We start from the raw sequence: 132,156 nt of genomic DNA on the forward strand, positions 1-132,156 counted from the left end.
GTTTGCTGTTCAAATCAGCTGCAGGCCAAATGCTGGGCATGGGGAGCTGCTTCTCCTGTGCTCGTACAAGGGGAGGCAACACATGGGGATTTGGATTTGGTGTGGGAAGGAATGGAGCAAGTGAGCAGTTTTGTACTGAGAGGGCCGAACAGAAGCTGCACTGCTGGTGCCACAAGGATGCTTTGCGAGACTGAGATTTCCAAGGGACAGCTTTTGTGGTGTCTGAAATAAGGGAATCATCTCCTCTCTGAATACCAAACAGGCTGTTGGAGCAGAAGGGAAGCAGCTATCAGAGCACTCCAGGAAGGTTGTAGAACATGTACGGGATGTGGCTGCAACATCAGCAAAAGACAAGACAGAGAATTGTGGATCAACCACTGTGACCAGTTGGACTCTCGAGCAGGTAAAGTACACCACCTGTGCAGAGTCTCAGGCTCCTCTGGAACACAGCACGTTTGCCCAGGCAGTGCTTTGCTGTCCCCTGCTTGTTTCCTTGCCTCTCCCTGTCCCTGCTGTGGGCACACCCTTTGGTTTGTTCTGTCTCTTGCAGCAGCCCATGGCTTTCTCAAAGGTGCCTTCACTGCGCTGTCTCCCTCCCTGGCCCCGTGTCCCTGGACACACACTGGCCTCTCTTGCGCAGCCCCCAGCAAGATCTTTTTGCCCCCAGTGTTGTCTGGTGCAATTGAGGTTCTCAGAGCAGAGATCTTGCCTTGATGTCCAGAGATTCTTTTGCTCCATGTTTGCTAACGGATTTCTGTGACCCTTTCTCCCATCCAATGTGCAGGTGGAACCTGAAGGAAGAAGAATCAGAACTTTTAGGAGAGTGTTCCCCCCAGAGTCCTTTACGTTCAGTGTCTCCAAGTCTGACCGGCAAAATAGGTCAACTTCTGAAAGAAGCTCCAGCAGCTCAGGGGAGCAGTAGCCCTTCTGCTGATGCACAGCCTGTGGAGCAAGGGGTCAGTGGCCCAAATGTGTCCTTTGGAAATCAGAGTTGGGTTCCTCACGGCTGTTGGAACTCACTCTGCTAGACCTGTGGGGGCTGAGGGATGTACTGGGAAGGGTTTGGCAGCCTTGGACTGGATTTGTTGATCATCTGAGCTCTGTTCAGGGCCAGTCTGGGAGCCTGTTCCTTTCCCCTTCCCCAAGGGCAGAGTGTTGGTGAGGGCTGCAGTTGGAGGCTGTGTCTGCCCTGACAGCCGGTACCGTGGGGCTGTGGATGCTGCTGCCAGCGTGGGCTTGTCTGAGCCGGGCCTTGTGCCTCTTTCAGGTGTCCCTGCTGCAGTCACAGCTGGCCCGAGACCGACAGCACCACCTGGAGAGCTGTGCAGGGAGCAGGCATGAGACACTCCCCTTGAGTCACAAGGAGCAGAAGGGATCTCCTTGCTCCCTAAACTTCTCAGAGAGGAGCCAGGGAGCAGCTGGATGTAGTATATTAGCTTTAGATTTTGTCAATAGTTTATGTTTAAAGGATAGTATAGGTGTAGGTGAACTTTTATACAACTGTTTTCCTTAGGATGTAGGATATATTTATAGACAAATAAAGAGTTTGTTTTGATCATGATTAGACTAAAAGATCTTTATTAGAATTACTTATTACCCAGTACAGGGAACTATAACTTCCAGTATAGTGTATAACATTTGATGCAAGTTTGAAGCAATTCTATTCAAGCCAGCAAAACCAATTCTTAATTAGAGATTGATCACCCAAACCAATGATCATGGGCAAAGATTTCTCTCAGCCTCAAGGAGTGACACTGAGGGACATTGTCACTCCAGGGAGGAATCTGCAGAAGGGAGACATGTGACATAATCCACTTTGGTGAGGGCAGGGGAATCCTGCCATGTGGAGCATGGCAGGATTTTTCATTTGTCCTTAGGAAACTGCAACCTGTTTTATTCTGAGAGTCACAGAATCTCAGTCTGGGTGAGGTTGGAGGCACTTCTGGAGGTCACCTTGCACAGCCCCTGCCCCATCAGGACCACCCAGAGCCAGCTGCCCAGGATGTGTCCAGGTGGCTTTTGAGTCTCTCCCAGGGTGGAGGTTGCACCACCTCCCTGGGCACCTGCACCAGTGCTCGGCCACCCTCCCAGTGCAGAAGTGTCTCCTGAGCTCACAGGGCCCCTCCTGTGTGTCACTTTGTGCCCGTGGCCCCTGGGGCTGTCCCTGGCCCCATCCCCTCTGCAGCCCCACCCTGGGTATTTATCCCCAGGGATGAGATACCCTGAGCGTGCTGTGCTCCAGGCTGGGCAGTCCCAGCTCTCTCAGCCTCTCCTCATGGCAGAGATGCTCCAGCCCCTCCATCATGGCCCATCATGGCCCTGTGCTGGGCTCTGTCCAGTCTGTCCCTGTCCCCTGTACTGGGCAGGGGAAGGATCCCCTCCCTCCACTGGCTGTGTCCCAGCTCCCAGTGCAGCCCAGGACACTGTTCTGCATTGCTGCAGGAGCACCTTGCTGGCCCATGGGCATCCTGTGTCCAGCAGGACCCTGCCATACTTTAGTTTTCTAACTGGGTGGCTCCCAGCAGATACTGATGCCTGTGGTTTTTGCTTCTCAAGGACAGGACTCAGCACTTGTTATTAAACTGTCACCCCTGTTGAACTTTTGTCCCTCTGGATGGCAGAGCCATCCAGCATCCTGCATCAGCCGCTGCTCCCGGTTTTGTGGGAGGGCACACTCTGCTCCATCACCCAGTTTACTAACAAAGGTGTCCAAAAGGACTGTACTCAGCATTGTCCTCAGGGGTACACCACTAGGCTTCGTGCCAGTGATCATCAGGGATCCAAACGGATCCTCTCTCTCTGGATCACTCTCCTCAGGTGCTGTTGCATTAACAGAAACAACACTATCTGATGGCGATGCAGGTGGAGCAGCCTCAAGGACACACTGCTTCCTTAAATTCTTGCAAAGCTGAGTATACCACACACCAAGTAATAGTATCATCAGGGTGGATATTGTGATGAGTAATTTGGTGGGTTTGTGAATATTAACCAAACTTCTGCCAGTGAGTGAGGTCATAGGAACCATCTGATGGGTACCAGGGACAAAACTGTCTGATGCATATAAGTGGCTGTATAAGTCTTTGGGATTGGAGTTTATATCCTTGTTCCCAAGTGATACGCAACATGCAGTTTTTATGCAGCTTTTGGTATTTCATTGCACTTTGCCCCACTGTAAGAAATGCTTCTTGACTGCTTGCACAGGCTAGCCTGCTCTATAGCCAGCGATAAAAGGAGCTCCTTGATCAGCAGAACACACACACTGATGGTTCAGCTGGAGTACACCACAGGACTGGATCACATCAGTAGTAATGAAGCCCCTGTTAATTGGCAACCATTTGTGGCATATGAATATGAGACACACAAACTAGAAGCAAGTGAATCTGGTTTATTACAAAGTTAAGACAGTATTTATGCATTTCAACGTGAGAAACTGTGTTCAGCAGTTTGCTCAAAAGCAGCTGAAGTCCTGTAATAAATCTGTCATTTTGACAATTTGTTATGCTTTTCTCAAGGTTTACAGGCTTGACAAACAGGACACCTCTCCTGTTTTCAGATCACATGTAATCAGCTTTGTTCTCCATTTTTCAGCACTGAAATGAGAATCTCACAAAGGTGAGAAATCAAGAGATGCCACCTGATATTGGCTACGTGCTTTTGCTACGATGGGAATTCCTCAACAGATAAAACCAGATAACAGCTCCGCATATACATCTCATAAAACACAAGAATTTTTCTACACTTGGGATATCAAACACATTACAGGTATTGCCCATTTTCCAACAGGGCAAGCTGTAGTGGAAAGGGCATATTATATATTGAAAAACATGCTACAAAAACAAGAGGGGAAATCAGATAGGCATGCTCCCTCAGGAGCAGCTTGACAATGCAATCTATATTTTAAATTTTTTTAATCTTTCCACTAGAGATGACCATCCAAGATGCCTAGGTCAGACCACTGATGGAGAAGTTTACCCAGAAATTACATACAAAGATGTACACAGTGGTCAGTGGAAACGTCCAGTTCCACTGTTAGCTCAGGGAAGAGGTTATGCATGTGCCTCTTGGCCCACAGAACCATATTGGCTTCCAGCGAGATATATCAAACCCAGCCAAGGACCTTTAATATTCTTTTATATTTCAGCTTATTAAGGCATCTCCTTATTTCTCTCCTCATCTGAAGCTGAATTCCTTTCCTCACTGGCTTTGATAGTTTATGGTGTCTCTTTACATGCTGATCACTCTCTCTCTCTTCCCCTCTCTCTGGACAAAGGGTTAATCTGCAAATCTGTCTTGGTTCTAGAAGACAGGTGTCTGCTAGGGAGAGCAGGAGCCTCCCTTGGGATGAAAGAATGTAGACCCCCTCCCTCCGAATTAGTATTATTTTGAAATCAAAGGGCTTTTAGGCAGAGATCTGGGGATAGGAATAACAGTTCTTTACTGGTATAACCAGGCAAACAAACAACAATAACTACAGCAATAACAAGAACACAGAACCAGGGACCCCGGGACAGCTTTCTCGGCTGAGATGGGATGGAGGAGAGGCTTTGTTTTCACAAACCCCTCGGGCAGTCAGTCCCGGTGCTCCTGCAGGGCTCTGAGGAACACTCAGCTGGAACAGCAGGGATGAGCTGAGATCCTGGGCCGGTGGATGAGGTGGATCAGCAGGGATGAGCAGAGATCCTGGGCTAGTGGATGAGGTGGATCAGCAGGGATGAGCTGAGATCCTGGGCTGGTGGATGAGGTGGATCAGCAGCTCCTCAGCGGTGCCTGGCACTGCCACATCGCAGCAGGACAGGGGGTGCGAGGCCACCAATAAAGAGGGAAGAAGGAGAAGAAGCAGCAGCTGCGTCTGGGTGATGGCGAAATTCCCTTCTCTCTACTGCAACAGCTCCGTGCCCCCAAAAAAAGAATGTCTTTCCCCGAAGCCAAAGAAAGCCAGCCAAAAACTGTCCCCACCCTCCTTTCCTGCCCCCTTCCCCCCCCTGAGCCCGGCCACTCTCTGTCCTTTGTTGAGCACCCACTAAGACCCAGCCTTAGGTTGTCCCCACAACTAATGGGTAAAAATCCTACGGGCAAGCCAGAACAACAAAAAAAAAGGACACCTAACCCCCAACAAAATCTCATCTGGCTTGTGAAAGGGTTAAACTCTTGCCCAGGCCTTGGGGATGGTGCTGTGATCTCTGCTGGGGCAGCGGCTGGAGCTGTTTGCTATGGAAGATTTTCGGTAGATGCTCTGGAGGAGCATGGCCACTGTCTCAGCACGCTGCAGCTCAAGAGCTTTCCCTCCCCTTCCTGGGCAGTCTCTGCTGAAAGGCAGCAGCGGCAGAAACTGCAGCCGAGCCAGGAACCAGCCTGGCCCCGCAGCCCCACTGAACAAGGCTCAGCGAGCCCTGCGAGGCCTTCAGCCCATCTGGGAAGGGGCTCCTGTCACTTCACACTCTCCATCCCCCCACCAGGAACCGCAGAACTCCAGCCAGCCCCGCTCCCCCTGCGGCCTGGAGCAGCGGAGGCTGAACCGGAGCCCTGTTACCTCTTCAAAAGCCAGAAACCAAAGAGAAAGAGAAATTCCCAGGCTTAAGTTTTAAAGGGTGGTGTTCACAGGTTGATCTCACTTCTCAATGGTGAAAACTACTGTCAGTTGTCAGAAATGGCTAGTTATTGGCCAGGAGAAAAACTCCCATCTGCCTCCAGCAGCCTAAACTTCCTTAGATGTTTCACTTTTTTTCTTAAATGTCAATCTATCACACATGGAGAGGGGAGACTGTGAGGAGAAAGGAGCGGCGGAGACAAGTGTTACGAGCTGACAGCAATCCACATTCCCCATCTCGTGCCCTGCTCAGGGGTAGAAGGTAAAAGAGTTGGGAGTGAAGCTGAACCTGGGAAGAAGGGAGGGTAGAGAGAGGTTTACAGAGGTTTTCAGTTTTGTTCTTATTTCTTATTTTCCTACTCTGTTTAATTGGTTATAAAATAAATTAATTTCCCCAAGGTGAGTCTCTTTTGACTGTGGCAGTAATTGGTGAGTGACGTCCCTGACGCATGGGATTTTTATCACATTTTCTCCCCTTTTGATCAAAGGGGAAGTGATGGAGAGGGCTCAGCAGGCACCTGGCTAGCCAAAACTGACCCCCCACAGTTCTCCAAACTCCTTCATCACCACCTCCACCTTCCACACCCACTGCCCATGACCTCTCCATGTCCCTGACTCCACTGCCAGTGAAGGGTCTACCAGCACTGCAGCATTTATTTTGCACTTTAATTTACTGCACAGTCAAGACATGCACAAGTTACCCTGTGATGTCCAGTGGTCTGGGCCCTCATCTGATGCCAAAACTCCCCTAGCAGAATTGGACAGTCTGGGATTGCCTGCGGCAGGTCTGTGGCAAGTCCATGGTGAGTCCACAACAGGTCTATGGTCCATGGTCTCTGATTGGCACCTGGTGGTCCCTTGGCCCAGGTGCTGTGCCCTTTGGTAAGGACTTCCTCACTTTCTGCCCACATGGTTCTTCAGTGTCACCAGCACTTTTTGTGCCTGCTTCAGGACCTCCTCCTCATCCACACTGGGGAAGGCTTCACTGGGGGTCATGGGGAAGGGATGGTAACTTGGGTACTGTGTGGCCTTGCTGTCCATGCCACAGTCACACAGCCACTGCAAGTCCAGGACAAGGCCCCTCAGCTCCGGCTCCTCCACCTCCAGCCTTTGGGCCATACCCATCAGCCCCCCATGGCCCTCAAAGGCTTCACCACGGCAAAGTACAGCCGCCACCAGCGCCTTCTCCAGGGCCTGGTGCACTTTGAAGAGCACCCAGTTGGGGCAGCAGTGCCGGACATCATTATGGGCTGCCTGCAGGTCACTTGTGGCCTGACACAGCCAACGCAGGGCCTCGGGGACGGATGGAGTCAGGGCCATGAGCTCCTCACTGCTCAGCCAGGACCCATGACCTCCCTGTCTGTGGTGCTTGGCAGCACTCACAGGTTTGTATTGGTCCCGGAGCTGTGGGCAAACCTTTGGCCGCCTGACACCACACAGAGGCCTCAAGGTTGCCAGGCTGGGATCCTTCCATGGCCCCTCTTCTGCCACAGCCTCCTCCTGCAGCCTCTTCTCTGGCTCTGGTGCAGCGCCCACCAGTGCCACGTTGTTCTCCTCCAGAACCAAGGCCACGTCCTGTGGCTCCTGGCAGACCAGCATTTCACGCAGGATGGACAAAGCGTGTGCCTCCAGCTGCCCACCCAGGATGTTATTGATCACCTGTGCCAGCGTCTCCACAACCCTCAGCTGGTGCCGGTTCAGCACCATCTCTGCATGACGGATGTAGAGGAGCCGCTGGGCACCACCAGATGGGCACACATGGATAACCTGTGACTGGGAGCTGCCCTCCACCTTTGCCCCACCATGCACCAGCACAGTGTGGATTTCTTTGCAGCACTGCACTTTCAGCTGCTCCACTGCCATACCACCATCCCCCTCTATTCCCGTCACAGCCTCGTGGCTCTGCCACTGCAGCAAAGACTCCAGCCCCAGCCTAAACCACGGGGATACCAGCAGGGTCTGCAGACGGCTCTGCGCAGCACACTGAGAGCCGAAGTGACATGGCTGTGGACCACCCTCCTCCAGCTGCTGCTCTGTCACCTCTGAGAGCACCCGTGGCCGCAGGTGTGGTGGCAGCCTTTGAAGCAGCCACCTGGTATTACAACCAGACACCGGCAGCGCAGCCATGAACACAAAGGTCTTCTCCAGGACCCGAGCAGTCTCTGAGGGCACACAGTCATTGAAGCACAGTCTGTGGGACAGCTCCAGGCAGTCAGCAGTGCTCAGCAGGTACAGCTCAGCCACAGTGGAGAAATCGGGGGACTCTGGTTCTTCCTGCAGCAGTTGGAAGAAATGCCGTGTGGTCAGCAGGACTGTCTTCTTCTGGCTATTGGTAAGAGTCCCACTGCCATGGCTCTCCTGGTAGATTTGGGCCAGGACATGACTGTAGTGAGTCAGTGTGGGGACCAGAACAACGCCAAGGTGTTGCAGGAGATTTCCAAAGGCAGCCACATCGGGGTGAGGCGTGACGAGGTAGGGGGAAAAGTCAGCCTCGTCCGGGAGTGATGTCACCACCTGCTGTGGCCTGGCCATGTCCCCTGACTTGGCCAGCACCACGGGCAGCTCAGCGAGGTGCTCTGCATCCACCTCTTTCAGATGAGTCTGCAGGAAGCTGTACATCCTACGGACCACCCTGGCCCGTGTGCTTACCTGCTGCTGTGTTGAGCAGGCTGCCCTGCACACATGCTCCAGGTTGGCCACCACCAGGGCAGTGGGTATCTCTACAAGTACTCCCATGGCCTTCAGATACCTCTCCTTAATTTCAAGGGATTCAGGCAGGATGGTGGCTGATGTCCACAGGAGTTCAGCCACATTTTTGCAGTAGGAAACACTGCCTTTCAGAGCCACGGCCTTAACGCGATCTGCAAAAGGAGAATGGAGCTTCATCAAGTCTTGGGGAATATCCAGTGGAGGCAGGAATTTGATTGAGGCAATTTTCCTCAGGAAATCCTCTGACTCAAGATTTTCCAACAGGATTGCAAGCTGTTTGATCATCTCTTGCTGTCGCTCCAGCAGTTCTGCAGCATGGCAGGTAGCCCGAGTGGCTTCATACTCTATCTCCTCAGCCAATGCCACAAAATCCTCTACAGAGAGGCTGGTGCGGACACCTGCCTTAAGGAGGAAATCCAATGCTTTACTCTTTGGATGCAGCTCCTTAAAGAAAGACGCAGGCACAAAGCGGTGTTGGAGCTGCAGGGTGCAAAAGGAGGGCATGTCAAGGTAGAAGTAGGAGGCCAAGCGCAGTGTTCTGTGGACATCTGGTATAAAGGCCACCTTCTGAAAAGCTGCCACAATGGCATCCTCGTTCTGAGGGTTACAGATGGGTTGCAGGATAAAGAACAAGCGTACAGCTTCCATGCGGTTTTGCTGTGTGAGCTGGGACAGCCGAGGAAGCACCACAGTCATGAAGAGCTTTTGGTCATCTGTGAACTCCCACTTCAAATCCTTGGCCAGCTGTTCGTGGATCCAGCTTGGTGTGAGAAGCAGCATGTCTCTGTCCAGGTCATAAAGGGCTTGGGCATGCAAGGGCACTTCCAGGAACTGTCTGCGGAGCAACAGCACCTTGCGGTAGGGAGCCACAGCTGTGTAGCCCCCCTCAAACTTCTCAAAGAGAGGCAGGTGCCGGAGCTGCTCCAGCGCACGTGAATCCATCTTTCCCTGCTGGACAAAGCTCAGCAGGGCTGTCACATCCTCCTCCCCTAAATCCCCCCAGCAGAGATCAGCTCTTGTGTCTGCCAGATGGGCCACTACAGCACTGGCATCTGTGACCTGCAGTGCCTTTGGCTTCAGGCAACGGTGGGCAAAACCAGAGGCCAGCAGGAACTGCTGGATCACAGGGATGCCCAGTTTGTGCAGCACCTTTTCCACTTTGGAGTTACACTCAAAAAGAACCCTGGAGAGGGAGGATAGTGGCAGTAGGTGCTTTGACTCTGTTTTACTCTCCTGAACAGGCAGCACTGCCATATCCTGAAGATGATTTATTAATGATTCTATGTTAACATCTGAGTTCCTGGTGGTGACCTTTTGGTCCTGATGGACCATTTTGGCAAAGAAGGTCCACAGCTCCTTGAGCCACTTTTGTCCTTCTCTGGTCCACTCCAACTGACCTAATGCTTCCTGGATGAGTGGTGTGGCCTCTGGGAGGCCAAGCTCCTTCACAAAGCAAGGTGGGATCCATGTAGGAATATACTTTTGGGCAAAACGGTGGCTCTGCTTGGGGAAGAGGTGGGCAAAAGAGTTCTTGAAGATGGGGTGGTGGCTGCTGAAAGCATTCAGAAAACCATCTTGTGTGGCCAGCAAGGGCAGGCCTTCCAGTTCTGCCTCGTCCCCATCCTTGGGACCTTGGGAGTGCCTGGGAGTATATCTTTTTAAGTATTGCAGCAGGCAGAGGCAGCTCTCTGGGGTCCTCAGGGGTGTCTCAGACAGCTTGCAGGGCACAGGCAGAGCCAGGGCCTTGAGGAAGCACCGGAGAGAGGCTGGGCTTAAGACAAGAGCATTTACGTGGGCTTCAATGAACTCCTCATGGATCTGCTGCAGGGGGGTGAATGCTGGAACCAGTTTCATGTTCAGTTGCTGCAGCACTTTCCGGATTTCTGGGTCAGGCATCTCCTCAAGGAAGTACGGCTCTGTTAGCACGTCCCCTCCACCTGGAGATGCCCAGGTTATTGTCACCATGCTGCCAGGTGACTTCTCATGGTACACAGGCACCAGGGGCAGGCGTGCATGACTGAGGTGCTTGTAGACCTCTCTCACCATGTCCTGAAACATAGGTAGCACCCATTTCATACCAGGGAAAAACTGAAGGAAGTTGGGGTACAGGTGCTCCTGGCAGAGTTTCAGGGACCCATACTGGAGCTCTTCTGGCCCCAGGGCTTTCCACTGCCTGGTGAGAAAGTCACAGTATAGTGGAACCACCAAGCGCCGGAGCAAGAAGTCATTCCAGGTTGCCTCTGCGCAGCCTCTGTCCCAGCGGAGATTGCACCTGGCCGCATCCACAGAGAAGTTGGCATTGATGTGCACAGGCAGCCCGGTGATCACAGGCAGTGGGAGGGTGCAGAAGGCTCTGCCTGTGACTCGGTTTAGAGGCTCCAGGCGAGCAGCCACAGCCCCATAGGGCAACCATTTAAGCACCGGAGACTCTTCAGCCCCACCATGCACCCCGGTTTGGGAGATCACCCTCCACACACTTGTGGTCTTGGCCCTGCTATTTTTGACTTTCATGGTATAAGAGAGAAGGGTGGGGCTGTTCCCATCCATGGCTTGGCTTAACCTTGCTTGAAAATTCTGTCTCAGCTCTGCATCATCACCTGTGAGCTCTGTGCTCACCCGCAGTTTCTCCACCAACTCTTTCCCACCTGGGGGGATCTCGGAGAAGACCACAGTGTGGACATGCCGGAGGAAGAGCATCAAGTCTTCACCTTCCTCAGCCAGCATTTCTTCCATGCTCTTGAGGTCTTGGTCTCGCACGAACATGTCAGATACCCTGGACTTGAGAGCCTCAGCTGCTGTGCGGAGCGGCAGCCGGAAGAGGACTCCCTGTTTCAGGTTGAAGAAGGATGGTAGGAAGGTGTTATAAATGTCTGGAAAATAATTCTTGAATTCAGTGTTGACAGCAAACATGCTACCAGGCTTCTCAATTGTGGCTGTGGGCATGTAGTAGAGATGGGGATCAGAGACACACAGGGTACTGTCTCCGGTCAGGAAGGCTGGGCAGTCAGTAAAGTGGTAGACAGTGTTGAAGCCAAGGCCATATTGGCCTGTGACATCCTGCCGGTCTTGCTTGCCACCCACCCCCAGACGCTGAATGCCTTCAATGTCCTGCTGCTGGAAGGGGCGGTCATTGTAGATGCAGAGGGCAGGGCCCTGCAGGATGTTCCACTTCTCACTAAAAGTGGCCTTCACTGGGTGCTGCCGGCGGTCCCACACAAAGTGCACAAGCCCCGCACCAGCATCATCCGCATTCTGGAGCACCTCCTTCACCATATCAGGAGCAGATGCCGAGTACTCCTTCAAGATGTTCTTCAGTCGTGTTGGCAGATCTTCATGGGCACCAAATGGCTGCGCCCACAGGCTCAGGTGATCAGTGATGAGTTCACTCCTCTCCAGTGCTCGGTGGCGTGTGGTGGCCACCCCACAGCGCAGGGCTGCATCTCGGGACAGCTGTTTATGGCACAGCAGGACATCTCTGTCCAACGGCATCCACGGCGCATCATTGAAGTGGAGCTTGTCCCGTGGGCGCAAAATGCCCTCCTCATCAGGCAGAAAGAGTTGCTGGGTCTGGCAGGCATCTGGCTGCTTGCCATCTTCCATCAAGCCACAAGTCACCAGCCGCAGGGCCAGATCCAGCTCCAGGGCAGGCAGCGGCTCTCCAGCATGTCTCTCTGCCAGAATGCAGAGCACTCGGGCATAATCATCCCAGGTGAACGTGTGGCGCAGCCCCACACACTCCCAGAGCTCTCTGTAGGGCTTGTACTGCTCTTGGAGCTGATGAAGGTATGGGACAGCCTCAAATGACAGTGTCTCAGCCACAGCTGTGACTGGCACAAAACGGGAGCCCACCAAGATGAAGGGCTCCCCTTGGGCCACTGCAGAAGCCACCTCATCCCAGCTGGAGTGATCTTCCCGGAGCAGCATGTTCAGGTGCTTGTAGCAGCAGTTGGTGCTGTCCTGCAGGGTCTCCAAAGAGAGAGTGTTGGGGCTACGGCTGAGCGCCTGTAACTGCTTTAGGACGGGAGCTGATGGTATCTGCCGGTCCAGCCCCAAGAAGGATGCTACCTCCTTGAAGAGGCTGAAGTTTTTCCCCAGCACTTCAGGAGCCAAGATAGGATAGATGAGTCCCACTAGTGGGGCATGGAGGTGATGGTAGAGCTGGGCAGCTGGCAGCAGCACATGGTCACCAGTGGGCAGTGCAGCAGGGAGGAAGGGCACTGTCTGGAAATCAGCCTGCAGGGTGTTGTCTTCTCTCTTCTTCACTGCATCCTGAAGTAACTCAAGGATACAGGCAGCCCTCTGGCAGCCCTGGGCACGATCCTTGGTCCAGACATGCTGAACGGTCTTTGCCCTCTCCAGCAGCTCTGGCAGGGCCATGGTGTTCTTCACCATGCCTAGCCTCTCCAGTTGTCTTAGTCTCTCCAGGGAAAGGAAGGCATTCCCAGTGGGGAAGCGCCCATCCTTGGGGTTGTATAAAGGGGCAGCACGGCCTTGGGGATGCACCAGGCGATTGATGAGCTGCAGGTGGCCATGAGGGGTGACAGGGATGCAGGGCACTGTCTGCAGTACTTTGTCCACATCCTCATGAGACATATCCAGCGCATGGAGAAGCAGCGGATCCCGGTCAGCAGCAGGGAGTTTTTTCAAGTTGGGAAGCACAAGCTCACAGAGAAAGCGATTCCAGTCATAGGTTCCAGCATCCAGCGCCTTCCCGAGGCCCTCCTGCACCTTCCTAGGCAAGGCCACAGCCAATAGGGGATGGGGCACAGTGGTGGCAAAGACTCGCTGCGCCACAGTACCCAGCTTAGGATGTCTCTCCACAGCCTGGTGCAGGAAGCGGGCGTCCTGCAGTGAGCACCAGGAGTGGCCATCAGAAAAGAGCCTGGGACCATTCCTGGCTGCCACGGCCTGGTAGAAACCGGTCACAGCCTCTGTGAAGGGATAACGGGCAGTGCTAATGTCTGGCCAGAAGAGATGGTACTCATAGTTCTTCAACTCACCTGCCTCATGCATGGCACGGAGATGGTCCAGTGCCCGGAGCCAGGCCATCGGCACAGCATTGTGGAGCAGCACCCGATTCCACCTGCCCCGCTCTGCTGTGTCCCACAGCCCCTTGCGATTTGAGAGGATGCTGAAGGCCCCATGCAGGTGGATTGGCAGCCCTGAGATGACCTGTTGTAGTTGATAGCTTGAAATGTATTTTTCTCATCTTTTAGTTGTGATTTCCCCCCCCCAGCTTCTCTTTTTCCTAATTGTTTACCTGGCGTCAAGTTACCATGGTTACTGAAGTTTCTCTCCTCAGCCCCACGGCGAGAGGCCGGATAGAGTAAAGAGAAGACCCTGCTGGCATTTCCAGATGCTTGAAGTTTCTTTAGCCCAGGAAAGCACGGGGTTGGGAGAAGAGAGACCCTTCTTTCCAAGAAGGAAAGTTTGTAACTTTGTTTTTCCTGTCCCAGAATGCCTCTGAGCTATGGAAGCTGAGAGGGCATGCTTGCCTTCCCTTTTTTTCCCCCCTGTGTTGCCAGGAAACCAAGCACCCCCCTCTCTCCCCCTCTGTCCCTCTGTGGAGAATACTCCTACACCTTTGTGGGCATTTGAAGAAGTTGGTGTCTGTTATTTCTTATCTTGGTATGTGTAACCTTGATTTGTAGAAAGTTTGTAAGATGTACTAACTGAGAAAAATAATTGGTTCTTTCTCTGATGTTCCCACCCTCTGAGAAACCCTGTTAAAAGAAACCCCCCAGACCCCAAATCCTTGGTCTCTCGTCCTTTGGATTCCCCTTCACAGAAATAAACTGTGGAATGCAAACCAGAGAGAGAGTCCCCCCCTGATTTCTTTACTCGCTCTATAGACTTGGATTCTTGAAGAAAATCAGTGAACCCCACAAACATCTGCTGGCTCGAAACTCGAGTGAAGAGAAACCTCATCACTGAGCTAGCCGGGCCACACTCGAGAAGATCGAGTCAGATGACGCCCAGAACGTGAGGCTGGCCTGTCCCTCAATAAAGGGGACAGAAGAACCACGGAAGGTGAGATTCTGACCACCGCTGGGACGACATCTACCCCAGAAGCGTCTCTTCGCTGTTCTAAGTGGAAGACGTGTTGGGGAGAAAAGCAAGAACCCCTTAGCACCGAGGGGCTGCTTTTGAGAGCGAGACAACGGCAGGAGCATTCTGAAGACTGAATTCCCCAAAGGGGGGAAGTGGTGAAGAGGGAGTGGGTGAGAGGAGAGTCGCATCCCAGGTGAAACTTCTGGATGCAGAGCAGTTTGGAGCCGTTGGTGAAATAGCTGCGACGGACAGGTGAGATCACCAGATGGGTGCAAGACTGTCTGTAGCACAAAGGGGGATTTTTAATCAAGTGATTGGCATTTTGCAAATTGGAGAGAAACCATTTTCTAAGAAAAAAGTGAAAAAATTAGTGAATTGGGTTTTTTTAAATTTTCCTCAAGTGTCTCCTGCAGATGTAACTTCTGTTTCCTTTTGGAACAGAGTGGGGACAAAATTGACTGAATCTGTGAATGCTGGAGATAGTTTAGCAGAGAAAGTAATCCATTTGTTTGTTTTGATTAGACTAACCCTCATTGAGAAAGAAGAAAAAAGGTTATCCAATCCTAACCCTGATAACCCTGTTTCTTTACCTCAACCCTGTTACCCTAAGCTGGGGGAGTCCTCTCAGCACCCCTGTTCCAGGAGCTCTGGCCAAGCTGTTGGAAACCTTTCCCTAAAACCCATCCCAGCTCCCTCTCCTACCCCTCTTTATCCTGAATATCCCTCTCCTTTTGTTCCTGGTGATCTTTTGGGTACACAGAATGGAGGAGACCACATGGTGAGTCTCCCCCCAAGTGTTACACAAAGGGCCCAGGAACTTCAAAATGCTGGTGAGCACATGGTCGACCCTCGGATTGCTTCTTCTTCCCACAATCCCTTTGTTTTCCCTCCCCCCTTCAACCCTTTCCTCCCTCAAGACCTCCCCCCTCCTGGTCCTCCAGACCCTCCCTCCTCTGCCTCCGCCCCACCCCTCAGGGGTGTCTCCCTCCCAAGGCACCCCGCCCCTGACCCCTCCTATCCCCCCTGCAACCCCGCCTGCCCTCTCTCTGCTGCTGGCTCCCAGGTCACTCCCTCCAGCTCACACGGTGTGGAGAAGGGAGGGGGTGAAGGGACAAACCAGGAACAGAGGCCTGCCTTCTTTGCAGCACCTGTAACTTCTGGGAGGGGAGGAGCATTACCAGAATGGAATGTAATGTCATTTCGATTGAAAATGGAATTATGCAAAGCAGCAAAAGAGTTTGGAAAGGAAAGCCAATTTTTTAAAAGTCTTTTAAAGGCAACCCTCTCCTCCAACCAATTGGTCCCCCATGATTTGAAGGATTTGTTTTCCTGCCTTCTATCCCCAGGAGAATATTTGCTCTGGGAAGGGGCTTGGAAAAGATTGTTGAAAACCCTTTTGGGAGAATTACTGAGCAGTGATTTTGAAGCTTTAGATGAAAGGGGTAAAATAATTACCATGAATCATTTATGTGGTGAAGGTGATTGGAGCGAACCTATTGACCAGGCCCAAAATTTGCCAAAAGGAGTTAGAGAGAAAATACAGAAGGCTGCAGAGAAAGCATTTTTCAATATTCCTCTTTCTGAATCTGTTGTTCCCTATGCTCAAGTTAAACAACGTTTTGATGAAAGATTTGTAGATTTTGTGAATAGATTAAAGGTACAGATTGAAAGACAAGTGCAGAATACCACCCTGTACTCTGACTTGCTGTTGGAAATGGCTCGGGTCAATGCGAATGAAGCCTGCAAAGCACTGATTCGGGTGCTGCCGAAGGATCCACCACCGACCTTGACAACTTTGATTGAGATGTGTACGGATGTAATCAGCACTTCAGTGCCAAGGACTGAGGATTCCCAGAGAACCCCAGGAAGGATTGCAGCCACAGCTGTACCTACTCTGCCATCGCCAGCCAAGCCGAAGGGACCATTCACCTATCATCGGTGTAGACAGCCAGGACATTTTGCAAAGTTCTGCCAAGTGCCATATCCTAACAAGCAAGGGCAGGGAAACCGGGAAAAGGGAGGGGGTCCTCAGAACCAAAAAAACGAGATACACAGCGCGAGTCTATTCCGCGCAGAGACACAAGTGGAATAGAGGTCACAGGTGGAGGGAAAATTGAATGTGATAACACTCTTAAATGTGACATTTCTCAGAGGTTTGACTTCTGCCACCAAAATAACACCAAGGGTTGTGAGGTTTGGAAGCCAAAATTACCTCTCAAATTATTTACTGTGAAAGATCATTTTTTTAGATCTCGCCACTGGACGGTTGTTTCCGTTGACCCGCTGAGGGAAAAACTGACCCCCGACCTGAATTGTAAGTTTCTTGTTATTGGGGACACAAAAAACACACCCCCAGAAATTGAAATTTCTCCTGTCACTCTTTCAGCTGACTTGGATGCACTCATCCTTTTGGCACGGTGCATCAACCCACCATTCTACCTGGCACAAGGGCAAGTAATTGCTCAAGCTATTCCCATTCCATCAGGGATCCCAGTAGATGATGTAGCACCTCAGATCTACTGGGCTCAAGCAGTGGGAGAAAACAAACCCATCATCTCATGCCATTTGAAAAAAGGTAGTGAAGGCATGGGAATGACAGGCATGATAGACACAGGAGCAGATGTGACTGTCATCCCTGAAAGGAGATGGCCACCGCAATGGGAACTGCAACCGATGGTTAACCACATCCCAGGTATAGGGGGAGCCCAATTGGTCAAGATATCAAAGGAACCCATTCAGATTAGAGGACCTGATGGGAAAATAGCATCTATTCGCCCCATTGTCACTGACTTCCAGGTTCCCCTGTGGGGAAGAGATGTCATGTCCCAATGGGGAGTCCGCATTGAAATTCCAAAAACACCTCGGGATTTTTGATTGCGGCCACTGAGAAGCGCCAGACACAGAAACTAGAATGGACCACAGATTCCCCAATTTGGATACCCCAGTGGCCGCTGAGTAAAGAGAAATTAAAGGCGCTAAATGAGTTAGTAGATGAGCAATTAGCCCAAGGCAATATTGAACCTACTTTTAGCCCTTGGAACTCCCCTGTGTTTGTTATTAAAAAGCCAGGGAAAGACAAGTGGAGATTGGTTCATGATCTGAGAGAAATTAACAAAGTCATTGTGGACATGGGACCTCTTCAACCAGGAATGCCGTCTCCTGCCATGCTTCCTCAAGATTGGGAATTGGCTGTGATTGACATCAAAGATTGCTTTTTCAAAATTCCTCTAGACTCTATCGACGCCCCCAGGTTTGCTTTTTCTGTGCCTTCCCTCAACAGAGAAGCCCCAATGAGAAGGTTTCATTGGAAATTCCTCCCTCAAGGGATGAAAAATTCACCTGTGATTTGTCAATGGTATGTTGCTGCCTTGTTATCCCCTGTACGAGCTGAGGTGGGGGAAGCCATCATCCTGCATTATATGGATGATGTGCTAGTGTGTGCCCCCCAGGAAAAACTGCTCCAGTCCACACTGGACCGGGTGACCGAAGTTTTAACAACTGCAGGACTCACCCTTCAGGAGGAAAAAGTACAAAAGATGCCTCCTTGGAAATACCTAGGTCTGGAAATCACTGCAAAAACAATTGTTCCTCAGAAATTGGCTTTTAACAGCAATCCCAAAACCTTAGCCGACTTGCACTCTCTGTGTGGAACACTGAATTGGGTTAGGCCTTGGCTAGGCATTGCCACTGATGACCTAGCCCCTCTTTTCAATTTATTGAAAGGGGGAGATGAGCTGAGTGCTCCAAGGACACTGACTCCAGAAGCCAGGGATGCTTTAGAGAAGGTAAGCAGCATGATGGAGAAGAGACAGGCTCATAGATGCCATCCAGAGCTGCCTTTCAAATTTATTGTAATGGGGAAATTGCCACACCTTCAGGGGTTGGTTTTTCAGTGGGACAAGGACCAGAAAGACCATTTGATTATCATAGAGTGGGTCTTTCTCAGTTACCATCGGTCCAAAAATATTACAAGGCCACAGGAATTGATGGCCCAGCTGGTTGGAAAGGGCAGGCTGAGAATGAGAGAACTTGCTGGCTGTGATTTTTCATGTATACATTTGCCCCTAAGCCTTTCTGAGGAAGAAACCTCCTCAGTGAAGATGACCAGGGAAATGTTTGAGCACCTCTTGAGGAATCAAGAGACCCTACAAATTGCTCTGGAGAATTTTACTGGGCAGATTTCAGTTCATGCCCCTGCACACAAATTGTTTAATTCAAAATTTAATTTGGTACCAAAAGATAAGAGGAGTCAGAAGCCCCTAGAGGCTTTGACTGTTTTTACTGATGCTTCTGGAGCATCCGGAAGGTCAGTAATGACCTGGAAGGATCCTCAGATGCAGCAGTGGGAATCAGATGTTGATTATGTAGAAGGATCCCCTCAAATTGCTGAGTTAGCAGCAGTGGTTAGAGCATTTGAGAGATTTTCAGAACCATTCAATTTGATCACTGATTCAGCTTATGTAGCAGGAGTAGTTTCCAGAGCAGAGAATGCAGTCCTCAAGGAGATCTCAAACAGAACTTTGTTTGAATTGCTTTCAAAATTGATTTATGCAGTGTCCCATCGAGAACATCCCTATTTTGTTATGCATACCTGGTCGCACACGGAATTACCTGGTTTCATAGCAGAAGGGAATGACAGAGCTGATTCCCTGGCTGCTGCCCCTGTTGGGCTGGCCAGACTCCCTGACCTGTTTCAACAGGCAAAATTAAGCCATGAAATGTTTCATCAAAATGTACCAGGTTTGATTCGACAGTTTAATCTGAAACGAGATCAAGCCAAAGCCATTGTGGCCACGTGTCCCCACTGTCAGCGCACAGCTCTGCCATCCCTGGGTGCTGGAGTCAATCCAAGGGGACTTGAAAGCTGTGAAGTGTGGCAAACTGATGTAACACACATTCCTGAATTTGGACAGGTAAAATATGTACATGTATCTATTGATACCTTCTCGGGAGCAATTTTTGCCTCAGCCCATGCAGGAGAAAAAGGTGTGCATGCCACAAAGCACCTGTTGCAAGCTTTTTCTGTGCTAGGAATCCCTAAAGAAATTAAAACAGATAATGGACCAGCATATATTTCGAAAGTGTTTAAAGAATTTTTGCAGGAATGGGGAGTGAGACACAAGACAGGAATCCCCCACTCTCCAACAGGTCAAGCAATAGTAGAGAGAGCACACCAGTCACTCAAAAGAGTTTTGAAAAATCAATGGAAAGACAAAGTAAAGTTAACACCACAAGAAAGATTATGCAAAGCCCTGTTCACTCTCGATTTTTTAAATTGTTCTATGGAAGATCAAAACCCCCCAGTGGTTAAGCATTTCTCCCCTCATAGCAAACACAAGCTCAAGGAACATCCACCAGTGTTGACGAGAGACCCTGAGAGTGGAAAAATTGAAGGTCCTTACAAATTAGTGACATGGGGAAGAGGATACGCTTGTGTATCAACACCCCTGGGTTTACGGTGGGTCCCACAGAGGTGGGTAAAACCGTACATTGAAAAACATCCCACAAGACCCCCTGATATTTCAGTGGCAGAAGTTAAAAGAACAAACAGGTATTTGGGTGGAGAAGGAAATCCAGATTCTCCATTCTACCCTGATTTTCCTCTGTTGAATCTGTTTATTGATGAATTTAGCTAATGTTTTTTTGTTTTTTGTTAACCTGTATTTTAGGAAGAAACCATCCCCAGCGGGGATTTTCGGGATGGCTGTCTTCTGTTTTCCGGACTTGTCATAAAGTTCTTTTACCTTTAAGAAAGTTAAAGTTGCTGGGGTCTCCTGGGAGTCTTTTCTCTTGACCAATTATCGGTCATTGCTGAGAATTGACAGCAGTTTTAGCCATTGAAAAGTAGAATCAACTTGTGAACCCCACCTTAAAGTGTACACCCAGAAGTCTGTAGTGGTTCTTTGTTTCTTGGCTGTAAAGGGTGGTGGAGCTCCAGGCCTCTCGCTCTCTGCCCAGGCCATGCGGCCTGGGTGGGGAGCCGGGCTGGGCCTGCCGTTCTCCCGGCCGGGAGATGGGGACCGGCGGGGGCTTGCCCCGGGCTGAGCCGGGCCAGGCCGGTTCCTGGCTTAGCTGCAGGTTTTGCTGTAATAGAATTTACTAGGAAACTGCCGAGTAAAGAAGAAAAGCTCTGGACCTGCGGCAGGCTGAGACAGCAACCACACTGCAGAGCAGCCATGAAGAATCTTCTATCAAAAACAGCTTCAGCTGCTGCTCCGGCAGAGATCACAGAACCATCTACAAAGCCTGGGCAAGATTTTAACTCTTTCTTATCCAGATGAAACTTGCAGATTAATCTTTTCATCTAGAGAGAGAAAAGGAAAGGAATCAACATGAAAAGAGACTTTATAAACTACTAGTGGCAAGAAAGAAAAGAGACTTCAAGAAAGGTAGAGAATTAAGGAGATGCTTTAATTAAGCTGAAATATCTTTCTGTTAAAACTATGGAAATGGACAATGAAGTCTTGAGAAAAACCCCTTTAATTCATAATAGAGTATGGAGAGGAATAAAGTGTTCAAAGTGTAAATTTAAGTAATAAGTGAAGTAATTGTGGTATAGTGAAGTGCTGAGAAATTTGAAGCCTTGAGAGGCAATGAGAAAAACTGTTTCTTAGTGAAGCTCACAGAAGCAGATGAAGAATACTTTTTTGCCTTTGACTAACTTATCCTTAAAAATGCTATCTTCAAACTCATGACCCATAACACATTTTCAGAGTGATGTGGAATGGGAGGGGTGGGCTTTAATAACAGTAGCTCTGAACAGCTGATATCAGAGAAACGAGAAACTATAACAAAAATAGTTTTCTTGTGACAAACTCCATACATTAACAGAAAGGAACTTCTGTTTCTCTACAGAAACTGAGGAAAAGACTATGGAAAGAATTAGAACTGTTTAAACCATCAAAATTATACAGTTTTTGTCTCTGTTGTCATGTAAACAAAAGAATAGTGAGCAGTGAGAAATGAAAAGGTTTTTTCTAAAAGTTTATTCTGGTGTTCTTGTAGTTTGTCAATAAACTCTTCTTTATTCCTTTTAAGTTTTATGCCTGGTTTGCTCTTATTTTAATCCATATCTCACAGCAAGAAATAAATAATTCCTTTTTTCCCCTTTTTGTTAATTACTAGTTTAAACCACGACAGGACTGTTTTAGGGTTTTTTGCAATTGTTGTTGTTGTTTTGATTATGTTTTCTGTTTTGCAACGTTGGTGTGTTACCACCACCACCAAGCTAATTTCTCCTGCACCTCAGATAAATGCTGTGAAATTCCCAAATCCGAACACACCCCAAAACCCTTCCCCTTGGTTTGAAGAAGTAAAACCGAGTTCCCTTCCTTCTTTTAGAAAAAATTAGGGGGAGATGTTGTAGTTGATAGCTTGAAATGTATTTTTCTCATCTTTTAGTTGTGATTTCCCCCCCCCAGCTTCTCTTTTTCCTAATTGTTTACCTGGTGTCAAGTTACCATGGTTACTGAAGTTTCTCTCCTCAGCCCCACGGCGAGAGGCCGGATAGAGTAAAGAGAAGACCCTGCTGGCATTTCCAGATGCTTGAAGTTTCTTTAGCCCAGGAAAGCACGGGGTTGGGAGAAGAGAGACCCTTCTTTCCAAGAAGGAAAGTTTGTAACTTTGTTTTTCCTGTCCCAGAATGCCTCTGAGCTATGGAAGCTGAGAGGGCATGCTTGCCTTCCCTTTTTTTCCCCCCTGTGTTGCCAGGAAACCAAGCACCCCCCTCTCTCCCCCTCTGTCCCTCTGTGGAGAATACTCCTACACCTCTGTGGGCATTTGAAGAAGTTGGTGTCTGTTATTTCTTATCTCGGTATGTGTAACCTTGATTTGTAGAAAGTTTGTAAGATGTACTAACTGAGAAAAATAATTGGTTCTTTCTCTGATGTTCCCACCCTCTGAGAAACCCTGTTAAAAGAAACCCCCCAGACCCCAAATCCTTGGTCTCTCGTCCTTTGGATTCCCCTTCACAGAAATAAACTGTGGAATGCAAACCAGAGAGAGAGTCCCCCCCTGATTTCTTTACTCGCTCTATAGACTTGAATTCTTGAAGAAAATCAGTGAACCCCACAAACATCTGCTGGCTCGAAACTCGAGTGAAGAGAAACCTCATCACTGAGCTAGCCGGGCCACACTCGAGAAGATCGAGTCAATGACCGGCATGGGAAGGTGGCAGAAAACTTGCCCCTTCTCAGCATCCAGACGTGGTATCCACTTGCCATCTTCAGTAGGGTCAAGGGGAAGGGCCACACCAGCCATGGGAAGTGGAGGATGGAGTCCTGCCTGTGTGTTCTGGTGAAACAGTTGCAGCAACTCCCCATCACCCTGACACACCAAAACCAGGTAGTGCCATATGGTCCTGGATTTCTTCTCACAGGCTGAGAGCTGCTCAATGGCTGCCCAACTTGGGGGATCCCCAGGGGCCCCCAGGTCTCGGATCTCCTTTCGCTGCAGCGTGGCCAGAGGCATGGTATTCTCTGCAGAGGAGGCCGTGTCTGGCAGCATCTCCAGGGACAGCTCCCTTACCTTCTTCAGGAAGAGCAGCAGGAGCCGGTTAGAAGCAAGGAAAGTAGTCCCAAGGGACTGGATGCGCTCTGTACCAAAGGCCTCAGAGCAAATCTGCGATGACACAGCTTCCTCTTCAGTGCGAAAAGGCAAGCGGAAAAGGCTCCCTGGAAAGGGTTCTGGTTCAGGCAGGCAGCACCCAAAGATACCATGGTAGGGCTGGAACTGTTCAGCAAAGACACGGAGGATGCGTGGTCGGCTGGAGAAGTCCAGGCGGATGCCAGGGGAGCCGGCCCTGGGGATGTGCTTGCCCAGATGGGTGCCATTGGGATCAAAGATGAGCAGCATCTGCCCACTCAGCACTGCTGGCACATCCGTGACACGGTAGACAGAGCTGAAGCCCAGCCCAAAGCGCCCAATCCGGCCTGCCTGGCCCTCCTTTGTGGCAGCCCCAATCCGGGTGATGTTCTGGAGGTCATCCTCTGTGAACAGGGCATTGTTGTAAGCCCAGAGGGCTGGGCCGTGGCAGGCAGCCATGCCTGGGCCAAGCAGCCCAGAGGTGGCCTTTCTGCGGCACCGCAGGTCCAGGAGGAAGCGGCACACGGTAGCGCCGGCATCTTCTGCGTTCTGGACCATCTCTGTGAAGAGGTCGCCCTCCTCGCCGTATTCCCGGAGGATATTACGGAGGCGTAGGGTGACGGGCTCCGAGGGGCCACAGGCTGTGAATGGCTCCGGGCCCAGCACCCGCGTACTGAGCAGCTCTGCGCCCAGGAACGTGGCTGTGCTGGAAGGCACTGCCTCGTGCACCACCTCCTGAATATCCTCCTCTTTCTCCAGCTCCATGTCCAGGTACACGGCAGAGGCAGCTGGACGGAGGGCAAAGCCTGAGCCCTGCGGGACCCTCACAGGAACTGGCACAGTGCCCTCGCCCTGGTGGCCCCGACTCTCCAGCCACTCCAGGACAGCTACAACCACCTGCAGCTCTGCAGCAGTGCCCGATCTGGAGCTGCGCCTGTCTATGTCCTGCCCCAGGCAGCGCAGGGCTGACACTGCCCTCTCCTCACTCACCCCCTCTGCCACCCCCCAAGCCCTGAAGAGGCAGCTGTAGGGCAGGAAGTCAGCGGGCACCCGGGGCACCAGCATTCCCAGCTCCAGCTTCTCAGGATAGCCCAGCACAGCATCACGTGGCAGGACAAACCCAGACCCAGTCCACACAACGGCACCATTTGGGGATGTCCCAAAGACCTTCAGGTTTTCCTGCATGTGCCGGTAGATGTTCTGGAGAGCAGGACCCACCTCATCCATGTCCCCATGCCCTGCCAGCTTTCTCAGCTGCTCCCACACTCTCTCTGGTGGTGGGACCTGGCTCAGCCCCAGCTTCTTCTCTGCCTCTGGTACAAAGGCATCAGTCAGGGGCATGGAGAGCCCCACCAGGGATTGGTACTGGGTGGATCGCAGCTCATTGAGGGGCAGGAAGGGCTGCCCAGGCTCTCCTGTGCACTTGGAGTGAGGCAGCCACGGCAGGGCCTGGAGCAGCCCAAGCTCTGCAGCGCTGAAGCCATCCAGTGCCTTGGGCTGGTTGCAGACTGTGATCAGTGCCTCAGCCCTGTCCAGAGCGGCTGTGCCACCCTGACTGACCTTTGCTGCAGCTGCCAGGATGTCTGAGGGCAGCAGGCACCCCTCACCGTGCCGCAGGCCCAGGGCCCTCAAGGCACGGAGGACAGACGGATTGCGGAAGGCAACAGGAGGAAAGCGCTCCGGTCCCAGCAGTGCCTGCAAGGTGCTGTCGCAGGGGTCGTAGAGGTCTCGTGGGCATGCGGGGCCTTTGGGGGTCTCCAGGAAGGCCAGCTTGCTGCAGGCCTGCTGGAGGGGGGGGCTCTGTGCAAAGACAATATCTCCGTGCTGCAGTACCCAGAGCAGCAGAGCCTGCGTCTCAGCCGCTCGTCCTGCGTATGTGCCTTGGGCCACGGCTCTGATGGCCTTCAGCATCACCTGGGCTGCACTGATGAATGGCTTCTGGAGCCTCCCAAGTAGCTGCCGGTCAGCTTCATCCCGGCACCGCAACATAGCCTCTGGCAGCACCACATCTTGGGGCAGCTTCAGCTCTGGCTCCAAGGCCGGGGTGGCACCGGCTGGCACCAACTCCATGGGCTGTGGGGTGGCCAAGCAGGGCAGTGGCAAGGAAGAGGGGCAGAGCAGCCAGAGTGGCCATGTCCTGCTTTGTCAGGGATGGAACATCTGCCAGGTAGAGCCGGAGGGTGGCCACATCTGCATCAGGCAGCGAGGCCATGCGGGAGGCCAGCGCTGCAGCCCCCTGCCTGCCCAGGGCCCGCAGGACATTGAGGGGGGATGGAGGCAGGACGTAGCGGGACAGGGAGCGGTGCCACATGCCTGGTGGCACCACAGGGCAACCCAGGATCTCCAGCACAGAGGCCACAGCAAGTGGCAAGAGCTGGCCCTCCCATGCCTGGAAGATAAGACTGGACTCAGGTATCAGTGGAGCCAGACGAACACTGGGGGCATCCAGTGAGGACAGGGATATGAGAGGGAGCCCCTCCAGAGGGCCCAGGTCTTCCATGTGGTGGGCCAGGAATTGCCACAGGGCTGGGAACCAGGAGGCTGGGGGCTGGGGGGGACCTTGGGCTGGGCACCAGGTCACTGGGGTTGAAGACTGGGATGTCCAGGTGTGGGGCAGAGCCAAGCGCAGGGTCTGTACAGTCACAGCTGGATCCAGCAGAACCAGGTTGGGGAAGAGACCTGTGTACAAGAGGCAGAGACTGGACTAGAAACATGTGGGACTGGGAGGGGGACCCAGGATGGGGGAGAAAGAACCTGTATGGGATGGTGTCATGAGGTTAGTTTACCTTTAAGGAAGTTAAAGTTGCTGGGGACTCCTGGGAATCTTTTCTCTTGACCAATTATCGGTCATTGCTGAGAATTGACAGCAGTTTTAGCCATTGAAAAGTAGAATCAACTTGTGAACCCCACCTTAAAGTGTACACCCAGAAGTCTGTGCTTCTTCTTAGTTTTTCTGACTGTGAAGGTTGGCGGAGCTCCGGCTGGCTTTCAGTTCTTTGCCCAGGCCATGCGGCCGGGCGGGGGCCGGGCCGGGCCCGCCGCGTCTCTCGTCTCCCGGCCGGGAGATGGGGCTTGCCCCGGGCCAGGTCGGGCTGGGCCGGGCTCGGCCCGATCTCTGGTTCAGCTAGAGAGTTTGCTGTAATTACATTCACTAAAAACTGCCGAATAAAGAAAGAAAAGAACTCTAAGCCTGCTGCAAGCAGAGACGGAGACCACGCTCTTCAAAAGCAGCTATGAGGAACTTTTCATCGTAAACGGCTCCAGCTCCTGTTCAACAGAGATCACCGAACCATCTACAAAAGCTTGGGCAAGATTTTAACTCTTTCTTATCCAGATAAGACTTGCAGATTAATCTTTTCATCCAGAAAGAGAAAAAGAGAGTGATCAACATGAAAAGAGACTTTATAAACTACTAGTGGCAAGAAAGAAACTTCAAGAAAGGTAGAGAATTAAGAAGATGCTTTAATTAAGCTGAAATATCTTTCTGTTAAAACTATGGGGATGGACAATGAAGTCCTGAAAAGAACTCCTTTAATTCATGATAGAGTATGGGGAGGAATAGAGTGTTCAAAGTGTAAATTTGAGAAAAAGTAGAGTAATTATGGTATAGTGAAGTGCTGAGAGATTTGAAGCCTTGAGAGGCAATGAGAAAACTGTTTTCTAGTGAAGTTCACAAAAACAGATAAAGAATACTTTTTTGCCTTTGAATAACTTATCCTTAAAATGCTATCCCCAAACTAATGACCTATAACATTTCAGAGTGATGTGGAATAGGAGGGGTGGGCTCTGATAATAACAGCTCTGAGCAGCTGATATCAGAGAAACGAGAAACTATAACAAAAATAGTTTTCTTGTGACAAACTCCATAAATTAACAGAAAGGAACTTCTGTTTCTTTACAGAAACTGATGGAAAGACTATAAAGAGAATTAAGATTATTTAAACCATAAAAATTATGAAGTTTTTGTCTCTGTTGTCATGTGAACAAAAGAATAGTAAACAGTGAGAAATGAAAAGGTTTTTCTAAAAGTTTATTCTGGTGTTCTTATTCTTGTAGTTTGTCAATAAACTTCTCTTTATTCCTTTTAAGTTTTATGCCTGGTTTGCTCTTATTTTAATCCATATCTCACAGCAAGAAATAAATAATTCTTTTTTCCCCCTTGTTTGTTAATTACTGGTTCAAAACCACGACAGATGGGTGGCCCCCATATGGGATATGGGAGGAGCCTGGGCTCTGGAGGGACAATGGATGCCCTTAATAGGAGCACAGAGAACTTATATATGGGATATAAGAAAGAGATGTGGTAGGTAAAAGGTGTTAGCGGGACCAGTATTGGGGAGCACAGAGGTCTTCAGATGAGGAACACAGGGAGACCGGGATTTGAGGGGTCAGGGCAAGGTGGGAAGAACAGCAAGGACAAGCATTGCCAGAGAGACAGGGAGGTACAGGGAGATACTGGGGCTGCACAGGAACAAGCCTGCCTGGGGATGTTGAGGTTAAGGGGGGCAACCAGGGGACCTAAAGGTGGTCAAGGGACCCCTGTCTCTTACCCTCCTTGGCAATGCCTCGCACGAGGTTGTCCAAGCCCGGTTCCAGGTCTGAGGGCAGGAAGGACCCAGCTAAACCAGGCAGGAGCTCCCTGTGGGGACAAATAGAGGTGGTGGGGGACTATAGGGATAACGGGGAGCTGCTTTCTGGGCTCCTGCCTCAGCTCCCACTTGGTGACACCAGGTGAGAGAGGGAGAGCAGTGAGAAGCCCATATATCCAGGTTTGGCCATGGCTCCCCTTTCCAATTCAAGAACGAGGGCTGCGACTGTGAGCAACTGGCTGTCCTGCCCACTCTGCAGAGCTGCCAGGGGCCCCGGGCTCACCTGGGGCAGTCGGATGTGTCCACGTAGACAATGGCTGATGCATTTCCAAAGGCCACGAAGGTTCCATCGGCACGAGGCAGGAGGGGGAGGCCCCGGAGCTCGGCATGGCGCCCATCCCCAGCCACGTAGCGCAGCAGGAGCAGGCAGCTGGCGGCCGGGAGCTCTGCGGCCTCGTGCTGCCACAGCACCTCCCGCACGTGTCCCGCCGTGGCCTCCCGCAGACCCTTTGGCATCCCCAAAGTCAGCGCCCTCCACACGTGGGGTGGGACCTCAGCCACCGGCTCCCTGGCTGCCACCAGCAAGTCCCGCACCGCCCTCCGTGTGGCCGCATCCCCCGCGGCCTCCGGCAGCAGCACAGCCTCGGGGGCCCGCAGCCGCCCCGCTGCCCCCTCCGCCGCTGGCACCAGCACCGGGGCAGCCGCCAGCTCCTGGCACACCCGGCTCACCAGGCTGTGGATCCGGCCGGAGCTCGGCAAACGCTCGGGGTCTGGCCACAGGCTGTGGGCATCTGCACTGGGCAGAGCCACGGCCACGGTGGCCAAGTGGCTGTAGACCCGGGGCAGGAGATCGAGCAGCAGAAGAGCATTCCAGCGGGCATCTTCCTCACCCTTCTCACCCTCCTGGGGCCAGCGCAGGTGGCGGCGATCATCAGAGAGGGAGAAGGGAGCGCTGGCGTGGATGGGCAGCCCTGTGGCCGTCTCGTCGGTGGCTGGCAGTGGCAGGAAGCAGCAGAGCCGCCCTTGGCAGGCCCCGTGGAGGGGGTGTGCCAGGCTCAGCTCAGGGGAGCACCCCAGCCCTGTACCCAGAGCCACGGCTGGCCCCTCAGTGGCCCTGCCTGTGGCCACCAGCCACTCGCTCCCAGCACCTACCCCATCCCCGTGCAAGGCCACCAGGCACCACACCAGACTCAGCCCCTCATCCCCAGACGGCACCGGGACAGGCAGAGGCTGAGGGGATGCCTCGAGTGTTCCCATGAGTGTCTGGACCCCATCAGGAGCCACACGGTGCAGGGCCACACGGCGGACATGGCGGAGGAAGAGGAGGGCAAGAGGGGCCTCTGTGAGGAAGGTCTGCATGAGGTTGCAGATGCGCTCAGGATCAGAGACCCCTGCAGCGATTTCCGAGGGTTGCCGGCGAAGGGGGAAGCGGAAGAGGGTGCCTTGGGCTGAGGTACGGTGTTGTCCCACAGCTTCCAGCCCAGCCCAGAAGGGCTTGAAAAGGCCAGGAAGGTCCTGGGCTTCAGTGATGTCCCAGCGCTTGCCACCACCAGGTAGCACCTTGAATTCGGGGTCCAGCACCCCCAAGTATGGGGGGCTCAACACACCTGGCAGGTCTGGAGACATGGGAACCATGAGGCCACAGATATGACATGGACACCACTGCCTTCCTGGATCATCCCAATCCATCAGTGCCCCAAATGCCCACCCAATGGCCTCAAGTTTATCCCCATGGTGCCTCCCATGATCTAAAGCTTAATCCCAATTCACCAGTCCTCCCTCAGTTTGACCCCTAGCCCTGCCCTCCACTGCCAGCCAGCCTCCCCCCCAGCCTCCTGATGCTTCAGGCTTCTTCACTTTGGACACAGCCCTCCATTTTGCACTCCCCCAATGCCCCCCACCCCAGTTCTCCCCAGCACCTGCAGTTCAGTGCCTCCAGTAAAACCCACATCCCCAGTTCAGTCCCAGCTGAGGCTCCCAGTGCCACTCACCTGTGAGGTGGTAGACAGAGATGAAGCCCAAGCCGAAGCGCCCCACAGTGTGGGGATCCTCCCGCTTGTGTGACACCCCTGGGCGCTGAATCCCCGTCCAGTCCCGGGGCGACATCCCGGCGTCGTTGTAGGCCAGGAGAGCTGGGCCTGGTGGTCAGCACCATCCATGGATTGGGGGAAATTGGGATATGGAGAGGGAATTGTCATTCATACTCAGTGTTCCCACAAGCTCCAGTCCCACAAAACACCCCTAAGTGTACCCCTCACCCTCCCAGCACCCTCAGTGCCTCCAGCACATCCCAGAACCCCTCACCAGTTCCAGTTCCCCCAATCCCTCCCGGCACCAGCCAGCGCCACCCCAGCGCTTCATCGGGTTTCTCACTGCGCCTACAGTGCCTCTCACCCTGGGTGCCCTCCAGTCCCCCTCCGGTGATGTCAAATTCTCGCTCGTCAGATACAAACACGACCTCATGAGCGCCGGCATCATCTGCATTCTGCACCAGCTCCTGGAATTAGGGACCAGTGCCTGGTCACCTGGGCCCCCAGGCCCTGAGAAGAGCATTGACCCTCTCTCCCAGTGGGGCACCAAGGTCCTGGGGCTGGTGCTGGACAGGACAGCCCCACTGCCTGCAGTAACTCTGCCCCACTGGGCAGGAGATCCTGGACAGCTGGGTTCCTTGGGGGTCTGACCTTGAGGATCTGCCCTCCATCCGGGTACTTCTGCAGGATGCTGTGCAGGTAGTCAAGGAAGATGGGTGCCTGCTGGCAGAAGGTGTCCCTGTAAAGCACAGAAAGGGAGAGAAGGTGTAGGGGAGGCTCTGTAACCAGGACCATGTCCTCCTTGGATCCCACAGGATGTGCCTCTCCTTGGAAAGGGTCAAGGACCCCATCTCCTTCCAGGACCCACTGAAACAGCAATCTCCAAGGACAACAACCACACTTCCCCAAACCCCCATCTCTTCCTTGGATGCTCCAGTGCCCTGGTTTTGGCTGGGATAGAGTTAATTTTCTTCCCAGAAGCATGCCCAGAGCTGTGTTCAGGATTTAGCATGAGAACAGTGTTGGTTGCACACTGATGTTTGAGTTGGAGCCCAGTCAAGGAATTTTCAGTGTCCTGTGCTCTGCCAGCGAGGGGGGAGCAGGGCCAGGAGACCTGACCCCAACTGGCCAGGGGGATATTCTGGACCTCCTGCCCAGTACAGAAACTGGAAGGGGGTTGGCCAGGAGCTACCAGTGCTGAGGGTGGGTTATGAGCAACAATTGGACATTGCTGATTTCTCTTGAGTTTTATTCTGTTCTCTCTCCTTTTCATCACTGTTGGTAGCAGCAGTAATATCAATATATTTAGCTTTGTTTCAATTATTAAACTGTTCTTGTGTCAGTTCAGAGGTTTTACCTTTTCTTTTTGATTCTTCCCCACTAGGAACAGTGAGTGGCTTTGTGGGATGAGCTGCAGGCAGGGGTTAAACTGTCCTGAGGATTTGGGTAACCACAGAGGGAAGGGAGGGGAAGGGAAGGGAGAAAGGAGAAAGGAGAAAGGAGAAAGGAGAAAGGAGAAAGGAGAAAGGAGAAAGGAGAAAGGAGAAAGGAGAAAGGAGAAAGGAGAAAGGAGAAAGGAGAAAGGAGAAAGGAGAAAGGAGAAAGGAGAAAGGAGAAAGGAGAAAGGAGAAAGGAGAAAGGAGAAAGGCAAGGCAAAGGCAAGACCACGCTGGAAGATTTGTCTCATGGCTTGGCTCTCGCAGAAAAGCCTAAAGCTGTAATTCTTGACGGTTCCCACTGGATGGCTCCCGGAATCCAGCGGGGACGGCAATGCTGAGCACAGCCGGCAGATTCGATTCAGCTCCAGCCGTTCTCTCGTACCACAGCCCGGTGTCACCAACCCCAACAGAATGGTAACCTTAGCCCAGAGCCAGGGCGGATTAACATTCCCACGGGAACACACACACCAGGAAGGGTTTTATAAAATGCACCTGTGAGAGCATGGGCAGGAAATCCAAGAGCAAACTGTGACCCACAGCTATGAAATAAATACAAGAGATGCTTACAACAACATTGTTTTAGCACACCCTGCTCAGATCTGTTGTTATCTCAACTCTTTGTGCCCCAGCTGAGCACCAGTCGGGACCGTCGTGCTTTAACCCCAGCCCTCAGTCCCACGCAGCCGCTCGCTCCTCTGGTGGGGTGGGGGGAGAATTAGGGAAAGGTAAAGCCCACAGGCTGACACAAGAACAGTTAATAATTGAAAGACAACTAAATATATTTATATGGCTGCTGTTACTACTCCTACTTTGACCAGTGAAAAGGAGAGAGAACGGAATAAAACCCAAGAGAAACCAGCAATGCCCAATTGTCGCTCATCACCCACTGACCAATGCCCCACCCATCCCCCAGGGGCAATCGGTGGCTCCTGGCCAACCCCTCCCAGTTTCTACACTGGGCAAGAAGTTCTGTGGTCCGGAATATTCCTCTGGCCAGTTGGGGTCGGGTCTCCTGGCCAGCTCCCTCTTGCTGGCCGTGCATGGGACACTGAGAAGTCTTTGACCTGTAGTGAGCTCGATGGGGCTCCAACTCGGTGTGTTACCAACATTGCTCTCACTCTGAATCCCAAACACAGTGCTGGAGCAGCTTCTGGGGAGAAAATTCTCTCTCCCAGTCAAAACCAAGACACCCAGCAGCCCCCAAAACCCCTCCCTGTGAGCTCTGACCGCTGCAGTCCCCACCTCTCTCAGTCACCCTTCAGTTCTCCCCACCACCCCTTGAGCCCCCTGCCCCACCAACAGCCCCCCGTGACCCCAAAACGCTCCAGCCATGCCCTGTGTCCCCCCCACAAACCCCCAGTGACATCCCCCTGTGCAGGGATGGGGATGGGTCCTGCAGTAGTGCCAGCCGGGGGACAGTGGGACACAGCTGCTGCTGTGCCAGAGGATGGCACTGTGCTCACAGGGAGGGCTGGGGAAGAGAGAAGGGGGATGTTCGGGTGGTGGCATTTGTCTTCTCAAGCCACTGTTACTGTGATGGAGCCAGCCAGGGGATGGCTGAGCCTGCCAGTGGGAAATGGGGAATTCATCCCTTGGTTTGCTTTGCTTGCATGTGCAGCTTTTGCTTCCCTCATAAAGCAACGTTATCTCAAAGCAGAAGGGGTTTGGTTTTTTTTCTCTTTGACCATTTGATTCACTCCACCGTCCCACCAGGATCATGTGTAGGGCTCAGTTGTTGTCTGACAGAAGGAACATAAAATGAGTTCTTCCCTTGATAGGTGCAATAAAACTGACCCTTCTCTTCCCTGCTTTTTCTGTGTGCTGGGTTGAGGGGTGAGCAGGGCAAGGTGAGGCACCTCCTGGGCCACTTGGAACAGTTTTGCATGTCTGGAGCAAAGTCTTCATTGTAGTTGTCTCGGGATGTAGCACAGCCAGAACAAACACCGGTGTTCAGAGACAAGGGACAGGGAGGGAGGGATCTAATTAGACATTTATCCTCCAGCATCTCGGCTCTCAGAATTAAGACAAAATTTGAAAAATTGAAACTGAAAATGAAAGGCAAAAATAGGCAGATCATAAGAAAAGGAAGTAGAACCCAAAACAAGTATGACATTTTTTTTTCTCTCTCTTCTGGAAAATGTAGGTTCACTGAAAAACCAATAAAACCTTCTTGTAAGAAAGAATCAGTTCTTATTATTCTGGACTAATCTGAAACAACTCAGGTGGAAAAGATGTTTTCCTATTGAAAGACCCCCGAGTTGTTCACCAGTCTTCACAGAAGTAATCGTGAATGCCAGTTTATTTCTATCTTTAGCACACTTTTATAGGGTTCTACAGGGTCTGCAGGCAGAGCAAGTTGCTATTGGCTAACACACACAGTTTACATTTTTTCTCTTACACACAGGGATATTGTTTTGCTTTACTCTCTCTTCTGCATGAAGGTTTCAAGGACTTTAGCCCTTAATATCACGACTTATTTCAAAGGCTGGTTTGTGCATACAGGCCTTTACTAATATATAAAATATAGCAACAATTCCCCCTTTCTCTTTTTGCACAAACCAGGCTTTGGATAAGATAACATACAACTTAGACTGTCATCTCAATTAACATTATAAGTAAAGTCCGTCCCCCTTCTAGCACAAGAGACCTCGACCATCCAGTGATGCCCCAGCTGGCGAACCAACCTCCGATGGGATCACTATCTTCCTTCAGGGCATGCAACCCATCCTGTAGCTGTTGTAGTTGCTCATGGATGGAAGCTGAATGATCAGTAAGATCCAAGCAGCACATGCCTTCAAACTCCCCACAACCATGTCCTTGTGCTAAGAGCAAAAGGTCAATTGCAACTTGATTTCATAGTACTGCATGATATACACTACTCACATCAGCTGAAAGCTCACTTAACGTTGTGGATGTTAAGTTTAATTCTTTCCTAGTCCAGCAAGCGAGCCTTTTTAGGGTGGCTAAACTTTAATTCATTCAGGCTTCGCCTTGACTGTTTGATGTTCTTCATTTTGCTAGCTATATTCAACAATAGATGTAAGCTTGGGTGGAACAAAGTGAGTTTCCCAAGATAACAGGGTCTTCTATGTGGATTAGCAGGAATCTAATTCCATGCTCTATCTCCACAGATTAGGAATATGGAACTAAGTAATCGTTTTGGTAATTGTCCTGTGAGATTGCACCACGAATAAAGGCTTTACTTTCAATGGTAGTAACGAGATCAGCTATAGGGTTGACTGCAGCCCAGTGCTGCATTACTTTGTTAGAATGACTTTTTGTCGGGGGTTCAAACATTATCCATCCACCTGAGGTATTGGTGGAACTTAACAAATCTAATTCTTCTGAGGGTTCTATGGTAACATTAAGAACTTTGGTAATTTTTGCTTGCCAGCAGGCTTCAAGTTGTCTTAATGTGAAGCCAACAGTGTGACTGCACTCTTGCAACATTGCCAATTGATTCAGTCGAATCTCATTACTAATTAAACCTTTAAATGCTGGAGGATCCCATTCAGGGACTCCTACGAGACAGGTGCGAAAGGATCTCCAGGGGTGGCTAGGCTCAAACACATTGACCTTTGGCCAGTTCAATGTGCCAGAGTGACCCATATGTTCTGTCGCTTTTGGATGTTAGTTAGCAGACAGTTGATCATGACTATACACAACACAATTACCATAAGCATTTTACCATGTAAATGACACCATATTTGCAAACTCACAGCTAAAACTTCAATCGTTAAATGAACTTTCAAAGATGCTTACACTACCTCTTGAAGGGGGAATGCTTATACTTTATACTAACATAACAATTACTACACAAGCTAAACACTTAAACTATTGTCTAACTACTTTTAACACAGGTGCTCTGGTATATATGTAGTCTAAGCGTGAAAGCAATTTGCTGAAAGGGTAAACACACAACTACAATTTGCTTTATATACAATTAAATGGAGTCTCTACACTTCTTAGATCTTCTACAGAATTTCTCCAGCACGATTCAGTCCTGGAACATTCACTGCTCCTGTGATGTCAGCTGGCAGCTGATCGGTGACTGAGGGCTTTGATGTTCAAGTTGTTCTTCAGATCCTTCTAAATCTTAAAACAAAGGATACCTGAAAAATTGGTAGAGACACAACATCATAATAACAACATAAAATTTCTGTTGGCAACTGTCTATATAGTGTTCAGACACAACTGTGTCCTGACAGGTCCACTTCTGATCCATGTCTGGAGTACCAAGGCTGTGTGATGACATCTCTGTTCACTGGATCTCATGTGTTCAGAGGCAGACAGTCTGGTCAGATGAACAGGTGACCTTTCTGAACCTGCCAACAAAACACAGACACTTCTCTCCTTGAAGTTAATGAATTACACTAATTAAATGCTTGTGGGGCATCCATTTCCCCCGTTTTTCTTAAAAAAAAATAAAAATGAGATGTACTTCTGTTATAAACATCAATATCAACATAAAACCATATACACAATTAATAAGAACTTATACTAGTTAAAAATCAATTAAATCTTAAACATTATTAATAACATATATAATATAAAACTGCTATTAATTACTAAAACACTGCACCAGCATCCCATAGTTAGCAAACAAACAGAAACAAAAAAATCAGTGAAGGATTGGATCATCACCTCCGGAAAATGATTCTCCAAGCCCACTTCAAAATTGATCCAGCTGTCATATTAATAGGGTCAAATTGCTGAGTCAAAAAGTGACTCAAATACTGATTTGGGACAGAAAATATCTGGATCTGTTGGCAAACATTCTGTCCAGGTAAAGTCAAGGCTTGGCCAGGGCCTGGCTTTAAACTGGAAAGATGCCTCTTAATTCATTTCTAAAACAAGGTTCTCAATAGTAGCAGCTATGAGATGCTTACAGCATAGCAAACTGTTCTAAACTCCACAATAATTATATATGACAAAAGGAAATAACAAACTTAACCTTAAAAGAATATCTAAGTTAGAAAACTTAAAGCTTAAAATTTAAAACTTAAAAACATTCAAGCCTAAACATTATAAAACTTGACTATCCTTAATTCTATTAGCACTTAATCTATATTAAATGAAAACATAACTTAATCTTATTCTATTACTACAAAAAAGCAGCTAAAAGTTTAATATATACCTTTTAAACACAATATAAAAATAACATGGATTCACTATAAAGATTATAAAAATGTAACAAATCCATCACAATTCTATGTCATCTAGCTTTGAGAATAACCCACAATAACTGCAAATGTTACTAAAAATACTTATTCATAATAGAAATTTGCCTAGTATATGCTTAAATTGGTTAGGATTTTAAAGTGTAGTTTTTCTAGAGAAAAACCACCACAACAACATGGGATTTGGCAAGTTGCCATCCAGCTTTTGTAACACTTTTCAAAAACATTAAGTCCAATTTTAAACTAAAACCTAAAATCCAAATTGGTATATATGCAGTTATATGTGTTTTATATAACAAAAGGACTCACATTAAAATTACCTTATTAAAATTGTGGAAAAAACAAGCAAATAGATAATATATACTTTAACTTAACTTTGTCTTATACAGTAAAATTCTCTTGACTAATTATTTTTTAAACCACAAATCTCTTCTGTACATAACACTAATTGGAAGAAGGTTTTCCTAGAAGCTGTAAATCACACCATGTTTTAACCTTGGATTCTAAAACCAATTATTGCAAGGCAACTTCTGTTAATATTCACCTTAAACACTTTCTTTTTTTTTCCTTAACTTTTAAAGAACCACAATAATTTCTGTAGTAAAATCCTAAAAACTGCAATTGCATAAACTCATAATTACTTAAAACACAAAATTAACTCTACAATGGTATATAAAAACATTTTGAAAACCCAGTAAATCATGACCCTGCAACAAACCAGGCACCATCCCAGTGTCCCCCCCCAGAGAGGGAGCGGGGGGTGGACTGCCCACTCTGCTGCTGCTGCAGCTCTGCTCTTATCTTTCTTCACATTCTCCACATACTCTCGCAGCGAGGAAAAACGGAGAGAAAGAAAAAAAAAGCCTCACAAAGTTAACTTTAACAAATGCAGTTTTTTCTCTCAATCTCTCTTGTTGTTCGCCGATAGAGGAAGAAAGGGCACGATTTTGCAAAAGCAGGCGATTTTACACGAAAAGTCTCTCATGGCCAGGTGCTAACAACGGTGATCATTGCAGCTTATCAGCTTCTAATTACAAGGATGAATTTTGAACTAGATACCATATAGTTTGAGATTTTTTGACTAGTTTGTCTCTCTTTGAAGCTGTCTGAGCTACCTGTTTCTGCTCAGCTGTTTCTGTAGTTGTTCAGAGTGGCTTTGGAACTTTTCTTGCACTGCTTCTACCCCCAGGGTGCCTTTGTTCTCTGCGCCCACCTCGCTGCTCCCCCATGTCCTCCTGGTTCGGGTGGAAACCAATTTAAATTTGGCTTCTTTTCTTCCAGGGTGGTAAAGATGGAACTTAAATAAGGTTGTAGTGATAAAAGTGACTCCAAAAATGAAGCAAATAGTTCTGGATGTATCACATCCTGCCATAACTGAACAGATTCTGTTCGTTGTTTCAGCGTTCGCTGTGGAACTTTTTTTTTTTTTTTTTTTTTTTTCCTCATTATTTTCTTCTCCCTAGCTCTCCCTCCCTCTCTCCAAGGGCAGCATGATAGGAGAGCTTCCCCAGCAGTGGGAGGTAAAGGCATCTGCAGCTGTGACGCAGGTAGAATTACGGGGCTCACAGCTTCAGCATATCTCATTTTCTGTTTTTTAGGGTATTAATTACAATCTGCCAAGTTCGACCGAGAAACACAGTGTCCTTGCTCTTTTCCGTAATTGCCGTTTCCCATATCAGAGCCGAGATATCAGTCCGTTCTTGCACCGCAAAAAGCAGTGAGCACTGCAAATGCCCATGACAATTAGCCCATATAATGAGCATATCCAGGTCCCTTTCCTGGGCTGCTTCGCCTCGTTTAACGAGGATGCTGAGAAGCAGTTTATCTGCCTCTGCAAATTCCACATCCATGCTGACGGCACCCCACAAGGGGGAAGGTTGCGACCCTTCTACAAACGCCCTTGCCTTCTGGGCCCCCCCCAGCAGCCCTACTTCCACGTCTAACCGCTCCGCGTCTCACCGCGCTCAGGCTGCCTATCTGGTGCCGATCCAAGCCCACGACGATTAATGCCCAGATCCACTCCGATGACTCCAGAGTCCTTCTGCCCGCAGGGTGTCTCTGGTCGGTGCGCCAAATATTGAAAGACCCCCGAGCTGTTCACCAATCTTCACAGAAGTAATTGTGAATGCCGTTTATTTCTATCTTTAGCACACTTTTATAGGGTTCTACAGGGTCTGCAGGCAGAGCAAGCAACTATTGGCTAACACACACAGTTTACATTTTTTCTCTTACACACAGGGATATTGTTTTGCTTTACTCTCTCTTCTGCATGAAGGTTTCAAGGACTTTAGCCCTTAATATCACGACTTATTTCAAAGGCTGGTTTGTGCATACAGGCCTTTACTAATATATAAAATATAGCAACACCAAGCATGTCATTTTATTGAATGTATAATTTTACTTTTGTGTTACCTTAATATTCATAAGGTAAGACCATTATTTTCATTGGTGTTTGTGTTCTTTAAATTGCCCCTGCCAATTGGCAGAACACTCCCATGTCACCAAGTTTGCTCACACTGACCATACTTTTTTTCTGCCTTATCTCCAGAGGAAAATCCCTGCTTGGCCAAGCTGGCCTTCTGCCTCACCTCTTGACTTCAGGTATGTGGGAACTGCCTGTTCTTGTGCCCTTAGGGCGTGGTGCTTAAAAAATTACTGACCCCAGCACCTTCAAAAGCATTTTCCCTGAGAACCTTACTGACTTAACTCCTAGAGTGGCCTGAACTCTGCTCTCCTCATTTCCAGGGTGGAAGTTTTACTGACATTTTTCCTCCAGTTATTTAAAACTGGCCAAAGCAGCCACTGATCACCACTTCCCTTACAAGACCCTCTTTGGTAGCAACAAATCATGGAGGGCACCTTCCCTGGTTGGTTCCCTTAGTTACCCATACCATGAAGTTGTTATCCAAGTGTTTTAGGAATTTTCTGGACTAGTTTGTACCAGCTATGTGGTGTTCCCAGTTAACATCTGGCAAGTTGAAGTCAGACACTGACAAGGGTGATTGATTAACAGATGTTCCTCAGTGTCATGGTCCTGGCTGGGTGGCCCATGGTAGACACCAGCTTTGTTTGTTTGTTTGTCCCTTAATGTTGCCCAAGGATTAGTTACCAGGCAAGGGAATGAAGAAGGTTGTGAAATCTGGCTGGCTTTTGATTTTTATCTTTGTAAACTTCCTTTGCAGGTAAGCCTACCAGTGAAGGACAGCATCATGAGCGGCCTGAACACAAAAATTAGGCTCTCGCATTCCAGACCTGCAAACCATCCTGGCTGCTGGAGGAGTGAGGGATTTCACCAATTCTTCAAATGAAAATATCACCCCCTTAATGCTCCTTGAAGTGGATTCAGATCTTCCATGTTTACTACAGCTCAGCTTTCTAGAGTCAGAGTTAAAAGGCTGTTAATACCCCTGCAGAGAATACCAAAAAGCTGTTAGCTCTTTACATATAAGCACTATGTTAATAGGTCGCAACATCCCAAATGTACTAAGATAAAGCCTCAAGAAATATTTGTGGTTAGATTGCAATTAAACAACTCAGGGAATCGAAACTGATTTTCTCTTTAGTTTCCTGTTAGGAATTACCCTTCTTGTGTTCCTGTTTTGTGACTCATTAGGAGTTTCTGTTGATGTCTGAGGAGTGGTAGGAATTGAAACTGGGGACACAATATGAAGCCATGAAGAAACTGTAAGTGTGCAAGCAGTGCTGGGATCTCAGATGAAGGAAGCTGAATGTGTCTTAAGGCCAAAGACGCTGAGTAAACAGAGATTACTCAGTTGGATGACTTTGATTACAATAATCAAAGTTTGCAATAAGCACATAACTCATCTCCCAAGCAGCAGTTCTTGAAAAACTGGTGTCAGATGAATATGATGCCAAACTCCTAAAACTTTCTAACTTCCTTGAGTGACCAGAAGTGCACTGGAGGACAGGAGCATCAGAGGCAGGGTACACTTGCTGTTCCCAGCCTGCCTGCAGCCTGGGCTCATGCTGCCCTGGCTCCATCTGAGCCACAAGGCTGGGCAGAGCTGATGGGGCACAGGGCTCATATGGTGCCTCATCCTGAAGGGTTGTACACCTGAGCAATGGAGAACATTTGGTTTAAGGGAGCCCACTTTTCCCTGCATGTGTGCACCACAGCAGTGCTCCTGTGATCCAATGCTGCCTCTCAGCTGAGGCACAAGCAACTTGGGCTGCAGCAGCTTTACTGCAAGCACCTTCTCTGTCTTCACTTACATGTCATCCCTCATGGTTCCCAGCCACAGAAAAACAGCTCTGCAAGGGTTTAGTCACACAAATTTCAGCTACTTAATGTGGGGCTCAAGCAGTTGAGGTTGGAACAGTTGGAGCAGTTGGAACAAACTGGTGCCAAGTCACAGGTGGCTTTGCTGTGAACATTTCAGTTCCTTGGTAGCAAGTTTGTAGCACTGCTTCATGGAGTCCACCAATGGGGAGTCAGTCCAGTGGTGGATGACCCCAACCCTGGGAGTGTTCGAGACCAGGTCGGATGGGGCTTTGAGCAACCTGGTCTGGAGGAGGGCTCTCCTGCCCATGGCAGAGGCAGCTGGAACGAGATACGGTTTTAAGTCCCTTCCAATCCCAGCCATGAACACCAGGAAAGTGATACAAGAAACATGTAAATTGAAAAATAAAGAGCCATTACACAGGGATAATTTCTCTTCAGCCTGAATTTGACCATGTGCCTTGAGTTTTGTTTGCCATTGCAGGGGGCCTTGTTGGCATAATTTTGGGTTTATCTGCCATGTTGCTTGAGCAGAGATAACTGGGTTTCCTGTGTGTGCAGCAGTAGGCAGGGATGGGGAGGCACTCAGGTCACCTCTATTGCACAAAAACAAGTCCAAAAATAACTTTTTCCTCCTTTCCCCTTTTTCATGTGCTTTGTTTGATTATGAAGGAATTTGTTCTATTCAGAACAACACCCTAGTGCAGTATTTTTTCTTTTTCTTCCTGCTACCCAAAAGTGAAACTAGTAATCCCTGTCTTCTTGCTGTGCCATGTGTTCATCTTATGTTAAAAAATCAGCAATTTTTTTATTGCATCCAAGACAGATGTCCTGTTCTTTCAGGATAATCCTCCCTTGCTGTTTTTTAGGCCCCAAATGCAATGATCTCCCTCTTTAATTTTTTTTTGGATAAGCTCTCCAGATGTATTGGGCCTGTTGATAGGATATGTGTCCTTCAATTCCCTCCCCTCCCCAAAAAGCTTCTTTAGGTAGAGCTATATATAGGGCAGTTTTTGACACTGCTTAGAAGTAAATAATGGACTGGTGATCAATTATTCCTTAAAAGGCCAAGCACCAGTGACATTCGTGTGCCAATTGTGTAGGACAGAGGAAATGGAGAAGATGGGACATTATTTTGTATGGTTGTATTCCTTAATGGTTCTGGCCTGGTTTTGCCTCCTCAATGTTGCTTCCATGAATAAGTTTCCTGTAAAAGGGTGGGACTCAGTTTCATTTCACTGCTGATGGATCAGCACTGAGATACCCAGAGGGAACGGAGAGAGACTCTCCTCCAAATGAAAATCAGACAGCAAACATGTGTACTTTGCTAACAGAAGCCAAGAAGTGAGAAAGCAGGATATCTGCTTACAATTACTGTAGCATGACAGTGGAACATGTGAGCTTTACCCCTCAGAAACAGGGACTTCAAGAAAAAAATAAAGGACTATTTATTATTAAGATGATAGGAGGTTTTTGCAGCTATTTTTTTCTCTCCTTTACACATCTGAAAGGGAGGAGGTGGGGAGGAGGATGCAGCAACTCCAGACATGCATTGTGTTGGCTTGTGGCTGGCTGCCAGGTCACTCAGCCACACTCTCACCTCCCCCTCCTCAGCAGAGTGGGAGAAAATACCACAAAACAGCTTTGGGACAGAGACAGGGAGATCACTCACTAGCTGCCATCATGGGCAAAAGACAGGAACTGAGGAAGATAAATTGATTTCAAATTAAAAATAGAGTAGGATAATGAGAAACAAAACCAAAACTAAAACCACCTTCTCCCTACTCTGCCCTTTTGCCTAGGCTCAACTTCATGCTTGACTATCCTACCTCCTCTCTCTGCAAGTGTTGCAGGGGGATGGGGAAGGAAGATGGGGTCAGTTTGTAATGCTCTGTCCCTGCTGTCCCTTCCACCTCACACTCTGCCCCTGCTCCAGCATGGGATCTCCCCACAGCTGAAGTTCCTGCTGGGAGTCTGTTCCTGCGTGGGTTCTCCATGTGCCACAGCTTTCTCAGGGCAAGTCCAATTGCTCCAGCGTGGAGTCCTCCATGGGCTGCAGGGTGGATCTGCCTCATCATGGTCTGCACCCTGGGCTGCAGGGGAATTTCTGCTCTGGTGCCTGGAGTGCCTCCTGCCCTTCCTTCTTCTCTGGCCTTGATGCCTGTAGGGCTGTGGTGCTCACATCTTCTGGATCCTCCCTCGCAGCTACAGCTGTGCTACAGTGGATTTGTCTTGGAAGCCTCTTGAGCTAGCTCTGCCCAACATAGGAACAGCTTCTGGTGTCAATGTACAGAGGCCACCCCTGCCCTTCTTGTTCCCCAAACCTGGCCATGTAAACCTAGCACACATATGCATACTGCTGAGGGATAACATGTAACCTTCCCTGTGGGAGCCCATGCAGCACCGCAGTGAGCACAGCATATGCTGGGCATCATAGAGCTGCTGGGCCACACAGGGAGCTTGGAGGTGTCCAGGGGCCTGGATCTCTGGGATCCCTGTCAGTGCTGGTGGCGGCGGTGGAGCAACAGGCTGCTGCCAAGAAGGAGTGCCCAGCACGCCCTCAGTCCATGGGGTTGCTGGGAGCAGTGAGTGGGATCCCCTAGATGTCCTGGTGAGAGTATCTCGTCCTCTGGACACCGTGTGCAGTGGCACGTGTGGCACAGTTCTGAGAAGGCTGTCGAGGTGGATCGAGGCAGCAGGGATTTTGCCAGCCTTGCTCTGTGGGCTCTGCAATGGCGACCCAAGGTTTTAGGCCCCTTCTGGAGCCTTTGTGGCACTCAGAGGCCTGGGGTGGCTGAGCTGTTTTCAGGGATATTGGGACATTACATGTGAACGAGACACGTAAAAAACAGCCCATGTGCCTGGGGCTGTGGAGTCCATTACCATGGCTGGGAGCGATGGGGCACCTGCAGCTGTGCTGAGGCTGTTTCCATGGCCCGTGATGTCCTGGGAATAAGATCTTGAACGAATTTGGATTTAGGTGCCTTCAAGAGGTGTTGTTTGAAAGCAGCAGTGCTGTGGCATGACTTCTTTTGGGAGCACCATGTGGGAGCTGGTGTTTGTGATGATGGCTGTGGTTTGAGATGATGACCGGGCAGCGCCGGTGCAGCTCCCGGAGCCCTCAGCGGGACTGGCCGCCATGCCGAGGCGCGGCTGAGGGGCCGCCAGGGCTGGTGACGTCACTGCGCGCCGGACCCCCGTGCCAGTGGCGCGTGCGCGGTGGCGGTGCGGGATGGGGAGCCCGGCGGGCCCTCCCGCCAAGCGCGCGCGGTGCGAGAGGCCCCGCGGCCCCGGCAGCGACCCGCGGCTGTGGGACACGGAGCGGCTCTGCCAGCACCTCTCCCGCTGCGGCGTGGGCGATCCCAGCCTGCTGCGCCGCTTCCGAGGTACGGCTGGCCGGGGCCGGGGCCGGGGCTGGGGCCGTGGCCGTGCGGTCCCGCCGCTGGCGCTGACGCTTCTCTTGCTCCCACAGAGAGCGGGATCACCGGGAGGATGCTGCTGGACCTGCCGGCCTCCGCCCCCGAGCTCATCCGTGTCTGGTGAGCAGCGCCCGCCGGGAAAGGGGGAGCGAGGCCCGGGAGCTGCGGCGGGCGGGCCGTGCCCGCAGGGAGCGGCTGCAGAGGCGCATGGCCGGGCCCAGCGCGGCTCTGCACCGCGGCCAGCGGAGCTGTGCGGGGTAAAACGGGATCGCTGGGGCTGATCCCGGACCCTCAGAGCAGTTCCCGTTCCCCGCTGGTCCCAGCACAACCGAGGCGCGGATGCTCGCTGCCCAAATAACCATGAGAAGCAAAAAACTCGATCCTTTAGAAAAGGTTTAACGAAAATCCCCTGGGTAGTGGAGTGTTGCTGGGAGCGCAAAAGTGAACTCCAGGGGTTCTGACGGGAACTTAATTTTCTGCTTGAAGTTGCTGCTGCTCCAACTCCAGGAACGACAGCCGCCCCGATGTTTGACAGAGTGGGAGGTGCTGCTCAGGAGAGACCAAGTGTCACCCGTCTCCCTGGGAGAAATCCAGGGCATTGCCAGGTCAGCCGTGCAGCAGCTGCTGGGGCTTGGCTCTCTGTTGTGCCTACAGGGCCGTGGGGCTGCCGTGGAAAGAGAATTGTTGTTGTGTGTCCTGGCAGAATAGGGCCCGGTGGGTGAGTGGCTGAGTCCTTGCTGCCGTGAGCCCCCACTGACCTGAGCAGGCTGGAGCAGGTAGTCTGGCTGGAAGTGGTCACCTGCTGCAAGCACAGGGACGCTGGATGCTGTTCTGAAGTGTGTAAAGGATTGTTCCCAGCAGTGAGGGAATGACTGGTCCCAAAACCCTTGTAATCTTTCTGGTGGTGAATATGTTTTCTTGCTTTTCTGGAACAGCAGAGAGTATGAATCTCTCCTGCTATTCTGTGTGTTGGAAAGGCCCCTTGCTCCTTCTCTGCCCCACTGGGGATCCTCTCTTGCTCCCCTTTACTGGGATGTGAGCCTGCTTGCTCACCACATACTTCCTGGTGGTTTTTAATCTTGTAATGTCTTTTCTTTACTCCTTTGATAAACTTGTTTATACTGTTTCCTTCAAATTTGTCTCAAAACCCACCTGCTGGCTCCAGCTGTTGCTGATGTTGTGGTTGGTGGCCCTGCGGTAGGCTGGGTGTGTAATCTGGCAGGTCCACACAAGTGCAGAGCTGTGCTTTCTGCTGGAGGCTAGAGTGCTTTGGTGTTGGCTCCTTGGGTGAAAACTCATCAGAGCTTGTGCTGGGGGTGAAGGGATCTTACACTGTTTTATTGAGACATCAGCATGCAAAGGGGGAGTGGGAAAGGAGGAGGTGCCTGGGCATGGGTACTGGAAGAGAATAAAGAGCTGGTGTGACGCAGCGGGACACGGCAGAAGTGCTGCACTTTGGACGAGGTAAGACATGCTGGAGTCATTAAGGTATTTTTGATTTCTCTTTTTGTGGAAGAGGGGTTTATCTGTAGCTGTTTGAAATGTCCAAATAGAAGTGCTGTGATGTCATGGAAGGCGGATGAAGGCTTTGTTAATTGTGGGAATACCAGGTAATTGCCTGACTGAAATGACAAGCTGGCGTCTAGTTTTATTTAGGACTTGCCAGGAGGCTGGTTGCTTTTAGCAGGGAAAGAGCATCAGGTATCCAGGACACACTGGTCATGTGCAGCCAGTCTGGGGAGTCAGAGACTGTTTGTCAGTGCTGAACATGGGCAGCAGGATGGGGTAGCCAGGAGTCCCTCAGCGTGGGATACAGGTAACGGGGGCACAGGGCTGTGGAGAGCTCTCAGTTGGTGTAGAGAGCAAATGGTGACCGGTTCACAGGCTTGTGGGTTTTCTTTGTAGAATGTATTGTTAACTTTGTATAAGTTTCCTTCTGTGAGATCTGACATCTTGTTTCTATTAAGCTGAAACTGTTGAGAATTGGATGAGAAATTGCTCAAGCATTCTTCTTTTTGTAAGTGTCTCTACTTTGCACTAAGAACAATTATTTTGCTGTCCACTGCACGTTGTCCTGCAGTAACTTTGATCATTTCTCTGTGAAAGGCTACTAATGAAAGCATGTCTTTAGTTCCCTAGGTCCCTGGATGTTCAGAAGGGAGAGCTTGGGCAGGTGGTGCCTGGAGGCAGCACAGTGGGTTTCCCAGGTGTTCCCATGTTGCTGGCACTGGATGTTTAGTGTGGCATGCAGTGTGCTGTGTACTGAACACAGATAAAGAGTGGGACTGTCTGGGTAACCTTTCAGGCACAGGAAAGGGATTTTCTTGTCCTTGTGACCTGTGGCATGAAGGAGGGTGTGGACAAAGCAGGGAGGGGAGTGGATGAAGAAGTGCCAGTTGTCACCATTTCCAAGCAGCCAGCAGTAATGCTGCTTTGGCTGTTGGAGGAATTCTGCCTGCAGAGCCCTGGAAAACTACAATCCTGTGTTAACAGGATTTGTCTTGCTTAGGGGGGTCTGACCTTGTAGACTTCAGGTGAAAAATGCCCTGCAGCTGTTTTCTATCTGAAGGAGGACAAAGAGCAGGGAAGGTGGGGCATGCAGGTAATTGATCCAGGATCCAGCATGCAGGATCTAACCTTTTCCCGGTTCTCCTCCCCATCCCACCAGAGCAGTGAGTGGCTGTGTGGGACTGAGTTCCTATCTGGGGTTAATCCACAGCAATCCTTGGTGCCCAGTGTGAAGCACAAAGGGTTGTGATTATGACAGATCTGAACAGAGCTTATTAAAATATGAATAGTGTGGCCATCAGAACTAGGGAAGTGATTCTTCCCCTGTGCTGGTTGGGCCGCTGGTTGTGCCACGCTTTGAGTGTTGTGTCCAGTTCTGGGCCCCCTGATTTAGGAAGGATGTTGAGGTGCTGGAATGTGTCCAGAGAATGGCAGCAAGGATGGTGAAAGGTCTGGAACTCAAGCCTTATGAGGAGTGGCTGAGGGATCTGGGTTTGTTTAGCCTGGAGAAGAGGAGGCTCAGGGAGATCTTACCACTCTCTGTAGCTACCTGAAAGGAGGGTGCAGCCAGGTGGGGTTGGTCTCTTCTCCCATGCAACAAATGACAGGACCAAAGACACAAGCTGCACCAGGGTGAGTTTAGACTAGACATTAGGAAAAAATCCTTAACAGAAGGAGTGATTGAGCATTGGGATGGGCAGCCCAGGAAGGAGGTGGTGGAATCATCATCCATAGAGGGGTTTAAAAAAAGACTGGATATGTCACTTAATGTCATGGTTTAGTTGATAAGGTGATGTTAGGTCATAGGTTGGACTTGATGATCTCAAAGGTCTTTTCCAACCTGGCTAATTCTGTGATTGTGTGGAAAATAAGTTGTTAGAAGCATTCATTGTATTAGTTTAATAGTTGCTGGTCACACTGTTGATTTCTTTGCTCTCAGAGTTGTATCATGGAACACATGCTGGTCTGGGCATCACCAAGAGTACTTATCATCTTAGAATTGTGGAGTGGTTTGGGTTGGAGCAGGCCTTAAAGATCATCTCATTCAGATCCCTGCCACACCTTCCACTATCCCAGGCTGCCCCAAGCCCTGTCCAACCTGGCCTTGAACACTTCCAGGTTTGGGGTCGCCACAGCTGCTCTGGCCAACCTGTGCCAGGACCTCGGCACCGTCACAGGGAACAATTTTTTCTTAATACCAAATCTGACCCTGCCCTCTGTCAGTTTAAAAACATTGCCCCCCTTGCCCTGACAGTGTCTGCTCTTATAAAAAGTCTCTCTCCCTCCTTTTTATAGGTCCCCTTAAGGTACAGGAAGGCTGAAATGAGATCTCCCCACAGATTTCCCTTCTCTGGGCTGAGCAGCCCCAGCACTCTCAGCCTGTCTGCACAAGAGAGGTGCTCCAGCACTGCCTTGTGGCAGTCTGAGCAGCAGCTGCAGCCCAAGAGATCCCTGTTAGGACAAACAATACCAAATGATTGAGAGAAATACTTCTTACCAACAGCTCAAACATCACATACCTTTAATATTTTAGGGATTGTGAATTATTAAATGATCCAGATGAGAATAGGTAGTGCATCAAGCAGTACTTTTTCCTAATAGTTGACACTATAGTCTTGTTTTCTGTTAAATTTTATGTTGAAAGGCTGATATCAAACTGATCTTGGTGGTTAACTGTTGGAGGAAAAGTACTTTCTCATGATAGTGTTTGCTGGCATAATAAGGCTGAAACCATTTAGCTCAAGGGCAAGGCTTGATGACAGAGTTAGTAAAAGTAGGTGTGATAGAGCACATTATCTCTCTCTCCAGACTTGTTCCCCTCTGTGCTCTTAGATTGCTGTGGCAGAGTATCTGCACTGGAAGTTTAGCTGTGTGTTGTGAAGGGGACCTTTAATAATTTATTAAAAATGACAGAAAAATATCTTTGCAAACTAGAAGAATCAGTCTCAACAAAATTAGAACACGTTTTAAATTACAGTGATTTTGCTGTAATTTTTGCTGGAATTAATGTAATTCCAATTGCTGTTGGAATTTAAATTGATTTATGTAAAATTCAAGTTAATTTGACGAAATTAAACGTTTAATACACAGTTGACTAACTGCAAGAAATGTTTATAAAAATAATTTGTTGTGACTCTGACATTTTAGTTTAAGGAAGTTTTGCATCCTTTAGAAATGTCATTTAGTCACATGCTGCATGTTGTCTTTCCCATAAGTTTAAAGGACGCTGGGTATGCCTTACACAATTTTTTTCATCAGTTTCATGGTGGTTTTATTTCTCAGTTTTCAGAGAAGCACTTACACTGCTCTACAGATATGTTCTGATTTTAGAAGGATAAATGCTTTCAATATTTTTCTGAAAAAGTTGCGGTTGCTGTCTTCTTCTGTCAAGGAATATCAAAGTAATGTGAACTCACATAAGTAATTCCATATGTACTGCAAATTGAAAAGGGAAGTGCATTGCAGACTTGGCTCTCAGTGTCTCTTTTTCCTCCCTAGCTGCCCAGCTGAGCGACTGGAAGTGCTGGCGTGCCTGACACAGCTGTGGCCGCAGCACATGGAGGTGATGAAGGTAACCCATGCTATGGGGACACCACGGCCAGGTCCTGCCCCAAACCCTGCACACCCTCTCTGCTTCTCCCCTCTTGGCTAGGTGCTGCCAGCTGGTGTGTTTCCTTTGCACAGCAGCAAACTCTGGGCTCTTGGTAGTGGGGGTCTGTGAAAAACCGCATTAACCAGAAGAAATACTAGAATGATAATGTGGAAGCTTTCAGTGGCCACCTGCAGGTTGTGAAGGATTAAATGAGCAGAAGAGCTGTTTGATGTGTGTTAGAGAAGCTTCCCTTCCACATCCCTCTGTGTAGAGCCTCCCCTTGGTTTATTTTATTAGTTTTTCCCCAGGCCTGGGTTAACAGACTCCTCCTTGCTTTCACTGTTTCTTGTGTCCAGCTGTTTCTCCCAGTGGTGTGTGTTAGTTTAACTGGGGCCAGGGCTGTGCATATTTTGGAGTAGTCTGGAAATCTGCTAGAGCCCTCCTAGCTCAGTCACCAAGGGTAGAGAGCACAGAAAAACCTTATTTGCCTCAGTATTTTAGTGAGATATGTGTGTGATGGAGTGGGTTTTGCCTGCAGTTTGACAGCAAAGATTAAAGATTAAATGTGTTAACTTTCTCTACTGAGTCCCTGTAGTTACTGAGATGTCTCTAAAAATTTGTGCTTATCAGGAAGTATTTCTTTCATATTTTAATAATTTTGGGGGTTTGCATTTTGTTTTAAGAAAAAAGTAATAATCATAATTTCTGCTTGGCAAAATTGCATTTGATTTTAAAAGCATGAACAGTATTAGGCCAAACACTTTTATTGCATATATCTCAGACATGCATTGCAGTACCCTGCTCTAATTGGAATAGCAGATTAACAAAGACAGCAGTTTTCACACATGATAAGTTTTGGAGTTGCACAGGTGGAGATAACATTTTTAGGTATTTTGACTTTATTTCCCTTGCTATGTGAAATAGGCAGTTTTATCTTTTTGGTGTCAAGGTTTGGTAGTTCTCCAAGATGAATTTGGCTGCGCAGAGGTTGAAGATGCCCCATGCCTGGAAGTGTTCAAGGTCAGATTGGACAGGGCTTAGAGCAACCTGCTCTAGAGGAAGGTGTCCCTGCCCATGGCAGTATGTTGGAACAAGATGATCTTTAAAGTCTCTTCCAACCCCAACCATCTTATGATTCTGAGATAGATCTTGATACAGGGTTGGTAGGATATGTCTGTTTTACAGAAGATGAACAGTCTCTCCCACCAAATACCTGACCATTTTAGATATCCTTTACCTTGGTGATTGTTTCTTTTCTAAATTAGATTTTAAATGTTAATTTTTTTTTTTGGTTAATTTTTTTTCCTTCTGTAGGTTTTTAATGATCCTATTCATGGGCACATTGAATTTCATCCCCTGCTTATTCAGATCATCGACACCCCTCAGTTCCAGCGCCTCCGGTACATCAAGCAGTTGGGTGGCACGTACTTTGTTTTTCCAGGAGCCTCTCACAACCGCTTTGAACACTCCCTGGGGTAAGGTGGTGGTTCTGGTACACCCATCTCTGGTATCTGGATATCCCTGAGTTTGGTTCCACTGCAGTGGAGTGCCAGCCAAAGGGCATTGCTGACTGAGCATTGGTGAAAACTTCTTGGGGGGGCATTTCTGGTCTCAAATGTTCCTGGATATCCCATGTGACTGTGGGATGTTCCCTTGAACTTCTTTTAATAAAGACAGATACCTACAAGATGGATCAATGCTAGCTTTCCTTCCCCACCCTTTATTATTCTGAGAATAACGTTAGCTAAAAACTAAGTGCTTTATGTTCCCTCAGTCAAAATACAAGTTTTAAAGCATAAACTTAGTAAGTGTACTGGGGCTACTCTTATGATTTTCCAGACAAGTGTAATCCTCACACATCATCCAGCACAGCCAAAGTCCTTCTGATCTGTAATGTTTGCCTTTGTAGGTAGATGTGCTTCATGCAGTCAATGGCAGGTTGTCAGGCTGATAGCTATAATTCCGTGAAGCAGAAATGTGATGGCTGCAAGGATTTATAGAGTGTTGTCAGGTCATTCATGCTCCTCAGGGAAGCAGATGAATGACAAATTTGAGCTTGTTTTAAGGGTAAATCTCAAGGGGCAGTGAAATTAAGAAAGTAAATGGTTTCTTATTCAGGTGATCTGGCCAGCCTAAAGTTGATTTTGTTGGTTCTGAAATATTGTGGATTAAATCTGGTTTACTTATAATGAGATTCAAATGGCTGTTTGCAAAAGGGTCAGTTGAATGAGGCAGCCTGGATTGATTGCATCTGGTAAACCAGATTGCAAATGGTAAATCCATTGATCTATGGAGTTAAATTTAGGACAGTTGTTCTCCACTTGTATATAATTTCAAATATTTCTACAGTGGTACAAATAGCAGAAGTGAGCTTTGTGTGGTTGTTGATCCAGGAAAAAGCCACCAAACAGTGAAATTTGGACAAAGGAAACATATTACCTCATTACAGCCTGGTCTTGCTTTAAGCTGTTCTGAAAGGGGAACTGTTGAGGCAAGTGGAAAAATATGTTTGTGCAGAGGTTATAAACAGTTTCTGGGAGTATATGCCATATATTTCCTCCTGTTGGTTTTGTGTCATGAGAACAGAGGGTCCCATTTAACTAAATCAAATCTAAAATGAATGAGAAGAGAAATAATTGTCATGAGCTATAATTAAAGCAGCAGTTTGAAAAAATACCAAATGCTTTGGTTACTGGAATTCAAGGATTGGTGTAAGCTGAGGTGCTTCAAGATTGTCACTGTCAGTGGTGCACTGTTGTTCCCTTAAACAGCTCCTGTGGAGTTGTGTGTTACTAAATACTGCAGGATGCTTTGGAATCTCTGTGTTTTGGGCATGGTATCCCATGCTTTTTTGCTTTCGGAGGACTAAAACTCTACTTACAGAAAGCAGTCTGTGATTCTCTCACAAGTCAGGGTTTGGGTGTTCCTTGTATGCTGCCTCTCAGACAAGGGCTGTGACTTAGTGGAGCAAAACAGGATAGGGGGACTTATCTTTTTCTGTTCATCCTAAACCACTGCTGTATTTCTTTCTTTTCCTCCTGCAACAGGGTTGGCTACCTTGCAGGATGTCTGGTTCGTACACTGAAGGAGAGACAACCAGACCTGGATATAACCCAGCGAGACATCCTCTGTGTAGAAATTGCTGGGCTTTGTCATGATTTGGGTAAGGAACACCTGAGATGGGTTGTTGCTCTTGGAAAGCTAACCAGGACGAAAAGCTGGCTGTGAGGTCAGAACATGTCAGCTGTTTCAGGCTGCTCAGTGCATAGCCATATTCCAATACAAGTTTTATCTGTTCTTTTTGGTCTGGAGTACATCTGTGGAGACAGTTCTACATGAAAATGTAGCCTCATGAAAATGTAGCCTCTCTTAGCTAGTGTTTTGTCCTGTTTCCAAATGGTGCTTAGAGTTCTGCCCTCAGTGGCTAAAGCATCTACTTCCTTCTGTGATTTCTCCAGGTCTCTTAAAACATTTCAGAATGAAAATTATTATTTCTTTCAAAAATTGTAACATTTACTTCATAACTACTTCTTTTCTTCAGAGCTGACACAGGGTAATTAATATTCTCAATGTTGCTGCAGTATTTGCCTGTGTTGTAGGTGCAGGAAATGGCTCTTCAGTGCAGTAGTACTTAAAGTATCTCAGGAAAGTGTATTTGTTATACTGAAGTCTTCCTCATAGATGATGAATAAGAAATTATCTGGATGGTTGCACTCAGAGAGTTGTGGTTACAGGCTCGATGTCCAGGTGGAGCCCAGTGATGAGTGACCTGTGTGGGGACTGATTTACCAAATTAAGGATATGATCTAGCATCAATATCTGACAATGACGGACAAAGACTCTCTGTTTCAGTTAGGATATATTTAATCAGCACTGGACTGGTGCTGGGTCACCCCTGATATGCATGTGGCCCCAAGTACAGGTGATTACAGGCTTTTTATTTACAAAAGCATTGAATACAAATACATATTCATAACCCAATTACCACCCACTCTCCTCTTCTCATGCTAATGAGGAAAAAGGCAATTAAGCATGCGTGGTTTGTTCTTTGAAATAGGTTGATGATCTTTTTATAGTAGGGGTCGTGAAAGGGAGGAAGGAATGCATCTCTTCCTCATTTTAACCTTCCTACCTTTCAGGGTAAGATGACAAATGGGCCAGATTGGCCTTTGGCTGGGCTCCTAGTTTCTTGTTTTAATGAGTTTTTTCATTTACTATTGTTTTAGGTTTTTGAAGTTCTTTACTGGGTTCCCTGTTTTCCTTCCCAAGCCCAGCTGAGACAGCATCTACATCTAGGATAGTTAGCAATTACCTTGTAACTTTGATAAGGCCTCTCCATTTGCCCTTCGATTTAGCATGGCCCATCTGTTTGTTTTAATTAGTCTCAGCAGAGCTTACTCTATTCCCATTAGTTCCAATAATATCAATTCCCAGTTAAAACCCCAACTTTTCCAAAATCCAAAACTTTTTAAGGTTTGTGTTTCAGGACCAGCACTGTTGGATATCTCTGTCGGTGATGGGGACAGTGGGATTGACGCACCCTTGGGCAGTTTGCCAGCAACACCAAGCTGTGTGGTGGGGACACATGCTGGAGGGAAGGGATAGCACATCCAGAGGGACCTGGACAGCCTGGAGGGGCGGAGAGTGGATTGAGAGCAGCTCTCTGGAGAAGAACTTGGGGGCATTGGTGGGTGAGAGGCTGGACAGGACCAGAGGCAGTCCAGAACCCCCCATGTGCTGGGCTGATCTGCAGCATGGGCAGAGGTGAGGGGGGAGATTCTTCTCCTCTGCCTTGCTCAGGTGACACCCCCACCTGTGCAGAGCTGACACCAGGCCTGGGCCCCAACAAAAGGATGAGGTGCTGCTGGAGTGAGGCTTTGGAGATGCACCAAGGTCTGAAGCCCCTCTGGAGCCAGTCTCTGGAGTCAGGCTGGGAGGGCTGGGGGTGTTCAGCCTGGAGGAGAGAAGGCTCCAGAGAGGCCTTAGACCACATAAAAGGGATTCCAGGAGAGCTCAGAGGGACTTTGGACAAGGGTTTGGAGTGACAGGACAAGGAGGAATGGCTTCCCACTGGCAGAAGGCAGGGTTGGGTGGGATATTGGGAAGAAATTCTTCCCCCTGCGGGTGGTAAAGCAGATTGCCCATGAAGCCATAAAATAGATAGCCTCCGAGAAATAATGGGTTAAAACATAGAATATGAAGGGAACATCTGGAGGTAATAAACACAACGACAGGAGGGAAAGAGAAGGATAAAAAATCACCGGACTAAGCGTAATTTAAGCCGAAGCTAAAGCATGCCTAATGTCAATATGATAAGTTGGCCCTAGGAGGTTGGGAACTCGGCCAACTACACCGGGAAAGGACCAAATTTGGAAAGAAGTTCAAAAGTTTAAGGAGGAAGACTCCTCGGAGACCCTCGCCCACGATGAAGGCCGACCGGAACGACCCCCGAAAAGATCCTCAAAATAGAAGTTTCCACCCACGCCCCGCCTACGGCACGCCCCATATGAATATGCATGTATATGATGTAATTCCAAACCTAAACTGTATAAAAGGCATGCTTTTGTTGTAAGACTTTGGAAAACTCCCTTTAGAGATTTCCCCAACGTGCACGTTGCTAATAAAATACCTCCTGTCTATTTGACTTAAACTGCGTCTCTTAGACAGTTATTCATCGCCTTTTGGGGCAAAATTCGGCATCAGTTCTGGCGACCCAGATGGGACGAAACAGGAGACTCAGACTTTGAGGGGTTCCCTCCGAAGAGCCGGTCCGGGGCCGGGACCCTCTGGGGCCCCTGACGGATTTTTGTCAGAAGAGACTCCCCTCCTGGACCAGCGCTCTTCGGCAGAGGAAGGATTCCCTGCATCTCCTGCTCCAATTAAGAGGTATTTTTAATTGTTTATTGGTTTTGGTTTAAAGCGCTTTATTGGGACACGGGGGTCAGACGTGACCACCGAAGGGTAAACCAGGGGACGCCCTGGTAAAAATCCCTAATTGGTACCATTTGTGTTCGATATCTCGGACATCATAGGTTTTGGTACTATTGGTGTTTGTCCCTAATTGGTACCATTTGTGTTCGATATCTCGGACATCATAGGTTTTGGTACTATTGGTGTTTGTCCCTAATTGGTACCATTTGTGTTCGATATCTCGGACATCATAGGTTTTGGTACTATTGGTGTTTGTCCCTAATTGGTACCATTTGTGTTCGATATCTCGGACATCATAGGTTTTGGTACCATTGGTGTTTGTATGTGTTTTGTGTCATAGGTTTTGGTACCATTGGTGTTTGTATGTGTTTTGTGTCATAGGTTTTGGTACCATTGGTGTTTGTATGTGTTTTGTGTCAGAGGTTTTGGTACCATTGGTGTTTGTATGTGTTTTGTGTCATAGGTTTTGGTACCATTGGTGTTTGTATGTGTTTTGTGTTATAGGTTTTGGTACCATTGGTGTTTGTATGTGTTTTGTGTGTTCGTTTTATGTGTTTGTTGCAAAGTTTTATAGGAAACATCTTGTCACTCTTTATGTAATAGATTGAAACGCGCATTGTGCTGTCTACGTGCCTTGAATTTGGGAAGCCGGTACTTCACAGTTTGAGGGCGACTTTTTTTTATGACCAAACCTGGTAAAACAATTTTATTTTATAAGTGTGTGTTGTATGTGAGGGTGAGTGAGACGCAGCGTAGCTGCGAAGCGAGAGGGAGTCCTGCTCCGCATTTCCTGTTCTTCGCGAGAAGCCAGGTCGGAAACGGACGAAGCGATTGAGATTGTGTGCATGAAGTGTTAAAATATATCAGCATATCGTGGTTGCGAGAGAGGGACTGTTTCGGTTAACAGAAAACGCAGATACAGGGGATAGTCATGGGAGGTCAACAGAGTAAGGACGTAAATATGAAAACCCCCTTAGGGTGCATCCTAAAGCATTGGAAGGACTTGGGAGGGATTCCGGGAGGAAACATAAGTAAAAAGACACTTCTCAAATATTGTACGCAGTGGTGGCCATTGTATAAGTTAGATGATAATGAGAAATGGCCACCCGAGGGAACAATTAAATATAATACCATTTTACAACTAATGCTTTTCCTCCGCCGACTCGATAAGTGGGATGAGGTGATGTATGCAGACATGTTTTTCACCTTAAGGAATAAACCTGAGTGGCAAAAAGAGTGCGGAATTAATGTAGCCCCTCAGGATCCTCTAGTACTAGCCCTGGAAAAAGATAAGAAAGGTTCAAAGCCCAAAGAACGCTGCTGCGATGCATGTAGCATTGGGCAACAATGCCTTAAGTTAACGAGAAGGGACAGTGGAAAGGAGAGCGAAATAAGCCTGTGGGAATACCATCCATTTGCCCCAGGACGAGAAGGACCCCTCCCCAGGCCAAAAGAGGAACAAGGGGATCTTACCCCATTAAAGGAACTAGAACGATGGTGGAGATCCAAGTTTGGGCGCAGCCCCCAGAGGATAGACAACAGTTGGGAGGAGGGCAGCCCATTAAAATCAGGGATTGACGAGAGGAAAAATAACCCTCAGGGACTAGATAGTCCACAGAGGTCAGGGAGCTACATGGATGCTGACAGCCCACCCAGACTGGAAGTTGAGGGGGAAGAAGGCAGTGGGTCAGAAGCAGAGAGCCGAAGGGAGACACGTAGCATACCCGAGCTCAGTCCATATGGAGATAGCAACACCTCCAGAAATGGAGGCGTCTGTAGAATGGAAACCAGTGCACCAAGGACTGGGGATAAAAGCAATTCACCGGGAGGCGACGTCCCTAAATTGAGATACAGTAAGAAGAATGATAATGAGACATGTGAAAGGGAGGCAGAGAGTAACTCACAGAAACTGAACATAGTAATTCAGATAGAGGATAAGAGAGGTGGAGGGGGAGCAAAGGATGAGAGGAACCGCAGCCCGGGACAGGATAAGAGCTGGCAGATACAAAAGAGGCGACAGACGCAGGATGAGAATCGGATGGATTGTGTGATAGAGATAGGAGAGGAAAATGAAGAGCAGGAAGGGGGAAAGAAGAAAGAGAAGAGAAAGAATAGGGAAGGCATTGAGGCACAGGAAGAAGATCCCGGGGAGGGAACCATTCACTCGTATTACACCAGATCTGTGGCACGGGGGGAAGCAAAGCAAGGGGAGAAAGGGAATCACACGATAGCTCCTCTCCGACAAGTTATGCCAGTAGTAGGGGAAAAGACTAGAGTAAAGGTGCCATTCTCGACGAGTGATTTGAACAATTGGAGGGATGAGGCAAGGAACTTCAGGAGGAATCCAGAGGGAGTAGCAAAGAGGTTTGAACTAATGGCAAAGAACTTAGATATTGATTGGGAGGATATAGAAGTGATGTTGTCAGAGTTGACAGATACGGAAAGGGAACTCGTATTGGAAACGGGGAGACGACATGCCCAACTATTATCGGGGAGACTAGAAGATAATTTTCCCAGCAGTAAACCAGAGTGGGACCCGGGCAACGCGGAACACTATCAACGGCTAGTGCAGTATAGAAAATTGATAGCGATGGGCTTGCGTAATGCGATCCCTAAGGCTGTCAATTGGTCGATGCTGTATGGTGTCAGGCAGGGAAAGGATGAGACCCCGTCAGAATTTCTGGATAGGCTTAGGGCAGCAATGAGACAATACACACCCCTGGACCCAGCAACAGAGGAAGGGAAACAGCATTTGTTAGGGTTAATGATGGGACAGAGTAACCCAGACATCAGGAAGAAATTACAAAAGCTCGAGCACCCGGCAAATAAAAACCTAGAGACACTGCTGAATGAGGCGTGGAAAGTATACAATAATAGAGAAGTTGAGGAGAAGAAAAAGGAGGACAGGAGGATAGCTCGAGTAGTGGCTGTAGCAGTGGCAGCTCAGAAGACAGGCTACTCGGAACCTGGAACCAGGGGAAGAGGTAGAGACAACCCAGCAGGAAGGGGAAGGAGGCTCCAGCCCCATTCAAACGGGTTAGGGCCGAATCAATGTGCGTACTGCCTGCAGACGGGACACTGGAAGCGAGAATGCCCCCAGCTAAGGGAAAGGCTAATGGCCACCACTACTACCACGCCTCAGGATAGTGAATGAAGGGAACCGGTGGGCCGTACCCTAGCAGACCCACTGGTTAAGATAGAGCTAGGGGAGGGTAAAAAGGAATTAGACTTTTTGATTGATACGGGAGCAACCTTTTCGGTTTTAAATCAAGAATTTGTACCTAAAAGTGATGAATTTGTGCAAGTTGTGGGAGCAACAGGCCAACCAGAAAAGGCTTACTTTTTGAAACCCATTAAATACAAAATTGGGAAGCAAATGGGAATTCATCAGTTCCTGTATTTACCAAATTCACCAAAACCCCTACTAGGGAGAGACTTATTGGAGAACTTGGGGGCCGTAATAAAGTTTAATAAAGATCAATTGGAGTTTCAAGTAAATGAAGAACAACTGATTACAGCTTTAAGCCTAACGATCAGTTGTGTAGAGCCTAAACCTGAAAGCCACAATTTCGAGCAAATCCTGAGCCAGACGTACCCATTGGTGTGGGCTACTGATATACCTGGAAAATCAAAACAAGCAGCACCGATTGTCGTTGAACTTAAAGCTGGGACAAAACCGGTGAGAAAGAAACAATACCCTCTGAGGATAGAAGATAGGAAAGGGATTGAGCCCACAATCAGAAGGTTTATGGAACTGGGGTTATTGGTAGAATGCGAATCAGATTTTAATACACCAATCCTGCCAGTCAAGAAACCTAATGGAACCTATAGGTTAGTCCAGGATCTGAGAGCAGTAAATGAAATAACTAAGGCATTGCATCCGGTAGTTGCTAACCCATACACGCTTTTGACCAGACTGAAGGACAATTTGGCCTGGTTCACCGTATTAGATTTAAAAGACGCGTTCTTTTGCCTCCCCTTAGCTCTCGAGAGTCAAAAGATTTTTGCCTTTGAGTGGGAATCTGTAGATAGTGGAAGAAAGACCCAACTCACCTGGACAGTGTTGCCCCAAGGGTGGTGCAATTCCCCTACGATTTTTGGGAATCAGTTAGCCAAGGAACTAGAACAGTGGGAAAGGCCGCTGGGAGATGGCACCCTTCTGCAGTACGTAGACGACCTCCTAATAGCAACAGTGACAGAGGAAGAATGCATTGAATGGACTATTTCCTTGCTGAATTTCCTGGGTTTAAATGGATATCGAGTCTCTCGACAGAAAGCACAGCTGGTACAGACACAAGTGGTGTACCTGGGATACGAAGTCTCCAGAGGACAGCGATCCCTGGGAGCAGCTAGGAAAGAGGCCATCTGCCAGATGCCCAAACCAGAGACGGTGAGAGATCTGCGCGCCTTTTTGGGGATGACAGGTTGGTGTCGGTTATGGATCTACCAGTACGGGATACTCGCTAAACCACTGTATGATTTGTTGAAGGAGGCTAAGAGCATCCTAGTTTGGACTCCCGAGGCAGAAGAAGCCTTCAAGAAGCTGAAGATGGAACTAATGAGAGCACCAGCCTTAGGTCTCCCAGACGTATCAAAACCATTCTGGCTGTTCTCCCACGAACGACAAGGGATGGCCTTAGGAGTCCTAGCACAGCAGCTGGGACCACACAAGAGAGCTGTGGCCTACTTCTCTAAGCGATTGGATGAAGTAAGCAAAGGATGGCCAGGCTGTCTGAGGGCAGTGGCCGCAGTGATAATTAACATAGAAGAGGCCAGGAAGCTCACGCTGGGCCAAAAGGTGACTGTACTAGTATCCCACACCGTGTCGGCTGTGCTGGAACAGAAAGGCAACCATTGGTTGTCGCCTTCCAGATTCCTAAAATACCAGGCCGTTCTGGCTGAATCAGATGACGTAACCATTCAGGTAACTAACATTGTGAACCCAGCTTCATTTCTAGAAGGAAGAGCCCCGGCAGAACCCATCGAACACGACTGCCTGGAAACAATTGAAGCTGTCTATTCCAGTCGCCCGGACCTCAAAGAAGAGCCGTTCGAAGATGCGGACAACTGGTTCTCAGATGGCAGCAGCTTCGTGAAGCAAGGAGTAAGAATGGCTGGTTATGCGGTCACTACTACAGAAAGGGTAATTGAGTCGAACCCCTTACCCACAGGAACTTCAGCCCAGAAGGCAGAACTGATAGCTCTGACTCGAGCTCTGGAATTGGCAGAGAATATGCAAATCAATATATGGACAGACTCTAAATATGCCTTTTCTGTTGTACATGCTCATGGGGCCATCTGGAAAGAAAGAGGACTGTTGACTACACAAGGAAAAACAGTCAAACATGCAGAGGAGGTTCTGCGATTGCTAGAGGCGGTCCAACTCCCAGCTCAAGTGGCCATAATGCATTGTAAGGGACATCTGAAAGGCAATACTATTCCAGAAATAGGAAATAGAAAGGCAGATACAGAGGCCAAATTGGCTGCCACAAAGTCTAGGGAAGTGGGAATAACGGCCCTAATACCAGGAGACCTGGATATCAGTATCAAGCCAGATTACCAGGAATCAGACCATAAATGGATTCAAAGAAATAAGGGCAAAATATTAGAAAATGGTTGGGGTCAATCGGAAACAGGACAGTTAGTAGTACCAGGAAATGTGATGTGGCAGTTTGTAAAAGCAGAACATGAGAAGGCCCATTGGGGTTTGGATCCGCTTTACCAATATTTGCAAACCAGGATAGCAGGACCGAAATTATTTACTACTATAAAGCACGTAACATCCCAGTGCGAACGGTGCCTGAGAAATAACCCGAATACGGGAACCAAGATACACCAAGGAGCCATAAGTCGAGGTAAATTCCCAGGTGAAGTATGGCAAATTGATTTTTCTGAGCTCCCAAGAAAAGGGGGGCTCCGATATTTGTTGGTATTAACTGATACATTTTCTGGGTGGCCTGAAGCATTCCCTTGCAGGACAAACAAGGAAAGAGAAGTGACCAAAATACTGTTGAGTGAAATCATTCCGCGGTTTGGGGTACCGAAGAGTATTTCCTCGGATAGGGGTACACACTTCTGTGCGAAAGTGGTGAGAGCAATAAGCAAAGCATTACAAATCAAATGGCAATTACATACACCTTATCATCCACAGGCCAGTGGACAAGTAGAAAAAATGAATCATCTTATTAAGCAGCAAATTGCCAAAATATGCCAAGAGACTAATTTGCAATGGTATCAAGCCTTGCCTATTGCTCTGCTGAGGCTGAGAGTCAAACCAAGGTCAAAAGAGAAGCTAAGCCCATTTGAAATCCTGTATGGTAGACCTTACGCTATGCAAGTTGTAAACGGGGATGCCATAGGCCAAATCGGTAACCAGTACATTTATGATTATGTAATTACAGTAGGGAAACAATTGGATAAGAATGCTACCGTGGTAATAGAGCACCAACCTAAACAACCTGATTGTAAATTGCATCCGTTTAACCCCGGTGATTGGGTGTATGTTAAGAATCTTTTAGGAAAACCCCTACAAGAGAAGTGGGAAGGACCTTTCCAAGTGCTGCTGACTACCTTCACCGCGGTCCGGATCAAGGAGCGACCTACGTGGATTCATTACTCGCGGGTCAAGAAAGCTCCAGAGAGTAAACAAGAGGAACGGACACCATGACCTTGACTTCACCTCAAGCCCTTTCAACCCTGATCATTGGACTCTCGATAAGTATAGTTCTTCCCCGAGACTCTGACCCGATAGATCCATGGTCTCACGCACATCAGTGTACCCACCCGGAATGGGGAGAGAAGGGACCCTATTTCGAGGTATATGCCCTACGTAACAATCAGCCATACGCAAGTAAATTATGGCATCAATCTTCCATGGTAGCATACAAGGGAGACCAAATCCAAATTGGGTGTCGAGAGCTTGACTCAGTGGAAGGAAGAACAAAGCAGCTAGTATTGACAATTCGATCCTTGGGGAAGTCAGCATCCGAACATAACTTAATTACCTTTAGTCCGGTAAAAATGGGTAAGCCCACTATTTGGAGGCAGCAAAAGGGCCCAATTTCGTGTAGGTGGAGTGATTTCCGGGAAGATCCAACCGGATCACAGCCCCAAAACACAGTAATTTATAGAAAAGATTCGCTTGGGGACCTGCGCCCACAAAACATAACTCTTGACCCTCACCCTCTTCCTTTCCCTGCGGGAAAGATCGTGGCATCTGGTGGCCCCGAGGAAGGGAAGGCACGGTGTGAAATGGCATTTAAATTAGATCAATCGATGTCGTTCATATGCGAAAGACAGTTGAAGATACCGGAACAAGGTCTTAACCCAGAGGGGGTCCCTAGTGGGCATGCTGTTGAATATAGGGTGGCACTATCGGAAGACGTGACCCCCTTATATCCAAATCTAGACTTGCCCCAAGAAACCGCTCCACCAGCGGAATGCAAAGTAGTGCACAATTTAACCTTTGTAGGGCCTCAAGTGATAAGAAAGTCTAATGAACTAAAATTATTATTGGACCCTACTTATTCCCTGAAAAAGGTGCAGATGAATATACGCGTCGATGTTACGCATCTGCAGAAGGATTGTCGACCATTTGTACAGCAAAGCCTTAAGGGATGGAATGCATGGCTAGCAACTAGGTCCTATCACAGGCGGGCGCAAAGAGATATAAGTGGATGGGTTGGTACTGGATTTGGAATACTGAATACAGTAGATCAAGAGGTATTGGTGAACAAATTGAGCACTGTCACCACCAACTTAGGAAAACTCAAGGTGCCGCTGAGTTCATCTATGCTTACATTGGCAGAAACACAATCGCTAGTAGTAAAATTACTAACCATGGTAGCAAACCATACTGCAGAGGATTTTGTAAAGCTCGCTGATTACACAGGAGAGCTCAGTAAAGACATTGCACTCGCTATCCAATGCTCTCAGACACAACAGTGGGTACAATCGGTAGCGGCAGGAATAATGAGAGAAGGAACGTCAGGTATATTACCTCAAGAACTAAGGGAAACAATATTAAAGGACAATCATACTACACAATTCGAGAAGGACCACCAAGCCTGGTGGCAATTAGTAAATTTCACTTATGAACCTCAACAGGAACATATCGAAGCTTATGTCCTCACCATCAGTGCGGCAGAGGAAAGAGCTATTTTTCCTATCCTCACCCTAGGGACAATGCAACAAGATGTCATTGTCAAGCCAATAGATCACAATGTTTGGGCCAGTTATGATTATATCAAAAATAAGTGGCAATCGGTTAGCACAGAGGCATGTATTCCTAGAGGACAGCTAGGCTATGTTTGCGAAAACGCTGTAGTAGAGGCAGAAGATTTATGCTTAGATGCTGAGAATAGAGTGTGCACCTTTGAAGTGCTTTTGCGTAATCGAACACAGTCACAAGTTTACTATATAGGGAATGGGTGTGCTTGCGTACGGACAGCCTGTGACAATGTCACTATAGATAATTGCCAAGAGGAAACTAACAATACTAACTTTTGTGTATGCAACTTTACCAAAATAGTGGGTTGCGATTTTCATTATACTGTCCCAATAACTACTCAACAGCTAATTAACACAGATTTTAACCTGTATCGGGAAATACCAGAATTGCAAATAGGGATGGATGTCAAAATTCTCAAAGCAATGCTCGCACACCCTAAAGTAAAGGAATTGGTGCAAAGAGTGAATCAAACAACTACACGGATGGTATGGCAGGTAGAACATGATTCAGAAAGAATAAAGAATGTCCTCACCGAAGTAGAACAAGTAGGCCAGCATCATTGGTGGGATATCTTCACAGGATTTTCCCCAACAGCCACACAGGTTTTCAATTACCTGGTGCCCCCAATGATATTGGTAGTTGGAGCCCTGTTGGTTTTAACTTTTACAAATATTTTTATGTGGTGGAAGCTAAGGATCATAATGAAAAGGACCCAAATGGTTTGGGCTATGGTACGAGCGCATCAGCGCTCTTAGGATTAGACATCAGCACTCTTAGGATCAGACCTTGACGAAAGAATTCGTAAGTCATAAGAAAAGGGGGGAATGAAGCCATAAAATAGATAGCCTCCGAGAAATAATGGGTTAAAACATAGAATATGAAGGGAACATCTGGAGGTAATAAACACAACGACAGGAGGGAAAGAGAAGGATAAAAAATCACCGGACTAAGCGTAATTTAAGCCGAAGCTAAAGCATGCCTAATGTCAATATGATAAGTTGGCCCTAGGAGGTTGGGAACTCGGCCAACTACACCGGGAAAGGACCAAATTTGGAAAGAAGTTCAAAAGTTTAAGGAGGAAGACTCCTCGGAGACCCTCGCCCACGATGAAGGCCGACCGGAACGACCCCCGAAAAGATCCTCAAAATAGAAGTTTCCACCCACGCCCCGCCTACGGCACGCCCCATATGAATATGCATGTATATGATGTAATTCCAAACCTAAACTGTATAAAAGGCATGCTTTTGTTGTAAGACTTTGGAAAACTCCCTTTAGAGATTTCCCCAACGTGCACGTTGCTAATAAAATACCTCCTGTCTATTTGACTTAAACTGCGTCTCTTAGACAGTTATTCATCGCCTTTTGGGGCAAAATTCGGCATCACCCAGAGAAGCTGTGGCCACCCCATCCCTGGAAGTGCTCAAGGCCAGGTTGGACAGGGCTTGGAGCAGCCTGGGATAGTGGAAGGTGTCTCTGCCCATGGCAGGGGTCTGAATGAGATGATCTTTAGTCTCTTCCAACCCAAACCAGTCTAAGACTGTGATATGTCAAGAAAAGTCAGATACAGGAGAATTCAGATCCTAAGTTTGCTCAAGAAATTTTTGCTGACAACCATGTCTCAGACTAAACCTGTGTAATCTTTATATTTAAGGTCATGGGCCATTTTCACACATGTTTGATGGAAGATTTATTCCACTCACTCGTCCAGATTTGAAGTGGAAGGTAGGCTTTTCACTATTAAAATAAAAATACAAACCTGAAATTTCTGGAGGCAAAATATTTAATCTTTAAAGAGTTAAGAGGTCCAGTGCTTGTGAGGCTGTAGTGGTTATCTGGCTTTACCTTATTGCATCATTTTGATGGCTTAATTGAAAACCAGAATGTTATTTCCTAGTCTTGTGATGCTATCCTTGTTAGGGCTGCAGTGATCATTTTTGGCCAGCATTGTGCCTTAAAATGTGTACTGAGAGCTTTCTGCAGAATATATTTTACATTTGCAAAATAGCAACTGGCAGCTTCCTTTCCAGTATAATGTTTTAGCCTAGGGCCAGCATATTCAATAGTCTTTAGAATTCAAACTTCCCAAAATTTTGAACACAGTTTCAACAGTTGTTTTCTGTGGATGAAGTGCAACACAATCCTTTCAGGCCTCTCTCTGCTTGTAATTTCTTAGCAAAATCAGCTGAGTCAACTGGTTAATCATTTACACTTACAGGTTTACATTTACTGGTTAATCATTTAATCAAGCAAAATTGTCTCTTAGCATTGTAATGGCTTTGCTGCTGTTTGTCAACACACAGAATTAACAGCTCTCTGCTGAAGAGTTTCTGGACTCTGTAGACCAGGTGATTTCCTGTTCTGTTTAATGCACAATGACTAGGAAAGCACCCAGGTGCTGCCCTTCACACCAGCCTGCCCATGTGCCCTGCTCAGCAGTGCTGATGACTTGGAGTAAAGCTGTGACACTGCAGGAAAGATGCTATGTAAAGAAACTATGTAATCCAATATTTGGATGGTGTTTTTTTCACAGCATGAAACTGCTTCTGTTCAAATGTTTGAGCACTTGATCACTTCCAATAAACTAGAAAGAGTCATGGAGTCGCATGGTCTTGTTCTGGAGGAAGATATGTTGTTCATCAAGGAACAGATAGGAGGGCCTATAGATGAAACTGCTTGTGTGAAATCGGTGAGTTGGCATGCTGCTCCTGTGGTTATCCCAAGAAATGTCTTTATTTCTCTGAAAGAACAGATAATTTTGGCTTCTGCTATATGTTACTTCTAGCCCCATGAAGTTTTGGGGATCTTGTCACAGTTGATGCTGGAGGAGTGTTGTGTTTATTTCTTACAGCGCTGGCAGATATGTTAATGTGCTTACAGCTCCCTGAGAATTCTTATCCAGAAACCTCCAGATCAGAGGAAAGCTGTAGAAAGTTACTTGTATTTAGGGAACCTAACTGGTGACTGGGATCCAGGTATTTTCCATCATTTACTTGCAGTCCTGGGTGGTCCCAGTTGACTGGAAATCAGCAAATGTGACTCCATGTACAAGAAGGATGACCCAGGGAACTAGGGCGCTATCAGCCTGACCTTGGTGCTGGGGAAGGTCATGGAGCAGATCATCCTGAGTGTCATCATGCAGCGTGTACAGGACAGCCAGGGCATCGGGCCCAGCCAGCCTGGGTTTAGGAAATGCAGGTCATGCTCAACTGAAGGACAGGAAGGCTCTACAGAGGGATCTGGACAGGTTGGATTAATGTGTCCAGGCCAATTGTGTGAGGTTCAACAATGCCAGCTGTTGGGTCCTGCTACAGGCTGGGGCCAGGGCAGCTGGAAAGTGGCTAGACAGAAAAGAGGTGCTGTTTGGCTGACAGTGGCTGAAAAAGAGCCAGATGTGCCCAGGTGGGCAAGAGGCCAATGGCATGTGGCCTGTGCCAGCCATAGCACAGCAAGCAGGACCAGGACAGTGACTGTACCCCTGTGCTGGGCACTGCTGAGGCCACAGCTGAAATGCTGGGTTCAGTTTTGGGCCTCTCATTGGAGAAAGACACTGAGGTGCAGTGGAGAAAGGCAATAGAGCTGGGGAAGGGTCTGGAGCACAAGTATGGTGAGGAGCAGCTGAGGGAGTGAGGGGGGTTTGTCCTGGAGTAAAGGAGGCCTTTCCCAGTCTGGATAACAAAATTGGGCACGGGCAGCAATGAGGCAGTGAGTAATCCAAGCCTGGCCCAAGTGCCAGAGCCACAAGAGCTTTGATGACAGCAGCAAAATGCTTGGATTTATTGCAATAGCAAACATAGAGGAAGGGATAAGACTTGAAGAAATTAGTTGCCTCAAGAGACAAGAAAGAAGAGTTAATTATTGCAACTCTATGAAAGACTTAAGTCCTTTCTCCTTGTTTTACGCTTTTGTGTCTCTTCAAGGACACTGATTCAGTTGCCACCAGAGTAAAGAACTGGTAGCAGCTGAAGTCAGTGGGAGATCTGTCAGGACAATATGGTCTTAATCAGAATTCATATGTAGTCCCAAACAAGTAACCCACAAATGTTCACACTTGCCCATTATTTTCTACTGCAGGAGTGGGTAGCAATCCTGTGGCAAATACAAGGAACTTGACATAGTGAAATTGAGTCTGAGATCCTGTAGGAAGAGGATGTTCATTTACAAAATCCACAAGCTGATTTTTATCCTGCTGGGCTTGTTTGCACATGAATCTTGGTGCCTACTACTGGCATTGCTCTTGTGCCAGGTTCTTCCCCTGTGTCTGATTTGCCTCGTTTGGATTCTGTGCCTGTTTTCCAGCAGGATACCAGGAAGAGGAGTGCCACACACTACCTGGCAGCACCCTCCTGGTGTTAGGCAGCAGATTGCACTGACAGGCTGTGCACTGGTGCAGGCCTCTGTCATGGCATGGATAGTGTGTGTTCAGGCACCAGACATAAACAGTGTCCTCAACATGTCCCAGTAGCAGAGCTCTTTGTGATCATGGTATTTTTATCCATGATGTGCTTTCTTCCTTCTGCTTGCACGTGTTTCCATTGCTATTCACATCAGTTTTAGTATTTCTGTAGTGCAGGTAACATGGAAGCCATGTTTGCATACAATGTTTTCCACTTTCAGAATTTCAAGGCCACTTTATGGCATTTTTTTAGGTGAAGGATCTTTAAATTTTCAAGAAAATGTGCACCTTTCACCTTACTTATTTTGGTGTTCATTTCCTGTTTACCTTATGGCTGAATTGTCCCTTGTGAGGTAGGAGTTTAAGTATCTATCAATTTTTTTGCTTAAAACATCAAAATAAGTGTTTTTAAACTCTGTTCTAGAAAGTTGTAGATTGCAGAAGACTGGGGGACAGTGACGTGTTTGTGTATTTAATTCCCAAAAATCAAATAATTCCAAAATTTCCCCTCTTTGTTGATATGCTCTTTTTGTTTGGTTGGGTTTTTTTTCATTTCAAAGCCACAGGCTTTCTTTAAGTAAGTAATGGGCAATGAATACTTGTGTTTTCATGGGTTTTATTCTTTCTGAGATCCTGGGAAGACAGCTGCTCAGGCCCTGTTCTGGATTTCTAATGCCTGATAGCTTCTGGGAGTTCTTTCTTTGTCTTTGTGTTCTTCACTACCTCAGTGTTGGATGTTTATCATAAGCAAAGGGTATTCCCACTGTCCTAAAAAAGCTGTTTGACATTGTTGGTACACTTTAATTTCTTGCTGTTTCTCATGTTCTTCTTCCTGTCTCCCCTGTCAGTGGCCCTACCGTGGTCGACCAAAGGAGAAAAGTTTCCTCTACGAGATTGTAGCTAATAAAAAAAATGGCATTGATGTTGACAAGTGGGATTATTTTGCAAGGTACAAATCTTACATTTTATTATGAATTCCTATTGACAAAATGCTGCTGTATGTACGAAAATGATCATATTGTTAAACATTCTTTGGAATATTTCTAGGGATTGCCACCACCTGGGAATCCCGAATAATTTTGACTATAAGCGATTGCTTATCTTCACTCGGGTCTGTGAAGTGGAAAACCAGAAGCACATCTGTACTCGTGACAAGGTGAGCAGAGTGTGGAGCCCAGGGGGGCACACAGGGGAGCTGTATCTCATGGCTGGGGGTGTTAGCATTCAGGAACACACACAACCACGAATGGTCATATGAAGGTGCTTTATTTAGAGAGCTCTGGGTGTCAGGGGTACACATACCCAAATCTGACCCCATTTGGTTTTCGAGTTGGACATATTTTATACTCTATCGTTATGCAACTTGCATATTAATTATTAAACTTACATTGTTCTATTGTATGCATTGTTTTTACCCAAGCATGAATTTCTCATGATCCCTCTTTAGCCCCCCAACATGGTTCCCCATGTTCTCTAAACAATAATTATATCTAATCACATCTAACAATTGTATCATTTATCACATACTGACAGGTGCAGTTTGACCTGGTCTTTAGCAAGCACAAGGCCTAACATTTCCCAGGGCCTGCTTTTCCCAGGGCTTTCCAAACCTAAGTCCCCGAATTTTCTAAGATTTTAGAACCTTTTACTATCAGGGGTTCTGGGGTCCTGCCCCATGTTCCCATAGCCCAAGAGGGAGAAAAGTAGTTGCTCTGAAGCTGCTGTTTGGGGGAGGGACAGAGCAAACCACTGTTTGAAATGATTTGTGGCAGGTCCTTCAGGGGAGACTCTACAGACTCCCCAGATCTGCATGATCCTGCTCCAGGTCTGCTGGGCAGGAAGTGAATGTGGCTGTGGTGGGGGGCTGCTGAAGGGATGAGGGGTCCCCTTTTTCTGCCAGGCTGCCTGGGGTCACTCTCAGCACTCTGCAGTGCCACTCTACAGTGGCCTGAGCCAGTTTCAAAATTTGGAAATTGTGAATAATAATCATTCTGCTTTATGCTGTGAACGGGAGGAGGCAACTAATTTGATTAATTGATTGATTGATTGATTGTCTTAATTTTCCTAGTAAGACAGTGGCAAAAGTAAATGCTGATAGGGTTTTTTTGATTCAGGAAGTTGGAAATTTGTATGAGATGTTCCACACCCGGAACTGCCTGCACCGGAGAGCATACCAGCATAAGACTGGCAACATCATTGAAATAATGCAAGTATATTTTCCTTTCTTTTCAATTTATTTTTAAATTCTTTAAACAATCCATTACCCATTTGGAATATTCAGAAAATCTATAAGGTGTGACATAGAATAAAAGCCACTTTGATTCTTGTGAAAAGACTTAGTGCTTAGAGTATCATAGAGGCTGTGGTTAACAAAGCAAACAAAAACAGAAGGAGAGGAGGACAAAAACATCCTTCCACATGAAATTAAATTAGATGAAAATTATTAAAGGCCTGGAGAAGCACCGGACATGGGTGTGCTTAAACCATTTAAACTGCTGACAGCTGAAGCCAAATCCTTATCTGCGAGTTAGAGACCACTTAGCTCAAACTGTCTGGTTACTAGAGCAAGCTTACTAACAGAGTAAAGTCACAAATGGACTCATGTAGCTCAGCTAAGGCCTGGCTTTGTGTTTATGTAATGCAAGATTTTTTTCAGCACCAACTCAGCTGGCTACCTGCTGTTTTACCTCTCTTGTTGATGTCTATAGAATTTTTAATTAACTTTATTCTTTTTGCTTTTCTTGAGAATCAGAAATACTTGTATCCCCAATATTTTTTCCTTAGGGTCTGGTCTGTTGACTATGGTAAAAAGGAATGTTAAGGATTACACAGTACAAGAGTGATTTGGATTGCTTTAATTTCATAAACTTCCGAAACTAATTTAGGGATCTTCTAAAACATCTAAAAATGCTCAGGTTTGACAGTACCTACATATATGATGAGTAAAGCATATTTTTTATTTTAGAAAAATAGTTCTTGGCTTCCTATAATTATAGCAGCCTTTTCAAGAGTGTCCAAGATGGAAATGACAGCAAAGTACATGGAAATCTGGAAGAACTTCATCTTTAGAACATAATTTTTTCCCATTTGAAAATACTACCTGTTTGTGATGCTTTCCCTTTGCAATGCTTTGTACTCTCTCAGCTAACTCGGGAAGCAAGGAGTCTGTAAAAGGGTGTGGTCATCTGTGAGGAAGCATTACTGCAGCTGAAGGGCCAGGCACTGTTTTGTGGGGTTCTGCAATTGTCTCAGCAGTGCTAAACACAGTCTGAAGCAGAACAAAGTGAATTTGCTCATTCATCAAAAGTTTACATTCTGTTCTGAACCCATCTTCAGTAAATCTCTGTTGGAAGGTGCAATGACAGCATGGAGACAAGATGATGCAGTCATCAGTGTCTGCTGTGTGCTGGGGATACAGTTTCATCTGTTGTTTTCTGCTCATAACATATTAATTTGTTTCATTTTGCCTGCTGACCAGTTAGGTGTTTCAAAACTATATTATCCTAAAGTCATAATTTTGTCTCAAACTAGGATAACAGAAGCTTTTCAAAAAGCGGACAAATTTTTTGAAATAAGAGGCTCTGGAGGAAAAGTGTATCGGATTTCTACAGCAATGGAGGACATGGAAGCCTACACTAAACTAACTGGTATGAGGTCTCAGAATTATTTTTTTAAGTAAAAGAGCATCAGTACCTGTTAAAATGCTCTTTTTACTGTTTTTGTGCACAGAAGGTGGGGCAAGGTCTAGTGCTTGTGCTCTCAAATCTTGCTGGGAGAGCAAGACCTTCTAGTTTAAATCACTTTTATGTTGAGAGAGAAAGAAGCACTAACCTTATGTTTCACATATGTTCAGATTCAGCAGTGTTAGAAGGTCCTGCCTGTGCCCTGAGTTTGTTGTACTTATCACAAGTGGGATGTAAGTGAGCTCTAAGTGATACTACAGGGTGGCTCTGTCAGGTGAAGTACTGGATGTGTGTTGTGGTGTGAAGCTATTCCCAAAGCAGGTTCCAAACAGCTCTCGTAAGGTCTCAGGGTTGCTGCCCTGCTTGCCTGCCTCTCCTGGTCTGTGGTGTGGGGCCCCAGTGTTCCCCTGGTTGTGTTGAGAGCTGCAGTGTGGGCCAGGCAACCCTACTGCTCCCAAGCTTTGTGGATGGCGCTGTGTGTGCAGGGCAGGGTGCTGCAGGTCCTGCTCAGGGCTGCTTCTGATTACTGGCAGCTCTTGCAGCACCTGTCAGCTACAGCTCACCAGGACTTCCAAGCCAACTCTCCTGAGTTTCCATCACCAAGCCTTAGCTGGCCATCAGAGAGACTAAAGAACTTCTGTCTTTGGTCCATGGATGAAGTGGCAGGGCCTGAGGGCACTGTTGCAGAGAATCCTGTGTGCCTTAGCCTTTGTCATGCTAAAGGACTTCTGCTGGCAGTCCTTCATGTGCCACAGCCATCCACAGTCTGAGCACACACCTGCTGCTGAGGTGAGGAGCTGCCTTTCCCTTCTGTCACTGTGTGCCTCTGCTTAGGGCAGGATGAGGGGGGCTGGCTTTGAGGGGCAGTAGTTCTTGGGGGATGTGAATTGCATTGCTGAGCAGTGGAAGGCTGGGCAGAAAGGAAAGGCCTGAGGTGAAGTTGTTCCTGGGCTGGGCCTGTTCCTGGGGGCTGGCTGGCCTGGCATGTCCTGCTGTAAATACCTGCTTACCTGTGGTCCCTGGTGTGGAGCACACCTCAGGGCAAGGACAGCAGAGCTGTGCCCAGCCTCTCACAGTCTGCCACAGCAAGGAGCTGCTAGCTGGCATCATCTGTTCAGCAAAGAGGGCTGAACAGCAGGGAGAGTGATGTGAGGAATGTAGCAGCATCAGATGTACAATGGAGCATGAAGGACGAGTATGTTTTCCTCTTAAACCTCATTCCTGTGTCTAGTGCTGTGGAGGGTAGGATTTTTCCTTTTTTTTTTCTTTTTGCTCAGGGAATTTTCTCCCATTTGTTTCTCAAGAGATGGGAATGAGCAATACTTAAGAGAGACAAAAGATGTAGCCAAGGAGGAGGGGGAAGCGTGCAGTTTGCACACTGAGCTGGGGGGCTTTCTTTTGGGAAGAGCAGAGATACTGGGAGATTTTGGCTGGGGCGTGAAGGACTGGGCTCAGCTCCTGTCTCCTTCTCGCCCTTGGGATCAGAGGTGAGACGGGCAGGTTGCTGCTGTTGGGAGATTTTGCTGCTACTGCAGAGTTCTGTCCTGCACTGCTTTCTCCTTACCATGGCTGAGCTTCTGCTCACAAGAGCAGCTGCTGAACTGGGACCTTTCCAACATCCGACCTCACTGGGAAGGGGACCCCGGCCCCGGCCCCTTCCCGGAGGGAGCGTCTCTGGCTGCTTGAGTGTGGGAGCCTGTGCCCAGCCCCGCTGCTCGTGCAGCTGCTCCGGGCACCCCGCGCCTGCCGGGACACCCTGCGGCTCCTGGCACGGCTCAGGAGTCTTTGTCACCTCGGCTGTGCCCGCCTGTGCCGTTCCAGCCCCGCTGCTCCGAGGTTCCTGCTGCAGTCCATTCAGCTTCCCGGCTGCTTGCCGTGAGTTTCCAAAGGAAGCCCCTTGGCCATCCCTTCCGCCAGCCCGCCCGCCATTCCCGTGTGGAGAGAGGCGGCCGAGCTGGCGCCACAGCGCCCCCTGCAGGCGCGGGGGAATCATCGCGCCCGCCCTGCCCGGCCGGGAGCCAGCAGCGCCCCTGCCGGCTGTGCCCGGAACTGCAGCAAAGGGGAAGGTGCCTGCAGCCGGGAGGAGCCTGGGACTGGCTCTCTGGGGCTGTTCCTTGCTGCTGCCGGGGCTGGTGTTTGTTTGCCTTCTTACACACACACACACATGGAAAGAACTGCTATTCCTTTTCCTGTAGCTGTGCCTGAAAGCCCTGTAATCTCAAAGTTACAATAATTCAGAGGGAAAGGGGTTGTCTTTTCTATTCTAAGGGAAGTTCCTGTCCTCTTTGGCAGAGACCTGTCCTTCAAACCAGGACAAGTGTTTGCGACCTGGATGCTCTTGAGGCTTTTTTCAGCAGTCCCTAGTGAGTGATTTTTCTGTGAAATTGTCCAGTTATGGACCTCTATAAATGATGAACCTCTGGGAGATTCTGCAGCAGAAGCTTCCCTAGCTTTCTTCCATGACGGATGAAGAACCACAGTTGTTTTTTAATGTGTTACTTCCTGATTTGGCAGCAAATCCTAGTTCTAGTCAAGGCTGAGACAGCAAAGCATTCCTTGTTGCTGCTGCTTTTGCACAGGGAAGATTTCATGGGCTTCTTATTTCCCCTGCATTATCTCTTCTTTGTCTGAAGAAACTTGGTCTGTGGTTCCTGGAGAAGTTTCTGGCTTTGGTTGACCTTGTCCATTAAACCAATTGAAGGTGTTTTGGTACACCAGAACAGCTCAGAAGTTGTTCTGGAGCATATTGGGAGCTCCTCAGATGGTTAGAGCTTCAGGTGGGCTCTTTCAGGGCTGTGTCAGAGATGCCCAGGTGTTCCCATCCAGGGAATGCAGCTGTGGGGTGCAGATCAGGCCAGCAGCATCCTGGCAACAGCAGTCTCTAGGACAGTCAAAAATAACCTTTCTGCTCTGAAGCCACATCAAAAGAGACCTAACTGATAGTGGGAATCTCGCTGCATGTATCACTGTCATGTAGAGACAGGATGGGGGATTTTGAAGCTGGCATCCCAAGTCTGAGAAAACCTGAAGCCTTAATGGCCATTCTTTCTTTTTTTACTAGACAGAGTACCATGTCCTGAGCTAGTTAGTGGTGGAGTTCAGGGTAGTCTGCTAAACAAGACTAAATAAGATAAGAAAGTAACTTCTAGTGAAATAATGAAGTATGTTACCAGGGTGAGAATTCAGGTAGTTTTTCTGCCAACAGCCATTTTGAATCTAATGATAATTAAGATAATATTGTGACTTCTCATTGTCAAACTTAGTTCTGTCATTCCCTGAAAGTGTCTTTCCTGAACCAGCAGCTTTTTGCTTTAACCTTTGGCCCTGTTTATGCATTTTATTGTGACACTGGATTGTGAAATATGTAACAAAAATCAATGCAACTTTGGCAGACTGTATCTACCTGGAAATTCTTAACTCAAGTCATCCAGAACTGGAAGAGGCACGAGAAATTTTGCGTAAAATAGAACGGCGTGAATTATACAAGTTTTTAGGAGAGACTCGACCTGAATCCAAGACAGAAATTGTAAAGGTAATGTCCTTTAGCAGGAAGTTCTGAATTCTGTCCCCATAAAAATGTTCTTGAAGTTGCTGACCTTCCATTTATCCCTATCTCCATGTGGGCTTTGTTTACTTTGAGGGTTTGTTCTTTTTTTGTTATTTGCTAGTCAAAAAAAAAAGTCAGAAGCTTTCCTCCCATCTTTAAGTAGCTGAGCCATAAAACATATAAGATTGGGGAAAGTTTTATCTACAGTCAGATGAACGGCAAGAGGTAGAAATTAAGAAGATGATTATTGCAGAAATATTTTCAGGAAAAACTTTTCTGAAAAATACAAAATTTTATAAAAGACCAGCGATTGAGAAGGTTATTACATCATTTGATGTTCATGAAAATTTCAAAATAGTAAGGAACACATTTGCTTTGAGTCATAATTTGAGTGCTTTGCTTTGAGAATAAATATCAAACTGAATAATAGCTGCTGAATTTCTTGGTGTTAAATTCTAATACTGAGCATGAGCATGCATGTACTTTTCCCAGTATTTTTCATGAGTGCTTTTCAAAGCAGATAGCAGTTTAATTCCTGTTGTCTTATTTCAAAATAATGGTATATTAGAGCTCACTTCAGCTGGCTCAGCTCTTTTAATGCGCTATACTGTGTTGTCAAATCAACAGTTACTTATCTGCAAACTTGAGCCATGATGGTGAAAATTTTCTGTCCCTGGTTTCCAGAAGTGGATGTCTGTATATATAGAAAGCCTTCATGAAAATAATTCAGCTCTTTTAAAGAATAAGGTTAGAAAAGGACTACTAGATGTAGCTGTTCATCTTTTTGTTTGAAGAGAAGCTTTGCTTGTGTTCTTTGTCTAAGAAAACGTGGTGTTAATAGATTCTGTATTACAAAAGCAAGAGGAAACAGGTGAAAGCAGACATGCAGTGGTTGTACCTGGACTGTCAAGTTTCTGCCCATCTGAAGAGAAGGTTGGGATAGGTGGCCCAACAAATAAGGAGATGAAAGTGAAAGCAAATGTTATGAGTTCCACCTTTAAACAGCTCCTTCTAGAAGCTTGGCTAATGAGAGGAAAAACTCTCATTTTAAAAGTCCAACCAGAGGCGTTAAATCTTGGGATATCCAGGGTGTTGTTTTGAAGGGAGACTGGATCACTGTTGGTGCCACAATTATATCCAGCCAATGCTTTGCAGCTCAGGGTGCACAGCTGAGGGGTTGAGGGAGGATGTTTCCTCCTGTGATGACAATGGCAGGAATGTCAGAGACTCAGCTTCCTCCCAGCACTGGAGGGGAGCAGTGGCTGCACAAGACAAAGCTGTGTCTGCTCTGCTTCTTCACACACCACAGGGTTGTGTTTAGAATCACAGAATGGTTTGGGTTGGAAAGGACCTTTAAAGGCCAGCCAGTCCAACCTCCTGCCATGGACAGGGCCAACTTCCACTGGATCAGGTTGCTCCAGCCTTGTGCAATTCTGTGATCCTCAAGCTGGCCAGAGCCAGAGGAAAATCCCAAACAGCTTCAGAGTTCTTAAATTCAGGCTGAGTTTCTAGTTAAGATAAACCAGAGAGGTAATTTCAAAACAATGCAAGCAAAGATAGGAAATAAGTTAACACATATACATTCTGATCAGAGTAGGAGTAATTACAAATAGGCTGCCTCAAGACAGTTCCCTCCTGGCAAGGTTTTCCTCCAAGCTTGCTCTCAGTTTAAATAAACCTTTTCTTGTTTTCTTGAGTCACTACAAACCACACACATGCCTCAGCTTGTCAATGTGTGTGATTTTCTGCTTGTCAGTCTCCACATCCCTGCAATGAATAAATCAGCAGCAAAAAAACCCAAAAAACAACCCAACTTCTCCTAGCTGAATTCCTTCCCTCCTGGACAGTCTCCTGACTGCTCTGGGCTGCACTCCCATGAGTCTCAGTAGCTCCCAGGCAATCTTGCAGCTTCAAATCTTGCATTTTCCTCAGAACACAGCAGCCCTGAATAAAGGCCACAGCCTTTGAATGAAGACTCACACATTTTAGTGGACAGCTGTTCTCCATCTAACCATGCTCCTCTGCTTTGCCTAAGTGTATGCAGGGAATATTGCCTTGAGGCCAAAACCAAACAAAACTCCTTTGTGGGTTTCAGCTTTTGTGGAGTACTTTAGTGGAGCACTTTTTGTGTTTGTTGTGGTTTTTTGTTTGTATGTTTTGGTGGTTTTTGTTGTTTTGGTTTTTGTTTTTTTTTTTTTTTTCTCTTTTGTGGTTGTCTGTCTCTTGTGGTTTTTTTATATGTTTTACTGCATAGATATAAAAACTTTATTAGAGAGTAAGATCCTACAGCCCTTCATTTAAAAAGTTCAGTGAAAATGTCCAGTATTCAGCTTTGGAGAACTTTATTGCAACACATTTGTATTGGTAAAGCAGTTGGTTGAAGGTACTTATTTTCTGCTTTCATGCTTCAGCATTCTGGATGGCACAGTCCTGCTTTCCCTGCCCCATCACCAGGTGTAAAACTCCTTCACAGACTGGCAGATTTTGGGTCTTCTCAGTTGCATAAGCTTGGTTTGTTTCTGAAAACTGGGTTTTGTACTCATGGCTATGGTGTACAATAATTCAAACAACCAAATTGCTGCAAGACTCTTGTCAAGCTGTGAAAAACTGAGAGCTTTAGTTTAAAAACATATTGTGTCACATGTTGTGTTGCCTTGATCTAGACCTGAGAATGCATAAAAGTAATCTGAGTTACTGAGTTAATCTTTTGGTTTGGTTTCTTTCAGAGTAATAGCCTGGCAGAAAACATTGCTAATTGCAAGCCACAGAAGGACCCTCCAGATGTGGAGCTAAAGGCTGAGAATTTCATAGTTGATGTAAACACCTCTCAGAGCGGGTTCAAGTAAAAACTCGGTTGCAGAGGGCCTTGTGTACCCTGGTGAAAGAACAAACCCACAGGGTGTCTGCAGCTGCAGGCCTGGTTCAGTTTGAGGGTCTGAGCTTCCTGTGGGAGCTTTGCTGTGGTGGGAGGGTGTGGGGCAAGCAGTGGGCAGCTCCACTGGGCTGTCATCTGTACACTGTCCTGGTGACAAACTCCTGTCACAGTCCTGACTCCAACAAGGAGCAGTGGGGGAACCCATGGGGTTTGATACATGGCAGCAGCCTGGGGGCCACTGGATGAGTCAGGAAGGCAGGAAACCTGCAGGGCCAGTGGGAGGAAAAGAGGCACAGTGACCTCCAGGCTCGTGGTGTTGCACACCTGATGCCTAGCAGGTGTTTCTGGGGTTTGTCTGCTGCACAAAGCACCTGCTGCCACAGCTTGGTCTGCAGCCAGCAGTGGTGGGAGGGAGGAAGCCTAAGACAGAGGAGGGAACTGGGACAGTCTGCAGTATCACACAGCTTAATCCCTGTTCTCAGTTCATTCTGGGAAGAGCCAGTGGCTTTCCATGGAGTGCATCACCAGCCACTCCTGAAGCACCCTTGCATGGAACGTTCACTGGGCAAGACTGTAGCAGTTCATTGAGCTTTAAAGAATTTGCCTGGGCTTTTCCCATCCCACAAACTGAAATGGCAGGGAAGTGGATCCCTGCTGACCCACAGAAATGTTGGTGTATCAGGCTGATTTAAATAATGTTGTCTAAACCTTGTGTTTATAACTGTAAGCTCTGCTGCAGCCTCTTGGGTTGTGTGTTTTGGGAAGGCCCAGGCTGGCAAGTGACCAGTCCACTTTCAGTGCTGGAAACTGGAATGTTTCAGAGCACAACTGGGAGCTGGTCACTGTAGATGTGAATATCCACCTGGCAGCAACAGAGCAAGAGGGGATGGAAGAAAAGATGCAAAATACAAATACCAGATGGGTTTTTTAAGTAGTAGTTTGTTAATTACTGTTTCATTTGATGACTGTAATTTTCAGAAGTAGAGTGTGTGGCCTTTTGTATTTATTGTGAGAAAACAAAACGTTAACAAATTAGACAAACATTAACAAATGCCATTTTCTTTGTTTTATGTGCAAGGTTATCAGCATGGATTATGGAATGAAGGAACAGAATCCAATTGATAAGGTTCACTTCTATTGCAAGGCCGATCCTTCCAAGGCAGTCAATATCAGTAAAGATCAGGTAGGTTTTTACTTTCCTTCTGAAAAGCATTTTCACCACCTGTAATGGAAGTGATCACAGTCCTTTGTGGTTGTTCCTGCAGGATTTGTGGCAAGGTGGTGGGATCCATGGTGGTGGGATCAGTGTGTGTTGTACTATGACAATCTGGAGCCCTGACAGCCTTTGCATGTGAACACTATTCAATTGGAATACACTGGGAGTTGGAATAACACAATTGCTTTGGATAAAACACATGGATTGTAGTGGGGCTTCTTACTGCTTTCCTTTTGTATTCCAAGAAATACTAAAGGTTTTTTCTGTTTTATTTCAAAGGTTTCAAAGCTTTTACCCATAATATTTATGGAGCAGGTTGTCCGGGTTTATTACAAAAGTCAGGATCCACGTATTATTTCAGCTGCAAAACAGTACTTTGTTCAGTGGTGTATGGAGAATGATTTCACCAAACCACAGGTAACAAATTTACTTATTATATTTCTTGTTTAGAGCTCATAATTTTCATCCATAAGCTTGCTTTTTCATTGAAAGGTTTGACATTCAGGCCTTGCCTTTATGGCAGAGGCACTCACTCACCTAACCCGTTTTTATCATGGCTCCCATCTGGGGGTGCTTTGGTTTCACTGAAGTAGTGCTGAAGACACCTGAAAGTACCATAGAATCATGGAATGGTTTGGGTTGGAAGGGGCCCTTGAAGATCACCTTGTTCCAAACCCCTGCCATGGGCAGAGACACCTTCCATTAGACCAGGCTGGGGAAAGAGCTGCATCCTCAAACATTAGAGGCCACCCAGGAGATGAGTGTTCCTGGGTGGGGATACAGGCACAGAAAACTCTGTAAGGTCCATTCTTAGGTCATCCTTCTGGCATCTGTCTTTTAGAGCAGTTAATTTTAGTAGGGCTTTTTACAAGTGGATCAAGCAACAGCTCTCCCTGGTTGTAGAGTGTGGTTGTGTCCTGTAAGCACATTGTTCAGGTTCAGGCACATCCACCCTGCAGCCTGTGCTGCAGAGCACAGCAGAGTTCATCTCAGCAGCTGATTTCTGAGCTCAGGCAGCAGATTGTCTGTGTTGGCAGTGCCTGAGCACAGATCAGCATCTGTATCTGACTGGGATGAGCCCCACTGCTTGTTTCAGACAGTGCAGGGCACATCCCAGCACCAAGGGTAGGTCCATTGCAGCAGTGGTAGTGAGGCACTGTGGTGAAGTCAGAGGAAAGACTCTAATGATTCTTTTTGTAGACCAGTGGCCAGGATACAGTGAGTTGACCTTCCAGATTTTCTGGTACTAATTTAGGAAGAACTGGATGGTGATGGTGATGCCTCCTCAGGCAGGGCACTTTTGTCTCCCCACCACTCACTGCAACAGTTTTCACCTCTGGGATGTACAGTCATCAGTTTTTATTGATTTACAAAGGTTTCTGGGACCTTGGATTGTTTTTTTTCCTGTTTAATCTGAGAGTAAGCTACTTCTCTGCAGCTTTAGGCAGGAAAGTAAAAGTGAATTAATGTTTCCTGAATTTTAATACTAGGATGGTGATGTTGTCGCTCCTCATCTAACTCCAATGAAGAAAACCTGGAATAATGTGACAGATGATGAACATAGGAGAGCTTCAGAGCCCAGCTGCAAACAAAGGCTTCCTTTTGATGAGTAACAGGTTTCCTTTTGGCACTATTCAGTCTGCTTCCTCAGAAGATGAATAAATTTGAGCATCAACTCTTCTAAAAGCTGGACAGACTGGAAGAATTCACAGAACAATGCAGAATGCATTTTACAATACAGAATGTTTTAATGTAGATACTTAAAGTGTATATTCCAGGTGGGCTTCTAAAAAACAGCTTATTACAACAGAGTAAACTAAGTTCTCATTTATTTTTGAATGTATTGGCACTGTGTAGCAAGAGTAACTTTAAAAATTGCAATTAATTGTTATTACAGGATTTTACTATTCCATCAAGTCCTGATCCCTTCCTCAGCTGTGCTATTGCATAACTTAGAAAAAAAAAAATCCCAGCCCAGGTTTGATGGGGTTTTTTGGAGGCTTGAGGTTTTCTTAGTGTCTAAGGAAGAAAGGGATAAGTATGCTTCTGAAAATACAGTGGGGTAAAGAAGAAATTACCAAGTGTGGCATCTTCAAAATTAGCAAAATTAATTTCATGAAAAAAAAAAAAAAGGAAGGGAGAGGGGAATCTTTTGATAATCACAGACTATTTTTCTGGTATTCAAAAAGCTGGTGCAGGCCTCTTGCTACAAGTGACCTCAATTTTTATTGAAGTAACAATGCATTGCAGTGCCATGCAGCCTTTTATTGTTTTATTGTGTATTTTTGATACATAGAATATTAAATTTTTGGTGTGTGTCCTGCAAAGACTGCTCAAAAGCCCAGTGGTGTGAGTGGTTGCAGGGAGGCCGAGCTGCCCAGGTGTTTGGCAGGCTCAGGTGTGCAGAGAGGGCAGTGCCAGCAGGGTTCTGCCCTGCTCTGCCCATCCTGCACCAAGTGCACCTTGGCTCTGCTTTGCACTGTAATGGACAGACAGGCTCATCAGGAACCCCTCCATTCTCCTATCCCCGCCCTGTTCTGGATCTCATGGCCATCCCTGTATCATTTTTCTGTCTCTTGCAGATGTGTGAGGGTTCTTACAATTTTTCTGTACTGGTGTGAGTGTTCTGAATGTCTGTGCTGTTGAACAGGTGACTGAGGAAGACCATTTTCCTCTCATCTTTTATTCAGGTCTAAGAGGAAGGCTGCTTTCATTAAATAAAACCTCAAAGCTTGAAAAAGTCTGACCACAAAACTACACAAAGTAAAAGGTTCAGTAATGCTCAGGAATTTGAGCCATCTGTGATCTTTATATCTGGAATGGGGAGAGAGGTGTTGAGCATCTGGCTCAGGCAGTCAGATGTGGGTGGCCAGAGTAGGTAGTGAAAAATAACCCAGTGGGAAAGGTGCTGTGAGAAAACTCTAGAACTCCTGCCATGTCTCCTTTGCCCTTTTTATCCTGGGAACTGATGCTGTTAGACAGAGGGAGGGAAAATGAGTAAAAAATCCATGTACTTCTGCTGCTTATGTATCTGTGCTCATGTGTCCGAAGGTGTAACCTCTGGTGTTCCTGTCTAACGGTATTTCAAACCAGGGAACTGGTTAGAAGGGTTTGTGACCTCTTTAAAAGCTTTTAAAAAACTTACTATTCCTCATGAAACAATATCTTAGAGGGAAGGCATCTATCTCCCTTGTCTGCCTTGAAATCAATTATTGTTTTGATACAATTTTATTCTTGTTGATTTGGTTTGTTTTTAATTTGTTACTAACTGCACTTTATACTCAGGAAAGATCTTTTTCTTATGTTAAACCAAAAGTTTATACTTAACGTTAGATTCTGAGAGCATTTCTTTTCTCAACATGTTCATCCTCTCTGAAGAGTAAATTTATAAACTATGATTTTACTATTCTTTTTAAAAATTGTGGTGTGTGGACTTTATTAAAAACAGTCTTACTGCACCATTCCAAACAGCCAAGGTATTCCTACCCACTGTCTGTGGAAGAGCTTCTCTCTGGAAGAGGTTCTTGGTTCACATCTCCTCAGGGGCAGTGGGGTCAGGGCTGAGGGAGGATCCCAGCACTCCTCGGGCACTGTGCATCCACCTGGCCCTGCCACACCCTGGGCATGGCCACTCCAGGAGCCACGGGAGTTTCAGATGCTGCTGCAGCTGCTGGGGAGGGGAAGGGAAGCTGAAGTCATGCCTGACCAACCAGGACAGCTGTGCTGACTGAGGGCAGAGCAGTGCTGGGGTCAGCCTCAGTGAGCTGCCAGAAGGGATTTGGGTGAGCAGGCAGGGCTGGACCAAAGCCTGGCTGGAGAACTGGGTTCAGTCTGGGTTATCTGCACAAGGGGCACCCGGGGCTGGTGCTGGGTCCAGTTCCAGAGGCCCAGTACTGGTGGACAGGGTCCACCAGTCAGCACATTTGCAGATGGGAGATGTGGCTGGTACTCCAGAGGGATATGCTACATCCAAAGGGATCTTTGCAGGCTGCAGAAGGGGTCTGACAGGAGCCTCCTGAAGATCACCAAGAGGAAGTGCAATGTCCTGCATCTGGGCAGGGCCATTTCCTTCACCAGGATGTGCTGAGGCCACCCACCCATGGGGCAGTGTAGAGGAAGGGATCCAGGAGTTCACCAGGACAAACGTGCAACTCCTCTTTCAGCCAAGTGTTCCAGTGGTGTCCTGGGCTGCTTTAGGCTGAGTGTTATCAGCAGGTACAGAACCCTTCCCCTCTGCTCCACACCAGTGAGGCAGCCCTAGAGTGCTGGGCCCAGAGCTGGGCTGCCCAGTACAGGGGACAGGGACAGACTGGACAGAGCCCAGCACAGGGCCATGATGGGCCATGATGGAGGGGCTGGAGCATCTCTGCCATGAGGAGAGGCTGAGAGAGCTGGGACTGCCCAGCCTGGAGCACAGCACGCTCAGGGCATCTCATCCCTGGGGATAAATACCCAGGGTGGGGCTGCAGAGGGGATGGGGCCAGGGACAGCCCCAGGGGCCACGGGCACAAAGTGACACACAGGAGGGGCCCTGTGAGCTCAGGAGACACTTCTGCACTGGGAGGGTGGCCGAGCACTGGTGCAGGTGCCCAGGGAGGTGGTGCAGCCTCCACCCTGGGAGAGACTCAAAAGCCACCTGGACACATCCTGGGCAGCTGGCTCTGGGTGGTCCTGATGGGGCAGGGGCTGTGGCAGGTGACCTCCAGAAGTGCCTCCAACCTCATCCAACTGGAGATCCTACCCCAGTGCTACTGGAAGAAGTGTGAAATGGGCCTGAAGTCAGGGGCTCTGTGTTGGTGAGGGGTGAGTCAGTGCTGGGAATAGGGAAGGGTCCTGATGGACACAAGGGTGAGGTCCCCAGGGGGGAATGGTGCTGTGCAGCCACTTCCAGCAGGGAGCACTGGATGGCACATCCATGATGGATGGCACACCCTGGCACACCCTGAGCTGGGTGCTGGGTGCCCTGAAGGGCTGCAGGGGGCTCCAGGCAAGTGTCACTGGGGGTCTGGAACAGGGGAGGGGGTCAGTGGCAGGGGGGGGAGGAGAGCAATATGAAAGGGTTGTGTTAAAAATAGGGCTGGTCAGTGTAAGGTCTGCCTGAGCCCTGCACTGTCCTGTCTGTTCTCTTAAATCCATTCTCACCTTTATCTCTGTGAATCTCGCAGCCTGTGTGGATGTGTGCTGCAAGGAGTAAGTGCCAGCTGCTGGAGAGATGGCACAGGTTGGCCATGGGAGATGGAACCAGCAATGAAATGACTGGTGAGGTTCAGCACAGATACCCAAGGGCTGGGTGGGTGTAAAGCACTGCAGGCTGGGGCTCCATGGGATCCAGACCTCACAGATTTGCGCATTTAGGGACAGGAGCTGACATAAGGTGAGGTCATGGGGTGATACTTCAGCTGGATATCCAGCTGTGCTTCCACAATAAATATATCAAATGTGGTCAAACCAGACAGGCCCTTGCCCTCCCATGGAACCCTGTGAACCACCCCTGTGGGGCTGGTTCTGCTGCTTGAGCTGGTGGACAAGGAGGAGGAGAGCTGGCTCAGCCTCCAGGAATGAGAGACTAAACCCTGTCAGCCAGGCAGGAGGCAACAGGTTGTGGAGCTCTGGGTGGCAAGGGCACTCACCCCCTCCTGAGGAGGAAGCTCTGGTCCTCACAGGGTGACAGAGGCTGTGCCAGAGGGGGAATGGCTCCCTGAAGCAGTGCCCTGGGCTGATTCCCCACTCTTGCTGTGGCCACACAGCCCAGGCTGGGACAGGACATGGCTGTCACAGCTCCTGGCCCATCATGGGTCCTGCACGTGTTCAGAGTCATTCAATGCTTCCAGGGCAAGGAAGAGGTCAGGAGGAGTTTATTGAGGAATGGTGACTGTGCTGTCACCAGCACTGCCAGAGCCAGCCCTGGGGGCAGAGGCTGCTTGAGCTTGCTCAGTCCTACAAGAATCAGTGTTGTTGAAGCTTCCTTCTCTATGTGGGGCCCTGCTGACAGGTGCCCTCCTTCTGGGGCAGCTCTGCCTCATCCCAGCCACGTGGGTTGGGGTTGGGTTTAGGGTTAGGGCTGGGATTTGGGCTAGGGTTAGAGTTAGTTTTAGGGTTTGTTGTGCTATACCATTGTGGGCCTGTGCACACACTCTGGGCTCCCTGACCCCACTGCAGGCCTGAGACCCCACTGCAGATTTTTCCAATCACGCTGCCCCCACCGGCTGGTCTTTCCCCATGAAATCGGGATATTATTGGGAACAGGTGAAAGGAAGAGGGGGTGAGGCTGGGAGAATCCTGTGGGCTCTGCAGGTGCTGTCAGGGAACAGCTGTGCTCAAGACATCAGTCCAAAGCATCCCCTCTCTAATACTTTTTCCCTTGGGTGTCTTTGTCAGGGTCAGGCCAGACCCCACATTTCCAGATCCTGGATGCAGAATTCCTCCCGGTGTGAGAGAGTCTCGTTGTCGAAGGTCTCGCAGGGCTGGCTGCCACCGTGGTGCAGGTCCCCGTCCAGCCACAGCCCAAACCTACCACTGCCAATGTGCCAGGAGCACGGTCAGCTGCCACCGGCCTCCTTCACAGCTGGACCTCCCACGCCACCTCCTGGGCGACCATCCCCATCCCCCATCACTGCCAGTTCCCCAAAATGGACATGAGATGGGACAGGTCTGCCACCGTGCCTGCAGGCAGGGAGTGGGTTGTGGGAACGGGCTGGGAATGGGCTGGGAACGGGCTGGGAGAGGGAAAGGAACAGGCTGGGAATGGGCTGGGAACGGGCTGGGAATGGGCTGGGAGAGGGAAAGGAACAGGCTGGGAACGGGCTGGGAACAGGCTGGGAATGGGCTGCGAATGGGCTGGGAACGGGCTGGGAATGGGCTGGGAACGGGCTGGGAGAGGGAAAGGAACAGGCTGGGAGCGATCAGCCTTTCCAGCAGGCAGTAGGGTTAGGGAATGAAAGGCCCAGCGCTGCTGGACAACTGGTGCCAGTGTTTTGGGGTTCAAACCAGTAGCACATGCCTGGACCCAGCCCCACAGGGCACTGGGTTCCCGTGGTGCCTCTGATGGCCATGGGCGCTGGTGCCCTCTGAGTGACTGAAGTTGCCGGTGCAGTTCCTACCTGCCCCCACCGACCATCAGCAGATTCACGTCCCCTTTCACGAAGAAGTTGTTCCTGCCCGTCCACCTGAACACCTGCATGGGGACAGCACACAGTGGGGACCGTGGGCTGGGGCAGTGTCCCCATCCCCTTTCCTGTCTCTATCCTGTGAGGGACTGCTGAGTGCTGGGGGCTGCTGAGCCACGATGGCTCTGCTCGGGCACCTCCACGTTCCACATCTCCAGAAGACCTGGCCGAGCCTGTGGTTCTGATCCATCCCTGCCAACAGCCCTGTGGGCCCTGCCAGGGGACAGCTGCCAGCACCCGTGCCCCGTCACACACACAGCCCCCAGCAGTGCCAGACACGTGGCTGCCTCCACATTCTGCAGGCCCAGAGCTGGGCTGCGACTGCCCTGCCATGTGGAGGGAGCCTGGTGACACCCAGCTGGAGGGTCCCTTCCCTGAGCCTCCCTCCCTGCACACAGCAGGGATTCACCTTGTCACCCCAGCCCTGGCCAAACCTGGGGGGCTGCTGCCAACAGGGTCCCCACGTCTGGCCAAGCACAGCCCCGTCACTCCAGGTCCCCCCAGCACCCCAGGGACCCCCAGGCCTGGCCTGGCACTGGGGACAGGGCCAGCCCCCGGCCCGGGGTGCCCCCGGGCTGGCAGCCCCCAGCCACACCTTCAGCTCGGGGCAGAAGGAGAAGAGGAAGGTCTCCCCCGTGCCGTAGAAGCCGCTGCTGCTGCGAATGGCGCTGGCAGAGAAGGCACCGAAGGCCTGGGGAGGCAGAAGGGGGAAACTCACGGCTCGGTGTTCAGAGGGGCTCCCAGCACAGGACGTGTCCCTGTCCTGCCACCGGAGCGAGGAGGTGCCCAGCCCCCGTGTGATGCCAGGCTGGGGAGGGCACGGCCCTACCTGAGCCTCCGTGTCCCTGATGAGCAGCAGGGCCGGGGAGTCCGGCCGGGCCCCGCTCCGGTACAGCGTCCGCAGGCTGAATCCATCCCGCCTGGTGGAGTAGAGCAGGTGCCAGGGCTGCTGTGTCAGCCGCGGGGGCAGCTGCGGGCCCAGCTGGAGCACAGTGGCCTCAGTCGGTGCTGAGCATCCTCCCGTGCCCCAGCACAAACCTGAGAGATCTCATCGAGAGGCCCCACACATCATCCCTCCAGCAGCCTCCCAAGACACCAACCTGAGCATCCTTCTAGGAGGTGGTCCCAAGCACCCTCCCCTTCAAAACGTTCCCAAAGGGGTCTCCTCAAGCCCCCTCCCCTCCCAGCAGCACCCTGGGGTATTTTCTCAAGTGTCCTCAGCCTGCAAACCCTTCTGAGATGGCTCCCCAAGACATCCTTCCCCCCAAGAAGTGACTGAGGTGACTGTCCCAGGCCCAGGGGAATGTCACCCATCTGGCCTCTCAGTGGTAGGACATTCCTGGTAGGACAGTGGTCAGGGGGCAGATGAGCGGGAGGGTGGGGTCCCTGTGCCTCACCTCATGGATCTCCGTGTCCCGCAGGATGCTGCTGCCTGTGCTCAGCACCAGCCTGCAGGGCTCCTCCTCAGCTGCTGCTGGGGCTCCCTCCCAGCCCCGCTGCCCCTCTCCAGCCGGCTCCTCGCATTCCACGGGCAGCTCCTCGTCCTGGTCGGGCTGGGGGCAGCGGGAGGTGAGCACCCCTGGGAGCCTGAGGAGCAGCAGCTCCCGAACCCGCCCAGCGCCGGGTGAATCCCGTCCTCTGCCCAGGGGCTGGGAGAAGGGGCCCGATGTCCACAGGAATGGGCACCAGGCTAAGCCTACAGCCCTTGTCCCTGCTGCCCGCTGCTCCCGACAGTCCAGGTGCTGTGCCATACCATGCCGTGCTGTGCCATGCCATACCATGCTGTGCCATGCCATGCTGTGCCATGCTGTGCCATGCCATGCCATGCCGTGCTGTGCCATGCCATACCATGCTGTGCCATGCCATGCTGTGCCATGCTGTGCCATGCCATGCCATGCCGTGCTGTGCCATGCCATACCATGCTGTGCCATGCCATGCTGTGCCATGCTGTGCCATGCCATACCATGCTGTGCCATGCTGTGCCATACCATGCTGTGCCATGCCATGCTGTGCCATGCTGTGCCATACCATGCTGTGCCATGCCATGCTGTGCCATGCTGTGCCATGCCATGCTGTGCCATACCATGCTGTGCCATGCTGTGCCATGCCATGCTGTGCCATACCATGCTGTGCCATGTTGTGCCATGCCATGCTGTGCCATACCATGCTGTGCCATGCTGTGCCATGCCATGCTGTGCCATGCTGTGCCGTGCCATGCTGTGCCATGCTGTGCTGTGCCATGCCGTGCCATGCCATGCTGTGCCATGCTGTGCTATGCGATGCCATACTATGCCATGCCATGCCGTGCCAGGCTGTGCCATGCCCTGCCGTGCTGTGCCGTGCTGTGCCATGCTGTGCTGTGCCATGCCATGCCGTGCCAGGCTGTGCCATGCCATGCCCTGCCGTGCTGTGCCATGCTGTGCCATACCATGCTGTGCCATGCTGTGCCATGCTGTGCCATGCTGTGCTATGCGATGCCATACTATGCCATGCCATGCCGTGCCAGGCTGTGCCATGCCCTGCCGTGCTGTGCCATGCTGTGCCACACCGTGCCGTGCCCTGGCACTCCGCCAGGCCGTGCCACCGCTGCACACGGAACTTGAAGGGTTGTAGGGCCACCCGAAGGGGAGGAAGGGGTGGAGGTGCAGGAGGAGAGGGAGGAAGAGAAGGCAGGGAAGGCTGCTACAGCTGCAGCTCCGGTAGAAAGGGTGAAGCTTTGCCTTTTCCCTTTTTGCCCACGGCCAGGCTGACCCTGCAGCGTGGAAGGGGTCTGGGATGTGCCGCGGTGACAAGTGTCTCACATGCTCAGGGTGGCTGTGGGTGCAGCTCATGCCCAAAGCCGGGTGGGCAGCAATTCCCTGCCCACCACCCTGAGAGGGCAAGAGGGGAGAGCGAGTGCAGCCCCGGGGAGCAGGAGATCTGGTCCCGGGGTGCCTGGATCCTGCAAGGGGCAGGTCCCATGTGTGCCCATCACCCCCCTCACCTCCCCAGCCCCTCACTCTCTCCAGGGCAGCCTCCCTCTGTCTGTCCAGCCCCGTGTCCAGCCTGGCTGCTGCCTCCCAGCGCTGCCCCAGAGCTCATTCCTCGCTGCCGTGTCACGATGGACCTACCAGGAGCTGGTAGCGGACTCGGAGCCCTCTCATTGCAGGTGTTTCTGGGGGCTGGGACTGCGCCGCCAGGGAGCCCTGGACACCGCCCCGGGGTTAATGTTCAGCCGCGCCGGCCGCACCCTGGCCATCGCTGTGACAGGGTGGCTGTGGATGCCAGCAGCCTGTCCCGGCTCGTGTGGGTCCAGAATGCACCCCCTGCCTGCTGCTGGGGTGTGTGGGCAAGCATCCCCCTGAGCCAGGGGCTTGGTGGCCGGTGGCTCTCACCCCTGCTGTCACCTGGAACCGAGCAGAGAGCCCCGAGGCCAGGGGCTGCCCTTGTTTTGGCATCACCGGGGCAGGCCGTGCCGAGTTTCTCTTTGCAACACAATTATTGCAATGGTTGTAGCAACTGCCAACACCTCTGTGGTGAGGTGAACCTGGCTGGACACCAGGCACCCACCAAAGCCTCTCTCATTGCCCTCCACAGCTGGGCAGGGCAGAGAAAATACAGCAAAAGGTTCATGAGTTAAGGGCCAGGTGAAATCCCTCATCAAATAGCTTCAGGGCAAAACAGACTTGAATTAGAGATATTAATTGAATTTATTACTAAAAAAAAATCCAAGCAGGATAATAAGAAGTAAAAGAAGACTTTAAAAACACCTTCCCCACACCTCCCCCCTTCCCAACTCTGCCTCTTCCCTCCAGCAGTGCAGGGCAATGTGGAGTAGGGGTTCATCACCTGCTCTTTCTGCTGCTGCTCAGGGGGAGGAGTTGGAGTCCTTGCCCTGCTCTGCTGTGGGCTCCTCCAGGGGCTGCAGGTGGATCTCTGCACCCCTGAGCTCTCCATGGGCTGCAGGACTTGCCCATGGAATCCCAGGGGAATCTCAGCTCACGTTCCTGAAGCAGCTCCAGCCCCTTCTCCAGCCCTGCCCCGGGTGTGTGCAGGACTGCTCATCACATATTCTCACTCTGCTCTTCTCTGAGTGCAATTACACAGTAACTTTTCTCTTCTTCTGCTTAAATCCTTGATCCCTGAGGCATCACCACCATCTGTGCAGTGGGTCCATCCTGGAGCCATCTGGAGTTGGCTCTGCCAGACACATGGGAAGTTTCTGGCAGCTTCTCACACTCTTCCAGCCACCCCACTTCCAAAACCTGGAAGTGCAAACCCTGCATGGGAGGCCCTGGTGGCACATGACCCTCACTCTGGGGGAGCCAGCTTGGGACTGGCAGCTGAGGGAGAGAATTGCTGGCTCAGGTGCCTCTGCAGAAGCTCCAGCAGACCAGGGTGCAGTGCCCTGGTGCAGCCCCTTCTCACTGATGTCAACCCCAAACCACTCAGCCTGGCTGTGAGCCTGTGGGTCCAAGTGCAGCAATGCTCCATTTATGCCAATCCAGGACTTCCTGTGTGCCTTGCATGGCAGCACCATGGCCTTGATGCCCAGCCCAGGCCCTGGGCCCACTGCAGGCATTTTTAGGTTGTTCCTCATCCCCACAGCAGGCCCACTGCAGCCCTGGTGGGTGTCTGCTCTGTTGTGCCCACCAGTCTTTAACAGCAGTGGGAGTCTGGGGGTTTCTGGTGCCTGGTATTTGGTCACTGGCAGCACTTGGTGGGGACCAGGCAGTTCTGGTGGCCCCAAAAACTTCTCTGGGACTCTGGGCAGGAGACAGGACAGGGCTCCCAATCCCTGCCTGAGCTGCCTTAGCACAGCAATCCCCGTCCCTGCTCCTACCCCTGCCACTGCTCCTGACCCCACCCTTCCACACTTTTGACCCTGATTCTGTCCCTGTCCTTGACCCTGTGCCTGCCCCTGCCCTGTCCCTTTATCCCTTCATTCTCCCTGCCCTTGCCTCGACCTCTGCCCTTTCCTATTCCCTATCCTCAACCATGTTCCTGGCCCTGGCCCTGCTCATCTCTTCCTTTGCTCCCCTGCCCCAGTGCTGACCCCATGACCTTCCCCAGGACTGCTTATCCCAAATTTGGGACTTGCTCCTTCAGGCTACACAGAGCCAGCCCAGGGCTCTGGGAGTGGGCACAGCCCCAGGGACAAATCCAGCTGCTGCACAGGACAGGGACAGTGCCTGTGGCCCCCAGCTCAGTCCAGCCACCTCCCATCCCCATCTCCCTCCTCATGGCTAATTATTGCTGGCTTTGTGGAAAGAGGGGCTGTGAAATGAACACTCCCCACAACTCTCTCCAGTTAATCACCCTCTCAATTTCTCTTACACCACTGCCAGGTTACCTGTACATTCCTGGCCTTCCCTAAAGCCAGGCCTGTTTCAGCCTGCCCCAAAGACCTGTTTCCCTTTTTGTCACTTGTTTCCCTCCCCCAAACCCCTGTTTGCTTTCAGATCCCCTCCCACCCTCTCCCTGAGTGCCTCCCACCCCTCTCTCACCCTCCAGCCACAGAGCACACGAGGTGTTCAAAACTCGCACAGTTTATTTTGCTCCTGGCCGGCCGGAGGCTCCACGGGGCCTGCCCCAGGCCGGCAGCCCCAGAGCGCTGACAGCACTGCAGTAAGGCAAACGTTTCAATTGTCCAGAAAGAAAGGTCTGTTCACACACCTGCCTGGGCACATCCATCTCTCAGCTGCTCGGTACCAGGTGCAGTTTGGTTTCCATGTCACATTCCCAAGCCCTCAGCTGTCCCGTGGGAGCAGAAGTGGTGCTGGAGGCGCGTGTCACACTCTGGTCACCCCACCTCAGTGCCACCACACAGGCAGCAGAGCTGGTGGCTTCACCTCAGAGTGTCACATTCAGGGGGCAGCAGCAGCTCCAGGTAAGCAGGTCTGAGCACACAGAGGAGCAGGGGGGACCAGGGGAGCCAATTCAAGGGAGCCCCTGTGCACAGCCATGAGCCCAGCACTGACTAGCACAGGGGTGATACAGACAAGTGCACATCCAGTAGTGTCAAGCAGCTGTGGAACAACTCTGCAACAGCAGTGGCTGAGACTCCTCCTGGATTTGGTCTGGGGCCTTACAGGGAGATTGTGACACCTCCTGGTCCCAGCTGCTGTCCCACGTGGTCACAGCAGCACAGTGCGAGCCCAGCACTGCCAGGCTTTGACATCCAACAGAAACACAGCAGCGGGAGCTCATCTTCTCAGTAGTACTCCTTCTGAGACCTGCATTGCCTCTATGCAGCTCCTGGCATGGCTGTTGCTCCAATGGGATCGAGCAGTTATCTGGTACCCACCCTGCTCTCAATCCCATCCCAGTTCTGGTTCCTGCTTGTGTTTGTGTGCTGAGGTTACCACATGTGGCAGCAGCTCCAGCTGTCCTCCAAAGTCATCATCCTTGGTCACCCAACCCTTTTGCAGCATCCACTGTGACTGAGCACATAGGATTCTTCCAGATCCCTCAACAGCAGAACCACCATGAAATGGAATCTGCAGCCAGGGCTGGGGCACCAGGTACCCAGAGACTGCCTCGTGCCAAGCAGGAGTGTTACTGGTCAAAGCAGTGAAGGGGAACATCCCTGGAGAAGCAAACATCTCCAAGAAACAGTGGTGGAAAACAGTTCATGGTCTGAGCTCCAGCCCTGGGTTTAGTTCAGTCACTCTCATTCCTGCTGGACTGCCCAGAGCTGATGGCTGAGGTCGCAGTGAAAAGCACAGCTGAGGGGGGAGGCACTGCAGCTCTGACAGTCTGTGCTGAGCCCACAGCTCAGAGGGGTATTCCCAGAACCTCAGCCCTTTCTTTCAGTAGATACCATTCCCAAAGCCAGACCTCATTCAGGGAACCTTCCCCACCCACCCCATGTACCCCAAGCTTTGCATGTCCCTCAGAGTGGCCCATGTCCCAGGAAGTGGTGGTTCAGTCCTTATTTCAAAACCAGCATGGCCTCTGTCCCGTCCTGCCTCGTCAAGTGGAGTCCGTGAGTGAGGTAGTATTCCCGCCGGAGGAAGGCATAGAAATAATCTGAGATGAGCAGGATCTGTGGAGTGAGATGTTCAGACACATCAGTGGGGTTTCAGAGCAAGGAATAAAGAGGGACACGTGTTGGTGACAGACTGTTGGGGGTTAAGCAGCTCATGGGCTGTTCAGCACATGCTGCTGGACCTTGGGAACACCTTGTCCATCCCCTTGCCATGTTAAGCCAAGGGAGACTCACATACAGCAGCTCCATAAACTGCCAAAATGTATGACAATGGCAGGTCCAGCTGTGCCACAGCTGCACCCACAGAACTCCTTCTATCCAAGTGCTGTCCCAGAATCACAGGGTCATTTTAGCTAGAAAAGAACTCTGAGATCACCAAGTCCAGCCCTTGACTGATCCCCCACCATGTCACCCAGCCCAGAGCACTGAGTGCTGCATCCAGGCATTCCTTGGACACCTCCAGGGGTGGGACTTCACCACCTCCCTGGGCAGCCCCTTCCAATGCCTGACCATGTTTTCTGTAAGAAATTCCTCCTAATGTCCAATCTGAACCTCCCCTGGCACAGGCTTGAGGCTGTTTCCTCTCATCCTGTTCCCTGGAAGCAGAGGCCCCCAGCTGCACTCTCCTGTCAGGGAGTTGCAGAGTGAGAAGGTCCCCACTGAGTCTCCTTTTCTCTAGGCTGAGCGCCCCCAGCTCCATCAGCTGCTCTTGGGGCTCCCTTCTCTGGACATGTTCCAGCCCTGTAATGTCCTTCCAGAATGGAGGCACCCAGAAAGACACAACCCTTGAGGTGCCTCAGCAGTGCCCAGCACAGGGGCAGTCACTGTCCTGGTCCTGCAGCCACAGCACAGCTGGTACAGGCCAGGTGTCATTGGCCTCTTGCCCACTGGGCACACCTGGCTTATGTTCAGCTGCTGTCAGCCAGCACCCCCAGGGCCCTTCCCACAGGGCACTTTCCAGCCACTCTGCCCCAAGCCAGGACACCTTTGGCTGTACTGAGGCACATGGTGGGACTGTCACCACACCTGGAGGCCTGGAGATCACAGGAATGGGTGACAGTGGAGTTTCTAAAGCTGCCACCTTGGGAAGCTGCCACTGCTGGGGCAGACTGGGCTGTGGCAGGGACCTGCTGGCTCAGTAGTGCCATTTGTCACTTAGGCCCTTGCAGTGTGACCTTCCTGCAGGACTGCTCCCCTCCTCCATCTGGAAACAGAAGCAGCTAACTGGAGTGGAAAGCCTTTTCAGTGCCAGCCCAAGTGTCACCCTTGTGTCCTAGTGTGCAGATCCTACTCAAAGCATCCCTTTGGCATTATGTCACCTGAAGGACGTGGCAGTGCTAAGGGCACAGAGGGAGGGACAGCTGGAGCCTGCCTGGGTTACTGTGCAATACAGCACAGAAAAACACAGCAGCTGCTGCAGAGGGTCAATGGCACAACAGAAGGGGATGAAGGATCAGGTGGAGAGCAGGGGAAAGAGAAACAGAGCTGCAGACTGCTGAGGTCAGGGGAGAAAGTGTGAAAGGAAACAGACCCAGGGAGAGGGAAACAGCCATGATCTACTTGCTTCATGGAACTGCTGACAGGCTCTGTCAGTGCAGGTGATTTTACCTTTAACTAAGCTTCTCTGCAGATATCTAAATGAGAAAAGGAAGAGCTGAGGTGGGTGGGGATGAGGGCTAGGTCTTTCTCACAAGGAAATCAGACAAGAGACTTTTGCTATCTGCATTTACACAGAGCACAAGACCTTGCAGGATCTGAATATAACTTTCTCAGGTAGGAAATAAAATTCTCTTAGAATATCAACACCTCGTATTTCTAAATAAAATTTTACTACCCCTTTCACTCCATAGCAGGACATGTAATAAACCACCCCCAATTTCCTATCAGCTCCTCTTAACAAAATGTCTATTCTCCCTCTCACCCTTGCAGTCTCTTTTGGTTTTACCAAATGAGTATTTTCCCCATTAATCAAGAGTAAGAGTAGGTAATTTTCTGCCCCTGGTAAGTGTTCCCCTGGCTTTAGGAGGAGCAGACAAGCATAAATGGCTGAGGCACATTCAAAATAAAAGCAACTTTAACATGAAATGAACGTTCTGCTCACCCACACGCCAAACTGCCCCAGGGCTCAGGTACATGACAAGCAGCACAGACAAAAGGAAGGACTTACAAAAGGTTGTAGCACCTGTGTACAGTGTTGCACCTTTCAGCAGTGCTAAGCTCTGCTTTCCCTAAGGCCAGTGGAAGTCATGTATACAGAATGGCCTCAGAAAAGGCAGGGAGGGAAGTCCCGGCATCACTGGGACCCTGTGTGTGCTGTCACATCTCACAAAAACTGGTGTCATGTCCTTGTGCATGGGCAGGTCTCATTTGTCTGTTTTCTGGCCCCACTGCTACTGTCCTGAGGTGTTCCCATTTCCCCTCTTCCCCTTCTCCATTCACTTGTGCTTGGTCCTGCCACACTGAGATGCTTTTCCTTGGCCATCAGCAACAGAGCACAGAACTTGCAGTCAGCCGGGCTGGATTGTTAAGCCACAGCTCAAATACCACAAGAACTCTTCCCCATTAGTGTGCCAGGGGTTGAGGAACAGGCAGAATCCAGGAGGAGAGCTGGGAAGCTGCTAGGCAGAACCACACAAGACGCAGAGAGCCAGCCCCATCCTCAGGATTCTCTGCTGCTGACAGGCCACCCCATCCAGCAGCCTGCCCACAGTGCAGCTTCATTCACCTCACTCTACTGACCTGCCCTATGTTGAAAGTCAACGTGATGGCATAATAAAAATTGGAGTTGGCACTTCCTGCATAAATCCATAGATGCCACAGAACAGGGAACAGGAAGGAGCAGAAAATGAGCACACATGACAGGATGAAGATGTTCCGGAGGACTGTAAAAGAAAACCAGCTGTTAAAATGATGTATTACTGAGCAGTCATGGTCACACAACCAGCAATGGTGTTTAGGGTGTGTCCAGGGGGTGAGAGGCACTTGCCAAGACCTACTTCCCTCCAATAGCCTTCCACAAGTTGCTTTAGTAACTTCCTGGGTAGTGGTTATAAGAAATCCACTGTATTTCCCTTCAAAATAAATACTTCTGCCTTTGTTGCAATGTGAAATCCCCATTTGTAGCTCTTTCCCTCTAGGTCCTGCTTCCACTCTTTCTTGGATGACTTTGGCTTTTTGGTATCAACACTACAGTAAACAGCAGTCTAATTTGGAGAGCAGAGCACTTTAATCCCTTGCCTCATCAAGGTAATGACAAAGGAAAAAATGAATCTGTGGGTTATAGGAAAAGATACTTTCTTGGGAGGTGGAAAGGAAATGAAAGCACCATAAAAGGAAGAAACTCGTACAGGCCAAATGCACTGACAGACACATGATATCAAGAGGTGCAAGAATCCAGCAGTCTGCCTGAGTATGTGTCAGGTGGACAAAAACCAAGCACAACTTTGTCTAAAAGAGCTGGGAACTGTCAGGCCAGGAGAGGCTTTGCTTTCTGTGGAGTGCTTATGCCTGTCCTTTGGCAGCAGTGCTGAAATCCATCCTGACACTTGTGCTGCTGTGCTTGGCTGCAGCTCAGCCCATGCCCATCACTCTGCACTTGAGGGGAGATGATGTTTTGAGAGCATTCTCACATCCAAACCTCTTCCCATCTATTTTAAACTTGTTCAGTAGGTCTGTTCACACACTGCAGGGTGGGAGTTTGGAATGTGGAACTGAACTACACTGAGCAAGGACTTTCAGAAGTTCATCACCTGCTACAGATATGATGTGCTCAGGGCCAGCCTGTGGATTCCTGCCCTGTTTGATCACAGCTGCTTTGGCCTCAGCTGAGTCTGACACCTACAGAGCAGACGGTCTCCTGACTCCTGATTGTGTCTCCTACAACAGGCAGGTGAGCTGTCCATGAACTCACTTGGCCTGGCTTGGAGAAGGCTGCAGTGAAAGGCCTGGACAACCTGGCAGGGTTGGTCACAGCAGTTGGTTTAAGCAAGAAATGCCAGGAAAAACACAACACTTCCAAACGTCCCCATGGAAGTAGGTTCTATAGACTGAGCCTGAGAATCCACAGGAAGCTCTCCGGTGATTTCAAGAGCTAAAGAGAGTCTTTTTGAAGCATTTAAGAAAGACTGGAAAATTGCTTCAAGTAATTCAGTTACTTTCAACTCTAAGCAAACAAGCAGATGCAAAACAAAGCACAACTGCAAGATCCAGCACTTTAAGGCTGGGTGACTCACCAATTGCAGGAGCACTGTTCAAATTACACAGCCTTAAATGGGAGTGAAGCATCTGGAGGATGTAGGACTGCAAAAGGTTCTTACAAAAAAGATAAACTTCAGAACAAGTTGGAGAGAGTGGGAAGATAAACTACAAGTGAAAATTCCCTTCTTGACTAATTTCAACCTAAGTCCTTAAGAAATGTTAAGGACTGTATCACCAGAGGAAAAAACCTCCAAAATCCAGCCTCCTTCTAGACACCCCATGGAGCCCATGAGAGCCTATGAACTTGGGTCTGGTTTGGTTTAGTGATGACCATGTAATTTAATTATTTGCCAGGCCCTTTTCAATTCCAGATAAATAATAATCAAGCACAAAGAACTTACATCTGTAAAGGTGGCTCCAGACTGGAAGGAAGGCCATGTACAGTGCAACATCTCCCACGGTGGGATAGGACTTGAAGATAGAAATGATGGCGAGCTGGACAAACATGAAGAATACAGGGTGTTCCCTGGAAGGGAAAACAAACAAAGGCTAAGAGAATGCAGTAGTGCCTCTGGAAACTGCAAACAAATATCACCAAGGGCACAGATGTGCTACAGGACAGGCTCAAAGAGGCTCCTGCAGCACTGTTCTCTCCATGCTAGGCTCTGAATGCTAGGTGGGGTGGACAGAGCTGCCCTGCAGAGCTGCAGGGTCAGGGGAGGCACATCTGCCACAGCCCTCACCCAGCACCTTTGGGACTCCCTCAGTGCACATTTACACCTGCACATTGGTCACCTGCACTGTGCTTCCCCATCTCTGCCTTATTCACCAGAAGCAATTAGCACCTGCCCTCTGACTGCAATCTGGAGAAGCCCAAAGCCCATGGTTATCCCTCCAGTACACCTGACCTATCCAGTGCAAGCCAAAGGACAAGCTCACTGAGAATCCAAGTGTCTTAGGGGGTGTTTTTATCAGAAAGAAGTCAATGACTGAGATAGGGAAGTCCCCAAGTTTCCACTTTTTTTCTGACAATGACGAGCTGGAAGTTCCATCCAGTTCTTCCTTTCTGACTACAGTGCCTTATGCTGGCACTGCACAGCCTCCATTTCTGCTGCCTCTGTTAATGCTTGCAACACAGAGTTCCACTGCAGAGACCAAGTCACTCTATTTAAGAGGAACAATCTGAAACTACGGGAAATGAGGAGGACAGGCCCTGTTAAAAATCTTTTTCAGGCTTGTAGATAGAACATCCAAGTTCAACCTTAGAAGCTTCCACTGGATAACTTAAGAGTAAAAAAAAGTAGCAGAGAAATACACTTATACTTACTTTAACTTTATTGCCAAGGGAATGGTGTAGAAGAACACATTGATTTGAAACACACATACGAAGAAAAGACTAAAGTGTTCAAACATCTCTGCAAAGAAGTACCAGAAAAGGCCAATATTGGGTGTCAGGTCTGGAACAGAAAGGCTGAAAATTGAAAAGATAGTCACAGTAAATTTTTTAATGATTGTTCTTCACTACCCTGCTTCTGTTGCATTAATTAATCATTGTATGCTACTGGATGTAGGACCTAAATTGTAAATCCATGAAAGAGAAACCAAATGGATGAAAATGTGGGGAGCAAGTTGAAACCCTGCTGAGGAATCCTTCCTGATGTTACAGCAGGACTGAAACCATTTCAAGCAGACACTTCTCCAGAGAGGAATATTTCAGAGCCATGGTAGCTCAGCAATCAAATTCATTTCCAATCAGTGGAAAACGGCTCTTGCCTTTAATTTTTGCTATTATTTATTTAACAGAAATTGGAGGTGGCTAATGGATGCTTCCCCCCACATATTCTTTCTTTTATTGCATTGTCAGTAAATCACAGACCCCACACTTCCTGGGCCAAGCACACACCTGTATGTGATGGGCAAGAAACAACCTGGGTGGGAAAGGTGGGGCCCAACAGAAAACCATCAGTAAGAATCCTTATACTTACATAAACCCATAAACAGATGGGATAAAATCCCAGGAGTTGAGCAGGAAGAAGGAGAGGCAGATGATCACTACCAGGCTGCACAGGTACAGGGATGCATACTGCATGGTGTAGAGCCAGAAACTCTTGCTTTTCAGTTTGATAGGTATGAACTGACGCTGAAAGAGAAACAGAAGCACCTCATCAGGAGGAGAGCCACAAGAAAGCATCAGTGCTCAGAACATCATTTTAAATTTATGAAAGAAAGCATTGCGCTATGGCACTTGAAGGAGCAGCTTTCAAGTACAATTTGCTTCTTGTTCTTCACTGTGGCAAATTAAGTCCCACACATTGCATGTATTCCCAGAGCTGTGTTTGAAAATACAGTTGCAAAGCTGGTCATTTCTGCCTGCAGTGAATCCCTCCTGTGAGCACATACACGGGTGTAAGATTTACACAGCCCTGCTCACAGCTGCACTGGTACCTCAGATGTTCGCAATACTGCACTGGTGCCTGCCTTCTCCTTCATGACCCCACTGCATCCAGAACCCCCACTGTGTGGTACCCCCACATGGCCTGGCACTCCCGCTCTGCTGAAATCAGGAAAAATGTGTTTCTCAGCACAAAGGAGCCTCTCTGAAAGCTGGCTTCCTCAGACAAAGTCCTGTCATTGCCACATGTCCTTGTCAGAGGCCAACGTGTCATGACAGGGATATTTCACACCATCAGGTCCCCAGACTGTGTACAAATATATACAAATATATACAGGGGCCAACACTTTGGCAATTGCTCAGCACTCTGCAGCTCCAGGTCAGTGATGTGGCTTTTCCATTTGGCCCTGGGGTTTGCAGTGGCAGGAGATGTGCAGATAACCTGCCCTGACTGCTGTAGGCTCTGTGTAAAGCTCACTGGGTTTTCTCAGTTGGAGTGGGTTTAATTTAACTTGCTGGGACAATGTAAGCAACATTACCAAAAATTTTGGCAGGACAGATTGAAAAGAGCAGAAGAAAAGTGATTTAATTCTGTACAAAGAATACAGGAAAGTTCATTCACAAATTTAGATAAAAGGGCTCACACTGGCATGACTGCCCTTAAAAGCTGCAAATTAGCCAAGCACTTATTGTGTGTGAATTCGAAGTACAATGCTTGCTCTTCACTCCCAACTTACTTTGACCAAAGTTAAAAGAGAACAAACGAGACTAAAATACTGAAGACATCAATTCTCCTAAAAATCATCAAACTGAAAAAGCAACACTGACTCTGCAGTTGTTCTCTTGCAAAGACTAATAATAAAATTTCTGAAAAAAAGTAAGATACATTCATGTCAGATAGTCAGAGAAAGAAAATTAATTAGAACTGACTCTCATTCTGTCTGGAAGCTCAGAGATTTGAGAACAGGCTAGTTAAGTAAAGATAAGCTATAAAAACACCATCAGAAGCAACAAAGAAAGACTGGTGAAATGCACAGCAGTGTTTTAGAATTATAGTAATTTCAAATATTAAAACATTATCACAAATTGGTAGTGAAGTGAGCTGAGCCTCTGCTGGCATCACAGCCTCACTTTGCTGCCATAGCAGGATAAAATTAGCAAGGGCAACCCTGGTGGGATTCAGGGTCTTGTTAATGGAGAGGGAGGAAAGGACAACCAGCCTCTTTCCAGAACATGTCTTCTGCCATTAAACCCCAAACCAGCATTTCTGAACTTCTCTGGCTCTGAGCCCCTCATTGCTGCTCACACAACACAAAGAACTGCATTTATTTTGGGCAAACTAAACACCACCCAGTTCTGCAGGAACTTCTGCTCCCTTCTTTCCAAACACAGGCATTCCCATTCAGGGTTCAGACCTCTCATGGCTTAAGAGTCAGTTTTTCTGAAACTCTGCACTTGTCTGACTCCCCTCCCCAAGACTGTCCCTGCACAGCTACAAGAACAGGTACCAGGAGTTAGAAATCACCTACCTGTAGAAGGTAAAGCAGTGCTGGAGCAAACAGTGTGAGAGGGTAGAGTGACTGGTATGTTGCTAAGGCCAGAAACACAGCACTGAGGAAGGCACTGCCTGCAAAGAAAAAAAAAAAAAAATTATAAGGAACTTTTAGTATAAACAGCCATACAAACAGGAAGTCCAAATGGGAGGAAACTCATAACCCTCTGCAGGGGATTCAGAAATACCAGGACACCACATAAAGGAGTTTTTAGCAGAATGTATCCTGCAGGGTGTCCTCTTGTTAATGACATTTTGAATGGAAAATGAATTATTCCATAAGAAACAAACACTGTCTGGTTTATATCTCCTGTCATTCACACACAGAAAGAGATTCATATAATTCACTCTATATAAAGCCCATAGTGGCTGCTGTTAATGCATGGGAATGCATTCCCTTAAGTTATATCTGTATGTAAGAACTGCCATGCTGGGCTTGCTGGATAAGCTCATCACCAGAATGTGTTGCAGCCTCAGGAAAGCTGTGTGCAAGCAAAGTCTGCAGCTGAAGCATTAGCTCTGCTTTACTGATACCAAAACTGAGGCATAGAAAAGACTGGCACAGCTTTTCCAAGTGATCTTATAAATATGAACATTTTTATTGGGGCAGCTTTATATGAGGTGTCTCAGTCTTGTGCACTCACATTTCTCAATTACCAATAACGAAAATAATGTCCAAAACATCTCAGGTTAAATGACAGAAATACAAGCACCCAGTGCAGCAGCTTGGTTATAGCTACAGACTTGATGGAAGTCCCCTGTAAAAATAGATTTCAGACAGCAAGAGCCCTGGCTCAGTGCATTGAACCAGCTGTCACCCTGCTGACAGCCAACACTCAGAGAGCTCCTCTCTGCTTCCTCCTTTGAAAGGGAAAATACAGGGCTACCTGGTGATCAGCCTCTTCTCCCTTCAATACACTCTCCTGACAGAAACCTCCCTATCCTGTATTTTATCCAGTGTTCAGTTCTGCACTGATCTAAAGAAGTGATTCCCAGAAATCACAGTCATAACCTGATATCTTCTTTGCCCCCTTCTTAAACCCCAGACTGCCACACTCCCAGTCAGGGACAAACCACGAGACAGCCACTACATTTCCATCTATAACCAAATTTTTGGTCTCAGGGTATCAGTGAACAGTTCAAAATAATACTAACTAAACAGTTCAAAATCATGTTAACTAAATAGACCCCGTTTGTTTGCTACTGCAAATGCTTTTAAATTAAAACATCTCCTGACTCAATTAGCAAATAATTATAGGAAAACTTTCTTTTGGAAACACTGATAAAAACTATCTATATCAGATTTTTTTTTTTGCAGTGCCAGGATCTGGGCCCTGCTGGAGACAAAAGATCAGACTGACCCTTCCTCTGATCCAGCAAAGAGCTCCTTAAAATTTTGGTGATTATTACAAATCATAAAGGCTAGAAGATTTTAGCACTGTGGAGTCACAGAAGAAACAGAAAGCTGTCATCATGCACAAAATGAATGAAACAATGACTCTGACATAATCTACTCCACTGGTTTGGGTCTTCGGTTACTGCTTCTGCTTCCCCAAAGCTCAATTAATTAATTTCAAACCATGTTTACAACTGTGAGTGAAAGCCAAATAATAGCTGTAGGCAAATGCTTGCTTTTTAATAGAAGTTCAATGATAAACTTTAAAAATAAATTGTGTATTACACTTAAGTGCATATTCACATACAAAAGAAAAGCAACAGAGCTCTTATGTTCTGCAACACACAATCATGTTTCTTCCTGAACAGAAAACTATTTGAAGCCAACCAGGCAAAGGAGTCAGTTTTTAGAGTAAACCCTCAGGTACACTGAGGTGAAAATCAGTTTTCACCTGACTATGAAGTCTCTTGATCTCACAAATTCATGTAGAACTTGCACCTTCTTCCAGTCCTGTAGGTACCATTTTTCACTGAGATCTTTGTTGCAATCGTAGCTGTAAAGTTGCCCTGTGATTTATTTTTTGCTACATTTCTAATCTTTCTAAAAAGTCATAAAGAACTCTTTTTTCTTCACTGTGTTACCTTTTATTGTAGCTAAAATGAAGAATGCAATGACAGAGTTGTTGATGGCGCAGGTGGACTTTGCCACACAAGACATCACAGTGTAGGGGTTTAGCAGGTAGCTGAAAAAGAGCAAAGTTCAGGTTACATTCAAAGGAGCACCTAATAAAAGAGATGTTCAAAGGAAAAAAAATATGCACTTTGCCTTTTCTTTTTGTTTATTTAGATTTGATGGGATCCTCTAATCAGCAAATTAATTCAGCTGAACAGGTTCCTCAATCTGAAGCAAAAACCAGACCTCTGGATTGAAGACGTGGACACAGGGGCCACAGGGAGCCCACTACAGAGGTGAGACATTGGGAAGATGTCCAAAATGCAAGTTCTGGCCTAGAAAATGTCTACCAAAAATGTTCCTTGCTTTGCAGAAGCATTGTACATTTCTTCAGTCACATCTAGGATTATTGTGTCCAAAGGAAACTTTTTCTGCTACTCACACCTACTACTTCCGAAGAAGAATAAGAAGAAAACATGATGGAAACAAATATGAGACGTAAGCAGATTTTCCCACAATCCAACCAGTCTCCTGCTGTGGCAGAGCAAGCCTTTATGCTCACCATGGCACAATTTGAGCACAAAACCAGCCAGATATGCAAGACTGGCACATTTTAATTTGAATTAGAAAAAAACTCTTAATGACTTTTATGTTCCAGAGTTCAGCCACACTTCAGTTTGCAAGGACGCCAGCTCCTTTTGGAAATAAGAATTACAACAGTCTCTTTTAAATAGGTTCAGAGCAAAGAAAAAGGTCTGGAGGACTGCCAATACAATAGGTATGATCATGTACTAATCAGCCTTGCCAATAACTAAATTGCTCATCAGTGTCAGTAGACAGGGCTGATGATTTTGTAATTCTCTCCTAATATTTTCCAATATTTCTGAGTCCCAGTCTGTCCTTTCAGTGTTTCCAGAAGGCAGCCTACAGCAGGACAAGTATAATTTAATGCAAACTTCACTGTGGAAATGTGCAAAACAGTCTGCAATTTACCCACTTCTGGTCATGGGGAATGTGCCATATAAAAAACTGAAAATAAGAAAAAATGGCAAATTATCTAATGGAGAACTCTCTGATACAGAACAATTTGGATAATTTCTTTGTGTCCAAATAGCAATTAAAAAAAAAAAAATCTGTAACAGTAGGCACCTTGTTTGTATGTTAGTTTAGATGCAGCCTTCTGAAATGAAAAAAAAATGTTTCATATACGGAAGAAGACCGAGACATGAAATTAATAAAATGACAACATGCAAATATCTTTTAACTGTTATAAGCAATTTGGGATATTCAAGTTGTAATATTCAGCACACATTCAGATATTTTGTCCAGCTGCTGAAAAATTCTCCTAACTTTTCTGAAAAGACACCATTTGGAAGGCATAGGATCAATTTTGATAACATTATCATACAGGCAAAATAAATGGGAATGTGATCTGTGTTGACAAAACATTCTTGTTACCCAGATAATGACCTTATGCTGCTGAGCCCATCTCAAAGGGCCTGAGTGAATTTACTTGCTGGCAACAAGCACATGCATCTGCTTTTCACTTTCCAACTGAGTATTCAGGGCCAATAGGAAATTCAGAATTTTTGCAGGAAAGAAACTCAACTTTCAACAGTTTTTGAAGGCACAAATGAGACAAAAAAACCCCAAAGGGAGCTGAGGAACCAAAGCAGCCCACTGCAGTCTACAGGAGCAATACTTACAATAGTGCTACCTTGAGGGGGATGTAGTGCATCTCCATGGGTGTCTGGATGAGTTCAGCCACATCTGGTGCATATTTATCCAGTTCTATTAGGAGCTTTTGCTTTTTGAACTGAACAAGAGGGAATAATCAAAGACTGTCAGAAGAGGAACTGTACTGCTTGTGTAATTCTATTTCATATTACTCAGCCAGTTACCTGGGGTTTCTATTACTGTGGAGCATATTAGAGTTCCTGGTGTGAGCTAAAACTTATGTTATGTGAGGAGTTGTAGAGAACAAAAGACCCCCATTGTTTCCCAAATACTTAACAACTGAAGTGAGAGTCAGGAGGAAGAAGATAATTTTTATTTGTTTAAACTTCCTTAATTACTTGCATCTACGTCTTGACACAGCCACCAGTGAATTCACCACACTGGAGTCCAATACTCAATCTTCCTAACACCTCTCCAGATCTCAAATGAAAAGCTAATTTTATAAATTCAATGTTCAACACACAAGGCCCTGAAACCCCAAACCCTATATGTATGCAGTGTTCGTTGTTTTAATGATGGATACTTCTAAGACAAATATCTCTTTAATCTCTTTTGTTTTAGAGGCTCTCTATGGAGACCAGAAAGAAATCTGAAATATGAACTGACTGAATTATGTTATGGTGAGACAAAAGGACAGAGATGCTAGCAGTAAATCCTCAACAACCAAAGTTGTGGAATTCTTACATGTCTGCAGTTCTATCCTGGGTTACTTCCTTAACCTCAAAGTCAGAGGACAAAGAACAAGCACATAGCTGGGTGGGAGACCACAGAGATGCTGTAGAAAATGTCTCCCTGCTGAGGTTGATACCTAATCCCCTCCCCTCTGGAACTGCAAAGCACTGCTTAACAAAATATTCTTTGAGAGCTGGGAAGAATCACTCACCTCCAAATACACATCCTTGTAATTTGAAGGAAACAAGTAGTATTTGATGTCAGACTTTCCCCACGCTCACAAGAATCATCTGTGTCACCTCAGAACTGCTGGAAGGTTTCACTCCTTCCCTTACACATTTCTAGTCTGTGTATTACCTCATGCTGTGTGCAAAGAAACCCACTCCAGGGTGTAACACCCAGGCTGTAGAAAACTGTACACTGCTGTGATCACCACTCAGTGTGTAGTGCCACAACAAAATTTGAAATGCCTCAGTTATCTACTACATTCAGTCCTGTTTGTCATTAAAATATGACCAGATTTACTGAAACAAGGACTTGACACCACATCCTCTGGCCCAAGATAATTATATTTGCTGGGAGAAGAGGACCAGCAACACTGGGAAGTCAGCTTACCACAACTTTGTTGAAGTCTTGGATTGCCAAGTAAAGGGCAACAGCAGTTAGCACATCAGTTATCTAAGAAAGCAAAGGACAGACTGATTGTGAGAAAAATAAAGAAATGGAGGAAAATATATTGGTCAGCATTTAACAGGAGCTCTGTTAAATGATGACCAAGCATTTAACATCTGTGACTCAGCTCAGGGGAACAAAACACAAACTTCAAAAATCCTGAAAGGCTGATTTGTACAGTGCTCTCACACACCATCACTTCACCTTAAATGCATGAGCAGTATCAAAAAATGTATATTCACAGAACAAGAGAATGGGGAATTAAGAGGAAAGAAGTTGTTCATGGAGAGCAGCACATGAGGGTAATAGAGAGAACCACTGATGTAGGGAGAGCACAGCAACACTGGGACAGTGCTCAGCTTGGTTAAAGCCACCTGGCCACCAGAGCAGCGTGACAGTGCCCTGAGCTGCCCCAGACTACCCTGCAGCAGTACAGGGCAAACAGCTGCTGGCTCTGCACAAGCCCTGCCTGGCAGGGACCTGGGCACAGAGGCTCCACTGGGTGCTATGTGGAGCCAGCAACAGGACTTCTGTCCTTCTGAATTGTGCAGAAGAACCTGGAGAACAATTTACAAGAGATATTTGGGGGATGAAGCCATCTGTGCTCCTTGCAGGTCTGGGGTTTGGCAGACAAACAGCAGTGTAGGGAATGGTGAGAAACATCAGTGTAGGCATTAGGCTGGGGGGACAAAGTATTTTGTTACCTATAAGAGATAACATTTGAAATTTGAAATAAAAATTCCCATGCCTGTGTGGGGATACTTACTTAAGCAAGAACTCACAAAAAAGAAGGAATATGTATGTACAAAAGGGAAGAACCTGAATGTGGGTTTGTATAGGCAAAGCTGCCTTTCTGGTTAAAAGTGAGCTCAGCAGGATTCTGAGCTACAGGGAGGCTGAAGGACTGAAAAGAAAGTCGTACTCAGCATTTCCCTGAATGGGACTTTCAGGAGAAGCTTTCCATGAGCACTTACCATGAACACCAGTTCAGCATATTCAATCAGGAAGTGAAAGAGATAGATTATCAGTGGGGTCTGAAAGAGAGCAAAAGGGAAATTCATATCAAATACTATCCAGATGAAATACTGGTGATTTGATGAGACAAACTGCAAGAATTGAGCAGTGCTACAAGACACTGCCAAAGGTAATTTTCTTTGGCCTGTTCTCCAACACTGGTATTTCAGAGTATACTCACTGGTCTTTTACCTTGCAAAGTCCTCAATGCACTTTATAAAAGACACTATCAACTCTGAAAATTGTATTCTACTCCAGCTTTTCAATTCTATTACAATAGTGGTAGACTTACAATAGAAAGCATACAAAGACCAGCTTTAGAAAGTAATTTTTTTCCTAGAAAATCTATTTTTCAGGTTGTCTGTAGGTTTGTTTGAAAGACTTCCTACATAGCTGGTTCCCCTGCTGTTTAGATGTGTCTTTTATAATGCAAAAAGAAAGCATGTTAAAAACATAAAGCAGTAGGATTATTACAATCATACCATCCTCTTACTCCTAGAGTTTTACCCTTCTAAGGTAAGAGGAAAAGCATGTTTCTGAATTATTCCCATCACACAAAAGCTTAGTCTGGAAGGACAATATTTACATGCTGCAAATTCAGTCTTCACTGTGAGAAAATAAATTCCTTTTTAAAAACTTCAAAAAAATGTGATGGCCTAAATAAGCATGGGGAAATATTTCACAGTCTGGGAGAAATTCTGTCTAAAGAAGTAGAATTTATTGAAAATAATCCACTTTGCAGAGGATACCAAGTGCCTGCTTCACTCCAGGCGACACTATGCTTGAGTGTACCTTCATATCAGTAAGGCCATTCAAGGGCACAAAGCCCCACAGGTGCTTAAGTGCTTTTGTAGGAACGAGGTGTTTTCATGATGAGGAATAAATAAACTGCATACTTGTGCTAGTATATGAATTTGTGCAAATGCAGAGACTCCAGGTGCTGATACCCAGTAAATCCTATCAGACTCACAGTGACACCATCCCTGCTCCAGCTTGTGCTGACAGAAACAACTGGATGTGAACAGAGTATTTGACTTTGTATCACAGAGTTCCCCTGTCTCAGAGTTTCTTTATGCAGTAACAAATACGACACTGCCTGCCCCTGCACAGGGAATTCACTGGATTACCTGGATTTCCTCATGCTGGTCACTGCTTAACCACTGCTCAGACAAACCAGACAACTTCAGGTTCTCTGCAGACTTTGGGATGAAACAGGCCCCCAGCAGCCAAACTCAGACCTCTGCCAATGGAATATCACATTTAAAACCAAATATGCAAACCAACCTCATGAAAAATAGCTCCAGAGTATGGCGAGACCCCTAAATCCAGCAGAGCTAATCCTTCGACCACTGAAACAGACAAAACACCTGGATTAGAACCCTGTAATGTGGGAAGTGAGAGATGGTAAAACTGAAGTTTTTAAAATACTGACACTCTAAGAATCTCACACAGAATGGGTGACACCAAACCTCCCAGAGCCAACAGCCAGCCAGAACAGATTCACCCCCAGCTCTGCCATGCACGTTCCTGCATGGGCACTCATCACCTATTGATTTGTTTCAGCCAAAAATGTTCTAGATAAAACCTTTTGCATTTAACTCTATGTAAATCACATCCATGGCATCTCCTCCCTTTGAGTCACCTATTAGGTAATATATGGCATCTACACTACAGAAATACTTAATTCCAAGAGGACAACCACAACATGATATAGATTCCAAATTGTTTTGCCTCATTAGATGCAGAGAGGCCTCAAACATCCAAAATTACAAGGGAAGAACAGAAATGAACACATATTGCCAGACAAAGCTAAAAGCTTTATCTCTTGTTGAAACTTCCTGACATTTTACAGCCTTAATTCAGCTCCTTTGTGCTCATGGAGTTACAGCTTGCTCTGCAATGCATGTGTGTGCTTTTCCATAGAATCTCCACCCTCCCGAGCAGAGGTTCCCTGGTACTGAGCAGTATGCAGTGAAAGGAAATGGGCCCATTGGCTCAGAGGGAAACAGGCAGGACACTGCAGGAAAACACAAGAGGTGCTCAGTTCAGTGACATGCTAGAGAAATAGATTCTGGCTGCCACTAACTTCCTCTATGGTGACAACCCAGACTTTTCAAGATGATCCCACTTTTCCCCTTTACTATCTAGACACCCAGCTTGATGCTCTAAGGTAGTATTTAGAAAGAGACAATGGCACAGGAAACATAAAGTGAAGCAGAGGCTTCAGATCATCAAATACACTTGTATTTTTGACCTTTATTACTTCTGGCCACTCTTTTCCACCCCAAAACTGCAAATATTTTTACCTACATAATAACTGGATACCAAAAGTCCGTGATTAAAATAAATTAAGGTTCCTAACAGACTCGGATGATACACATTTGAACGTCAGTGAAAAGCCCCAATTACCCTGTACCTCACTCAGTCTTCAGAAGAGAATGTGGATCGCTGGTACCGTGTCGGGACATGAGCTGAGCAAGGCAGGAGAGCAGGGGACAGTGGCATTCTCACCGCGACACGGTGCCAGGGCAGGGACAGCGGAACGGGCTCGGCCGATGGAGCCGCACGCTGTGCTGGGCGGGTCAGGCTCCCGTTTGTGTACACGGTGTCTCCGGCCGGCTGCGAACCGTCCTGGCTCCTTGTCCTCCTCCTCCTCCTCCTCAGCCCCGCGGCCCTCCCGCCCCCCGGAGCCGCCGAGCTCCGGCCCCCACGGGCTCCTCCCGGCCGCAGCCGCCCAGGGCCCTTTCGTGCAGCTCTGCTTCGGGCCCCGGCGAGCACGGCCCGGCCCGGCCCTGCCCTGCCCCACCCGCGGGGCCGCTTCCAGCCCGGTGCCCGGCCGGGGTCAGGCCCTGTCCGCCCGGCTCGGGGGGTCCCTCCGCCCTGGCTCCCCCGCGCCGCCCCCGCGGGGCTCGGCCCGGCCAGCGGCGCCCCGGCCCGGACTCGCCAGGCCTCACCTCGCTTCCAGGCGTTTAGCGGGGACGCCACCTCGACCCGCTCGGCGATGAAGGCGGCAAGGCTGGAGCGGTACAGCGCGGCGCGCACCGTCACGGCCGCCAACACCACCAGCACCAAGGGGGCCGCCATCCCGGCGCGCGCTCCGCCGCTTCCGCCGGCTGTAGTTCCCGGGCGGCGCCGGGCAACACGCCACCAATGAACCGGCCCGCCCGGGCAGACTACATATCCCAGCGGCCCTCGCGCCGCCTCTCCCGGCACAACTCGGAACTACGGCGGCCGCGGGGGGGTGAAGTTAGCAGGAGCGCGCTCGGAGCGTCCCGCTCCCATCCCTCCAGCTGTCCCGTTCGGGTCGCCCTTGCCCAGGATGGCCACACGGGATTGCTCCTCCTCAGCCGGAGGACAGGGACCGCTCTGTCCTCGAGGGGCATCGCACTCCCCGCGGGCCGTCCGTCCCACTGTGGATCCAGGGTGCCTCTGGATTTTGGCTCTGCCCAGGCGGGACGAGGCCTGGCGGGTCGGGCCCAGCGCGAACGGGGAGCGTCGGTGGCTTCTGGAGTGTTTGTAAATCCCCTCAGAGAGTTCTTTACTTTTCAGGTATTTCACAGACCCCCATGGCACCTGCCCGCCGTGTTCGGAGGGCTCGTGGCTCTGTTTGGTTTCAGAAGGCTCTTGGCAGACTCAGGGTCTCTCTCAGTCTGTGTGGTTTCAACAGCTCCAGAGTTTAGGAGTTCTGGGGAAACTTTAACTCATCTGCCTTCCCAGCATGGACTTTCCTGCATCAACTGTTCCTCCATCCCCATCCCTGGGTATGTGCAGAGCCTGTTCACACAATCTCATACAAAAATAGCCTTTATAACACTTCATCTGGATGGAGACAAGTAGAAGGAAGACATGATAATCTAAAAAATTGAGTGACAGTGAAAACACATTTCATGTGGTATGTGAAGACAGCAATTTTTCATGTAATTAAAACTAGGATTTGCTGAGTGTACTCAGGCTGCCATGGAAAAGAACTGGATAATGTCCAAGTCAACATCTAGTCTGGATTTATGCAGCCTCAGAGCTGTAGAGCAGAGTTGCACCCACCTGCAGAAATGGAGAAAGGCTGAATTCTTGTGGGATGTGGTCCCTAAAGGCCCAGGTGACCCAGCATGTACTGTCCCAGGACTGGAGAGACTGGTGGGGTTCGGTGGTCAGTCACATAAACTTTCTGGACCATGTCTGCTTGGAACATGAATCCCTTCATGCTACAAAACCACCTTCAGAAGGTCCCCAGACTGTTTCCTACTGTGCTCACTCCCTCAGTGGGGCTCAGCTGCTGCCTTTGCAGCTCAAGTGTGGTCTCATCCACTGCCCTGGGACAGCAGACCTGGTCCTGAGGCCATAAGGAGAGCTTCAGTGCTCAGCTGTCAAGTGGCAGCTCCTCTGCTCTCAGGCTCTCTGGCACACCCAGGGGTTGTGCTGGTAAAGCTGAGAGTGTGGCTCTGGCTGGCTCTGGGTCTTGATGGCCTCAGGACTGACTGAGCCTGGTGTAACTTTTTTCTAAAAAATTCTTTTTCTGTTTCTCTGATTCTGTTGCATTTCTTCTGTATTTTTTTTTTTCCTCTTTCTGGTTTTCTCAGCCTCCTTTGGACTGAATTCTTTTTGGATCTTCCCTGATGGGGAGTCTTGCTTATATTAGTTCTCTAGTTTTGAAGAAAACTCTCAGGTTTGTTAGAATCTTGTTTCTCATGTTTATTAGAAGGTCATCACAAAACCTGGCAGGTCTCTCTAGACTAACTGCACAAGGTTATATCTTTGTAATCTGGTGCATTTCTTTCTTCTGATGGTACAAACAAGGCCTTGTGGCACACTTCATGTCTGATGTACAAAATGGGCCTCGAACTATGCAGTTCTTTTATCTTTATACCTATTTTTACTCAATTAACAATAGACACGTATATTATTTTTCTTAATGACCCAATGACCCTTCACCTATGTGCTGCACTGCGGCATTTTCTATCCAATCACTGACTATTACCCAAAAACCCCTAGGAGAAGAACATGAAGAAGAAAGAAGAAGGGACAAGAGACAGCACCCTAAATCCTCCATCTTGTCTCCTGTTCTCTAAACTAACTTTTTCACTCAGTGATGTAAGAAAACTTTCTAATCTACACACCTACACTTTTAGCTTTTCTATCTAACTTTAACAGTTGTTTTCATGTATCACCATGAAAACATGCTCATGAATTTCCTGTTGTATGAAATTCAGTGTTTTTCTGGATCTTAGAACTAAGTATCAGAAGCAAGGGCACACACTGTATCCCAGACTCCAACTCCTGGTACATCCTCTGATAAATCAGGGTGAATTCATTCAAGTTAGTTTATTTGTGCAAGCATCTCTAAATAGGGAGCTGGAAATGCTGAATCTTCCTTGCAGCTGTTCACAATGGTCTCTTGAGTTTTCTGATCAGAAATGCTCTTTTTTGTGTGCTTCTTCTCTCCAAATGACAGTTCTGATCCAAAGTGCTTGACAGCCTTCCTGTGACTGCTGCTTTGCTGAGTGACTAGCATACAGTAGTGTGCTTTAACTAGTGGTTAAAGCTGCACTGCTTCAGGATGCTGATTTTGCCAGTCTGAGCTGTGCCATGTCCTGCCCAGCACTGTCTGATCCAGCCCTGGGAAGATTCAGATCATCTCCAAGGGCTGCAGAAATCAGATGTGGAATCATGCCATGTTCTGTGTTTAATTGGTGTGCAAAGCCAGCTAAGAAGAAAGTCCAAATAATTCATGAGAAATGCAGCAATTCTTTTCTGGAGCATGAGTTTGCTCCAGCATTTCTCCAGGAGGAGACTCCAGGGCTAACAATGGAGAGAAATTCCTAAACTAATTGACATATTCATCCCTCTCAGAGCATCAGGCAGCGGGTTGACTATCAGTTGGTCTCTGATGGCCACTGATTTGGGGGGGTTAGATCTGCCATTAAGGAGTTGCAGTAAACACACAAACACTGTGGTGCTGCTTTTTGTCTTCCAGGCACTTCTGAAGCCAAATGAGACAGAGGAGCAGACCTTTAAAACCCTTGGGGTTCCTACAGGCTTTATGAAAATCAAGGGAAGTTTCAGGAGACCCAGGCTGAGGTGGGTTTTGCATAGGCAGTAGTTTGGGATCTGGCAGTGTTGCTGTGCTGCTCCAAGTCAGCTGGCACATCCAGCTGCTTCCCCAGCAGCAGTGAAGGGGCAGAGAGGGGTGACAGCTTAATAGAGGAGAGATCTTGGGGCTGTCAGAGACCTGTACTGAGCTGAATGGAGACTTCCAGCAAGGAGCTGAAAGGACACAAACCAGAAACCTCTGAGAAAACTCTACTTTGTTTGGTTAGTGCAGCAATTAGTTGTTTTGTTTTATTTTTTTCCAGAGGCATAAACCTGATCCTCTGTTTTCTGATGTTTACCCAAACTGATGGTAGTTTTTGCAGTATTGGGGCATTTACTGGCCATCCTTTCTTCCTGAAATTCCTTGGCTCTGCAAGTGATTTGGTAGGAACATGCACACAGGGCTGATTGCTAGCGCCTCGGGCAGTTTGAGGAGCTGAAGTTTGGGGATCTGCTGCCACCAGCAGTGTGACAGTGGAGTGGTTGTTGGTCCACAGAGGGAGCAGCAAATGCAGCTCTCAGGGGAAACTTCACACCGCCTGCCCTAAAGCCTCCAGGTTTTGTTGCCTTGCAAAAAGAAGCAGCTCTAATGGAACCAAACACACAATTGAGAGCAGCTGCTGCTGCTGCTGCTGCTGCTGCTGGGAGATCTGCACTCCCTTGATCACACTGCCTACATGAGGCACCCACACTCAGGGTGGTGAATTCAACCTGGGGATGTTGCATCACAGAACTTTCATAAAGCATTCTGTTTAAGACTGAGCCAACTCAGGGATGATTCATTTTTGTTCCTGCAAACAGATGCTGGTTTGGGCACTTTTTGTGTGCCCTGCTGGAATTATGCAATGGTGACATTTTTTGGGGTAAACAAGCCACTCCTTTCCCCGACTCACTGTACAAATTAGGTGTTCTGGTTCCTGAGGCACCTTCCAGTCCTCCCTGGCAACTCTTCCAGCCTAATGCATTTGGGAGACCACAGCTTTGTTGTTACTCTGAGATTTCATCAGGGCCCTGTGCAATGACTTACACATCTCAGGGATGTTTCTTGTTCCTGTGGGATCTATCCCATCCAATCCCATGTCCCAGAGGGGTGATTTTCACCCACCATTTATTTTGGCCAAGCTGTCATGTTTTATTTTCATAATCAACCCCTTCAGGGTTATACTATGTTTCCTTCTGCCTTTCCCACCACAGACCTTGCACAGCAGTAGTTGCATTGTAGTCCTTACTGGTCCTCAGTGATTTTGGTGTCCCTGAGAAATTCACATTTACATACTGTATCTCACTATACTGAGGTCCTTTGCTGATGAACATTTGATTTTGCTTTTGCCTCTTTTCAAGTTGTCTTCTTTTGGAGTTTATTGGCTAGAACACCTGCCAGCTTTGGGGTTTGAATGAAGAAATACCCATAAATTCATATGCCTTTAATTTTTTGTGGGCTACATGACTCCTCATTACTTTTTTTTTTTTTTTCAGGGTTCATGGGTAAAAACTGCTTTTAAATTGAAGGATATTGCTGTTTTTAGAAATTTCTGGGAGAAGGGGGCTTGCCTTTTATTTATTAACTTGGGAAACAACAGATTTTCCTATCAGTCTGAAATAGCACTGCTGTAGGTATCTTCCAGTCTTTCTGCTACTGACTGACAGAAGACAGCATGAAGTTTGTGGTCTTTTATGGAGGATAGTAGTGGTCTGGATCAAAAATGGAACCTGAATGATTGTTTTTTCTTCTTTGGGTTCAGAGACAGGAGAAAATAAACTGCATTTCAGATTTCTCTGACTGGCTTCATGTGCCAGAACTTCCTTTACATGAAAGACAGGTATCTATGTAAGAAAGCAAGTCAACTTTTCTCAGCCCCCAGAAAGACTGTACTTCTGCTTTGAATATTTTTCAGAGTGAGCTTTGAATGGCAATGTTTAAAAAAAAAAAAAAATCCCCAAAGATGAAATTCCTGCCAGCTCAGTTAAGACAATTAATCATCCACTGGAAGCTTGTCATCTACACAAGATGGGCTTGTCCAGGGAGCTACAAACTCACTTCATACATTCCTCCTGGGTGGGGAAGGGATGAACTGATGACATGAACTGAACACCAAAACTCTGGACACCTGAAGTTAGGCAAGAGGCATCAAAGGGGTCTGACAAACAGCACCACTCAGCTTCTGGGCACTGGTTAAACTACTCACCTTGACAGCAGCATCTCTAAAATAAGGGCTGTCCAGATCCAGTATCCTGGGACACAGCTGAGCACTCACAGCCCCATTTCTTTCCTCTTTCTCAAGTGAAAGAAAACTGGGTAGGTGTGTAACAGCTGGAGCAAAGAGAGACTGGAAAGGCAGAGTGGGTTATGAACAGCAGCTCTGTGTATCACACTCTGTTTCTTTGTCATGTTTTCCTCTATGGGAAGCCAGTAGGAAACAGATCTGTGAATCCCACTTGGATCTGCCTCGAATTCCCAAGCTCAGCACTGTCCCAGCCAAGGAAGAGCTGCTGGTGACAGCTAGACAGGGAAAGTGGGGAAGGACAAAGCGTGTGCTTCCTCAGGCAGGTTTCTTCCAGCTGGTCACTCAGGGCTTCTGGGAGCAGGAGCTGCTGCTGGGTTCACCCTCCTGGGGACATCCCACGTCCCAGTCCTGGCACTCCTTTCTCTCTTGTTCTGAACACGTGGCTCATTCCTTCTGCCTCAGCCTTTGCTGACAGCTGTTTAAGGCCAGAGGATCATATGATGGATGCTCCCTCTCCCTGTGTGGTTACACAGGACTGTCAGTGTGTCTTAAGAACAAAAAGCTGGGTTTTGGCTGGCAGCTGCTGAACTGCACTGTGCCTTTGTGTGCTGCAGTGACTACGAGAGAATGTTTTCTCAAACATTCCATTAGATTTGTCTTCAAGACAAGTGTGTGTTTTCAGGCAAGAGCCAGATGCAGAGAAGCCCTATGGGCATTTCTGAGCCATGAATCACCTCCCTGTGCCCCTTCCCTGCTTCCCTTTCCTGCTCGTTGTTTTGCCAGTTGACAGGGGCAATAGAATGGACCCAGACACCAATAGGAAGAATGGTCTTGTTTTACTATGAATATTGAGGCAAAACAGAAGTAAAAGGATACATTTGATAAAACAACAAGCTTATTACTTGCTTGGCTTTGGCAACAAGTGAAAATAAGCAAGGTAATGCATGTAATCATTACTATGTGAGCAGGAGAGAGAGAATAGTGATTGAGGAAGGTACATCACCAATTGCCTGAATACTCCACCACCAGCCAGAGTCCACATTTGCTGGAGAGCCCTGGTTTGCAGCAAGGACCTGGAGAACCCTTCCCAGCAATTGGGGAAATCCTACCTGCTGTGTCCACCCATAGCTGAGCTCTCCAGTTTGCCCAAAAGAGAGGTCCAGCTTTCTAGGCCAAAATTGACAAATCCAAGTGACTTGTTTACTTTTTTGTGCAGAAAACATCTGGGTCTGATGGCCCACTTCCCGACCAGCTGGGGACAGGGATTGGCCAGAGCCCAGGCCACAGCCAGGAGGGTTTTGCCTAAAATACTCTACTGACAAGTCTCAAGGGATATCTGTAGGGCAGATTTCTTGATATATCCTACACAAGGTTATACAAACATCTCTACAACAGCCAGATTGGCAATAATAACTAATATAAATGTTTAAATAATATATTTTTAACTAAAGAACCTTGATGGTATTAATAGCATCATGCTCAAGATTCATCTTTTAAGTCAACTCAGGCTTAGGCCTGTGGTTCAGGCCTTAGTATATCACTCATGTGCTGTACCTGAGCTGAACTTCCCCTGCTCAGGGTCCAGCTTGCACACCCAAGTGTCTACAGGATGTGTTAAAAATCAACCTGTGCCCTCCCAGCCTGGGCCTTCAGCTGCAGGAGGGGTTTGTGCAGGAGGTGTGTATTGGTCCTGTAGGGCACTGGAGCAGCCTTTCCCCGCTGCTAAGCATTCCTGGAGCACCAGGTCCTCCCCCAGACATATCCTCTCAAGCCTGATCCAGCCCCAGAGCACTGCAGTGGAGGTGTCTGAGGATTTGTCCTGTCATTTTGCCTTATTTTCCATTAGGAATATGGAAAAAAGGCATGTGGTGTTCTACAGTGTTGTACTCTGCAGATAGCACAGAGGTTTCCTGTTGCATGAGCTCTGGCAGCTGCTGGAGGTGCTGCAGAGGCATGGGAAATGAGTGTCACGGCCTGTGGGCACTTATGGGTCAAATATTTTTGCCCTTTAAAAGCTTGGTGTTGTTTTAAACCACTGAAGTACAAATTCTGATTATTCATTTGGAAATAAAGGCAACAGGAATACAGAGCCCACCTCCTTGTGTGCAGCTTTAGTAACAGTGAACATATTTCTCAGTTTAAAGTAATGGAATTGCAGATTCATCCTGTGACAAGTTTTCTGTCCATCCCTGCTTTGTTCCATAAGGCAGCCGTGCTGTCCTTAGATGGGAAGCAGCCCTGCCTTGAAAAGCCACTGCTAAGCTGAAACCAGTATCTTCCTCAATATTTTTCCAGTTAATCCTCAGAAGGGATAGGAGAGAATGGGCTAAATTGTAAAATAAAAGGTGAGTGGCAAGCTTCTCCCCAAAACATCGATCAGACTTGTGGAAAGCTCGATCCTGGTCCGAACCAATGCAGCAAAGCCAACATCGGCCCTCGGAAGTGCAGACTTGTGGCTGTCACCGTGTGGTGATCCTGGGTGACATCTAGAAGTACTCCTCTTAATCCTTCAATTCTGTGGGTGTTCCTTTGTGTTCCAGAAACACCATTAGCTCCTGGGAATTCCCCACAGCAAGTCCATTTAAGTCCCAGTTGCTGGAAGGGTTTGTGATGCCATCTGTGGTTTCAGCTGCCAATAGCTGGGATCAAGTCCAGTCTGAGGGGCAGAGAGGGGCTGTGTAAAACCAGATTAAAGGAAAATGGAGGCATGGCTTGCCCTGAAGTTGTCTTTCCACATTCTCACTGGGTTGAACTGTTGAGGGCTGTCAGACTGTGCCAGAGGGGACAGGGGAGGGACCCGTGAGATGAAGTTGGGATAGACACAGGAATCCCAGCTGTGGGTGGGAAGGGCCCAGGTGCCCCTGTGCCTCACCTACACTGCACATGGAGCAAGGGCTGTAGTGTCCCCCTGCCCCAGCCCCTCTGCCAGCTCTGCAGGGGAGAGGACACTTCTGCATGCAGGGAGACACCTGCAGGGAAGGGACTTCTGTTGCAAAGAGGATTTTTTCTCTTGAGAACGGTGAGGCCCTGGCACAGGGTGCTCAGAGCAGCTGTGGCTGCCCCAGGATCCCTGGAAGTGTCCAAGGCCAGGTTGGATGTGACCTGGAGCAGCCTGGGACAGTGGAAGGTGTCCCTGCCATGGCAAGGGGTGGAATGGGATGGGATTTGAAGTCCCATGCTATAAATTCATGATTTTCTCTGGAAGAAGCCACTGTGGAATGCCCTTATTAGTCAAATCTTACAACTGAAGTTGACCCAAATGTTCTATTAATGGCATTTAATGGGCGCTATGCGGTCTGAGAGGGCATTTTGTACAGTATTTGTGACATTACAAGTATAGTCATTTTAAGCACTACTGGAGATTGCACTGACACAGGCAAGAGGAAAGCTCTGTTTTAACAGGCAAGGGGAAGGGTCTGTTTTCTTTTCCAAAAGGAAAACAAAATTAGGGAGAGTTGAAGATTCTTGCCCCAAGTCAGAGGTGAATGAATGTTCAGATCCTGAGCACAGCTCCAGTCCTAATCCCCTGGGTCCCTCTGCTTGGGACTTGGTAATTAAAATCAAGGATCATTTTATAGGAGAGATGAGTGGAGGATGGTCATAGAAAAGGAAAGGCCACCAAGTCAAGCAGAGTGACAGAGTGACTGTTATTGGAAAATGAGAGTCCTGAGTCTTGGCAACACCTCTCAGTGTGCCCAGCATGGAGGAACCCACAGCTTGCAGTGGTCTAGCCTGGAGAAAGGGAAAAAATGTGAATGAAAGAGGACTACAGGGACAGCAAATGTCCTCCCTGCACAGTGCCATCCCCTCCTCAACCCCAGGATTTTGGTCATGGTGACTGCACAGTACAGCTTTTTCCCTCCAGTGTGATGGGGAGAACATGTCCAGAGCACAGGGTGTCTTGAACTCTGCTCAAAAAATACACCAGGGTGCTCTGGGTGTCCAACACAGACTCATGGAATTGGAGTAATGGAATTAAGGTTGGAAAAGACATTTTAAGATTATTCAGTTCAGCTGTTAGCTCAGGTCCACCACTGAACTGTGTCCCCAAGTGCCACTATGTGTTTTTTTTAATACTTTTAGGGATGGTGAGTCCACCACTGCCCTAGGAAACCTGTTCCAATTCCTGACCATCCTTTCCATGAAGAAATTTTTCCTAATATCCAACCTAAACATCTTACTCTTCCATTGACTGGAGCATCCCACATGGAGGCATGAACCCCTGAGCTGCTCTTTGAAAATTCCCGGGCATGGCCATCCTGCTGTGAACCTGCACAAAAGCACTGCTGGTCACCCCACAGCCAGCCCCACTCTCTGCCCTGTTTCTGTCCCCCTGGAGATGAGGAGCAAGGAAGGCTCCCCAAAACCACATTCCCACATAAATGGTCCTTCACTCGAGACTTGTCCCCTGCCCACTCTGCCTCTTCCCACCTGCAGGATGGGCTGCTTCCAGGTTGAAAATATGTTGAATTTCTTAATTAGATAAGTTTGCAGCTCGGGGCCTGGCTGGGATGGTCTTTCCCTCTACCCACACCACCCTGACCTGTCAGAGCCCAGGTGGATGAGTGATCCTGGGGGCATTGGCACCTTGGTCTGTGTGGTGCTCCTGGGCTGTGAGGAGCTCCCTTCCTTCTGCTGTGAGGTGCACAAGCCAGGCTGCCCCAGCTGTGCTTCCCCAGCTGACAGCACAGGCTCCAAGGGAGCAAACATCTGTCTCATGTAACAAACCCCACTGGATCCTGAGGGCAGGGACAGAGCCACATGTTTTCTTCCCTGGCATCAGATGTAGCTCAGGACGTTCCTGCCTCACCCCAAGGCAGATCAGCCAGATGCTCCCAGGCTTTTAAGGTTATAAAAAAAATCTCTGCTCTCCTCAAGCCCCAGTGCAAGGTAGTGGCCATGAGCAAACCAGCTGGGAATGTCCAGCTCAGTGCAGCCTGGACCTGACTGAGCTGGGCAGGAGGTGCTGCCACCACTGTGTCCATGCCAGGTTGTCTGGGACAGAAGTGTGTCTTTAGAGCAGGGGACTCTCAGCTCCTTCTCCTGGTGTAGTGTGAGCTCTGAGGGCTGGCTCCTGCCAGAGTGGAGGGTGACTCTGCCTGGGCACAGGTCTCCCCAACCCTGAGTGCTCCCACAGGTCTCCTGACACCAGTTTGGTGGGGATGAGCCTCCTGGCACAGGTGGGGGTGTCAGGAGAAAAAGAAGGGGGAGAGGCATTCTCGGGGAGAGGGCAGAAATTCAGCCAAAATGCTAGAGTGTGGCAGGAGGTGCTGGGAGTGCTTTGGGGAGCGGGGCTGGAGGGGAGCCCACAGCTGGAGCTGGGGACTGTGGTGCTCAGGATTGCCAGTGACTCAGCAGGTGATCTCTGGTTCTTCTTCCCCATGCCTGAACCTGGGGCCATTTGCAGTCATGCCCAAAGCCTCCATGAGGCACGGGCTGCCTGGCTGTGACTGTCCCTGCTCTGGATGCTCAGCGTGGCTGCTGGGTGCTCAGAGGAGTCACCCCCCACCTGTCCTGTGGTGCATGACTCGGCTGTCAGCTGCCCCAGGGACCCTTCCCTTGTGCTTGTCACGCATGGCCTGAGCTGCCAACCACATCCCCACGCTCTCCCCATCCCATGGCCAGAGTGTTGGGGATCTGAGCTCTGAGAAAGCAATGGGATGTTTATAGCCAACATCTGGAAAACCACATCCTCCCAGCTGCTGCCACAATAGAGCATCCCTGCTATATGGAAGGATGAGAGGCCTGGAGTTCAGCCTGTGCTGTTGGGGAGCACCCCGGCTCTCTGGGATGAACCCTGTCCCATTGGTGCACCCACTGCCTGCCTCTACCTATGATGGCCATTCCTTTTCTCTCAGGGAGGGACTCCGGGGCACAGGGTGGGGGAATTGGAGCCTCGCAGTCCTCCTCAGGTGAAGGTAATTCCAGACAGTGTAGGTGCCACCCCAGCACCTCTGCAGTGCCGTGCTCCGGAGAGCACCCACACCTGCCGTGGGTGTGCAGGGCGAGCTGGGCACTGCCCCCTCCATCCCGCGGGACCCACCCGCTTCCTGGGACAGCGGGGTGGCAGGAGGCAGGACAGACAGACCCTGGGGATGCCCTGCTCTGCCTCCCACCCACCGCACCTCCGGCTTTGCTGCTTTCCCCAGGCAGCCACGGCGTTTCGGTGGCCGCGACAGGGACTCAGGTGCAGGCGATGTGGCCGCGGGAGGAGCGGTCCAGGCTGGCGCAGACTGTTCGGAGCAAGCTCTGAGGAGGTGCTGTCCCTCTCCCAAACCTGTCTCTCCTGCCACCGCTGACTCTACTTGCCTGGCCAGATTGCTCAGGCCAGTCTTCCCCAGTTTTTGTCCCCAGGGTGATTTTGGCGGTGCCCGCCCAGGCTCAGCTGGCACGGCAGGAGAAGATCTGCCGGACACGATCCTCGCTGCCACGTGAAGCCAGCACAGCCCCGGCCGTGCTGGTGCCACCACGCTGGGGGTGGGCATGGCTGACCTGGTCCTGCCTGGTCCCAGGGCAGCAGGGCAGGGGAGGCACCACCCTCTGTGAGACGGTCAACTTGATTCACCTTTGTATCTCTTCAGATTTCTGTCAGAAAGAGGTGGCAATGGAAACACCACCTTTAGGTGCCTGGTTATAGGGTGGGAGTCCTGCTGCCTTCGGAAGGATCTTCCTAAGGAGAAGTACATTTGTGAGTGTTCCTCTATAATGGCCACTCCTTGAACCAGCCCCACTGATGGCAACCCCAGGGAGGCACTGACAGTGCCAATCAGGCACTGACAGGCCCCATCCCATTTGCAGTGTTTGTGATGCTGAATTAGGCACATCTGAAATATTTTTGGTAACCAAAAGAATGGTTTCTAGTCTCTCTGTTGCTTTTCCACATCTCCCCCAACTCCCAACCTGTCTCCAGCTTTACCTTCACACCAGCTCACTAAATCCCCCCTTGAACAACATTCTGTGGATCCACGCAGGAGAGCAGGGACGGTGCTGGTGCCACCCAGCTGCAATCACAGCCACCTCTTGCATCACCTTGACAGTGGCCTCCGGGTGCAGAAGAGCAGGAAGTAAAAAGGGGTGTTTTAATGACCCACGTTATACACAACACACCAATTATCTGACTGGGGCAAAGTGGGGTTCACAGGAGAAGCAGTTCTGCAGAAGCCTTTCATCCATCCAGGTGTGTGAGGCTTCCCAGGTGAGAGCTTTGTACCAGAAAAGCAGCAGTGCTCCTGGACATAATCTGCTGCTGCTCTTCTCTCATTGCTTTAATTTGGATGAGACCAGGAAAAAGGTTTATTGGAAAAAAATTCACAAGAATTTTATTTCCTGGGAATAATGCCTGCCTGGGAAGGCATGCAGCAGAGCTGCCTAGGGGGGTGTTGCAGGGACATGGGGCTGTTAATGCAGAGACAGGAGCTGGGTCTCCTGTCATAAGGAGTTGATTTTTCCCACTGGATCTGTGCTTTGATCCCCCTCATTTTGGTCAGGCCATAACAACTCTCTGGTGTCCTTGCTCAGGGAAGTTTCCTTAGGGCTAAACCCCACCCTGGGTACACAGGCACAATCTCACACTAGTGCTGGAGCTGCTGCCCAGGTAGTGCTGGAGGAGTGGTTTGAGGGGAGTTATTCCCAGTGCTGCCTGGCTTCATCCCAGCTGGGTCTGATCACCAGCCATGCACATGCTTTGCTGGATGTGGGTCATGGTGCCCTCATCCAGGCAGAATCCAGCCCTGTAACTTTGAGAAGTGGATGGTGCACAGAGGAGGCTCTGTCCCCGTCACCCTGCATGCTCAGGTCATGGGCAGGTGGGCATGGTGACCCGTGCCTGCTGGGGAACCCTCAGCTCTGAGTCCCACAAAGTGCTGTTCCTCCTCCATCTCCAATGTCCCTCCTGCAGTGGTGACCCTCTTTCCAGGAGGGAAAGGGAGAAGCCTCGCAGGGCCCATGAGGCCCCAGGGTTACCAACAGCAGCACTTCCCACTCCTGTTCCTCCTCCATGTTATGGGTTCATCCACCAGCCAGCACCCGGCCCTGCACACCCATGGGACAGTTCCCTGTGCTGGCCTCACCTTCCAGCCCCTTCCTGCTCTCAGCTCTAATGATGGGGTGTCACGGTCCCATAAAGGACAGGTGAGGACAGGAACACCTAGTGCTGTTTGTCAGAGCTTATCTGCACCCTGCCTTGATACTGTTTTTATGAAAGAAGTTATTCAGAAAGTCTGGGGCATCGGGGGAAATCTGGGCACAAGTCCTGGAGGCTGTTTGTGTTTCTGGTGTTGCAAAACCAGCTCACTCGGTGGCTGAAACTGGGTGGCTGCAGCTGGAGGTCAGGAAGGGTTGATGCAAGTTCGGAGCAGAAGAGCTGGGGAAGCACCCGGGCTCCTGAGGGCAGAGCTGTGGGGAGCAGCAGCAATTCTTATATCTCATGTTCTGAGCTGGCTGCATCAGACCTGCCTAGCAAAGTGTGCATTTACCTAAAAATCCACAAATAAAATGTGTCTCTCATCATCAGGGGAGGAAGGCAGCCTCGTGCTCCTTGTTCCCAAAAGAAACCCCACTGCTGCAGGTGAGGCTGTTACTTGGATCTGCTGCCAGCACTGGCAGAGGAGGTTGCCAGGCTGCCAGGGCTCACTCAGGCTGCAGGCAATGAGCTGTGAGAACTTCAAAGGATCTTGGACATTTTTCAAGGAACCTTTCCTATCTCATTTTGAAAAGATAGCAAGACTTGGCTCTATAAAACACATTTTATGAGCTTCTTTCCACCTTTGTCAGTCCTTACTCTCAGGGGAGGGTTTTTTAAATCCCAGGAGCTGGTGACCAAAAATTGTCAAATCCCAGAAATATGTAGAGCTGATAGATCCATTCTGGTGCCCGTCCAGAGCTCTGCAGATCTCCTGGGAGAGCAGTCCTCCAGTGCCTTGCGATTGTATGGGTGAAATTCCCTTCCTTCCATCCTGCTGCCCACTGTTGCTCTCCTCTCATCCCACATGCCTGTTGTCCTTGGAACATGTGTGTCAGGATGGTATGGTCACTGCTGCACCTCGCTGGGCAGGAGACAGGAAAGAGGTGAATCTATCAGGTCAAGGGATCTGGCAGAATGCAGGTGGAAAAATTCCCCCCTGGACCTGGCTTTAGTGCCCCAGCCTGGGCAAGGAGAGACCCACTGGGGACATCCCCTTTGCGTGGTGCCAGAGGCAGCAATGTCGCATGGGCTGATGGGCTCAGGGCTGCCTGGACCCCCTTTGCTGAAAGCTTCTGCAGCAGGTCACCATTCCACACTGGGCAGGGCAAAAAGCTTTTACAGGGCTGTAAAGTGACAAAAAACTGGAAGTTTTCTCACTGTGCTGTAAATGGAGCTGAATGACCTGACTCAGATGAAAGGAGCCCTTGCCTGCACCTTCCCCTCTGGCTTAAACCAACAGCAAAGTCAGTTGTGAAGTTCTGGGTGATTTGAAAGGTCTGGTGTGGGATTATGGTAGGTCACACTCCCAGCAGGATCACCTGTACCTGTGCCCTCCAAAAGCCAGTGCAGACCTTCTATGGAAGTTCCACATGCCTGGGGTTGTACAGAGCTGGGCTTCTGCCTCCTCCTCACCCTGGGAGCACCCTCGGAGATGGGAATCTTGGGCATTCATTTTGGGTGCCCTGAGAGCTAAGGCAGAGCGAGGTGGGGCTGTAACCAACTGAGGTATGGCATGAACCTGCTCTGAGCATGTTGGCTGGGACCGTGGACCTTTAAAATCCCATCTGCAAGTGACACTGAGCCCTGTGCTGGGCTGGCCTGGCTGCAGCTGGGGCTGAAACGCTTTTGTCTATATTTAGTGCATTTTTCAGATAAGCCTTGTTCTATTTTTGGGCCATGTACTGACTTAGGGCCCCTTTTTCCTCTTGTGCTCAACTGTATCACAGGTCAAAGCCTCTCCATTTTTGGGATCCTAAGGTATTCAAATATTTGGAAGGAGGTTAAGGAGAAGTCAGGCAAATAAGCTTTTTGGCTTCTTCCTTAATATTCACAGAAAGGTGAGAAAATTGATTTTTAAGGCATTTTGGTGGAGCAGCTGATCCTGGAAACCATGACAGGTCTTTGCTGACTCTCCTTCAGAGAGGAGACTTTCAGAGAAGCAGAAACCTGGGCTTCACGTGGGAGAGAATGGGAGAAGGTGCAGGGGCATCTTCTGCCTGGAGTGGTTTGGTGGTTCTTGAGGGTTTCATCTCCATGTGCAACATGGAGAGAGCAGATGGATCCAAGGACAATTTCAGTGAGGGGTCCTTATAAGGTAATGGTGGCTGGGCTTGGTGACAGCCACCCTCCTGGTGGGAGAGCTTGGCTGGCAGGACCAGGGTGCCTGCCAAGAGCCAATGGAAATGCCTGAAAGCAGGAACCTTCAAGGCAGCCTGTGTTTTGCTCTTTTTAAGGTCAGCTTCTTGGAAAGCACCATGCTTGGGGAGGCCACCATCCAAGGAGCAAAGTGACAGGCACATGTGTCCCCAGCATCCACGTGCCAGGGTGACCGGTCTCGCTGCTGTGGTGGGGCAGAGCAGTGTGGTGACACAAGGGCCAGGAGTGTTTCACTCACCTAGGGAGGTCCTGAGCAGCAGAGCCACCATGCCCTGGAGTGGAGCTGGGCACAGCCAGTGCAGTGCTCCTGCAAGTCACACCACACCAGAGCCAGCACCAAGCTTGATCCAGGCAGGGTGGGCACTGCAGAGCTGTGTCTGCCACCACACTCACACTCAGCCTGCAGCCAGGACCCAGATGATGTAACCCAGAGGCACGGGGTTACCAGGGATTGTGGGTATTTTAAAACTCCTCTGTGTATCAAAGGTCTTGGGATGGTGCCCAAAGAGCAAAGGAAAAACTTTCCCCTTGTCCTCTCCTCAAATTCGAAGTCCCATCTCCAATGTCACAGCAATTCTAATTCCTCTGCTGGCTGCAGGGGAGGGTGACATGGTCCTTCAGCAAAGTGCCAAGGTATACGCAGCAGGACTGCCTCTCATAGTGTTTGGGTGAGGATGTTTAAAATGCCACAGAGTCCTCGAGGGCTCTCAGTCCTGTCACCCAGCTCTGCAGTGTTTACCTCCAGAGCAGCCTGGCATGGTGAGACCAGATACACCCAGCGGAGCTCAGCCCAGGGCTCATGGAAGGGCAGAGCTGCTGTCTCCCATCTGCCCTGGGGGTGAGCTCGGCCCTAGCCTGTAGGATGAGACCAGCATGGCAGAGCCTGGCTCACCCAGCACCCCACCATGGCAGGACACCTTTCCCTGCCTCTGTGCTGGGCTGCTGGAAGGTGCCCTGCCAGCACAAGCAGGTGCTTGGCAGCACCCAGAGCAAACCCATTAATGCTGCCCATCCATGACTGCCAGCACGTGGAGGGGGCTTGTGCTTGGGTTTTCAGGAGCTGTTCAGGGGCTCACTCCTGGTCATGCACAAGGCAGCACAGCTGCAGGATGGTCTGGTCTTGTGCCTATGGGAGAGGGGCAGCAGGAGGAGGACCAGAGCCAGGATAAGACGAGGACTCTGCTGGCATGATTCATGTGAGACCTGCAGCCAGATGTCCACCAGCTCACCTCCTGTCAGGCACCAGATGTGCAGTGGTGGGCTGGAAAGTTTCTCTACAATGGCCCTAATGTGGCTGTGCACTGCAGTGCTGCCTCCCCAGGCTTGTGGCTGTGGCTCAGCCTGAGGGAATAACTACAAACATCCCCCAGGTGCATAAAAAATGGAGCCCAGCCATTTGCAGCCAAATTCCAGCTCCCCTCTTCAGATCCCCACCTCATGTCTGGCTGGCTGTAGCAGTGGTCCCACATCTTACAGTGTTCTGGTGTGGGAGCTGTGCTCCTTCTCCAGCCAGGGCCATGGCCATGACATATCCAGCCATGCCATTGGTATTGACCCCAAGAAGACCTGACTGGCCTGACTGGAAATATCCCCAAGCTAATTTTAATCTGGGTAGTGGTGTATTTTTCAGGTCATTGGGGTGGGTGGTGGGCAGGGCTTGGAGGGGTGTCCTGGGGACATGCCGCGTGCAGGGATGTGCACACACTGCTGTCTGCACAGACACTTGGACTGGGGGGAGGCACCCTGGGCATGGTCACAGGGGATCTGTTTCCTTCATCTCAGCACAAAACCAGACTGTGGATTAAGAGAAGACTTTAGTGTTCCCTTCCTCCCCTCAATATAGCGAAACCTACACAGGATAGGACATTTATAGCTGCCCTCCCTTATTGGGAGCTCTCTTGGGTTTCACTCTGGAGTGACACCTGGGAGCAAACTCTGGTGCTGCTGGAGCCAGCTGAGAGGAGGCTGCAGAGTCCTCCTGCCCTGCACAGCCCCAGGGTCCCTGCAGGCTGGGGCCAGCTTTGGGCAAGGTGGGGGCACAGTGGTGATGCCAGGCACCTGGAGCACCTGCATCATGCCCCTCAGAGCCATCCCTGTTCTCTGTGAGCATCAGGCACGGGAGGTCTCTTGGTCTGGCATCACAACCCTGCTGTGCCATCTCTGCCATGAGACTCCAAAGGCTCTTCCTGGTCCTTACCACACCCACAGGACCTCAGCAAGGAAGAAGATCCCTCTGGAGAGATGCCATATGGAAACTGGTGAACTTGCTCCAGGCTCTCCATCAGCTCCTCAGTTCCCTCATCCCCTTTTTCCACACCTGGCTTTACAATCTTGTTCCATGAAGGATATAAAGTGATTCTCAATAGGGTGCTGAGAGCAAGGGTCTCTCCAGGGAGAGACTGAGCCAAAGAACCAAATGGGCAGGGAGATCCCAGTGGGGCAGGAATCCTCCCAGCATTGTGGACCAGTGAAGCACATAGAGAAAGCTGCAGGCATGTAGTCCCTGTCCCCAGGGAGACCCAGGCAAGGCTGAGGCTCGGGGCTGCAGGAGCAATGAGGTCCCTGCTCAGCCAGGGCAGCTGCATGTTCCCTCCTGGCTGCCTCTAACTTTGGGATAGCAAGCTCAGACACCGTGGTGGGAGCTGGCCTCTCTCCTGGGTGGCATGTCATAGTCTGAAGACAAAAGAAGAGTCAAGGAGACTCAGCACAAGGACAACCATGAGCCCAGCTGGAACACACAAGGCTGAGGTGGATCCACTGAGTGGTGGATGAGCCTGTCCTTATCCTGGGGATCCTACTCTAGCACAAACAAATTAGATTTTCATAAATTCACCCATTAGGAAAGGGAAAGCAGAACAGAGCTGGAGCTGGTGACCTGGCCAGGGCAGCTGAACACAGCATGGACATCCCAAGGCTGCTCCTGCCAGCTCCTGTCAGCAAAAGATTCCCAGCCCGTTCCCAGGATGCTCTGGGGAGCCCTGCCCCTCCACATTGGGACAAAACCAAACTGCAGGACAGAGAATTCCTCAGAAGAGGGAGATGGGTTCATTTTCCCCCACTTTACTCAGACCTTCTGGCATGAGGATGCTGATGGTGAGGCCGCGCAGTTTGGGTGGGAGCACAGGCATCCAGAGCAAAGCCTGATGGAGCAGCCTTGTCTCCACACCAGAACTGGACTGTGTCACCATATCACCATGTCAGCAGTGTCCCCTGCAGACACCAGCTGCTGGGGAAGGTGTGGTGTGACCCTGTGCCACGAGGTTCAAGGACCAAAGAGAAGGAACATGTCTGGATGACACTAGCAAAGTGCAGAAAACTGGTCCAGCTGGGACACAACACCTTGGCCAATTTCCAGCAAGCCTTTGCTGAACAATCAAGGCTGGGCAGCTGCAGAAGAGTGATTGTCTACATTCCCATTCCCTGAAATGGAAGACTCATATTTCATTTGATTTGATTATGACTATCCTGGCTTGAATTTGAGTGTAGGAAGTTCCTGCCTCTCTCCTAAGGAGGGATTTAAAATAAAATTGGTACAAATATATGGGACTATGAACAGATGAAGACGAGGATTAAGTCCTCTGTGGTCAGCAATGCCTTATGCCTCAGCCCAGACAGGCTCACAGTTCAGGGTGTGCACTCCTGGGGCTCAAACAAATCCACACTGAACTGTGGGAGGCCTGGCCAGGTGACTGAGTAGTTGCTCTTTTATTCAGCTTCAGCCCAGCCTTTTCTTCCACTCTTGCCATAGAGGGCTGAGCTTCCCCAGCTTGGGTGCATCCCAGGGCTCAGCAGGACTGACTGCCAAAACCTCATCTGGCACAAGATAAATATGTGACAGGAGTCAAAAGAGCCAGAAATGCTTTCGTGTGGGAGGTGGCAGCTTCCAGGGTTCATCCAACCCAGACACACACAGGGCCTCAGCAGCATCATGGCATGACCTGCCCTGACCCAGTGGGCTGCAGCACCTCCTGTGACAAAGACGTGGTCAGGCTTGCACTTCTACTGGCCCAGGGCTGGCTTAGGAAAGATTTAACGTTGACCTTAAAGAGGCCCTGAATATTGATTCAAATGCTCTTATCACTTTTGGGACACACAGACTTGGGAACACACTTGATTAAAGCACCACTGACTGGGCAGAACGCTGGGCACTGGGCACCTCATGGCACCTGTCTGGAGGGGGTCACTTCCACCCAGGAGCAGGCAGAAGAGCCATGATCCAAACCCTGGAAAATCCAACTGTTGTGATTTATAGAAGCTACAAAGCCATTTTGTCACTGAAGCCCCTCAGGAGTGTCAGAGTCTTGGGGGACACTTGAGTGCCAAGGCTCCCAAGGGCTCCTGGGTCCTTGTCCAGCCTGCTTGGACTCAGAAGGGCTGCAGGAAGAGCAAGCCTTGATCCTCCACACCATTGTGTGCCCTCTGGGCTAATGCACACTCGAGGGAACTCACACTTCCCTCTGTGGAGAACAACTCCCCCATGGAGAACACCCTCCCCATGGAGAGGACACTACCCTGTGGAGCACATCCCACCCCTGTGGAGCACATCCCACCCCTGTGGAGCACATCCCACCCCTGTGGAGCACATCCCACCCCTGTGGAGAGCACCCCATCACTGTGCAGCATATCCTACTCCTCTGGAGCACATCCCACTCCTCTGGAGCACATTCCCCTACTATGGCTTGTGGCATGAGCTCCTTTGTGGTGAGTCTGGGGGCCCCTGGAGGCAACAGCCGCTGCTGGGATCCAAGGAGCGGGGAATGACGAGCCTCGGGGGATTGGGAAGGCCAGGGAGCAGGAAGGACCAGCAGTGGAGGGGCATGGGGCAGCAGGGTGGGCAGGTTCCTTCTCTTGGCATGGTGTGGAAGGTTGAAGCTGGGTATCAGCCACTTTTGAGGAGACCCATCAGGAGCCGCCGTGGACGGGCAGCAGCTGCGTTCCCCGCTCCCCCCGCCTGCAGTGCGGGCAGGGAGAGCGCAGAGCTCCGCCTGCTCTCCCTGTGTGTGGCAGCTGCCTGCTCCCAGCGCCGGCTCTGGGGGTGCCAGTGGCAGCGGGGACACGGGTGCTGTGTCCAGCCCCACACCAATCTCCTGCCTCACCCCCCGCTCCTGCACCCCGACCGGCAAGGTTACTCCACGCTGAGACACACACCCCAAAATCGCCTTGGGTCAAATTACTGGGCTCATCTCACCGGCTGCTATTTCCTTCTGTCCCCAAGCCAAGCGGGGAGCTTGTAGAAAACAAGGAGGTGTCAGCCCAGCGTGCCCTGAGTCAGAGCTCCGGGCTGGGATCACGGGGCTGCTCCTGGAGGGGGCTCAGCAGCGTCCCCAGCCTGGAGGGACACCCCGAGCCGCCCAAAGGCGGCCAAGCTCTCCTCTGCTCACTCCCCAGAAATCTGCCTCCCCGGACAGCCTTCCCGACCTCACTCTGCTGCCTGGCACAAAGCCGCTTTGCAGTTTTTCGAAGTTGTTTTGGTGTCTCCTGGCAGAAAGCTGCTGGTGACCCAAATTCTAAATATAGAAGCAAGTCCATTTTTTATGCGACAAATGCAAAACCTCAGTCTCACGTTCATCTTTGGGAAATAGGTCTTTTTGTCAGAGAAATGCAAATGTAACACCCATATTTCTTTCCGATGAGGTCACCTCCTGGCTGTGGTCATTCCCAGAGGGTACTCACAGTATTTGTTCTAGGTAAATTCCTCCATGCTCCTTCACTGCTGGAAAGCCACACTCTGTGCCCCAAGCAAATCCCAGGCTGTTCATGGAGCATCCCCATGCCGGGTGCTGGGCAGTTTCTCTAGGATGGAATTGCATCATGGGGCCAGCCTGCTGCCCTCTCCCATGGGGAGCAGCTGGGGAGCCAGGCCCCACCTCTTCCCCTCACCCTTGGGAGCTACATGGGCTGTGGGCATCTATGGGTGGCACAAGGAGGTTTTATGGGGCTGGAGGGTGGTGTTGCCCCATAGGTATGATCATCAACTATCTGCTCTGCACCTTGCTCAGGTTACTGTCTCTCATCCAGGCCATGCAGCACAGAGCAGCTGCTCCGCACTGCAGAGCACATCCCTGTCCCACTGGTGTCCTGGGAAGGAGCTGTCCCCAGCCTTGGCATAACCACAGGTTCCCTGAGTGCCTCAAAGCTCTTCTCCAGTGCAGGCCAGGAGGGTGGGCAGAGGTCTTTGTGCCCACTGGGGGCTGGGACCAATGCAAAGCCCTGTACTGGGAGCAATGGGGTGATGGGAGCAGTGCTGGGAGCAATGGGGTGA

At 49.0% G+C, this 132,156-nt stretch overlaps 4 protein-coding genes across 12 annotated transcripts; 1 reads left to right on the forward strand and 3 right to left on the reverse strand.

Annotated features, from left to right (window-relative positions):
* Positions 1 to 4,988: 4,988 nt before the first annotated feature.
* On the reverse strand, positions 4,989 to 43,341 carry LOC131584839 (sacsin-like). Its single transcript, XM_058850344.1, is given in 9 exon segments — positions 4,989 to 13,468; positions 22,505 to 25,033; positions 25,035 to 25,609; positions 27,481 to 27,569; positions 27,803 to 29,135; positions 29,511 to 29,657; positions 29,914 to 30,016; positions 30,201 to 30,288; positions 43,292 to 43,341. Coding segments are annotated over 9 exon segments (11,901 nt in total). The 3' UTR covers positions 4,989 to 6,481.
* Positions 43,342 to 43,601: 260 nt separating this feature from the next.
* SAMHD1 (SAM and HD domain containing deoxynucleoside triphosphate triphosphohydrolase 1) lies at positions 43,602 to 81,560 on the forward strand. 4 transcript variants are annotated; one of them, XM_058850642.1, is made up of 17 exons: positions 43,730 to 43,794; positions 43,881 to 43,947; positions 44,314 to 44,432; positions 48,835 to 48,907; positions 50,243 to 50,403; positions 51,976 to 52,091; positions 64,741 to 64,811; positions 65,620 to 65,775; positions 68,331 to 68,431; positions 68,530 to 68,638; positions 69,597 to 69,688; positions 71,014 to 71,129; positions 74,558 to 74,697; positions 77,439 to 77,528; positions 78,666 to 78,770; positions 79,083 to 79,220; positions 80,294 to 81,560. In XM_058850642.1, exons 4-17 carry the CDS (start codon positions 48,893 to 48,895, stop codon positions 80,414 to 80,416), a joined length of 1,533 nt encoding a protein of 510 aa, XP_058706625.1. In that variant the 5' UTR covers positions 43,730 to 43,794; positions 43,881 to 43,947; positions 44,314 to 44,432; positions 48,835 to 48,892; the 3' UTR covers positions 80,417 to 81,560. The 4 variants fall into 4 exon arrangements, with proteins under 4 accessions (XP_058706624.1, XP_058706626.1, XP_058706625.1 ...); XM_058850641.1 differs by lacking the exon at positions 44,314 to 44,432 and having other exon boundaries at positions 43,602 to 43,794; XM_058850643.1 differs by lacking the exons at positions 43,881 to 43,947; positions 44,314 to 44,432 and having other exon boundaries at positions 43,662 to 43,794.
* A 3,094-nt stretch (positions 81,561 to 84,654) lies between these two features.
* TLDC2 (TBC/LysM-associated domain containing 2) lies at positions 84,655 to 89,330 on the reverse strand. Its single transcript, XM_058850680.1, has 6 exons — positions 89,080 to 89,330; positions 87,367 to 87,522; positions 86,799 to 86,951; positions 86,565 to 86,660; positions 85,904 to 85,977; positions 84,655 to 85,319 (listed from the first exon to the last, which is right to left on the reverse strand). Exons 1-6 carry the CDS (start codon positions 89,110 to 89,112, stop codon positions 85,184 to 85,186), a joined length of 648 nt encoding a protein of 215 aa, XP_058706663.1. The 5' UTR covers positions 89,113 to 89,330; the 3' UTR covers positions 84,655 to 85,183.
* Positions 89,331 to 91,483: 2,153 nt separating this feature from the next.
* PIGU (phosphatidylinositol glycan anchor biosynthesis class U) lies at positions 91,484 to 110,386 on the reverse strand. 6 transcript variants are annotated; one of them, XM_058850674.1, is made up of 12 exons: positions 110,198 to 110,385; positions 108,528 to 108,592; positions 107,204 to 107,263; positions 106,173 to 106,235; positions 104,855 to 104,964; positions 103,118 to 103,218; positions 101,058 to 101,155; positions 99,122 to 99,276; positions 98,464 to 98,607; positions 97,538 to 97,662; positions 95,679 to 95,821; positions 91,484 to 92,996 (listed from the first exon to the last, which is right to left on the reverse strand). In XM_058850674.1, the coding sequence occupies exons 1-12, from the start codon at positions 110,325 to 110,327 to the stop codon at positions 92,883 to 92,885; spliced, it is 1,308 nt and encodes a 435-aa protein (XP_058706657.1). In that variant the 5' UTR covers positions 110,328 to 110,385; the 3' UTR covers positions 91,484 to 92,882. The 6 variants fall into 6 exon arrangements, 4 of the variants coding, with proteins under 4 accessions (XP_058706657.1, XP_058706659.1, XP_058706658.1 ...); XM_058850676.1 differs by lacking the exon at positions 108,528 to 108,592 and adding an exon at positions 108,371 to 108,483 and having other exon boundaries at positions 110,198 to 110,337; XR_009278838.1 differs by lacking the exon at positions 91,484 to 92,996 and adding an exon at positions 97,172 to 97,250 and having other exon boundaries at positions 95,685 to 96,142; positions 110,198 to 110,386.
* Between the last annotated feature and the right edge of the window lie 21,770 nt (positions 110,387 to 132,156).

Source organism: Poecile atricapillus, chromosome 15 (assembly GCF_030490865.1).
Source record: "Poecile atricapillus isolate bPoeAtr1 chromosome 15, bPoeAtr1.hap1, whole genome shotgun sequence".
Classification (NCBI taxonomy): Eukaryota; Metazoa; Chordata; class Aves; order Passeriformes; family Paridae; genus Poecile; species Poecile atricapillus.

Bases quoted from the DNA above. Each gene is read 5' to 3' on its own strand.
- TLDC2 (XM_058850680.1), bottom strand. From the start codon at position 89,112: ATGAGAGGGCTCCGAGTCCGCTACCAGCTCCTG. The intron at 87,523-89,079 runs GTAGGTCCATCG...CGCTGCCCCCAG, and splicing joins GAGTCCGCTACCAGCTCCTG to CCCGACCAGGACGAGGAGCT. The intron at 85,978-86,564 runs GTGTGGCTGGGG...GTCCCCATGCAG, and splicing joins CCTTCTGCCCCGAGCTGAAG to GTGTTCAGGTGGACGGGCAG.
- PIGU (XM_058850674.1), bottom strand. From the start codon at position 110,327: ATGGCGGCCCCCTTGGTGCTGGTGGTGTTGGCGGCCGTGACGGTGCGC. The intron at 103,219-104,854 runs GTAAGTATTGCT...GCTCTTTTTCAG, and splicing joins CCCCTCAAGGTAGCACTATT to CTACCTGCTAAACCCCTACA. The intron at 92,997-95,678 runs GTCAGTAGAGTG...CTCACTCCACAG, and splicing joins TGACTTTCAACATAGGGCAG to ATCCTGCTCATCTCAGATTA.
- SAMHD1 (XM_058850641.1), top strand. From the start codon at position 43,641: ATGGGGAGCCCGGCGGGCCCTCCCGCCAAGCGCGCGCGGTGCGAGAGG. The intron at 43,948-48,834 runs GTGAGCAGCGCC...TTTCCTCCCTAG, and splicing joins CCCGAGCTCATCCGTGTCTG to CTGCCCAGCTGAGCGACTGG. The intron at 50,404-51,975 runs GTAAGGTGGTGG...CTCCTGCAACAG, and splicing joins CGCTTTGAACACTCCCTGGG to GGTTGGCTACCTTGCAGGAT.